The 128877-nt window shown below is 38.9% G+C and overlaps 5 protein-coding genes and 2 long non-coding RNA genes across 9 annotated transcripts; 1 reads left to right on the top strand and 6 right to left on the bottom strand.

The window, feature by feature from the left end:
- Positions 1-8995: 8995 nt before the first annotated feature.
- tmem150b (transmembrane protein 150B) lies at positions 8996-15530 on the bottom strand. The gene is made up of 7 exons (XM_017684368.2): positions 15402-15530; positions 13789-13872; positions 13638-13697; positions 12213-12280; positions 11311-11438; positions 10453-10630; positions 8996-10056 (listed from the first exon to the last, which is right to left on the bottom strand). Exons 2-7 carry the CDS (start codon positions 13851-13853, stop codon positions 9866-9868), a joined length of 690 nt encoding a protein of 229 aa, XP_017539857.2. The 5' UTR covers positions 13854-13872; positions 15402-15530; the 3' UTR covers positions 8996-9865.
- Positions 15531-17198: 1668 nt separating this feature from the next.
- Positions 17199-36763, bottom strand: adsl (adenylosuccinate lyase). The gene is made up of 13 exons (XM_017685592.2): positions 36477-36763; positions 30165-30368; positions 29957-30001; positions 29310-29389; positions 25942-26113; positions 25823-25869; positions 25558-25648; positions 24823-24892; positions 22845-22992; positions 20531-20621; positions 19870-19959; positions 18728-18904; positions 17199-17412 (listed from the first exon to the last, which is right to left on the bottom strand). The coding sequence occupies exons 1-13, from the start codon at positions 36621-36623 to the stop codon at positions 17326-17328; spliced, it is 1449 nt and encodes a 482-aa protein (XP_017541081.1). The 5' UTR covers positions 36624-36763; the 3' UTR covers positions 17199-17325.
- A 5901-nt stretch (positions 36764-42664) lies between these two features.
- si:dkey-110g7.8 (GTPase IMAP family member 8) lies at positions 42665-54103 on the top strand. Its single transcript, XM_017685580.2, has 5 exons — positions 42665-42783; positions 44825-45360; positions 46349-46523; positions 51673-52254; positions 53284-54103. The coding sequence occupies exons 1-5, from the start codon at positions 42753-42755 to the stop codon at positions 53334-53336; spliced, it is 1377 nt and encodes a 458-aa protein (XP_017541069.1). The 5' UTR covers positions 42665-42752; the 3' UTR covers positions 53337-54103.
- Positions 54104-56073: 1970 nt separating this feature from the next.
- Positions 56074-62029, bottom strand: LOC108413186. Its single transcript, XR_001856741.2, has 3 exons — positions 61160-62029; positions 56650-58341; positions 56074-56548 (listed from the first exon to the last, which is right to left on the bottom strand). It is a non-coding gene; the product is annotated as an uncharacterized LOC108413186 (long non-coding RNA).
- A 1476-nt stretch (positions 62030-63505) lies between these two features.
- LOC108413177 lies at positions 63506-71298 on the bottom strand. Of its 2 annotated transcripts, none has more exons than XR_001856738.2 (3): positions 71133-71298; positions 65374-67874; positions 63506-65203 (listed from the first exon to the last, which is right to left on the bottom strand). It is a non-coding gene; the product is annotated as an uncharacterized LOC108413177 (long non-coding RNA). The 2 variants fall into 2 exon arrangements; XR_001856740.2 differs by lacking the exon at positions 71133-71298 and adding an exon at positions 69861-71126.
- A 2900-nt stretch (positions 71299-74198) lies between these two features.
- On the bottom strand, positions 74199-83096 carry prr15la (proline rich 15 like a). Its single transcript, XM_017684359.1, has 2 exons — positions 82788-83096; positions 74199-75042 (listed from the first exon to the last, which is right to left on the bottom strand). The coding sequence occupies exon 2, from the start codon at positions 75021-75023 to the stop codon at positions 74697-74699; it is 327 nt and encodes a 108-aa protein (XP_017539848.1). The 5' UTR covers positions 75024-75042; positions 82788-83096; the 3' UTR covers positions 74199-74696.
- A 33133-nt stretch (positions 83097-116229) lies between these two features.
- Positions 116230-121977, bottom strand: LOC108412362. Of its 2 annotated transcripts, none has more exons than XM_037544951.1 (6): positions 121716-121977; positions 121213-121272; positions 120745-120850; positions 120152-120399; positions 117648-117777; positions 116230-116995 (listed from the first exon to the last, which is right to left on the bottom strand). In XM_037544951.1, the coding sequence occupies exons 1-6, from the start codon at positions 121800-121802 to the stop codon at positions 116862-116864; spliced, it is 765 nt and encodes a 254-aa protein (XP_037400848.1). In that variant the 5' UTR covers positions 121803-121977; the 3' UTR covers positions 116230-116861. The 2 variants fall into 2 exon arrangements, with proteins under 2 accessions (XP_037400848.1, XP_017539840.1); XM_017684351.2 differs by having other exon boundaries at positions 117591-117777; positions 121716-121974.
- Positions 121978-128877: the final 6900 nt, after the last annotated feature.

Here is a 128877-nt window from a genome sequence, read left to right as displayed (position 1 = left end):
CATAGCTTTCCCCGTGACAGCCTTGGTTATGTGTTTTGACTCAATCCATGCCGTTGCATTGGTTCTGGCTCAGGCTGAATTTGGCCCTTATTGAAATGTCCACTAAGCTTTTCCTACTGTCTGAAAATAAATAAACAGAGCTCACTGAAACTCAAAGGCGAGTGTCCAGCAGGCAAAATAACAGAGATCATAAAAGGGCATTTAAATAGCAGTAGATGATTCCCATGGCATTCCAGCACGACTGTTTCTCTCTGTCTCTGTCTCTTAGCGCTCTCTGTCTCTCTCTTCCTTATCCCTCCTTTCTCTCTTCTCATCTCTTTGGTCATTTGAAAGGAATATTTATTGAACACGTATCTCTCTAGTTGTACTCTTCTATATATTCAATCCAGTTCATTCATTGTCTAACCTGTTCTGTTTTACTCTGCTTCTCTCTTTTAACTGCCCCCTTTCTCCCCTCATTGCCCCCTACTGAGAGCCACAATATATTTGAAAGAATGACTAGAAGACCCTCATACACTTTCCCATCAGAAAAGGCAGTATGGCTCTTTCATCTCCACACCAGCACCCATAAAAGATATGCAAGAATAAAAAGACTAGTGTGCTTCTTTACAGTGTTTATTTAGTGTCTTGCTTGCTTATTTAGTTGTTTACATGACAAAAGCTGTTACAAATCACAAAGTTCTGAACCATAGACTCAGATGAAACTCTGTATCGGAGGCGAACTGCATACTTGGGAAGAAATTCTGTTGAAAGAAATTGACTTTGACAATTCCCCATTTGTGTTTGTAAGCAGGAGAGGATCTATTTTGTTGTTATTATTGTGATTGTTACTGTATGTGGGTCATTCCATGGAAATGGCACATTTTGAGTCCTCATCTCCTCTTTAGGTGTATTTTATCTACTGGGTCACAAAAATCTATATTTTAACAGCTTTACACATACATTGAAATATCTCCTTTAATACAGTGTATTTTTTTTTATTTGATCTTTTTATGAGAACTTTGTTTATTTATTTATTTTTGCTGACACCACCTATTTTGTCATGTCCCTCATGGCCTTCAACGAAAGTATACTTAGAATATACCAAATACAACTATAAAAAAGTCCATATATTTTGATGTCAACCTAAACAACTGTCTGTGTTTAATTGTTTGTGATATTATTTTTCAAAATTAATTGATAATTATTTATTAAAATCACATTATTTAGTTCTGTACCTAAGTAACCCCTCAACCCCGTAACACAAATGAATCTCCCCCACAAAAACAATGGTATGATCCATATGATCCATATACATCAAGAAGTGACATCACTCAAGTCTTTTGGACAACAGGACAGCAAAGACAGGCAAGTGGCTTCCTTCTTTTATTTAATTTTGGTCATTTATCTTGTGATATTGTGGTCGCCAAACTCAGTGACTCAACACCGTCACATGAAAAAAAGATAGAAAACTATTACTTATAAAAAAAGTTTTTTTTATTTCAAAACTATATGCTAATTCTGAATCTCATGCATGCCATGTGCTCTCTCTCTGGTATACAGTATGTAGAGCAGCGGCCATTTTGTGCAAAAATCACAACCCCGTCACACTCAACCTCGTTACATGTTTGACTGTGAGGTATACATATCAATGATACATTTAAGCAAAAAATTTGAAAATGTCAAAGTCCAATTTGAACCATTCTAGTGGAATGACCCATGTAAAGTCTTAAATATCTTGGTGAATGGACCAAGGGAGATCCTTTTAAATTAAGTACCTCTTTACATTGACTTACTTTAAAAGTCAAGAACATTTTTGCCTTCTCCTGTAATGTTACAGTGACATTTGAACATTACAGCACAACATTTTTAAGTGCAAAACTTCATTAGAATATGCACTGATTCACACAGCCATAACATTAAAAACACCTCCTTGTATCTACACTCATTGTCCATTTTATCAGCTCCATTTACCATATACGACCATTTTGTAGTCCTTTCATTACAGGCTGTAGTCCATCTGTTTCTCTGCATACCTTGTTTGCCCCCTTTAACCCTGTTCTTCAATGATCAGGACCCCCACAATACCACCAAGAGTGGATCAGACAGCAGTGCTGCTGGAGTTTTTAAACACTGTGTACACTCACTGTACACTCTATCAGGCACTCCTACCTGGATATTTTTTGGTTGGTGGACAATTCTCAGTCCAGCAGTGACACTGAGGTGTTTAAAAACTCCAGCAGCATTGCTGTGTCTTCTCTACTTGTACCAGCACAACACTCATTAACACAGCACCACCATGTCAAACCAATAATTTTACATATAACATATATTTATGTTGTGACAACTATTTGCAAAAATAAAGCATCAAAATAATTAAATATCAATTTGTTATAGTTTCTGTGCAAGTGTAAAATTCACTGATAAAAAGCTAGAAATGGTCTTTATCATGTGGTGTGATTATACATTCAAGTGAAATTTGAAAGGTTACATTGATTATTGTGTAATATTTACTCTCATTTGAATCAATCATGGCAATGAACTCTTTGTGTGGGCCACGAAAGCTTTTGTGGTTGTTTGTGTGAACCACAAAGGTGCACAAAGTTGGGAACACCTTGTATAACAAAACAAAAGTACTAACTTTCGATTTCTAAGTGTTAATGCACCACATGGTGAGGGCACACTACTAACCTTCACAGGGTGAGCTCACATGTGCTTTTCATATTTACAATGTTCTTGGCCATTTGCAGCAAATTAATGTAGGGCAACACTCAAAGGCTAGAATAGGGAGTTACTTTGTGCATAACTTACAGGCATCTTCATCAAGCCTGTTTAGATCAGTTCTGTCATTACCCCTTATCTCCCCATCTCTCTTAGTCTCATTGTGCTAACCAGCTAAGTGGTGCAAGATGCCAGCTCAAGGGAGTTTTTCTGCTTTGTTAACAATTTAGGCTGCATTTTGTGAGAGTGCTTTGGTACAAACCATCCCTGGAGCAGTAATTATAAATGAGAAGACACTTGAATCATGTCTTAAAGTAAAGGCTACAGAGAACTTGCTAACACTGTTAGCTGAAGGACTCCCTTCAGTATTAAAATGTGCACATGACACAGCCTCACTGAAACATCATGGCTTACTGGCATAAGCAACTCGGAAAAATGTTAAGCTTACGTTAAGAACATTATATTAAACTGTATGTCAGTATCAGTTATGGTGTCAGTGTATACTGGCAGTTTTGACTGCCATTTTTCAAATGGTTTGTGCTGCAGCAGGGTGAAGGTCTCAGAGAGAACACTAGCTACATCCTCCAAATTCTCACATGTTTCTCGGTCACATTCAAAAGGTCCTTCAGAATGGAACATCCTTCACTGATCTAACAGCCAAGAAATGCACCCTTGGTTTTAAGTTTATTAGAATGTTTTGTCAGTCATACTGCCAGTACCTGTTCTTTACAATTCACCCCTGAAGGGATTAGTTCTAACACACCTGGCTCTAATATTCAGATGCCACTGAAATCTTTGATGAGCTACAGCAGGTGTGCTATAAGGCACTTTCACACTTACCTTGTCTGGTGCAGAACAATCAGCCTTTTCCTTGAGTTTGGACAGTTTGATGTGTGAACACTCCACTCATACTTGGGTTCACAGCAAACAACTGAACTGTGGTTTGTTTTCACAACTGTGATCAGGCTGTTTCCATGAAAACTGGTTCAGTTCGTTGCTGATCGAAATTGATTTTTAGCATCAAACAAGAATTCATTGCAGCTATGCTATGCATTAGCGCTATATAATCTTTTCAATGTTTTGACTCTTGTCAGAGTTCATATTGTTTTTGTAGCACGAGCTGCAAGAAATAATGGCAAATGAGCTATGGCAAAATATTTGATTTTGTTACATGGAATGCAGAGAGTACTAGAGTAGTATTAGAAGTAAAGATTTTATTACTGTGAGTGTGATACATTCACTATACAATTTCAGTGTAAAATTACAGTAATTTACAAGCAGCAGTTTACTGTTTATTTACAGTATTCATTCTGTATTATACAATTCCAATAATTTACTGCATTTCTATTTGCAGTTGTTACAGTTTTTTCCTGCGCCTCTATGTTGCTAATTAGACCTTCACCACAGTTTATCCACATTATGTAGTACAAGCAGAGCAACTATATCTAGCAAGTTTTCGATAGCAAATGTTTAAATTTCATGCACTGATTAGAGAATGATCAAGATACAACAGTGTAGTAAAGTTTATCTATTACACCAGAACTAAACGTCATAACATAGTAGTTACATACATTTATACCGCTATATAGGAATAGCAATAACTGAACTAAACTAACTAAAATTGTTACAGGACAGGAAGTGGTGAACTGAAACACAATGTACCATCATTCTTAGAAGACTAAAACATGCAAAATACATTCCAATTTATGAAATAGGATAGAAAAGAACAAACTTCAGAACAAAGAATAAAAGCAAATGAACAAAAACTGACACCAAGGAAAGCAGCAAGGAATGCTGGGAAGCACCACTCCTAACACAACAAGCTGCTCAAGACTACCCAAAGTACTGGCCATTTTCCCAAAATGCTTTTCATATAACAGCATGTTACTGTCAGATCTGACATCCAACCTTCTTTGATAAAAAGCTAGACCTGTTTCTCTGAGAATGCACCATTTATTACAGCAGTCTGTTATATTTAAGGACAAGTTGTAAAAAAAAACATACTAGAAGACAAGAACTAAACTTTGCTGGTCAGCCATGTGACTCCTCATGACCATCAAGTTGAATAACTAAACCCAGGGGACAGGCTGGACACACCTCTGGTTCCACAGAATCCAAGCTCTTCTGGTGATTTCCTGCACAGCTTCACTGACACTCCTACATCATGGACCCTGTGAGTGATCTTTAAAGTGGGTCCATAGTGCCACCTAGTGTTGAAAAGGGCAACGATTCTCGGCCTAAGATTTGGCTCAGTCTTTTTGTGAGAAAATCTTTTGAAAAGGAAAAATCAAGTCACATGATTCAGAAACCAACTTGTGGGTAATATATATGTTTTAATTTGTTTGGGATTCGTAGAACTGGATGCATTTGTTTGTAATTATAAAATGTATTTATTAAGTGTGATCTATGTGAAGGCGGTCATGTATGTGTTTGAAAGTCAATGCTTTGTATTAGCAAAACACTTACTATTGTATTTCATAGCCACTCTAGTATTTGCAAAGCACAGTTTGTGTCTTTTTTTATGTTATCAGCAATGCACACAGTGTTCCACAATTCTGTTTTTGATTTAGGAAATGAGTCCAATTTCACTTCCCTTATCTCTTGACATTTTTGGTATCAAGTTTAAAAATACTCCACACAAAACAGCAACATGTTGTTGAGTTCTGATTGCGTGTCAGAAGTGCCCGGGCCTAGTTATGGCTGCAGAGCTTAGGGTCAGGGTTTACCGAAAGGTCCATGATGATTGCTTTACTACAATTTAAAAGTGCACTGGATCAACACCAGAGCTCTGAGTTAGTCATTGTGCGATCAGCTTATGCCCAGAAATATATTAACTTGAATGTAAAAAGAAAAAAATGGAATGTCCTGGTTCTTCATTTTATCTATTAAAATATTCATTTTTCCTTTTGTATACTTCAGCATGTTTAAATATTTTTCCAATTATAAATGATTTTTGATACAGCCATTAAAATAGCCATTGCTACATAACATAGTAACATATTAATTTGACATGTACTTTTAGGCCTCGAGCACTGATCTCACATTGTAGCAGTGTTGATGAGCAGTTACTGCCACAATGATGAAAAAAGATGACCCTAACAGGAACATCTCCCACCAAGAGTTGCTTGTTGGCAGGTGTGTGAATGTGCATTTGTATGGATTAAATCTAAGTATGTGAACGATAAATATTGTTCTTAACTACTTAAACTCTCAGACTTCTTGCATATTTAAACTGAATATTCAATAACTACAGTAAGTAAGTAAAATTTATTTATATAGCACATTTAAAACCAAAGTGCTTCACAATAACAAAAAGAATTCCCACCTTCCGAACACCACTTTCATACCATGTACAGACCTGATACAGGGACTTTAGCGCAACCTGCTTGAGCTATTATTAGATATAGAAGTGTGTAATAAAGCCTGCCAGTCAGTCCTGGCCATGTAAGGGGTTAACCTGACCCAAGGAACTGTACTTTCTTTATGTGTGTTTGTGTGTGTTTGAAAAGGATATTCAAGGAAAATATGGGATCAAAGTTGATCTCATAACACCTTTTCTCAAGCATCTACCTCCAGAAGCTCCTTATACATTGCAAAACCTGTTACAGTGGAGGAATGCTCAGATGCACATTATATATTATAGATAGTTAATATATTCTGAAAATATTTGTCAGCACACTGTTCACATACATGGCTGATTCTTCAACCTCTTAAATGGCCGGGGCCTGCCAGTGGGGTCAAAGTTTTATCACACACTTCTATAACATAAGAATATCTCAGCCAGTTTGTATTGGAGTCCCTGTAGTTACTGAACAGCAAGCTATATAAGCCTGGCGTTTTAAGATATTAAACCTTAAATGCATTTCTTGGGTCACTAGTGACTTGAGGCTTTTTCATTTTTGCCATATATATATTTTTAAATAAATTTAAAGTTTATTTGAAAATTAAATTCATGATCAGTTTAAATCTTTCAGCTTCACTTTAAAAGTAAAAGTGGGTAGGGTTTGGGACAGTCACCTCCCAATAGAAAAATTAGAAGTTTATATTTAGCTTATTATAATGTCAATTAATACCTTGGATTTAAATAGTTCATAACATAATCCCTCTAAATATCTAAGGTTTGAATACGTAATTAGTCTGTAGGTTTCTGGTTTTACCTTTCGGTCCATTCAGATATGCCCACAGGTTGCAATACCATCTAGACCGCCCAGGCATCTCCCTTTACACCACACAGGTACTGAGATTAGAAAAATTATCCAGCTACATGACATATTTGCCCAGTCCTCCAAGTACAAGCACACAGGCATTCTGGTGCCCATAACACATGCTCCTCATTATGCACAATGTTTATTAGATCATTTATGCTGATAAGGGAATCACACCATTAAGCCAGCTAAAGTGGAGAAATACTATTTTGTTACATGATGATATTTTCAGTCATGTGGCTCAGACAGACAGCAAGTAGAAGGGCAGCTGAGCTACAGAGTGGGAGAGTGCACAGGTCAGAGAGTGATAGGATTGGGTGCAGAAATACGACAGAGATGGGTACATTATGAAGAAGCATCAGTAGTGCGCATATGTATAGTGTCATCTGCACATTTTTGTTGCAAAACAATGTCATTTTCTTCTGAAAAAATGCTGAAGATAGAACTCATTAACCTCAAGTCTATCACAACCAGGTGAACTTGTGTGTTCCTGTAGATTGACAGTCCAGTGTGCCATGTAATGTGTGTGTTTCACACAAGGGTGTTTTTCTGTGTGTGTGTGTTAGTGAGGACAGTTTTTGGTTTGAGCAGCAAATTGCTGAAGCTGCTCTTCACCTCTCTTACCCAACTCCTCAAATCCCAGGAGTACAATTAGGACAATGTAGCTAATGCAAAGTCTGCTTTCAACACTAAATGTTACAGCCAGCCTCAAAATTAGAAGATCTGTAACTGTATTAATCCCTTAAAATCCCAGGCTTATTACATACTGAGGCTTATTATTCAGTAACCACAATGACTTCAATGCAAACTGACTGAGCTATTCCTTGGTAATAGAACAGCACAGGCTGGCAGACCCTTTACACATATTACAATGACTGACCTCCTCCAGAAAAAAACATCTTTGTAATTTTACAGAATGTGAATATCAATACTTTTTACCAAAGTATTCATGAAAGTGCTTAACAAAACATTTGTTCTGTATAAATGTTTACTGACAAATTTCAGCAACTGTCTAATTCTTGTCATCAGGTAAAACTCTCTTAACTGAGGGCTAAGAGTAACGGTGGTCATCCAGAGTACACCTGCATTTATCCCTCCTAGGTGTTCGGCCAGCTGACTCCTTAAAACTGTCCAGTGAAATCTTCCACATTCTTACATGAACGTGCTATTATACACAGATGTTTTAAACTCATGACAATCACAAAGTCATTTGTGTGCAGCAGTGTTTCCCAACCCTAGGCCTGGAGTATCCCTGCCCTTCACATTTAAGCACTTCCCCTGCTCCCAGCTCAGAGAAAAGGTTGATCAAAAACAAAATCTCCTTTATATTTTTGTAGTTTCTCCTAGACAGTCACACAGATTTGTCAATATAATAACACACTTGTTTATCTGTTACTAACCTCTCATTTCTCCTTTATATCTGTAGTATGTCTGCTTTTTTGCTAATGCTATTTTTTCCTAAGGAATTTTAGGAGAATCACCATTAAGTATCCTGAGTATATGAGTAATAAAATGTTGCACTCTGGACTTTTTCCAAAAAAAGGTTAACAAGCTGCCTTAAAATTTTAAGTTCATTAAACAACAGATTGTAAGTCAGTACACCTTAAAACACAGATTTTGTTTTCTTAGCATAATAGAAGTGCAGTTAACTTTAAGACAGGAAATTTTTTACAGCATGGGAACACACCTGATCAACAAGAACAAGTCCTTCCTGAGTTACAGCGAGCTTGTTAGAGAAGGAAAACTCTAAAATATGCAGGACAGCAGTACTCCAGGACCAGGTTTGAGAACATGGCTTACAATGTAATACATTTTTGCTAGTGCTCATTTATTCTCTCACACACAGCGCCTGTATTGTATGTATGTTACAGTGATAATGTCCTAAGGAATAATGTATTTTCAATATTTCTTTAGACTCATATGGCTTATTATTTTATCTATATATTGCATTTGTTCTAAGAATGTTCTAATGTACAGTTGTTTCACTGCATCTAAAAATATTGTTTTATTGTTGCATGTAGTTGTGTTTATTCAGTACCTGTTCAAAATCCATGTGTGTCAAAACGTCCCAATCATGGTAAAGATGAAGTTTAAATAAGTAAGAACATAGTATTTATTCAAATGCACACAAAAATACATTAGTATGTTTTACAATCATTAATATTTCAGCATGTTTTGTATGTGTGTAAGAATTCATGCATTCACATTCAGTGGTTGGAGCTAAGCTGTACAGAAAAGTAGATCTACAGGCACAGGGTTGGTGAACACTGCCTTATAATTAAACAGACTGCTGCTGGTTCTTTGAGACCCATATGTAAATGACCTCTAAAAAATACATTTACATTACATTTAAATTTATGGCTTTTGGCAGACGCTCTTATCCAGAGTGACTTACAATTTGATCATTTTACACAGGTAGGCGAAGGTAGTGTTTGGAGCCTTGCCCAAGGACTCTTATTGGTATAGAGTAGAGTGCTTAACCAGGCGAGGGATTGAACCCCAGTCTACAGTGTAGAAGGCAGAGGTGTTACCCACTACACTACACCAACCAAAATAAAGATGAAATATAAAATGTGGCCGGTAAAGCACATTTTAGATTTTATGTTTTATTTTTTCCCAAATAAATAAAATGACATTGTGTGCTAAAATTTACAGGAAAAAGTCCATAGTTCAGTAGAGGATGCTTGTACTTGTTTCACTTGAAAATGAGCAAAATGTGATTTGACCAGGGGTATTTAAACTTTTGCATACATAGAGCATAAATTAGTATACAGGCATACATTAGGCTTCTTCCTAAAGAAGTTTGATAAATCTTGTAAAAAATGTTTATTCTTTAGCATGAAGAGGAAAAGGATTTATGGTTTTTAGGCATTTATTCATGTGCTGTAAGTGATGCTCCCACTTGACCATGAGCATTTGAGTGAGACAGCTAAGGGTCCAGTCAGGCATCCTGTAGTTCTTTATTGAACATGTTCCATTGTCAAATCACTACGACTTTTGCTGAATCCGTCATGCTGCACATGGAGTTTGTGGAAGTCGATGTGCCGAAACTCAGCTGTGAAAACTCCGAAAAGAACGAAGAAGCACATGACCGCAGCCCACTCGCAAATGGCCCCTGCTGAACGGTAGCCTAAGTTATGTAGCACAGTCACTGAGACACAGAGGTTAAGGTTGAAGGAGGGATGTGTGTGTATGTATATATCAGCATGGGGTGACTCATTTAACACAGAGCTGCTAATCCAGTGCCTTCCATTCTGGGTGTAGTGGCAGTGCATAGAAAATGACTAGATTGGTTCATGAGCTCATTATCATATCATTATGAATCAGTCGCTTCTGCACAGATTATGCCTTGGCCTGGATCAGAAAGTCCTTTGGATTGAATTGCTCACTGTGTGTGACAAAAAAAGCAATATTTGAATTTGATTAAGTTTCAAAAGTAGCAAGTGTACACCATTCCTCTAAGAAACTCAAGTACAATCAACAAATTGCAGACAAACTGGATTCAAATTAATTCAGTTTTTCTGATTAACTGATGTTTAAAGGATACTGGCAAGAATGAGGCAGGTACAAAGACTGCAGAACACAATCCTTGATGGTCCTGCCCACTTCCTGTCATGTGATGGCTCAGCACGATAGGTGAGCCACACCTGAATCCAGAAATAAGCCAAACCCACATAAAATGCCAGGAACGCCCCGAGCAAGTGAACTTGCATATCCACTGATTGCTGAGGAAAGGAGATACAAAGAAAAAAATAATCACACTCATCCATTAATGCCTGACAAGCACACTGACATCTAATACAACACCAAAACTTATAGGAGGCCAAAAGTAAGTGAACAGGCCTGCAGCCCTGCAGAGTTTGAGCTGTGTGATGAGGATGTATAGAAAACTGTTAGATTTTGGGTTGTGGTAAGTTCATTTCCCAACCACATTAGCTACTGCAACTTTTTTGCCTTCAAGATAAAAGGGCGAGGTTAGTACTAGAAAAGCTAGTAAGCTAGCTAACGAACAGTACATCATCCAACTGTGTGTACTTATGTAGCTGCATACCTTCTCTGAAACATTATTTGCTGTGACAAACTTGTGCCTAATGGTATTGTGAGCTACAATCACTTTAGTTAGCAAAATAACTTCAAAAGACTTTTTTGAAATATGTTGCAGGCTTCAGAAACTTCAGAACAAGTGTATATTTATGAAAACATAATAATACAAGGTAAAACATTAAATGTCTTGTCTTTGTACAGTTTTCATTTAAATAAAGGTCGAAGAGGATTCACAAATCACTGTTTTCTGTACTTATTTGCATATTTTTCACATGTTGTTTTTAGAACAGAGGTTTGTACAAAGTCTGTGTTGCTTCCAAATTGCAGGCCTGTAGTGTACATAGCCGACACAGAGACACACCTGGAAGTTCCCCAGCACAGAGATTCCTATTGAGGAGATGAATCCGAGAACAATACTGCATGTGTTCACCCGGGACGCACAGCCCAGATCCCTCACCTGCTGGAACCTTATAATCACAATCCACAGAGCTAGAGCAAGAAAGACAGTAAGTGAAAGAAAGAGAGTGAGGAAGCAAGGGAGAGTTAAATAGAAAGGATGAGTCAACTCAAACTACTGTGTATTTATTACTACTACCTTGAGACAATAGTGATGCAAAAAGTCAAATTTATTTACATTCTGCAACACAAAATAGTGCCATTAAATTGTCTCTGTGACAGTTGACAGCTTACAGGTACTGAGGTGAAGTGATCATGAAAGAGATTTCTGGCCAGCCAATCAGATTCAAAAGGCCTCTCAGGCAACCACCTGTGGTATAATACTTTGTGATGGCATGCTGAGGCAGAATTATGGACAATGTGGCAAAAATAGAACAACAATATTTCACGTTTTATTAAGATTTGTGAACAAATAGGAATAAAGAAATACTGCTATTCTGCTGGTGCAGTTTAGTGTTGGCACACCATGAAACTCTTTTTAAGTCAGTGTTTGCAAAAATAAATTATTTCAGAAGGAACAGGGGGAAAATTCAACAGCAGCTAAAGAATACATTAATAAATTAATATAATGGCATGATGGACTGACCTCCAATAAACCACTTGGTAGTATGCAGTTTATGTAGTTACTATACACTGGTTGTTGCTTATAGACTTTCCGGAATTTCTTTTTTCCATTATCACTTTTAATTATTCAGAAATAAAAACAATAACATAATAATTTTAGAGCATTTTCCTACTGGTGAATGCTCAAAGAGGATGACACCATATTTTTATATGAAACCATAGAAAGATCTGAGGAAAACTTACCCAGTACTGAACAGATGTTGCAAATCTGGGAGAAGAGACAGCTCTGAGGGTTATATGAGCCACAAGTGCTGATGAAAACAATGATAGTCATTTTATGGATTTTTCTTTGAACAGTGTGTCATTTAAAAATGAAATCTTATGATATTATTTACTATTATCTGTTAAGACTAAATAAAAAAATGTTTGATGTGCAAAATATTTCACACTTTATTTTATTGAGAAAATCAAAATGTATGTAGTGTTCATGTCACTGATGTTACTAGAATGACACAGCAAAAATGCTGCATTTAAGTACTTTAACAGGATATTTTTATGATCCTTGGTATCATTTGATGAAAGAATGAGACACATCACTGTAACGAGAAATAAAAAACATGGTCACTCCTGTGCGAAAAATGGGCCAAGCCCAAAACATTAGGCTTTAATTGACTTGCAAACAGTCTTTTACAGAATGAAGAGTCAGTATTGTTTCACTGAACACTCATAGTTTAAAAATATTGCTGAGCTAGGAGTGTTGATTTGAAAAAGCAGATCCGAGGGACTTTACTGACATAACTTTCAAGTAGATGATATTCCATCAAGAAACAAGGAATAATCTTAACACCACCACAGTACTGTTACAGTACACAGTAGAAGTTACACACAGTACAAGTGACAGCACAAACTCTTTTAGGTAAAACATTAATACTATTACAATGATTAAATACCCATCAGAAATGTTCACCATTAACATGCATTTTGATTAATGGAGGTAATGGAGGTGAACTTGCGTATCTGTGTAACATCATGCCATGTGTTACAGACACAAAGCATGACACCAGTGACACTTTGATTAAATCAGGATTTTCTCAACATGGCAAGAAAAATCTTTTATTCTTGAAATTATTTTGAACAAATATCATCTAGTGGAGTTTATGAAGTGTAACACCTGTGATAGACTGAAGTTATTCCTAAAGTCTGAAGTGCACAAATTAGGTACATTTAAAATTATCAACATTCCACTCAAACCCTAGAAATGCAACTTCGGCACTGACGTTGTGACCCCAAACTGTTAAATTAAACTGAATATGAGCAAATACTGAAAAACGCTCCAGTAACACCAGTGACAACAATTTGTGGACAAAAATAAAATATTAAAAATAATGATGTTTATAAAAACGGATTGTATTACTATTCGTGATAATATGGTTTTGACCCATGGTTTTAGGGGAAAAAAATATAAAAAGTTATTTACTAAAAGTGAAACACATGTTCCAACGCAGCCTATTTTTCATACTCAGACTAGACATAAACAAATGGAGCACATCATTCATGGGAACAATGCATTTGTGTATTACTATTTGAATACAGACAAAGATTTGACAGCATATATATGCTACAGAAATAATACTTATTTTATGAGTAATAAAGTATTATTGTGCACACCTGATGTAGGGGAACCCAGCAGTCAGATTAACTGTTTCATTAGATACAGCTATACCAAACCTGCCATAGAAACACACACAGAGGTCAGCGAGTGGTGGAGAATGCCCAAACACTGGACAGAAAAAATGAAGAACGGAAAACTGCAACTTACACAGCCCACATGCCCACAGTGCCAAATACTGCCAGGATAACCGGAAGCAGTGCCCATGTCCACATGATGGACCAATCCAATCCCCTATCAACACATCACATAAAACGCTAATCTGGTGGTCACAAGCCTTCGTCCTGGAGACCTACTATCCTGAAGAGTTATGTTGTAACAGGCTCGCACCCCCTAGCCTAACACTAATGTGTCTGACTCAGCCAATCAAGAACCTCTAAAGAAGCTTGTTAGCTGGAGCAGGTGTGGCAGACTGTGGTCAGAACTAGATTCTGCAGCAAGGTAGAGCTTAACAGCAGTCTCTTAGCTCACATCATAGTTATTCTACTGTTTATACTTTATCATGAATATGCCAAATGCTGATGACTGTCATATAGAGACTACATCATTTAAAGCAGTCATACATCATCTGTTAGTGTCAGTTATGAATCATCAGTCAGAAAAAGAAGCACATATACACCATGTTCCAAATTATTATGCATGTGCCATTTTTGTTTTCCTGAAAAATATATTTAAGGATTTTTTTTTAATGCTAAACAATATTTTGAAAAGAACACAAAATATGTTGCTCTGAATTATTATGCAGCATTTATGTAATTTCAAACAGAAACCTGCCATATTTGCAGCATGGACACATAGTTTTTCCAAAAAAAAAAAAAAAAGTGAATTTCTGCCTGTATTTAATTTGAGGATGCCAGTATTGCCTCCCAGAGCTGCTGTTTTGAGCTACACTGACACCCACCCTCATAGATCTTCCTTTAAATGATGCTCCACAGGTTCCTAATAGGATTGAGAGCAGGGGATGATTTTTCCTACTTTTATGCCCATAGCAGCCAAGTCAATGGTGTTTTTGCAGCATGTGATGGTGCATTGTACTGCATGAAAATGATTTCATTTCAGAAGACTTGAATCTTCTTTTTACACTTTGGCAGAAAATGGTTGGTGAGCAACATATCTTTCAGATCATTTTTACACACTAATTGACAAACCTGTATGAGATTGATACCAGATATCTAAAAAGATATGAGACATAAAAAAAGACACCCTTACTTAAAACTAAAACCTAAATGCTCATTATAACGAAAGCCTGCTGATATTACTTGCATAATCATTTGGAACATGGTGTACACAGTGTAGAGGAAACGGATGCACACCAGAAAAGCTAATGATATAAGAAAAGTGGAAATAGGTGTGAGTTCATTAAGGCTTGCTAAGTAAGTTAGCACTTTCAAAAATGGACAGAATTATAAAAATTATAATCATATTTTAGCACATGGCATTTACTCTTTGGCTGTTGAAGACATTTTCGACCAAATGCTCATCACCATTATGACTCTTGAAACTACAGTGAGCAAGAGACTCCCAGACACTGGTAGACCAACAGGTTGCCTAATGTTATAGATCTTAGGACTACAGACACTTCTTAGAGCCTTCGAGTCACAGAGATGCAAGTAGAACTTTGTTTCAAGAAAGACACATAGAGAAAGGTCCCAGAACACATTTAGAGGTCAAAAGCAAAATGTATGGCAATTAAAATAAAGCAGTAGCAGAAAAAAAGCACAGCAAATGAAGACAGAGGAAGACCAAACTTGCTTAAAACTCACGTGATCTTGGGTTGTGTGTATTCACCTGTGTGTCCACTTCGGTTTGAAATACCCTTTTCCTACTCTGAGCTGAGAACGCAGGGCCTGTATTATACCACTGCCGTATCATCAGGGAGGGTTGCACTTTACCCTGCCTTACAGTTTTATTACACAAGAGATATGAATAATAACTGCAGGATCATCATATTACTGCAGTGAACAAATACAGATTGTTTGCATGTGCCTGAAGTCTAAAAGACGATGCTGACAGCAGTGATGATGAATACATGGTTTCAAATTAGAGACAATGTCATGATTTGGGGTGTGTCTTTAGCGATAGAGAGCAACTTCAGTGGATACTGAAACAGTAATCCTTTGTTATTGCAGTAATTATTTGCCCTTTCTGCTACTGTGAACCTTGCACTGGCATCATTAATTTACAACTATACTGTGAAAGTTTCCTTTGGAATAGCCCAGGTGGACAAATATCCAATTGTACAGACACACACCTTCTTTATTAAAGCAGCACATTCTTTTACACTCAGTTATAAATAGGCAATTATGTACATAAACCGTAATTGTAATTAGTATATATTAGGATTCAAAATATAAGTAGACAAAAAAGCCAATTGAAATAACACAGCACAGTAAGTAAGAATGCAGCACTGAATTAACCAACCAGAGTGCAAAACAATCAGTTTGGATTCAGCAAGCCATTCAATGCACAATACTCCACACAATACTGCAATAGCCAAACAGATCACCTCAGATGGTCTGAAAACATGGCTAATGTGGTTGCATATTTAGATGTAATTGCATTACAGTTAGAAAACATTAAGATAGGATTTAGAAGTCACATTCTGAATTCAACTGAAGTAACCAAGCAAAGCACAGGATTCAAATGAACAAGACAATCATAGCATGGCATTTTAGTAGCCAATCAAGTTACAGGATTTAAAAAGACAATCAGATCTTAGCTTTAAAATAGCCATTCAGATTACAGGAATGAATTAGCCAAATCAGGTTACAGGATTTGGCTTGTCTGTTAATGCACAGGATTCCAGTAGCCAAGTAGAGTGCAGGATTTAACTAGCCAATGAGGGTGCAGGACTCCGGAGGACAGTAAAGGACTAGTCAAGCAGATAGCAGGATTCCACTAGCCAACCTGCTAGCTGATTGACTACTGGAGTGCTGCTCTAATTTTGACTCAAACAGCCATGTTGCAGAACTAGCCAACCAGAGTTCAGGGACCCAGTAGCAGGTCAAAATACAGCATTGAACTAGCCAATCACAGCGTAGTACACAAGAAACCAATAAAACAGAAGAATACCAGTAGCCAATCAGATTTTGGGATTCAATTAGTCAAGCTGTTTGCAAGATTGTTACAGCCTTCATTCACACAGCCAATAAGACAAAATGTAATGCAATACAGTGTAAAAGTAAAAGATAAAGAAACACTGAAAGACCTCCAATACTCCAGTAATACATTTTTAAAAGGTACTGTGTGGTATTGTAATTGATTTAAACTTGTCCCAGCTGAAACCAATGGAAATCATTAACAAAACAAGTGTCTTCAGGATTTCAACCTACTTACCTACTCAGTCCCAATTTATCTTAACACAAAACCTTAACATTCTCTTGCTGGAATCTATTTGTTGACATGCTACCATGTAAGAGAGGTGGGGTCCTTGGCACTGATTACCTAAGCTACCACTGATTACTGATCTCAACATTATTCACAGTTGACGTGTTCACACCCTTATTTACACAAACATTTCTGTTCTGGGTTTATGAGACTAGAAAAGACATGACAACAGATGCTCAACAAAAACTACAAGGTTTATTGTATACATGTTTTCTTTTGTGTAAACATGACAACAATCTGACCTCAATACAATTCAGATATTGACATTCAATATTGATGTTACAAAAAGATTTGGTCGTCTTAAAGCTCCAGCTCAATCTTAACATCCATTTTACTCTTATAAGGCTCGAGGACAGGCTTGACTTCCTCTGTAAGAAACCTGGCCACCTGACAGACAGACAAAGAGAGAGTGTGAGTGTTGTGATGTTGGTTCAAATGTTCAAAAAGTTTGGAATCAAAAGTTGGCAATCACTTGTGATATTAATAACTGCCGACTGCCACTGTGGGACAAATTATATTCTCACTTGCTTCGATTTGAAGAAATTTGCCACTCTGCCTGTGCTGTTGTTTAGGACCAGGGATTCTCAAACTTCAAAGCCCACTTGTTTATGACTAGAAAAGTTAGCAGGTACAAATCTTGGGCTACAAGGGAGCGAGCATGCAGGGCATATCTGTACCCTGATGTTAGGGAAACAACTGTCAGCTTTAGAAACTACAGTGCAGTGTCACCCCCCACCCTCTTTGATATCTGCTTCTTTTCAATTGGTTTATCGATCAGACTTTACCCAACCAGGTCACTCTTGTTTTGCAAAAATACATTTGGTGATATGTAAGCCAAAATCAAATGCATATCATTGCAATTAATCTGTTGCTTGCCTGCTGTTATTAGCAGCAGCTTGTGCTGCAAGAATGATATGAACATCTGAAGAGTTCAAACAGTCAGATTATGCAGACAGTACAGCACTGACAAGCTAATAGAAGAGAAAAGCCAGATCTGATGGTAAAATCCCTTGTTTGGCAAAGACAAATTGGTACAAGGTTCACTTGAAAGCAGATTGAGAATGGTTTGGTTCTTTGGTGGCGACCACAACATGGGTAGAGTGTTCACACAAACAGTTAAAATGGACTGAATAAATAAAATATTTGACAGCTTCACACTGAACAAGGTAATTGTGAAAGTGTCCAGAGAAACTTCTCAATCTCTGGCTAGCTAACCGTCTCAAAACAATGACATCTGAGAGGATTCTATTTGCATGTCTACATTAATGTTTATGTAATCTTACCTGATATTAAGTTAATAATTTTTTCATTTGTTTTTCTGACCTAGTGCTGCTACTGGCCCACTATGAACCACTGCTTCCTTCCTGAGTACAGGCCTGCAGATCACTAGAGGGTGCTGGTTTAAATAGTGTATTTAATGCTACCGGAAACCTATGATATAGTCCGTCACTGCTTGAAATAAGCACACAGACTGGCTTATTATCAAATTGCACCAGTATTAAACCAATTAATCACATAGAGGCAGAATGTCTTTACTTTCAGAATGAGTAGGATAAACTCATAACAAGAAATTACGTATGGGATAAAAGGTGGATTTTACACAGTTATGGAGTAGTTATTGACCCACAGTAGAAAAAAAAAATAATAAGATGGAGCCCTTGAAAGAGAGAGTGGCAGAAGGAACCACTTTTTATGCAGGTACCTGTTGTGGGGCTCGGCCTATGAAAGTTTTGGGGTCCAGAAGATCATCTAGCTGGTTGAGTATAGGGGTGAAGTAGGGGTCAGCCTGCACTCGAGCCAGAAGATCATTATCCCCTCCCTCTTGCTTTACCACCGCTGCAGCCTGCTGAGACAACACCCGTATCTTCTCATGGCAGTCCTATTGTGGCGGGAGAGTGGCAGACAAGTGTACAAAATGTAAAGAGTCTAATATGACAATGAAGTTTTAGAATGTTTTTTTAAGGCAGTACTGATTAGTGTAAACAAAATGTTTATAATGCTGGATGCTTGCAATTTTCAGCCTATTGGTAACGTGATATGTAGGGCAGAATTATATTCCTCAGCTACAATGATTTGACCGAAAGCACAATTTTATATTGTTTTCACGTTTTTCTTCAACAATGTTCTCACTACAATACCCAGCATGTAAACGTGTCATATAACCACTTGTAATCCCTCCAAGGTGATACAGAAAGCATGACCGCTAGCATAACCACAGATGTGGAGGCTAATAAATATGGATGTGACATGCAGCTTTCTAGCAGAACTACTAGCTATCTGGCTTCCTTCTGCGTCAGCCAGCAAAAATAATCAGCTGCCCTCAAGTATCTGCCCAAATGTGCTTGAAGTTTTTCAAAACATTTCTTCTACCTTCAATATATAACATCAGAAACTGTGCTTTCCTATTTTTTAAACTGGAAAAAAAAAACAGAAATCACTCCACAGACTACAATGGCACTTCAGTAGGAGGTGACAAGGCATGTTTACAACAGATGTTCCGACTGTTACATTTTTCATTTTAAGGGTGACATCCAATTTCAAACTTTAGGTTTAAAACGTTACATCATTTTCTTTCCTTACAACATGCAGAAAGCAAAAGCAGCCTCTCCTCTGGAAAACAACTGTGACAAATTCTTATTTTTGCCTTGTATGTATGGTGTCAGCAACGCAACCAACTGATGAGTCAGTGGTGAGCTATGTGCTTATGAATTTTATTTATTAATGTTATTTATGAAGATGTCTGTTGATGTCTCTATGTTATATGTCTGTGTTATATGTTTGTAAACCCAGTTATGAATTACCCCTAGGGGACAACCTGTTTATTCATTTGAATTCAATACCTACCTGTCTGTTTCCTCCTGCCTTCACCATGGCCATGATTATGTTCTCTGTTGCCATAAAGGGCAGTTCATGACGAATATGCCTCTCAATCACCTGCAAAAGGCATCAAGGAAAAGAAATATCAACTGAAAGAGAGGAGGCACAGATAAAGAAACAAGCACAGACCAAACTTGCTCGTAATAATGACTTGAAAAACCAATGACTCAGACCCAAGCGTCATGACTCAGAAAGCTGAAGAAATATAGAGCCTGACTGCAGATGGGAGTGTAAACAGTTGATTATTTTTTATGTGAATACATTTGTTGCCTGCAGTAAATTGAATAAACAGCAGCATCGTCAAATGTCTGTTATTGTGCTTATGCGCTGTTGATTTTACTTTGGGGGATTAGAGCATTAGAGCTAAAGTTGAAGCAAAGTGTCAACAGCATCAATACGACAAGCTCAGCTCTTAAACTCCAGTCTTTGTGCGGAAACTTACCATTTTCTGCATGAAGATTAAGACTACGGACTTGGGACTTGACTTGAATCATCTGTACTGACTCAGGACTTGAATTAAGGCTCGACTATCTTGCCTTGGGACTTGACTCAGGACTTGAGTGTAAAGACTTGGGATTTACTTGTTGGTTGCAACTTGTTCCCACCTCTAACAAGTATACAGCCCTACCTTAGGGTAGACCACTAGACCCTCAGTAATGTTCTGCAGAGTGCTGAGGATGATATCAGCTGTGAGGAAGGACTCCGGCAGAGAGATCCTCCTACACACAAACACACATTCATGAAATCAATCATACATATGAATTTAAATGAATACAAGTTCCTCAATGCACAGTAAAAAGTTTGTATACAACCCCTATTATAGAAAAGGACCGTTTTCTCCTTTCTTTACAGTTTTAGGCTTCAAGAGGTGTGAATATATAAGAGACATTTTTAAAGTGCCAGTTTCAATGCACATGAATAGCAAAAGTCATTGTTCGACATTCCATTGTCCAGTTTCATAGTTCAACATTCCATTGTCAGTAATCTCCAAGTACACAGTTTTGAAAAAAAGTATCTTTCACCATCCTTGGCATCCCGTGAGAGTAACTAAGCAAAAATCTTTTGGCCGAGAGCATAGTGTCCACTTTGTACAAAACTACTCAAAAAGCTGCCTCCCTTATCCTGACTCACGTAAGGTGTGAGTGGGAGGATGAACTTGGATGGGAGATCCCTGAAATGTCTTGGGAAGCAGCAGTGAGACTGGCACATTCATTATCAGCACACACCAGACATTAAAGTGCCCCACAGGCTACATTTATCTATCAGTAAAGAAACATGATTACATCCACATTTAGATACGACCTGTTTTAGCTGTAAATGTGATTTAGGCGACCACAGCGTGTTGGATCTGCCAGAAATTGACTAACTTTCTCCTTTGATTTAATGCAGCTGTGAGGAGAGAAGCAAAGACTCTAAAAAGTAAGTGAAGTTAGGCTGAGCAATCCACATTTAAGTTTTGGTATCTGTTCACTTGTCTGTGTGTAAATAAAGCACTCTGGTTCACTCGCACTGGCGTTTGTGTGGGCACCAACCCCATTTGCTGCCAAATTTAGCAAACCCAAGGTCACTTCACATAGCAAAAAAAAAAAACCTATACAGAGGAGGAGGAAGAAAAATGTGCATTAAACAGAAAAGTCTTTAAGTCAGATTTAATCTATCTATTTAATGCTATCTGCTCCCTGAGGATTCAGAGAAGAAGAACGACAATGTGGAGTGGGTCTTCGGGCCTGAGGAGGTCAACACTCCTGTGTCACAGCCTGCCCACTGTCTCCCAACTCTCACAGACATGCCATTTTTCCCTGCCCCTGTCTGCTTGGACCTGGTGCCTCATTCTCCCACGCACCAGAGTTTAGCTCCGCTTTTCTCTCCCTCCTGTGTTCTGCTGGAGAAGCCAATGTGATCAGAGTCTCGCTGCCTCCCGTCATGTCCCTGGCCCGCACCTGTTGCCAATCCCCGTTGTTTCTGTCCTGGGCATGAGCCAGGTTCACAGGGGTGGGGAGGTAGGCCTGGAGAAGGCATGCCCATGTTGGAAGACGAGGACTGTCCCTGGACTCCGGAGAGCACCTCTGAGCCAATACAAGGATAACTCAGCATCGACAGTGGGTGGACACCCAAGTCTCAACAGCGGCGCCTAGTGCTCCGGAGAGCACCCCTGGCCGCCAGCTTCAACAGTGCTGCCTGGTGTCCCCTGGCAGAGGACAAGGACTTTCCCTGGACATCATGACTGCAGCTGGCTGATGCCTGGAGCTCCGGAGAACACCCCATAGCTGCCCTCGCTGATAGCGCTGCCTAGTACTCCGGAGAGCACCCCAGAGCCGCCTAGCGTCTGGTAGAGCGTCTTGGGCCCAGCCTCCAGATCTCACCTTATCTTTGACCTCAGTGGTTGTGCTCTAAGGGGGTGGGGGACTATGGCAGTGGAGAGACAGAGCCACCGTAGCCACTCTCACACACACGTGTGAGCTGCACCTCTCCCTTTATGTAACGCAGCTGTTGCTAACAAGGAGAAGAGCACAGACTCTTTAAAACTGGCTGACTGGTTTAGAGCTAAGGACTAGAGAGAGAGAAAAAGGACTGGAAAAATTAAAGATGAGCAAGCCATGTTTAAGTTTTGGTATTTGTTCACTTGGTTATGTGTAAATAAAACACTTTGGTTCACTTGTGCTGGTGTTTGTGTGTGTGTCTGTGTCTATGAGACCTCATTGGGTTTCCTAGTCAGTGTGCATCAGTCCCTCCGCCAGCCAAGCCCCAATATACTTGTTTGGACTATATGAATGCTTTTTTTTTTATTATTTCTTTATGTTCCAAATTTTAGAAAAATTATATACATATACACATCAAATAAATAAACACACACACACACACACACACACACACAGAAATATTAAAATTAAAAATACATAGAGCGAGGAGTGTACATGCCACTGTAAAATGTGTGTACGCACCTGTTTGCACTGTCGTCAAGAGTTCTTTCCAGCCACTGCACTGAAGCAGTCTGCAGAGGATCAGACACCAGAGCCACCAGGTGGCGAGCCAGACTGCAGCAGCGCTCAGCACGCATTGGGTTCCTCTTATAAGGCATAGCGCTGGAACCTGGACACATATTACATATTAAAATGATCAAAAACATTGTTAAAGTAAATTTTACTATGTCTCTCAAATTAAGAGATCATACTAGTCCATGCACTGATGGATTTCGGCAGCTTCCCTGAAAACATAAATGTGCAGCAACACACAACAGTAAATCAGAAACACTTGAAGCATGTAATATATTCTTCTGTGTGACTGCACTAAAGAAAAAAAGTTAGGTGCATCACAAAACAGGGCTGTAAAGGCAAGAAGGTTGTATGGAACTTTAAGATAGATGCAGTTGTGCTGCTGTAACTGTCGACCACTGAATGCGTTTCTCCGTTTATCCACTGTAGCATGCAGAGGATGTGAGGTATTGTCCAAGATGGCTAACGGCTTGTTGAGTGTCCTTCATTCTGCCGCAGCCTCCAAAGAGTCCAGCTTGACTCCAACAATAGAGCCAGCCTTTCTGACAAGCTTGTATAATTTGTTCAGGGCACATCAATTTTATAATATTACAGGTGAGCCAGAGAATCCTGACATCACAGCTGGTCATGATCATCCAAAAATCTGAGACCACATTGAAAGTTAGGACAATAAGAAGAAATCTTCAAGGTTCTGCAATATTTCTAGGTCACTTTTCAAATTTTAACAAGGAAGAGGGATGATTTTGATATTCAAATATCCGCATATAGACAGTAAAAAGGGCATAAAAAAGTCCTTTGGTCAAAATGAATCAGACTTCTAGGTGGCAGCATAAATAAGCATAAAAGCATAAAACCAGCCTAGCGTCTGGTAGAGCGTCTTGGGCCCAGCCTCCAGACCTCACCTCATCTTTGACCTCAGTGGTTGTGCTCTAAGGGGGTGGGGGACTATGGCAGTGGAGAGACAGAGCCACCGTAGCCACTCTCACACACGTGTGAGCTGCACCTCTCCCTTTATGTAACGCAGCTGTTGCTAACAAGGAGAGGAGCACAGACTCTTTAAAACTGGCTGACTGGTTTAGAGCTAAGGACTAGAGAGAGAGAAAAAGGACTGGAAAAATTAAAGATGAGCAAGCCATGTTTAAGTTTTGGTATCTGTTCACTTGGTTATGTGTAAATAAAACACTTTGGTTCACCTGTGCTGGTGTTTGTGTGTGTGTCTGTGTCTATGAGACCTCATTGGGTTTCCTAGTCAGTGTGCATCAGTCCCTCCGCCAGCCAAGCCCCAATATTTAAAATGGGCATAAAAAAGTCCTTTGGTCAAAATTAATCAGATTCTAGGTGGCAGCATAAACATTTTGCAGCAAACAGAGGAATACAAGTGAAATTATCAGTGCTGAAAATTCAAAAAGGTTAAATTCAAAAAGGGAAATCAGTCAGAAAGCAAAGGGCTCTTTACATGTGAGCCAAGATTACAGCTAAATGGTCAAATTTATGGGTACAATGCTGGATGCCGATGATTCTTCAACTTATACAAAGTCTTTTTTGATCAGTGGATGATGCACCAACATGTCAGAGAAACATATTTCCATTGTTTCTGGATCTAACTAACATTAGCTAGTAGCAGTTACCCTAGCTATTAATAAAGCCTCATATCAGCCATCTCAAACACGTCCTTAACAACACATTCTTGGCTCAAGTTTAGGAACTAAAATGCACTCGTTAAAACATAAAAGCTGTTCACAGCATAATTTTCCCCATCTTCCTGTGCTGAAACGGAACAAGAAACCAAATACTGATTTCAGTATTCAAATAGTGGCACCTCAAATAGTTAACCGAGTACTCAAATACCCATGCACTGATTATTAACTAATTTACTCACACACACAAATCATAACAGATGCATTCACTCTCATGTGCCATTACTTGCCTATTTGCTCTTTCTCAAATGGTTCTTCAATCTCTTTCAGATTAGCCAGCAGACGAATATCAGTACAGATCTACAATAAAACACAGCAAGGTTACAGGTCTACAACAACATTAACAGCCCATAGATAGAGCAGCCTGCATAAACACTGCAGAGGCACATGGGCCACCCGACACTGAGTGACAAAACATGCTAGACTCTCTGATAACAGCCAGAGGTTAAGCACATGAGACCATTGAGAGTACTACATTAAAACAGACTGTAATGACAACACAGTTACCTTTAGAGGTACCTAAAACTAGGAATATGACTAACAATTATTTTTTAAATCAATAAATCTATTGATTATTATTTTATCAATCAAATTGAACCATTCCTTCATTCTGACCATGCCTTCTATGGTTGCCTATTTGGGCCTGTGTTGTAAAAATAATACAAGCACTTTTGTTTTTAGGTAAGCAATACAATTTATTTTCATTGACTAACATTATCGACAAGCAATCATTGCAGACCCACCTACAACACATTAGTATTACACTGTGTACAACCAGTTGCGTGTTGCAATGCAACTATTCAGGGATCACAGATAGCTAACTATTTATTTTTATCATGAGTCAATTATTCCCTATCAAATATAAATACTTAGGCCCTTTTTGAGGATTCAACAGAGCCAGCTCACTGCTTTGTTGTACTAAAATTGTAAATTTTGAATGATGTTAATGTGTGTGTGAAACTAACCTTGTGTACAGTGGCTCCTAAGCTGGCCAGCACAGACAGAGAGTCGATGTCCACTTTACGGCTATATGTTTGTCCTGTGACCAAGTAAGACCTGAGAGAGAACAATAAGGACATGACACACATTGGATGAGCTTCAAAGAAAAGAAAAAAGAAAAAAAAAAATACAGAAAGGTTTATATACCCATCAATAAATCACTGGAACAGGAAATGTTAGACTTCAGCTGGATGTCCAGATGGACTCTCACTCACATGGCCTCAGACTTACTTTTTAAAACCAGCCATCTCAGTGACCATCTTGTCCAGCTGCTCCACCTGTGAGACAAAGAATCCAATTTAGTGACAGTATGACAGGCATAAATGCTAAGCATCATATTTTGTATTCACCTTATCATGGTCGCCCTGGAAGAGCTGCAGAAAGCTGGCCTGGGTGCCCGTGGTGCCTTTGACTCCTCGGAAACGCAGATCCTCTCTAGCTCTCTGCAGGTTCCGAATATCCATCAGCAAATCCTGAAGCCACAAGCAGGCACGCTTCCCTACTGTAGTCAACTGCGCCGGCCTGAGAGAGAGAGAGAGAGAGAGACTTGACTTTTAAACAATCAACACAATAACAACATCCCCACTGCTTCACAGAGTCACCAACCCCATCCCTGCTCATCAGGTTCACATTATCCATAGGGCAATAATAAGCATACTCCACTTCAAAACCAGACCCCTCACCTTCAGTCCTTGTTAGTTTAAAAACCTGATCGCTTGAGGAATAAAGCTGTTGCAGAGTCTGGCAGTGATGGCATGGATGCTCCAGTACCTTCTACCAGATGGCAGCAGTGGAAAAAGTCCATGTGAGGGATGGATGGGGTCGTCCACAATGCTAGTGGCTTTCCGGATACAACGTGTGCTGTAGATGTCTATGATGGAGGGGAGAGAGACCCCAGTGATCTCAGCTGTCCTCACTATATGCTGAAGGGTCTTGTGGTACAAGGCAGTGCAATTCCCAAACCAACCGATGATGCAGCTGCTCAGGATGCTCTTCACAGCGCCCCTGTAGAACATGGTGAGGATGGGAGGGGGAGAGGAGTCCACAGGAAGTAGAGGCGCTGCTGGGCTCTCTTGGCTATGGAGTTGGTGTTGAGGGACCAGGTGAGGTTATCTGTGATGTGGACACCGAGGAACTTGGTGCTCCTGACAATTTCCACAGCAGAGCCAGTGATGTTCAGTGAGGGGTGGACACCTTGCACTCTTCGGAAGTCAATAATCATCTCCTTAGTTTTGTCCACATTCAGAGACAGGTTGCTGGTTCCATGTGAGTCTGTTATCCGCTGCACCTCCTCTCTTTACGCTGACTCATTCTTGCTGATCAGACCCACCACAGTCGTGTCATCAGCAAACTTTGCAGTACAGTCCTGAGTCAGCAGAGTAAACAGCAGTGGACTAGGCACACAGCCCTGAGGGGCACTGGAGCTCAGTATGGTGGTGCTGGAGATGTTATTACCTATCCTGAATAACTGAGTTCTCTCATTCAGGAAATCCAGGATCCAGCTACAGAGGGAGGCGTTCAGGCCCAGCAGGCTCAGTTTTCCAATCAGCTGCTGAGGGATGATGGTGTTGAATGCTAAACTGAAGTCTATGAACAGCATCTAACATAGGTGTCTTTATTGTCCAGGTGGGTGAGATTTTAAGTCTGTTGGCAATACACGGTGACAAGATTTTATAGTCAATGCATAAAAAGTCTCCCATACTTGAGCAAGCAGAGGTCTCCCTTCTCCCAATAGCTCCTAGAGGACCTCCTAGAAGCCTTGAAAAAGACTACTCAAACAATCAATGCCAGGTACTCATCTCGAAATGTGCTGCTGAACAGCTTCAGTGACTTCCTCAAAAGTCATCTGCATCCAGGGCATCCTTGTACTGCTGATCCCATTGAGGCAGTTATGCCTCAGAATAAGTCTGGCCCAAATTAGAATAAAAACATACAGCCTGCCTCCATACCTCCACAGGATCTGTTGTAACTGTGCCATCATTCTTATGTAAAGAAAACAAAGACTGGCATCCAAAAAAAATTTTTTTTTTTAAATTGTGGGAGCATCCAGGTATTGCACAGACATGAATCTGGACCTGACTAATGCCCCCTTCGCTTTTTTCATCTAAAATAAACTTACTGCAAACCAGATGCAATCGTTCGTGTATCCTCGCAAAACCATGCTCTAAAACTTGGATAGCTATTCTCAGTTTAGCTGTGGAATATACTGCAAAATCCTGATAAAACATTCTAGTCTGGATCTTCTCCATCTCCTACCACTGTATAAAACTCCCCTTTTCTTGCAACCCATTCCACTAAAAAAAAAAACAAACAAAAAAACAAACAAAAAAAAACTTATGCAAAAAGCACAAAAGCATTTGTCTTTTAACAGTTTGCTTTTAAAATACCACATACAACTTCTTTGAACATAAAAACTAAAATTCCACTGTGCATAAGCGGTGAAATGAAACAGAGGCTGGCGAAACATTAGACCGAATGACCACATTTCTTGCACATTGTGAGACATAAAACCTGTTCAATTGTGCAGCAAAATTAATAAATAAATAAAACCCAAACAATCAAATACTTTTACCCAGTTGTATTGTTTTACTAAAGGATGTTTTTCCCACCATACATCTATCAAATTAAACACAAATACAGTATTAGCTAAAACAGATGCAGACAGGGCTCTTCCCCATTCCTGTCCTTAACAAAATCCAATGTACAGTTTGTCTCCACCCATGACAACAATCTCCACTTAAGAGAGGGACAGCAATAACTGATTCAATTTAATACAGAGCCTCATGCTATCCATCCCTTTATTTGGGGTATAAAAATTTCTGATCTTGAATACTTGCTCTTACCATTAGCAAGCATCCCGCTACCGTTTCACTGAGAAAGATTCCCCTTTCTACCATAAATCCCAATCACTTGCTGTATCTGGAAACACATATTAAGCTTCTCAGGGTTAGAAAAACCAGAGCAGTCTTTTCAGACTGCAGTTAGATTACGAAACCCCTTCTGCGGAAGAACATTATAACCAACACACCAGTACACAAACTTATCTAACTTCTACAGGCCCACCTTAAGTTTCATCCAAAAAGGAGTAAATCTAATCCAGTGTACAACATTTCACTGCTGAACTGAGAGCCTCCAATATCAGGCACCTCAGACAGCCTACCCTCCTCATCCATACCCTCCTCCACCAACACAACCAACTCAGACTACGACTTACTGACAGTCCCTGCAGCACTACACCCCTCACCACTCAGCCCATCCATCTCACCGCTATTCACTACAGCACAAACCTTACCACTGTCCTGAACACCAGCTGCACCCTCACTATGACCAGCCTGCTGCTGATCCCCCCTCACTCTCCAGAACATTCTCTACCAAACCCTCACTCACCTCCTCTCCATGGTACACCTCCTAAAAATGATGGGCCTTCAACCGTATCATGATGACCTCTATCTGTGGCGTCCACCCAGAGACGCACCAGAGAGGGCATCATGGTCCCTTCACCACACACAGAGGCAACACTCACTAGACCAACAGTCAGAAAATTTTGTTAAAGGAAGACAATTGAAGGAGGAAAAACTCTCCAACAAACCACAGCTCGCTCATACACAGCACTCTCACACTGCCCAGCGAGAGCGAGAGAGAGCGAGAGAGCGAGAGAGAGAGCGAGAGAGAGGTGAAACTGAAGTGTCACAACAGTTAAGAAGAGCTGAAAACTCACTGATAGTGGGTGAAGCCCAGAGTTGGCAGGTCAGCATATTTATCCGCAAAGTTAGCCAATCTGTCAATAACACGGGCCAACTACAGGAAGAGTTGGGGAAAGAGAGGAAGAGAGAGATACCATTGTTTAAAAGAGCAAAGATGGCAGCATACTTCAATTGACAAAACACTAAACCAAACTGAACTACTACCAAACAGTGTACTTATTATAGGATCACTTTGGTGGAAAAGTGTATTTGCACGCAACATGCAGAAACAAGCAACATTTTGTAATTTCAGTTTTGCCGATTGGATAAAACTGACGAGTATGAGTACACTAAAAGATTTCTCTTTGAATAAGTAGTCAAAGCTCGGTGAAGAATGTGTCTTTGAGGATATAAGTTTGCATGTGATTAATCTGTAAACACTTATGTTGCTTAAAACTACTGCAAAATCCGACTTAACACCTGTGATTTCTAAATGATTATTAGCATGTTTTTTTCACCTAAGGAATGCTACTTCTTTCAATTTCAACAAAAAATCTAAAGATATTTTTACACATTGTTTGCACTGAGCACCACTACAAGGCCACTCTGTGCAGGGATGCAGACAACTATGGGAGGTGAAGGTGATATTCATATGTATTATGAATAATAAAACAGAACTCACCTTTGGCAAAAGGATGTCAAAGCCATCCCGTAGCATAATCAGGTCCTATGAGAAGAGAGATCAGCTTTGTTATTAATCTCTGTTCATCAATGTGAATATTCCTCCTCATGGAAATCGTTACTTCGCCTCATGCGAAAAAAAAACAGCTTGCAGTTAGAATATGGATGTGCAACATGTATATTAGTATTTCTCTGAAGCTTCCCCTCACCGTATTGTCTCCCACGTAACAGGAAGTAGCGCCAAGGTGGATAATGGGAGCGGCGGTGGGGCAACAGTTGGCAAAGGTGTGAACATGGGCCATGACGTCATGCCGAAGCTTTCGCTCCTCTTCAGCTGCCATGGCAAAGTCGATATCCTCCACATGAGCCTCCATCTCACTCACCTGAGCATCTGTGATGGGCAGCCCCAACTCCTACAGACAGACAGACAGACAGCTATTAGGAGTGTGTTTATGGGAATTATTTACCATTCTTCCAAAATAGCATTTGTGAGGTCAGACACTGATGTTGGTGAGAAGGCCTGGCTCGCAGTCTCTGCTCTAATTCATCCCAAAGGTGTTCTATCAGGTTGAGTTCAGGTCTCTGTGCAGGCCAGACAAATTCTTCCACCCCAAACTCGCCCAACCATGTCTTTATGGACCTTGCTTTGTGCACTGGTGTGCAGTCATGTCAGAACAGGAAGGTGCCATCCCCAAACTCTTCCCACAAAGTTGGGAGCATGAAATTGTAAAAAATCTCTTGGTCTGCTGAAGAGTTCCTTTCACTGGAACTAAGGGGCCGAGCCAAACTCCTGAAACACAACCCCACACCATAATCCCCCATCCACCAAATTTTAGACTCGGCACAATGCAGTCAGACAAGTACCGTTCTCCTGGCAGCTGCCAAACCCAGACTCGTCCATCAGATTGCCAGATGGAGAAGCATGATTAGTTACTCCAGAGAACACGTCTCCACTGCTCTAGAGATTCCACGCTTTGCATTGCGCTTGGTGATATTTCATTTACAGCATTTGGCTGACGCTCTTATCCAGAGCGACTTACAACTTGATCATGTTACACAGGTAGGCCAAGGTGGTGTTAGGAGTCTTGCCCAAGGACTGTTATTGGTATAGCATTGGGTGTTTGCCCAGGTGGGGCATTGAACCCCAGTCTACAGTGTAGAAGGCAAAGGTGTTAACCACTACACTATCCCAACCACCGGGATATATGGCTTGGCTACAGCTGCTCGGCCATGGAAATCCATTCCCTGAAGCTCTCTACGCTGTTCGTGAGCTAATCTGAAGGCCACATGAAGTGTGGAGGTCTGTAGCCATTGACTCTGCAGAAAGTTGGCGACCTCTGAGCACTCTGTGCCTCAGCATCCGCTGATCCTGATCTGTCATTTTACGTGGCCTATCACTTCATAGCTGAGTTGCTGTCATTCCCAATCACTTCCACTTTGTTATAATACCACTGACAGCTGACTGTGGAATGTTTAGTAGTGAGGAAATTTCATGATTGAGCTTGTTGCACAGGTGGTATCCTGTCACGGTACCATGCTGGAATTCACTGAGCTCCTGAAAGCGACCCATTCTTTCACAAATGTTTGTAGAAGCAGTCCGTATGCCTAGGTGCTTGGTTTTATACACCTGTGGCCATGGAAGTGATTGGAACAGCTGAATTCAATTATTTGGATGGGTGAGTGTATACTTTTGGCAATATAGTGTATATTGAGTATATAATGAATATTTGGCCATAAATATTAAAATGCCATGTTTTTGTCATGTAAAAAAAGTAAAAATAAAAAAAATGAATCAGACCAAGATGAAACATTTCAGAATGATCTCCACCTTGAATGTGACCAATAATCTGTACAATTCCATTGAAAAACAAATTGAAATCATTTATAGGGAAAATAAAACTAAAACTAAAATAATGTGGTTGCATAAGTGCAAACACCCTCTTATAACTGGGGACATGGTTGTGTTCAGAATTAGCCAATCACATTTAAACTCATGTTAAATAGTAGTCAGTACACTGCTGCCAACATTAAAAGTGTTTCTTGTTAAGTTCAGCTGTTCCAATAGGATTTTCCTGACATTTTCTTTTTTTACAGCAAAAGCCATGGTCCATAAAGAGCTTACAACACATCAAAGGGATATGATTGTTGAAATGTATCCGTCAGGAGAAGGGTACCAAAAACATAGGCATTACATATACCATGGAACGCAGTGAAGATGGTCATCAAGAAGTGGATTAAACTTGGTACAAAGGTGACATTACCAAGAACTGGAGGTCCTTCAAAAATTGATAAACACAAGGTTGGTCCGGGAGGCTGCCAAGAGGCCTACAGCAACACTAAAGGAGCTGCAGGAATTTCTGCCAAGTACTGGTTGTGTAGTGCATGTGACCACAATCTCCTGTACTCTTCAAATGTCTGGCCTATGGGGTAGGGTGGCAAGACGGAAGCCTTTTCTAACAAAGAAAAACATCCAAGCCTGGCTATGTTTTGCCAAAACCTACATCAAGTTAGCCAAAAGTATGTGGGATAACGTGTTATGGGCTGATGAGATGTTTGACGCAAAGCCAACACTGCGCATCACCAAAGGAACACCAAACTCACAGTGAAGCATGGTGAAAGCTGCATTTTGCTTTGGGGCAGATTTTTTGGCTTGGACATAGCTTACACTTCACGGTACTGTTTTTTTTCTGTACAAAACAAAGGAAAAATCATCCTCTGCCATTGTTGCCAAACTGCATTGTGCTGCGCTCCTCACATTTGCGGTGACATGGCAATCTGTACAGTTAGCTGCCATTAGTGCAGGCACAAATTGGCAGAAAACAACCTGGAAAATGCTTTATATTTTGGGCAGTTAACAACTTTTTATTAAGCTAGTAATTGTAATGTGATTACAAAATATTTAACTGTAACACGTAACTGTGTTACTTCGTTACAGAAAAAAGTAATCATTTTACTGTAATGTCTTACTTTGGACCGCATTTCCCTCAACAGTGTATGCTAAGATGTCTGTCGCGAGTTTAAGTAAAACATTGAATGTTCTGCTTCAAATAGCCATGCTTAGTCTACAACAATACAGCCAAAAAATGTTAATGAGAATTGCCATTAGCTTAGTGCTAACAAACTACTACAATCCCATATGGATGCTAACAGAAATTAGCATTACTGCAGAAGTGTCTTTTTTTTCTTCAGGTTTTGATGGAGTTTTGAGCCTGTCATGGACTTTTAGCTGATAATTAATTCCCATATAAATAATAGTGATTAACAATTTAAAAGTGTTTTTGTCTATTGTACGGAACTCAAGTACGAGTCCAAGTTGGCCAAACTGGCTGATTATCTTGCTTCCTAGCTGTTGCTAGTTAGTAGCTCCCAACTGATGACACACATTACTCGAGCTAAAGTAAAGGTTCATGACATTTCTTAATGAATGCCTTTTCTGCTGTCTTTTATTGAATTTGCCAAACGGATGGAAAAACACAGCTAACTCACGTTCTGTTTATGGTAACAAACAGGTTTGTGAAAATAAACAACTATGGAAAAAAACTGCAGTCAGCTCAAATAAATGTGATCAGGTGATTATGTAATATTGTGGAGGCCTAGCATTTACACTACATAGCATGTGGGTACTGAAACACTCAGCTGCCACATACTAGTGAAAGAGTATGCCACTGCATGTACTAGATTATTTGTGGCGCTGGCAGTAAAGGGCAAATCTCCATGGACACTTCTCTTACCCTTACATTTACATATATCTGCTACAAGTTATTTTAAACCAATCCTCACACACAACATCTATACACATACACATTTCTATCTATGTAATATACATTTTATATTCCGCTGTGTGTCTTGAGAACCAGACTAAAAATAACTTTGGCCTTTACCACCAGCAGCATGCACAGTTGAGTCTGACACTGAACAACTTTATACCCCTAACTACACAGTCTAATCTTCATTGTGCATTAAGAACCTAATTAAGGTAGCCACATCCTGTGAGAGTGACTTGAATAAAGGGGAACAACCCTCCTCCAAAATGATCAGATTGGCTAACAGAACCCTGTCTCTGTTCAGCAGTTTTACTAACAGATAAGAGGGGGTCAGGCATGTGACCAGAGGGCTGAGGTTACTTAACATTTTGTGTGGTCTTAATGAAGTGCAGTGTGGCCTTCATTTTGGAGCTTACTGAAACCTGCTATGACCTACATAGGAGACAGCAGACCAGCAGCACCTCAGCCAATAGCTCCACCATAAAACTGAAAATGATACTGAACAGGGAGAGCCTAATGTTCTCACTTTTAAATAACTTTACAAACCAACCCATGCAAGATCTGTAGTTACATATCTAGGAGGGCGAACTGATATGTTAGAACATTGGTCACCAACACTCCTACTTTCTTCCTTGTTACCTCCAACCCAAATTTCACACACCTGATCCAGCTAGTGAGATGACATCAGACAACAGATGGAGCAGGTGTGGTGAAAGAGCTAAACTTTGTAAGAAAGTAGATATCCAGAACTAGAGCTGCATTACAACATTTATAAAAACCAAATGTCAGAACTATAATGTTTAAGAACACTAATGTTATTATGATTTCCCTGTCAGTACCATCCTATCACAAATGCTTAGAAACATGCTGTCATTTCTTAAAAAAAAAAAAAGTCTTGGATCTTCTGGAAGACAACACTAATGTGGTAAGCAGCTAGGTGATTAGAACTACTAGCAACTAGTGGTATGTAGGTTTGACCCCAAATCAGAGGCACACTATATTGCCAAAAGTATTTTCTCAGCCATCCAAATCAATTCAAGTGTTCCAATCACTTCCATGGCCACAGGTGTACAAAACCAAGCACCTAGCCATGCAGACTGCTTCTACAAACATTTATGAAAGAATGGGTCACTCTCAGGAGCTCAGTGAATTCCAGCATGGTACAGTGATAGGATGCCACTTGTGTAACAAGTCCAATCGTTAGTAGTGAGGTCCAATTTCCTCAGTCCACAGTCAACTGTCAGTGAAATTATAACAAAGTGGATGCAATTGGGAACAACAGCAACTCAGCCACGAAGTGGTTAGCCAGGTAAAATGACACATTGGCATCAGCGGATGCGGAGGCGCATAGTGCGCAGAGGTCATCAACTTTCTGCAGAGTCAATGGCTACAGACCTCCAAACTTCATGTGGCCTTCAGATTAGCTCAAGAACAGTGTGTGGAAAGCTTCATGGAATGAGTTTCTAAGGCTGAGCAGCTGCATCCAAGCCTTAAATCACTAAGCAAAATGCAAAGCATTGAATGCAGTGGTGTAAAGGGCCGCCACTGGACACTAGAGCAGGGGAGATGTGTTCTCTGGAGTTACGAATCGCGCTTCTCTGTCTGGCAATCTGATGGATGAGTCTGGGTTTGGCACTTGCCAAGAGAACGGTACTTGACCGACTGCACTGAGCCAAGTGTAAAGTTTGGTAAAGGGGGGATTATGGTGTGGGGTTGTTTTTCAGGAGTTAGGCTCAGCCCCTTAGTTCCAGTTAAAGGAACTCAATGCTTCATGCTGTTATGGGAACAGTTTGCGGATGGCCCCTTCCTGCTTCAACATGACTGCGCACCAGTTTGTGGAAAGCCTTCCCAGAAAAGTTGAAGCTGTTATAGCTGCAACGGGTGGGCCGACATCATCTTAATCCATATGGTTTAATAATGGGATGTCACTCAAGTTCATATGCGTGTGAAGCTAGATGAGCGAATACTTATAGTGTAGGTAGTAACATTTACTCTTGTAAATGTGCTTAAGTAAATTACAGATTTGTACTTTTATGAGTATTTTCAAGTGATAACACTTTTAGAACAAATAACCTCAAAAAGAGAAAAATATAGAGCAGCTCCAATTTTATTTCTTAAACTCTGATAGACGCTGAATGCACTGCGGTTCTATAAGTTACTCAGTACTTTGGTTTTTTTTTTTTTTTTTTTTAATACTTTTGTACTTCAACTCAAGTTGTATTCTGGGAAGGTACTTTTCACTCAAGTCATTATCTTACCCCAAAATAAATATGTTTATACTAGTTATAATAGTAAGGATTCTACCCACCTCTGTCCCAAACGGACTTTGAACTGTAAACCCTGTTAGCTTGACTTCAGTTCCCCCCTCTTATCTGTGGGGTTTAAGGCTAGGAGTCTGAGCTGTGATTTAGTCAGTAGCGATTAGGTTTGGGTGTAAATGCTGAACTGGCTAGCCCATATTAGTAGTGTCAGCCCAAACAGTGCAAGATGAGTGCAAGTAAATACTTAAGGCAAATATTTATCAGAACAAGATAGCTTATATCCTAGCACACTATATCAAAAGCCTCTGATCACTCACAAGGCTGGACCTTCTTAAAACTATTTATAGCTGCTAACTTAGTTGGTAACTTGACTCCCTGAAGGTCGAGGACGTCAAAAAATTGCATTTAGTCTAAAGAATCCCCAACCATAACAATCTATAAACAGGTGTGTATGTGTATAAAGCAATACAGCCCGATCCCAGTGAATGTTTCTAACCTTCTCTGACTTGGCGAGGTAGATCCAAAGCGTGCGCCAAATTGTGAACTTTTTCCTGTCGCTGAAGTTAAAAGCCATCTCCTTGCTGGCGTACCGGGACACCAGCGGCGAGCGGTACTTCAGGAACTCGTCCCCGGATCCTTCCATTCCTGCAGTGGCTGGACAGATGGATAAGAGAAACGTGAGAGAATGAGAAGACGCCTCGTTTCTGCTTCTTTAAAGCAGCACAGTAACCGTTAGAGTGGAGTTCACACCGCTTTCCTCCTTGTTTTTTTTCTTCTGTTATTATTTTGGCAGCCGGAAAGGCGCATTACTGCCACCTACAGCCAGACAAAGCTGCATGAGGAATAAGACAAATAAATTAATGATTATTTTAATTATAATTTATGTAAAAATAATACTTGCATATCTATCTATCTATTGTGGCTTTAGCAAAAGAAGAAAAAGGTCTATCCATAATCTGCTGCGAGAAGTGCTTTTAATTGAACACAATGGCACACACATAATCCTCAGCGCCGGACACTAAACAACACAAAAAACATGCATACATAAATGAACTCCAACCAACGTTAAACACAACATTTAGTCCCATGAGCCTTTGTGTGTGGCCCTCTGCCTAGTCACACCTTTAGAGTCTTTCCATGCCAGGACCAGCCAGTAGCAGGATGCTACATAGCTCCCTCTTCAAAGGTCAGCAGGTCCCCAGCAACCTACCAGCTCAAGCCAAGTCCAAGCGCTTGCACAGTCCAGCCAGAACAAACACCATGGGGCACTCGCTCCTCAGCAGCAAGCACCCAGTCCTTCCTCAGCGCCACACCCCTGCTGCCATTGAGACCTCCGGTGTACTGCACAGCTCCACACAGTGTGGTGCATCAATTTCCACACAGCTGGGGTGGGAGCAGCAACAGCAGCACTCGTCCTGGCTCTTCCGCTTTCACCGCCACCCGCTGTGCCACTGACGTTGTCTTGAATGCCGCTCGTGCACTCTCCATCAGAACATCTTCCCCATTGAACCTCACAGTGTCCCACTTCTGACACTAGTGTAGCATTGAGTAGTTATGATCTGCTGCAAAAAGTGCTTTTTATTAAACATACTAGCAGAAAGGGGCACATTCATAATCCTGGACTCATGGGAGAGGTCACCTCTAACCACATGCTTCACTTTGACCCCCCTGACACACAAAACCCACAGCCCCAATACTAAACCAGACAAATAACACAACTTAAAGTAACAACAACCAACATTAAACAACCACATGTTGATCAGTTTTTGCAAGGTACATGCTACCATAAGCCTTTGCATGTGACCATCTGCCTTGCCACACCTCTGGAGTCTCTCAGTGCCAGTGCCAGCCAATAGGGGAATGCTACAAAATATATAACTGTATATCCATCCATCCATTTTCTAATCCACTTCTCCATCAGGGTCGCGGGGGGGTGCTGGAGCCTATCCCAGCAGTCTTCGGGGACAGGCTCCAGCACCCTGTATATAGTAACTTTAAATAGGAAATACAAACAGCAGCTTTACAGTAGAAGGATTAGTTCTGAATTCACAAGCACACCACTACAAATCATACCAAAGGTATTTGATGGTGCTGCATCACTTCAGAGAATGCAGGAAAACTCTTATATCTCCAGTCATGGGCATTGGGCATATGTTTCTATTAGCAATTCAAAGATGGGTATGTGAACATCACTTTTAATCTCAAAATGTTGTGTTTTGCTACACTTTCTGGGTTTATCAACATGTTACATTGAAACAGTGTGAGACAGTGTGAGGTATGTTTCCTCTCATTGATGGTTGTGTCAGACGTGTTACCCAGCAGTGATGTGTATATAAACCCCACCATATTAAAAATACACACAATGGCTTGAAATAAAGTCCTCTACAAATGTGGCCACTGCAGCTTGGTGAATGCAACAACTGAAGATGTTAGAAGACATGTTTGTTCTATGTATTTTATTGTAATTTTTTAAAATCAAAACCAAAAATTCCTAAAAAAGGATGCCAAAGTTTGCCTTCTCAGCTGCCACTGTTGCAACGCTTGTAAAACACAAGTGTTCAACACACCAGTGTCTCAATTTAAATAACCATTTTGCTACATTTGGCTGGGAATTAATGCAGCTCAACTGCATATCATTTAACTCTTCCATCCTTCTACTCCTAAAACCATGGGTTACAGCTCATAACACTGCTAAAAATTAATAACATCATTGTCATCGTTACACTACAATTCACACAGGCAACTACAATATTGAAATTCAAAAGATAAAGAGAAAATGGGAAACCTAACAACCATGCAACCAGTCACCATCAGATAAACAGTGCTTAAAGCTTACTTATGGGTCATGCAGTTAAAACCTAAAGGAGTACTCATGCATCTGAAAAAGTGTGAAGAAGCTGTTACTAAGAAAAGGAAACAGCAAAGTCTAAATTTTTGGGCCAAGGTTGAAGTCTAAATTTCTAACTGGAAGCATTTAAATATGCAACCAACTTCTATACTGAACTTCAGATACATTTACAAGAAAAAAAGCTGTAAGAAAGCTGTAAGAATAACAAATGACACAAAAACTGAAATACTGAACATTTTAAAATAACATTTTGTTGTTGGGGCTTTTCTGTAATTTTATGTTAAATGCATGTTTTCTGTGTTTATTTCACTAAAAAATAGCAACTTGTGTGGTCATTTTGGTAGTAAACTGCACGAATGCAAGGGGTCTCTGACTTTTGCACAGTACTGTATATAACATAGTCAGTACATAAACAAGTGAACAAGCAAATTAAAAAAATGAATTATAAATGAATAAATACACTATGAATAAATAAATATGCATGTAAAAATGTATCTTTTATTAACAAGTTTATATATTATTTAATATTATTTACAAACAGTTGGTACATCTGATTACTTAAGACAGTAGGGGGCTACATGTGCCAATAATTTACCCTGCTGGTGACCTCATTGCCTCAGTTCACAGATTTTCAGTGCAGTGAGGTTTAGGTCAAGGCACTAGAATAGCTGTGGTCAGTTCACCACTTCCATGAAAATCTGGAAAAATGTTTTGGGACATTATACTGTTGGAAGCTCTAATGATAGTCCAGTTTTAGCTCACTGAAAGCAAAGCCAACAGTTGCTTAAAATGTCCTGGAACCTTACAGAGCGTCTATGAGGCTATGCATATTAATCTGGGGCCTTTAGAAGACCAGTCTTTAGAAAAACCAGTCTGCAATATGATCCTTCACTTTACTTCATAGTGAAAATACGCTTTTTCTGTAATACTATGAAACTACAACTCTTTTACATGCCAAAGCCACCTTTAACCAAAATAAATGAATTAATAAATTCGTCTCAGCTGACTATAGAATCTGGCTCCAAAGTTCCACTGATGTTTCTAAAAGTTCAGGTGCTAACATTTGTGGTTTGATTAGAGAAGAAGATAGAGGATTGTTTCTGGAAAGCCTTACGAACAGTTTTAGTCCATATCTGCAGTTTTTCAACTTTTAACATTTATATCACTTTCTTCTCTTTCTTCAGGGCAAAATTACTGATTTATGAAGGCAAGCTCAAAAGCTTTATTTATTACGATTTCTTTATTTATTACTGTTACTACTACTATTCTTACTTTCATTTTGTATGTATTCTCTAACTTTCTGAGATTGATCCTTCAATTTCTGTGATGTAAATCTTAAAGAAAATAACATTTTGATGTGTGTACATAGATTAAATGCTATTAATTTCTAGCGCTGCCAAACAATTGTGATCAGAATTCTTTACACTGTGATATCAACCCATCAGGAAAACACAGAACACCATTAGCGACTACTGAAAACCACCAGGAATCAACAGGCATTTGTAATGGGCTCTAAGATATTTTCATCAGGAAGGTATATTAAATGTAACTCTCTAGCCGAGTTATGGACGAAAAATGGATTAAGTGACGATATCGCTAAGCAGCAGCAGCCAAAAGCTACTGTGCCGTTGGGCTGCTTCTGCTATTGTGGCAGAGTGCATGTGCACGTGACGTCACCGGGGCTGAGCGTGCATGCTGCGCTACTGTGTCTAAATTCACCGTGTCCTGATAGCCGGGGGTGAACCGGGCAGGCTCTGTTGCTGCTGCGGTTTTGCGGGGTAGGAGAATTCACGGTGTCCTGATAGCCGGGGGTGAACCGGGCAGGCTCTTTTGCTGCTGCGGTTTTGCGGGGTAGGAGAATTCACGGTGTCCTGATAGCCGGGGGTGAACCGGGCAGGCTCTTTTGCTGCTGCGGTTTTGCGGGGTAGGAGAATTCACGGTGTCCTGATAGCCGGGTGTGAACCGGGCAGGCTCTGTTGCTGCTGCGGTTTTGCGGGGTAGGAGAATTCACAGTGTCCTGATAGCCGGGTGTGAAGGGTAGGCGATATTTTGTTTTGGGGAAAAGTGCAACCGCCCTCTCGACCAATCATATTAGATGTTATAAAGTGTAAGCCAATCATACCAGAGCTGGAGGAGGGACTCGGAAAACAAACGTTGGCCGGCAACCGCTGAAAATGTTGACCGGATATATGGCTAAAAGCTAACTAGCTAAAGCAAACATCAGGCTTTATTCAAAATACATCATATTCAGAGTGAAACTGTAAGTGTTTACGGAGTGAAAACACCAGCCAACAGTACACATTTATGACTAGCGTTAGCTAACTCTAAGTTACAAGAGGTAAAGAAACAAGATGGCTATTTAACATTAACGTTAACTATTTTAGTGTAAGAACGAAATAGATGAAATGTAATTGGAAGCTCTTCATATTTCTTTTTTCATACATCTCTGAAGTATTTGAAACATCAGTAGTAGCCCAAAGGCTTGTTTACATTAAGATGATGTCAGTGAAAAGGTCATACAGTGTTAATCATAACATCTCTTTATATACATCCGTTCTTCAACCTGCAGATGGACATACTGAATTTCTTTAAGAGAAGTGCACCAGGTGAGAAGATTTTCACTAGTTAAAATAAAACATTTGAATGAATAGATCTCTCATTAAGCCTTGACCTCTTATCAATCTGTTTTTAATAAAAATAATGCGGTATTAAACAGGCAAGCAGGGGGAGAAAAGATAAGAACTGTAGAAGCAGGTCTGATCAGGTGCTAATCTAGCCATAGCCTTGGTATTTCAGCAGCATGTTTAGGACCTGGTATTTTGAAAGAGAAGATAGTATTGCTTATCTTTAGTACCATTGCTTGATCTGTGCTGTGTTGTAAGTGGATGGATGGTATTTAAGTCCTACTAGATCCGTGCCTAATAAATTTGTTTGCCCATTGCTATTCTAAAAGTTTTTGGGGCCACACAAGACCCCCCCCCCCAGTAAAAGCTTTCTCCTTCTATCCACTAATCTCTAGTGATGCCCCTGTTAATGCTCAGTTCTAAAACCACCTGATGTGTCACCCACACTGGTTGATTGACAGGATGCTTTTTTTTCTTCAATAAAAAAGCCAAGTGAAAACACAGTTGCAAATTCAGTTTAACTGAAGCAGGAAATGCAATTGCAGGCCAGACCAATTCAGACTACAGAGTCAGACCATTAAGACAATGTCAAAAGGACTTTGCTTTTCCATGTGAACATTTTCCAGCCATTATACACAGAAAAGCAAATACACATTTTGTGCTTGAATTTGAGTTATGTCTTAAATAACACTCACATGGAAATTGCAATTGTAAATACAAAATTTAATTTTTAAAACATTCTAAACATTTTTAGATCATTTTTCTATTTTAGTTTAATTTAAATCGAATATTCAATTTGAACAAGTAAACACACTAATAACATAAAGTGAAGTCTGACATGGAAAAGATCTCATTCTACTATCAACATTTTACTGGGAGTTTCATTTTAGCATCTAGAATTTTACATTTGTACTCATCACATGTACCAAGATTTGCAAATCCAACTACAAATACAACTCATAGCTTAAATTTGTTAAACGGAAGATACTCTGCATATTTGTGGTGTGAATGGGAGCCCTGTCCTGCTCATGTACACTCATGTTGATTCATTTCGCAAATCCTTTATTTTTTTTGCCTGCAGCATGTGATTTCCTGTACATTCTGGATTCTACAGAACTAGGGTGGTCAAGGGGTGGAGGTGGGGGGTGGTGCTGCTTCTACCAGCCGTGTAGACAGGAAGAGCATAAGAGAAAAGAAGGAGGAGAGGAGGGGGAGAGGCAGAGGGAGAGAGAGAAACAGAAACAACAGAAAGAGAAGAGCAGGAGGGGGGAGACAGAGAGAAGCTGCAGCCCGACACAAGATGGCTACGGTTTCCTCCAGCTCGAATACTGGTAAGTGGCTTCATAAACATTACCTTTGCTTCGCTGCATCCTGGGAGAGTGTGTTCATGTCTGCCTGACACACGCACAGAGCAGGCACCCGCTACGTTCACTTTCTCTGTCTCAGCTTTGTCATATCTCGGACAAGGTATTCTGTGTTGGGATCATAGGGCTCTTCTACCTCATGGTGACTAAGATCGATATAAATGGTTTTGAATTGTCCTAAATCAGCACGGAATTCTGATATACCTTTACTGTCAACTGCAGAGTTCCAAGTCCAAGGTTCTGCATTCAACCTAAAGCTACTGCTGATAACGGCTGATAACCTAGTTGTTGTGTAGAGTAACAGGAACTTTGAGAGTGGCTAATCAGACCCGTTCTGTTTGTTATGGTATTGTGTTTAACTCTTTAAACTGCAGGATTATTACTGTTCTTTTCCAAAGTCACTGAAATGCAAACAAAATCAGAGCGGTTTGATGTGAAATGGTTCATTGCAGAGAAACTTACTATTTCAGATTTCTTTACAGTGGTGGTGATAGGAACCAGGTCTATAACACAAATATAACCATTTTATCTACTGTCCAAAACAACCAGTGAACGAACAAGTATCTTCTGAGCTTTATATGTATTGTTGTTAAAGATAAAACAGTTCTAAACACACACACACACACACTCACTGGCAACTTTATTAGGAACACCTTGCTAGTAAAAAAGTTGGACCCCCTTTTGCCTTCAGAACGGCCTTAATCCTTCATGGCATACTTTCAACAAGGTGTTGGAAACATTCCTCAGAGATTTTGGTTGGTTATTTGAGTTACTGTTGCCTTTCTATCATCTCGAACCAGTCTGCCCATTCTCCTCTGACCTCTCTCACATCAACAAAGCATTTTTGTCCACACAACTGCCACTCACTGGATATTTTCTCTTTTTCTGACCATTCTCTGTAAACCCTAGAGATGGTTGTGTGTGAAAATCCCAGTAGATCAGCAGTTTCTGAAAGACTCAGACCAGCCCGTCTGGCACCAACAACCACGCCACGTTCAAAGCCACTTAAATCTCCTTTCATCCCCATTCTGATGCTTGGTTTGCACTTCAGCAACGTGTCTTGACCACTTCTACATGCCAAAATACATTGAGCTGTGGCCATGTGATTGGCTGATTAGCTATTTGTGTTAACAAGCAACTGAACAGAGAGTGTGTGTGTGTGTGTGTGTGTGTGTGTGTGTTAATAATAAGCCAAAACTTTCTCTCAGAAGTGAGATATCTTAGGAATAATGCAATGTATTTATAAACATTGTGTAGTAATTTCCTGTCAGATTGATTTGAGACTTTAAATGCTTCCAATATTTGATTGTAAACAATGTTCACTTGGTAAGTTTGACTAGAAACAGAGCATTTCCTATCAACAAACACCCAAAATGACTTTGTTTAAATCTTAACAACTTAATTATACAGAAATGTAGAAAAATCGGTCAAATTCTCCTTTAAGACTTACGTTGTACAATAGCTACTACTTTTTGGTAATTACGATGAAAATAGTATGTTGTGTAGTTATAGCAGGGAGAATCCAAAGTATAGGCCCACATCCTTACAGATTAAAAGACATGTGCTCAAATGGCAATGTATTTAAACTTTCTAACATTTAGATTAACTCTTAGAAGACTACATTTATTACTTTCATTTTGCTATTCTATTAAAATGTAATTGCATAATTAAAGATGTAATTACATACTAAATTACAGAATGTAAAGAAGTCTTTACCCTAGATATTGGAACATTGTCATTTCATCAGATTCAAAGGATAGTAAAATATCTACTCTTGTAATTTTGTTTGAAAGTTTAAAATCCACACTTTTGATTTTCTAACTTTGTTTAAATAAACTGCTTGTATGGGTTTAACAGGGTCTTTTCAGTATTACCCGACTTGAATACAGGCTGTTTTGGATTCTTCTGGACTCTGCCTTTCACATGTCTCTTAATCATGACCCCTAGATGTCTATCAAGCTATTAAACCTCTGTTTCTGTCATTCTCTCCTTTCTTTATCACACTCAGGAGAGTCACCCTGTTTGCTGAAAAGGCATGTCCTACTGCTGGGTTACCGAGGCTCTGGCAAGACCTCATCATGCATGACTCTCAGTGGCCAAGAGGAGGTTTCTGCCGGGCAGCCCACAAAAGAAGCCTTTCTTTGCACAAAGACACTTGACGGCATGCAGCTTCTGCTGGTGGACACTCCGGGATGGAGCTTGGAGAGTGCGGACTTAGTAGCAGAGAGGCTAGATGGACAGAGCCCCACATCTGCTCACATCAGACACCTGTGCTATCCAGGTGTCCATGCTTTGCTGCTGGTGGTGCCCATCGGAGAGCCCTTCACTGAACAGCACAGACGAGGCATGCTGGAGCGGCTCGAAAGTGCTGGGATGCATGTATGGAGATACTCCATTGTACTGTTTACCGGGGCAGATCGGTTGTGGGGCAATGGTGTGGAAGAGTTTATTGCAGAAGGAGGAGCAGCGCTTCAGAGGCTGGTGGAAAGGTGTGGAAACAGGTACCACGCTCTGGATAACACCTGCTCTGAGACCAGCATACAGGTAAGTCATGGTGGGAAATGAACGAGTATAAAAGTCAGGGCTGGTATGATGATGTTTAATGATGTAGATTTTAAATTTTATATACACACACACACATATACACACACACACACACACAGTGGTCAGCTAAAATAATTATAATCATTATTTTATATTTAAAAAAAAATTATATATATATTTTTAAATATAAAATAACGGTTATAATTATTTTAGCTGACCACAGTTATTATTTACTTGCAACAATGAACGTGAATTGATGTGTTTTCATCCATTGGGTTGAGGCAAATGCATATAAAAAAAAACAAAAAAAAAAAAAACAGACAATACATTTATTGATACATGTCATAAATCTTACAAAAACAACAAATCTTGACATGGTGCTTCAGCACCTTTAAAAACACCTTTAGAGGACAGCGGGGAGTAACATTACTTGCTAACCTCTAAAGGGGACTTTAACAAACATTATATAAACAAATTGTTATGTTTGTTAATGACACCTTTAGACTTTGGCAAATAATATTTGCTTATTTGATGTTTTTTTAAGAATTCCTTTAGGGGGCCACAGCAGGTTAATTTTTTATGTGTTTGTTAAAGACCATGATAATGTTTGAGGTTTGTTAATAAATTTACAAAGCAGTGATGAGTAATATTTGTTTATTTTAGCTGGAGTTGTGTCTTTGTCAGTTGGGAGTAAGTATGAACAGCTAGGAAGCAAGATAGCTTGTCAGCTAATCACTTTAGGCTTGTACTTTTGTCATTTCATACAATGGAAAAATGTTCATCTGAATTATTAATATGGCATTTAATCACCAGCCAAAATGTCTTGAACAGTTGCACTGTATTGTACTGTAAAACAGATATATATTTAATTAAATTTAATGTATTTAAAAGTGTATTATAATTCTTTTCACTATGTTATTATATATTGTAATTGTCCAGATTGTCCAGTGTAAAGTGATTTAAATATCAGTTCATATTGCCCACTTAGGTTAGTGAACTTCTGCAAAAGCTGGAAGAGATGGTACAGGAGAACGATGGCTCATTCTTTGTGATAAATGACAGCATTCAAGCTCCCTGGCCTGCACACATCCAGCAAGGACAGGAGATAGATGGGATGATGGGGGATGCAGAGGTGTCACCAATATTTAGATCACCACCACGAGGTGAGTTCTTCTAACAGTTCTCTACAGACCAGTGATATGCAGCTGGCCAGTGTCCAGCACTGCTAAGTGACTCAAACATACCTGATAGTTGCCTGGTTTGAGTGGGTGTGTTTCAGTTAAGGTTGCATAAATCCAATAGTCAACACTGTGGGCAACAGTCAACTAGTTGAAGATCCACTGAAATACATTGGTGGTTAAAACTATAGTGAACAAGCTGGAGAAGAAAACAAATAAATTTTGTTCTAAACAAAAGTCCAAAGTACCGTACTATTACAGAAATATAACAAAATTAAACTAATTCTTTTGCAAATTGTGTAAAACTGTTCTGAAATACAGACTTACATGCCAGATTGGGTAGGTTTTGAGAACTGCTGACTCTGACAAGAAAGTGCCATTTGACTGATATGCAAAATGACCAATCACAGAGTTTTTAGCACAAGGTGCCTGTAACAAAAACAAACTGGTGTTAGCCAATTTACTACCAGCAGTTTCAAACAAAACTTAAAAAAATAACAGGATAGCATGAAGGTTTTCTGGTTCAACAACTACACTGCTCAAAAAAAATAAAGGGAACACTTAAACAACACAATATAACTCCAAGCAAATCAAACATCTGTGAAATCAAACTGTCCACTTAGGAAGCAACACTGATTGACAAATCAATTTCACATGCTGTTATGCAAATGGAATAGACAACAGGTGGAAATCATTGGCAATTAGCAAAGGAGTGGTTCTGCAGGTGGGGACCACAGACCACTTCTCAGTACCTATGTTTTCTGGCTGATGTTTTGGTCACTTTTGAATGTTGGTGGTGCTTTCACACTTGTGGTAGCAGGAGACGGACTCTACAACCCACACAAGTGGCTCAGGTAGTGCAGCTCATCCAGGATGGCACATCAATGCGAGCTGTGGCAAGAAGGTTTGCTGTGTCTGTCAGCGTAGTGTCCAGGAGACAGGCCAGTACACCTGGAGACATGGAGGAGGCCGTAGGAGGGCAACAACCCAGCAGCAGGACCGCTACCTTCGCCTTTGTGCAAGGAGGAACAGGAGGAGCACTGCCAGAGCCCTGCAAAATGACCTCCAGCAGGCCACAAATGTGCATGTGTCTGCACAAACGGTTAGAAACCGACTCCATGAGGATGGTATGAGGGCCCGACGTCCACAGATGCGGGTTGTGCTCACAGCCCAACACCATGCAGGACGCTTGGCATTTGCCAGAGAACACCAGGATTGGCAAATTCGCCACTGGCGCCCTGTGCTCTTCACAGATGAAAGCAGGTTCACACTGAGCACAAGTGACAGACGTGACAGAGTCTGGAGACGCCGTGGAGAGCGATCTGCTGCCTGCAACATCCTTCAGCATGACCAGTTTGGCAGTGGGTCAGTAATGGTGTGGGGTGGCATTTCTTTGGAGGGCCGCACAGCCCTCCATGTGCTCGCCAGAGGTAGCCTGACTGCCATTAGGTACCGAGATGAGATCCTCAGACCCCTTGTGAGACCATATGCTGGTGCGGTTGGCCCTGGGTTCCTCCTAATGCGGGACAATGCTAGACCTCATGTGGATGGAGTGTGTCAGCAGTTCCTGCAAGATGAAGGCATTGAAGCTATGGACTGGCCCGCCCGTTCCCCAGACCTGGTTAATAAATTTGATTTCCATTGATGATTTTTGTGTGATTTTGTTGTCCGCACATTCAGCTTTGTACAGAACAAAGTATTCAATGAGAATATTTAATTCATTCTGATCTAGGTTGTGTTATTTGAGTGTTCCCTTTATTTTTTCGAGCAGTATATTTCACTCTGAAAAGTTGCTTATTACTAACATTTAGCATGATAATCGTTTCAGACTGATAAAGCCAGTTCAGAGCCAGTTTAAATTCTTTCAAAGCTAAGGTTCTGAGAGCTGTGCTAATTTATAAAAAAATTATCTGTAGATTTCTTTATCAAAGATAGGATGCAATAGATTTCATAGATCTTTGGGTATTAGAATTCAATATTTTTATGGTACCAAACAAATGACTTCAAATGTCTGACTATCAAACAATTCATATCATTCACTACTTGATTTCTGTTCATAAGTAGGGAGTCTTAGCATCCATGAGCCAATAGACATGCTTAATTCTAAAAATAAGGTTGGTTGATTGCTTACTTAATGTAATTTAAATAGCCATAGTTATTAACCTCAACATATCTTTATTAATCTGCAGTCTGCTACGGTCAGTAAATATACTTTACTCAATTCCAGCTTGTCGCACTCATTTGTGGTTTACGCCACAAATACATTCTGTTTGTAATTTAACTGCTTTCTGCAGGCCCCCTAGTGGTCATTCCACTGGTGGAATGGGAATTTACTGATATTTTTATAGAGTCTGAGTGAAAGCATAGGGATTATTCTTTGAATAATTCACAACTCCCACTAGGATAAACATTGAGATAAAACAACTGCAGCTTTCTTGATATTGCAAAATGTGTACAACTGCCAATTAACGCCTTTAAAAAAGTTTTAGAAATGTTGACCATATATGGAGATGAAAATCAAGTTTGTTTGCTTCTGGCTTTCTGAATCATATTTCCAAAAAATACATTCTATTATTGAAGAAAAAAAGTACATATCATCTTGTGCAAAAATGAACACACCTGGTCAAATTACGTTTTTTTTCCCTCTCTAACTGAACCTATATGGAGAACATGTTTAAATATGGCTTTTTTTCTATTTGCCAAGTTTAAAATAATGGAGGAAAAATATAACATATGTGGCACAGGTCACATTTTTTTTCTCCAGTATGTTAAAATCAAAAAAATAAACCACAATTGTGTGTTGTGAGATAATAAATTAAATGTGTTATTTTTTTGAAAACTTAGAACTGAGGAAATCAACATGTAATTTCATCAGAGGGACCCAAACGGTTTTATATTGCAGAATGTTGTAGACTGACCTTCAGTTCAACTCAAGAACCTCAAAAACAGACAGAAATTACATGAATTTGATGACTATTGTGAAAATCGGTTCAAAAAAGGTATTGAACAGGGTCATGGGACTGTGGCTTAGGACAAAAGGGTCTTTTCCTTTTAATAGTACTCAGTACTCATTTGGGAACTTTTCCTATTCTTGCTTGATATAACACATAGGCTGCTCAACAGTCCAGGATCAACATCGCTGTATATTTTGCACTTCATCAGAAGGGATAAAGGTCTCGACCGCAGACAGGCACGTCTAGCAACTGCAGTCTCTTACTGTGAGAATGTGACTTGGCTTGTCTTGTTGAAACAAGCATGGATGACCAACCCTGAAAAAGATGTAGTCTAGATGGCAGTATTTGTTGCTCCAAAATGTATATGTACCCCTCAGCATTAATGATACCTTCACAGATGTGCAAGTTGCCCATGAAATTGGCACTAATGTACCCCCATACCTTGACAGACACTGGCTTTTGAACATTTTTCTCTTTGGCTTGAAGAACAGAATGTCCATTATTTCCAGTAGAATCTGAGAGATGCACTCAGACCACACACATTTACACTTTGTGTCAGTGCATCCTAGATGAGCTTTAGCCCAGAGAATTTGGCAGTGTTTCTGGTTGTTTATGTATGATGTCCTCTTTACATAGAGTCTCATGGTTATATTCATTACAGATGCATGTCGGTTTTTTAATGCAGTGCCATTTGAAGGTCATGGGCATTCAGTATTGTTTTTGGACCTTGCCCTTTAGATTTATCTGAATTTCCTGAATCTTTCAATAGTGTTATTTACTTTAGATGCCTTGCAATTTTGTGTTGAGAAACATTATTCTTGAATTGTTGGACTATTTGCTCCAACAGTTTTTGCAAAGTGGTGATTGAGGCCTGTGTAAATGCTCTTTTTATATCCAATCATGATAGCATCATCTGTTACCTATTTACCTGCTTACCTGTGGAAAAACAGGTACTTTTGATCATTCCACATACTTCCCAGTCTGTTCAATCTTTTTTTGGAATGTGTTGCAGGCATCCTATTTGGAGTTAGCATGTATTTAGATCAATAACTTTAATAAACTTAATATTTTACAACCCCATTTCCAAAGAAGTTCGAACACTGTGCAAAATGTAAGTAAACAAAATGCAATGATGTGCAGATTGTAACGATTGGCTTCTCCCACTCCACCATGTGCCCATTTGTTTTGATCTTCCACATGCTTTTGTTGTTTTTCTGTCTACTCCTGTCCCTTGTTTTGTGCCCGTTTCATTCCACCTGTCCGTCGTCATCCTTGTGATTATTTAAGCCCTGTGTTTGCCCCTAGTTTTTGCTGGTCTTTGTTTGGATGTTTATTGTTTGATGTACTGTCCGAGGTGTATGTATGTATTTGAAGAGTTTTGTTTATTTCTGGTTTGTTTGGAGTTCTGTGTTCATTTTGTCACGTCAGTCCCTCTTGCTCTCCGTATTGGCCATCTGACCCTGGATCATTTTGACCATGACCCTGGATATGCCCGTAATAAAAAAAAAAAACAAAACAAAACAAAAAAAACCTGGTGGTTGATTGGCAACAGGTCTCTAACATGATTAGGTATAAACAGAGCAGTCTTTCAGAAGTAAAGATGAGGAGTTAAAGTGTACAAGACTGCACTAGCAAATAGTGCAACAATTCAAGAACAATGTTTCTCAACATAAAATAGCAAATATCTTGCTTTTCATCATCTATAGTACATTAAAAGATTCAGAGAATCTAGAGAAATCTGTGTATTTGCCAGGGATAAGGCCAAAAAAAACAGTATTTGCTGGCCATGATATTTGGGCCCTCAGACAGCACTGCATTAAAAACAGACGTGATTCTCTATTGGAAATCACTGCATGGGCTCAGAAACACTTCTGAAAACCACTGTGAAAAGTTTGTCGCTGCATCCACAAATGCTAAATAAAATCTAGAATGCAAAGAAGAAATCATATATAAACAGGATCCAGGAATGCTGCCATCTGACAAATCAACATTTGGAAAATCCTAGACACAGTCTCCTCTAAGCTAAAGACAACTAAGCTTGTTATTTTTGTATTTTTTTAGCTGTATGATAAACATACCGTCCCTCACTCTCCCTTGCTATCTCTCTTTGTCGGTTTCGGTCCTTTTTTTCTGATCTTCTTTGGTCTCTGTTTTACGGCTCCTCCCTCTTTTGTTCTCAGAGTTGCGGATGTTGTTAGTGGGTTGGCAAGGTGCTGGTAAGAGTTCAGCAGGAAATGTGATCTTGGGTGGACGCAAGTTTGAGTCAGGCCGAAGAACAGAAGTCTCCCTACGTTGTCAGGCTTACGTCAGTGGCCGCCGCCTCACGATCGTGGACACACCAGGCTGGGACTGGTTTTCCATCGCCCGGACACCGGCTCATATTAGAAAGGAAATCAAACGAGGCGCAGGGCTACTTCACCCAGGCCCACATGCCCTCCTATTGGTTATTCCTGTTATCTCCACCCTCACCTCCAGAAAGAGACGGGCTCTGGAGAACCATCTGGAGATGTTTGGCAAGGAGGTGTCTCTTCACACGTTAGTGCTGTTCTCCTGCGGTGACTGGCTTGGTGCAACACCAATCGAGGAGCAGATCCAAAGGAATGGTGGGCAGCTGCTAAGTCTGATGGCATACTGCTTCAACTACTATCATGTGCTAGACAGCACCAGTGCTGCTAGAGGCCAAGATCAAGTCTCTGATCTTCTGCTAAAGGTGGAGGAAATGGTGGCACAAAATGAAGGGAGGCCATTTCTACCTGTGAAGTGTGAGTATGATTCTTGTCTTGCTTCTTTACTACTGTAGTTGTGTGACCAAATTTGGTCACTTCTGGCCAAATTACACATTTTGTAGATTTTTTTTTTTTGTAAAAACAAGTCATCTTAACTTCTGCAGCAAACTTTAAACTTTTTTTCCCCTCAAATGATAATGCAGGTACTTTATATTTAATTGACAAAAATAAAAAATAATTGTCACCTGCTAAAGTGAACAGCTTTGAAAAAACACCTTTTCTGTTGTAAAGTCTCAAAGCTTAATTAACTCATTAAGGCTTAAGTGACTTCTTGGGACTAGATTGGCAAACCAAGTATTGCCATCTGGAACTGTCAGCTGATGATAATTGTGGAGTGTAATAGATTCTCCAACTCTTAAAACCTTTTGCTAATACTCAACAACCATGGGCTTCTCTAAGAAGCTGGCAGAGGATCTGAAAAATAAAGCTAATTATTGCCTTAAAAAGCTGGGGTAAGTTGTAAGAATACTTCCAGCCTGAACCTGTACTTACGATCTCATCAAAAAACTCAAACTCAAAAAAGATTGCAAAACATCTCCAAACATAACATTAATGACTCTTTGGCCCCAGTCATCAGTGTTATGTATGAAGATAAAAATGAACAATTTTCTCTTTAAAAGAAAAACATTCATGCTGAAATTGTAACGACTGTTTAAGCATTTAAGCACAGACTTCTTTTTGAATGAGGCGCAATACCAGGCAGCCAATCAGAACCAGAGTCCATTTACATACATACACACACAAAAACAAACTGTTTAATTCCAAGTGATAAAGAAGGGTCAATGTATGATGGCTGTTTTGAAAAAAAAAAAAAAAAAAAAAAAGTGCCAGAAAGCAAAAGTGAATTTTTAAATAATTATTAAATGCCATTACATTTTTTTTTTAGAACTATGGCAAAATTCACTTTCTGATTTTATTGCATCTGAACTCGATGCTGTATAACTATACCCTGTAGTCACAGCTGTATGTGCAATATGGACTAACTTTTTTTTCTATATTTTACAGTGAATGAAGAACAGGAGGATGAGGCAACATGTGGGAAATGCACTCTCCAGTGAGAAAACAAATTAACGTTCTCCTCAGAACACAATTACACATGATCAGTGAAGGTGATGAACTGTGCTGCAGTTTCATTTGTAGAATAATTTTACATTTAACAACATGGTTTTGCATGGCTATGTAATACTGTTGCAGCCATATCTTTACTGCAAATAAGCTGAAGAGGGAAAGTGTAAAGATAAGAACTTAAAAACTGTGCAGAGAAGTTACCCAAATAACTCTTAAGTGTTTATGAAGACACTTGAATTGAAATGCACTTGGGCACTGCTCACATGAACTTTGTAAAAAGGTAGTTTTGTACGCTGTTAATTATAATCCATTTGAAATACTTTATTTTTCTGCATCACATACAGATCTGTAGAATCTTCTTAGGATGCATGGTTATGGCAGTTTATGCTTAAAATTTTACATCATTACCACTGTGTCATACAGTATTTGAAAGTGCTTTTTTTGTGAAGTCTTTATAACAATTTTGCACACTTTGTATGTTCTGTCTGAAATGTAACCGTAATCACTAAAGTCATGTAAAGGCCCATGTCAGCTCAACATCTAAATGAACATCTTTGCTGTTTTCAGCATTTTGGATCTGTATTTAGATTTAATGATCAGGGAGTAGCACATTTGTTCCTAATATGCTACTGTCCTACATATACACAGCTTAGCCAGCTTTAAAGGAAAATGCATGTATTTAGAGCACTTAGTGTCATATTTGCTGCTGCACATTTTGCACCTGATATTTTCAATGGAATAAAGTTTGAATTTTAAAGTCTGGTGTGTAATAGCATTTAAGACCTTGTTTAGAATAAAGCTCAATTTCCTTAAGTGTAGTTGGCATGTCTAACTAACGCTATACTTAGTCTGAAGGTCTGACTCCTGTATGAGTTAGGTAGGGCAACCTTTAGCCCTAGTTGTTCACACTTTGGTGTTAAATAATCCTGCAGTGCATTAAAGTCCCACATCATGGCCACATCATTTTTTGACACTGTTCAAGTACATGTGGTTCATAGAAAGAAGCCGTTGTGAACCGATTGTTTTGTGGTGTGTATCCACCTATTCAGCCTACAGCAGTAATGTACATTTGTTGATTTTCTAAGTTAAAATAAGTTAACTTGTCCTCTACAGAGAACAAACCTGCACATGAATTTATATACTGAAATTGTCCAGAAAATTACAGCACATTAATACAATGTTCCATCTTAGTTACTCATCACTAAATTGAGTCACTATGCACTCAATTTAGTGTAGCCTCATGTAAAAGGCTACACTAAATAGGATATAAATAAATGGGGGGGGTGATGCATTTTGTAACCATGTAAAATAAATACTTTTGATTCAATATATGCAATATCAACAACAAAACCAGAGACATGGAATACTGTAATGGTGTCAACTTGAACGAACACACACACACACACACACACACACACACACACACACACACACACACACACACACACACACACACACACACACACACCCCTTCTAAGCCGCTTCTTCTTCTGGGTCACGGGGGGTGCTGGAGCTTATCCCAGCTGTCATCGGGCGGAAGGCTGGATACTCCCTGGACAGGTCACCAGTCCATTGCAAGGCGGACAGACAAACATACACATTTACTAACACCTATAGTCAATATACCATGTCCAATTGGCCTGACTGCATGTCTTTGGACTGTGAGAGGAAACCGGAGAACCTGGAGGAAACCCCCGCAGACATGGGGAGAACATGCAAACTCCACACAGAAAGGACTTCTTGCTGTCAGGCGACAGCACTAGCCACTGCACTGCCCTTAATTCAAACACATAAATTGAATTCTTTTGAAAATGGGGAGGTAAACTTAATACATAAATACAAAAATAATGAAGTAAAAAGCAAATAAAAGTGGCTCCAACAGATTCTAGGAGAAACCAAATTCAGTCCAGAACACAATTGTAGAAATGTCTATATAAACAAACAAACAAAATAAAATCTGTAAATATGCTATACCACACTGTCCAAGTGCAGTAAAACATACAACCCGCAGAAAAAAAGGGTGAGATGGAATATAAGCTGTAAATCAAGAGTGAAGAAAATACTATGAAATTAGGAAATGATAGTACAGAATAATACAGTGACCAAAAAAACATGGCATATTAAAACTCACATTTGAATTCGTTAAGTAGTCCACTTTGCTTTAATGCAGCTTTGAAGACTTTTGGCTGTGTCAAGCAGCTTCACAGGAGCAGAGATGCTCTTCTTACATGACTGAAGACACACATGAAACTGCAAAACCCTTTGAAATGGTTGAAACTCAGCACCTGAAAACTACTTGTTCAAGGAGAATGTGAAGAACCAAATCAACCTGAAATTTAGGGATGCGTGACTGGCCAAAATCAGAACTGGTCAATTTTTGCTCCAATCAATTTATCATTTTTATTTTTGGTTGATCTGTGTTGCATTATTAATGTGAGCTAGGGATCTATATGCTTCTGCTACACTAGTAACAAAATGTCCTATTGCATAAATCTGTATGACATTGTGTTAAATAGTCAGCTGCCTCTTACTTTCAGTTGGACTTTTTTGATTCATGTTTTCAATTGACAAGCATGGCCAAATGGCCAATCTGGCTGTAAATAAACCAGAATTGGTGGGCTCTACAATTTGTTTATATTCTTGGTCCATGTAGTTTTGAAAAATGTTAACACACTCCATGGGCACTGTGATAAACCTTAATGTAAAGACAAAACTGTCCAGAAATTGTTCATTTTTGGAAAGCATGTATTTGGCATTTCACAAAAAAATGTGAACATAAAGACCAACAGGCAAAAACAGATTATAAAAATCAATCTGTAGTATATGCTTCAAACAATGCTCATCATTCAAAGCCCAATAAACATATCTCTGGTCCATTCTGTAAGTCTGTCAGAATCATATGCCTTGAAGTCCTACCATATATCATAACCATATGAAGTCCTGGGCTTCACATTTGTGCACACTGAGAAGAGTTGCTTGCTTTGCTTCTGCCTATACCATGTGGCAGCTTTCCGATCTTCCTTAGCTTGTTCAAGGAACAGGAAGAAACTGGAATGGCTAGCGATGTAGACAGTTTGAAGTGGTGCCAAGAACGAGGCTTTGAATTCCTTAAGAAAACTGGATGAACCACAGGGGCCAATCAGTTATATTCACTCTGGTCACTTTATTCTTTATCCATAGGGTCCAAACCTCCGAAAGCATCCTGTGAAGAAGAAAGAGGGAAAAACGCTAACTGACAGATCCATAGGAGGAACATAGGAGACGATAAATTTAACCACTGCATGACACATTGCTTGATCTTACCTTTGAAATCACTGGTGCAGTCTCTATGACGCAGCAGACCCCAAAGAAAGGCTTCCATTAGCCTGACCAAAGCATGAACTCAAAAGGGGTTCAAACTACAGTGCCAGTCAAAAGTACACTTGCTGAAAACTAGTAAGGTTTTTCAAAAATGTAATTTTTGGTAAATGTGAAAACACGTTACAGTATCCACATTCTCAAAATAGTGTTCAAAATACTGAAAGCTGTCATTAAGTTGATTCCTTTGCCTTAAGAGTTTCAGATACATGAGGCACTCAATTTACAAGTGCTATGGTGTTGAAATTAGGAGGCAGGCAGGTCAGGTCATTACTTTGAGTTATTCTTCACTTTCTTTCTTTGTGGGCCAGTTGTTGCTCAGTTTTAAGGTGCCTTTCAGGCTGTTATGCTGAAGAATAAACAATTACCCACAACTCTGCAAACCACATTCCTGATGAAATGGCAGAAATGAGAGGTATATGATCATCTTTCTGTAGAATAAAACTCCACAGTAACAATTCTAAACAGTGAACAAACTGTAGACCACAGCACTGCCTGGGAACCGCACCTGGAAAACTTATGCTCACCCACACCCTCTGTATGTCTTCTAAACATGGATAAAAGTCAATAGATTGGACACACTTCCTATTAGAAACACGTTCTAGTACTTTTACTAGAAATCATCAAAACTATGAATTTCTATGGAAATATGCGATAACCAAAAAAATGCTAGATTCTTCTAACATTCCTTTACACTATTGGCAAGTCCAATATTTGACACACATTTCAAGAATTTAAGCATACATATTTCAATGTCTAATATTTTTTTTTAAATCCTTCAGTCCAAATGTTTGACAGGTACTGCATATGGTAAACCCAAATATTTGCTAAGAATGGGAATTTTCACTCCTCCGCTTTCTAGCTTCTGTACTGTTTTGACCCGAAGAAGTCTTTCTTGGCTTCTGCCCTCTAGATAAACCAGCTTCACGCAATCTTCTTTGGATTGTTGATATTGAAACTTCTGTTTTTCTAGTTGCATTTAACTGTGCTTGTATTTGAGGGGCAGTCAAGTCACCATTTTGCTCATATGTGACTCGAATAAACTTGTTCTCTGATTCTGAGGTCACTTTTGGCCTCCCTGACCTTGCTCGGTCCTCATGAGTACCTGTTTCTTCAACTCGTTTGATAGTCTTGGATACAGCATTCACAGACACTTGCAGTGTTTTTGCTATTTTCCTTAAAGACTGACCTTCCTTTCTTAACTTAATTATAGACTCCCTTTTTTCACGGCTTAACTGAGCATGTTTTGCCATTTTCTCTTCCTTCACATTCAGGATTGTCAGTGGTGTGTTTATGCAGTGGATATTTTTAGCAGTGAACCTTCACCTTGTATAGTAACAGCCAGATAACTTGGAAACGATTTAAGAAAGGCAAATGCCACTGTTTCTTTTTGGAGCTTCAAGGGGAAATCCCCTTGCTTTCAGAGAAATTTACCATATTTAATTTTTAACTCTGTTATTATCTGCTCATTTAAACACACAATGAAATTAAGTGATTATATGCAGGTTTCTAGTTTAAGCTATAATAACTTGATTATGGGTAAGGAATTTTTGACTGGTACTGTATTTTCCAGAACAAAGCCATGGAACAATAATCTGATGTCATCACAGCAGAGAAATGAAGGTTGGAACAAAGAACCTGAGGGGAAAAGAACACAAGTGGCGACATTTCTTAACTCTCAAATGTCCATTTCTACTGGCACCCTTTTGTTCTTTATGTGCACCTCATACACTATATTTCCAAAAGTATTTAGTCACCCATCCAAATAATTGAAATGAGGTGTTCCAATCACTTTCATGGCCACGGGTGTATAAAACCAAGCACCTAGGCACACAGACTACTACAAATATTTGTCAAAGAATGGGCCACTCTCAGGAGCTCAGTGAATTCATTGCCATGATAGAATATCATTGCCATGATAGAATGCCACCTGTGCAACAAGTCCAATCATGAAATTTCCTGGCTACTAAATATTCCACAGTCAACTGTCAGTGGTATTATAACAAAGTGGAAATGATTGGGAACGACAGCAACTCAGCCATGAAGTGGTCGGCCAAGCAAAATGACAGCGCTGGATCAGTGGATGCTGAGGCACATAGTGCACAGAGGTTGCCAACTTTCTGCAGACTCAATGGCTACAGACGTCCAAACTTCATGTGACCTTCAGATTAGCTCAAGAACAGCGTAGAGAGCTTCATGAAATGAGTTTCCAAGGCTGAGCAGCTGCATCCAAGCCTTAAATCACTAAGCACAATGCAAAGCGTTGAATGCAGTGCTGTAAAGTGCTGCCGCTGGACTCTAGAGCAGTGGAGATGTGTTCTCTGAAGTGACTAATCATGCTTCTCCATCTGGCAACCCGATGGATGAGTCTGGGTTTGGCAGTTGCCAGGAGAACGGTACTTGTCTGACTGCATTGTGCAGTGAAGTGTAAAGTTTGGTGGAGGGGGGATTATGGCGTGGGGTTGATTTTCAGGATTTGGGCTCGGCCCCTTAGTTCTGGTGAAAGGAACTCAAAGCCTCAGCAGACCAAGAGATTTTGGACAGGTTCATGTTCCAAACTTTGTGGGAACAGTTTGGGGATGGCTCCTTTCTGTTCCAACATGACTGCACACCAGTGCACAAAGCAAGGTCCATAAAGACACAGATGAGTGAGTTTGGTGTAGAAGGACTTGCTCGGCCTGTACAGAGTCCTGACCTCAAACTAAAAGAGCACCTTTGGGATGAATTAGTGCAAAGACTGCGAGCCAGGCCTTCTCGTCAACAGGGTTTGACCTCACAAATGCACTTCTGGAAGAATTGTCAAGAATTCCCATAAACACACTCCTAAACCTTGTGGAAAACCTTCCCAGAAGAGTTGAAGCTGTTATAGCTGCAAAGGGTGGGGCGACATCATATTAAACCCTATGGACTAAGAACAGGATCTCACTCAATTTCATATGCGTGTGAAGGTAGATGAGCGAATACTTCTGGAAATCTAGTGTAGGTATTTGTGAAAAGATCTGCAACACCATCTAAAAACTACACACAAAATAACTGCTTAAATGTTGATCTCCTGGTCCAGCTAGTTACTAATCACTGGGTTAGGGCTGGCGTTTTACACAAATATTACTCTTACCACAAATGTAATTAATCAGCCAAAACAAATTTGGAACCTGAAATTTGCTTCATTTGTTTTGCAGTGAAGCTACAAGTTAGCTAGTTTAGTTTAGCTACAAGTCATGGAAGCATATGACCACCAACTAGCACCACCCAAACGGCATGCCTACATCATACACTAGCCTCAAACTGTGGTGAATTGTTAAAGTGGAACTTCAATTTATTTAAAATCTTCTGCTTTCTGCAGTGTTTTAAAACATTAATAGTCTTACTAAGATTTGCACCGTGCTAATAGGCTGGGTATAAGCATGAGTGCAGGAGGTCAGAGAGGCCTACTTCTTTCACAGGTGCCAACAGTGTGGGAATAACGGTTTAAATTATGAGTTATTCTCAGTACTGAGTACTGATGTCATGGAAAAGGCAGTAAAAAAAATCTTTATCTATATAAAACAAGTCATGTACAAGTACGCCTTTTGTTTGTATTTACCAAGCAGTTGGCAAAACAGTACCTTCACATAATGCATAATAATAATGCCTTCAGCCTAAAACTGCTCTGACATGGTTTCAGCAAAGGGCATGTTTACTGTGATGCTCACTGTGCCTTTACACCCCTTGCACATTAGAAAAGTGGGTCACAGATGAATACTTAATGGCAAGCACATGAGCACGTGGACAAAGTACACAAAACCACAGCTTTCGCTGAGTGTGGTACATGTTTAACCTGTGCACCACATAAGTTTGTACCAAATGCAGGCCTTTAATTCTCAAGGTCTCTTGCTGAAAACCAGGACAGTCCAATCTTATCAGCACAGGTCTGGTGTGGCTGCGGGTTATCATTCCAATAAAGGTGGAGCTCACATGATCTTTTGCTGAAGACTGGGACCAACTGATTAAATCAGTAGGGGGCGATTTGGGAAAGGCCACATGTCTATTAATAAAAACAATGAGTTAATAAACACACAAAGGGAGGCGGCGATGGGGATGGAGCTGTGTAAGGTATTGGTCTCTCGGCACGGTTTACAACACCAAATAGTTCAACTGATTTCTCCAACACTTATTAACTGTTACTTAGCTACATTTCCACAAAACTGTGGGACCTCTCCCATAAACCAGAGGTGCACTCCGGCGAGCCACGGCCCAGTTTATTTATTTATTTAACACCTGCTGCTCCCTTTACTTTTTAGCCACATTAGCCTCGTAGCTCCAGAGAACTAGATATGCCAGCACCTCAGGTGGCTAACATAGGGCTTTATCGACTGTATTTGGGATAAGAAGAAAACTGTGTACATTCGTTAGACTCTTTGACCAAACTAATCATTGAAAGCACAAAATAAAAAGGTGCATAATATAACATACTTACACTATTAGGCGATGTACACAGTGAGCCAGCGCGTGTACGGAGCCGCCGGCAGCCGTTAAAGCTGCAAATGTTCAAATGAGCATCGCTCCTGCGCGCGGAGAACAAAGCGCGTGAATAAATAACACCGCTGCTCGAGGACCAGTCCTGCCACGACTGCGGCTTCTTTTGGGTTCAGAGGCGGACTGAACGCCAGTTGGCCTAGTACTGCCACCTACAGAGCGGAGGTTTAGAATAGCCTCGGATGTGAAGCACTGTTTCACAAATACCCTGTGAATACGGAGCCCTGCTCCATCTCGTATAAACAAAATTAATGCGTGGCCACAACTTAACTTTTTAAGTCATGGCCACCTATTAGGATCTCGCTGCTATGGCTTACTAAGTCATGGCCACACATTATTTCTATATTCGCTCATTATAAAGGATGTGTAGACACATAGTACCACTGAGCCCTGCTGGTGAGATCCTATATAAATAAAGTGTGGTCACACTGTTTTAACGCGTGCGAACGAGATACTAATGCATGGCCAGGACTTACCATGTCATAGTCACACATTAGGATCTTGTTCCCACACCAGTCTCTAAAATTCAGATGCCTCTGAGGGTCTACATTACCTGTATTGGGTGTTTGATCAGGACTGGAGCGCTCTGCACGTTGGTATATCTCCATGACCAATGCCAAGCTTCGACTAGAGAAGTGTTTCTTAACCCTGGTCCTGGATCTCCACTGCCCTGCACGTTTTCCTTGCTCCCAACACACCTGACCCAGCTTATCAGCTCTCTGACAGCTCATTATTGAGTTAAAGTGGTTGTAGGAAGGCACTAAAGTGCTGAATGGGGGAAGTCGTGGGCTGGAGGTTACGGAGCCAGCCTCGTGACCGGAAAGTTCGCCGGTTCGATCCCCAGAACCAACAGCACATGAGATGTCCTTGAGCAAGACAGCTTACCTCCAACTGCTCCCCCGGTGCTGCGGATAGGGCTGCGCACCGCTCCGGGCATGTGTGCTCACTGCCCCCTAATGTGTGTGGGTGTGTTCACTAGAGTGTATGTGGTGTTTCACTTCACGGATGGGTTAAATGCGGAGGTGAAATTTCCCCCTTATGGAACTAATAAGGGTCACTTAATCTAATCTACTTTAATGCAATCAAGTCCTCACAGCTGGGTTCCACATCTAGTGTAAAGTCTTCTCAGAAGAATAGAGGCTGTTACTATAGCAAAGAGGGGACCCAGACAGAACCTTCACTTCCTTGACCATATTGATATTTATTCTGAATTGTGCATATATTAGGCTACATAGTCTACATGTATTATAGACACGTGTTTACTAGTTCTTTATTTAATCAAGGGTTCTTACACATCTTCAAAACAACAGCTGTCATGCCCTCTATTGAGTAACTAGAGAAAATATTTCTATATTTTCTTATTAGAGCTGTGCATTTTTGTCTTTCAAAGACTGTATGTTGAAAAGTCAATATATCTATATTAAAGATCTAACATTTAAAAACAAATATATTATGAATTATATTCATAATATCTCTCTTCTCCCCGCGACCCTGACGGAGAAGCGGCTTAGAAAATGGATGGATGGATGGATGGATGGATATCTCTCTCCTCTCCATACCATTTTTACAATGTTCATCACACACATACACAATTAGCACACCAAAAGGAATTATGTGGTAAATTATTCATATTGAGATTTTCAAAATTATAAATAAAAAGCCCAAAACATGGAAAACTAAATTTTCTTACATTTTTTAAAGTCCGATACAATAAGGAAACACTGTTAAAGTTTTAAAACATGCAGTTCACTCCTGTATCAACGCTGCAAAAGATGTTGAACTCACTGTTTCTGTGATGTCACAAAAACCAACATATTTACATGTAACTGCCTTTCCAACTGTAGTAGCTTAGCCTCACCCATTCACACTGAAGTTATAAAGAGTGTTTCAGCCTGGACTGCTTTATTGAGAAAGCCAATCAGATCTGAGGTTTATATATATATATATATATATATATATATATATATATATATATATATATATATATATATATATATATATATAGTTTCCTGTCAGAGTTAAAGCAAGGTGGGAAAATGTGTTAAAAGGATAAAAAATGATGACTGTTTTGAATATTAAAAACAAACACAGAGTGAACATTGGAGAAATTCATAATAAATGTTGGAAATGGGCCCTTTAATAAGAATATGTCCACTTAAGTAACACAATCTAAAAAAAATAAATAAAAATAATTAATTTTAAAAAATAGTAAAACTTGGAATAGTGAAAAAAAATGTGATGAATTTCTCTATAGGTCTGGCAGAACTCATTTCAGGAGAGAAACACGTAATGAAAACACACAAACTTTAATAATAAGAATACATAGCAAAACAGAATACAGTATATAAGAATAAACACAAAGACAGGGAGACAGAAGATGATACAGTGAAGTAACAGCAACAGTGTGAAACTGGATGGCAAAATATTAAATTAACACGATCATGAATTAAGAGACAGTTCAGGCCTATGTGATTCAGATGATTTAAAACAGGGGTGTCCAATCTGCAAAGAGTCTTTGCAAGTGGTAACCTCCTGCTTTGTTGGTGTGAAAGCCTACAGCCACACTGGTCATTTGTACATAAGACTGGACACCCCTGATCTAAAGGTTTAAACGGGCAAACAACAGCAGCAGATTCTGAGACAGAAAATCAGCTAAGCTGTAGTAGACACATTTAACAAGACACTTACATAGCCAGACATGCTAACTTTGGAGAAGGCAGAAGGTAAGCAGAAAACCTACATAGTTATGTCCAAGATGGTGTGCGGCAAAGGCCATGTCTTCAGTCAAGTCTGCTTGTCTAGAGTTTGTGGAGAAAGTCTTATGACTCAACTGTCCACAAGCTATCAGTGGCGATCAAACAGACAGTCCACATGACTGAAGTCAGATATTTGAAGCTTTTGAAGGAACGGTGGCTGGAAATCCAATTCACAACTCAAAGACGAATTCTGAAATTCTTGTTCACACTTCCTAGACAGTATTCCTTGGAGGCAACATAAGGAAACATCCAAATCATGAAACTGTGGTGTTTTACATTCATGAAACCTTTTCTAAAAATGACTTTACCATGCATGACACCAACTGACACAGCTAAAGAATGTCATACACAGTCCAACAAATCAGATGCAATACACATTCATGAAGTGTACAAACATCATACAAATCACATATTTTATGTCTCAGTATGCTATTGGTGTCTTGTGAACTTCCCAGTTTTAAATGTGTGAGGCAAAATGTCTTTTTAGACATTTTAGGCTTTGTGGTAAACTCTGTCATTGAATGCCACTTGCCTGATGTACTTATTTTAGATGTCCTTAATTCAGTGAACTGGGCTCCTGATGTTGTCCATTGCTGGAACATCAAAGTTAACTTTCAGATAAAAGAGAAATAAACTCCTTTTTTCCTCTCTGTGCCCAGGGGTGAACCACAAAGGGTGAGAGGTCTACAAGGGGCTCTGGCTGAGCTCCTATTCTTCATGTTACAGGCTGGACCATTTTGGGTTCTCTTGCTCCATAAACCTTGTCCAGCAGGTCAGGTTTTCACCACTAGCTCCCTGTTGCTTTGCTTCACCTCCATGTACTCTGACAACAGATCTCTCTACTCTGCTTCTTCTGCCTGTGCCACATAGCAACTGTTTCCATCTTCCTAAAGTGGTTCTTCTACACCGATCTTGAGAAAGAGCAGGGAGAAAGGAACTGGAGAAGATGTTTCAGACTTAATCTCCATCTCAACACACAAGAGACTAGTTCAGCCATACCTGATCTACCAGGGTAGTTAGTGAAGATAGTGGATGCAAAGGTTGACCAGAATTCTGCTTAGCAACAGTGCGGACTGTGAAAGACTTGTGAAAGTATATGTTGGAAAGGGACGTAGACAGACTGAGAGGGCATTTTCAGAATGGAATGCTAAGAATCAGTCTTTATACGGGACCCCAGAGAGACTTCCTCAAGGGAATTGTCAATGAGTCCAAAGCTCTGAAGGCATTCTCTGAAGAAGAAGAAAAAAAAAAACCCAAAGTAGCACTTACACAACATCCTTTGAAGGAGATGAGAAAGTCACGTAATGAATGTGTTAAACAAGAATGCTACCTAACAGATCTTGTATATGAGAGTACAAATTAAAAGTATTAAGTGAGTAAATTAATTGAATAAACTTACCTTTGATGTCATCTGTAGTTTTCTAAGAGACAGCTACAGCGGGCCCATAACAAAGGCTTCCATCATCCTGGCCAAAGCATGAACTCAAAGACGTGGCTGTCTACTTCAAGAAGCATGACAGTACAGTACCAGTCAAAAGTACACTTGCTAGATATTGTACAGTGTAAGTTTTAAGTTTACTTTAAACTTTGTACAGTATAGAAATCATCAGAGGTATTCAAAATGGTGAAAACGGCATTGAAAACTGTGCCTTCATCTTGGAAAAGGCACCTTTTGCATTCAGTTGAAAAATGATACTGGATATTGCAGTCTGGAAACCAGGCAGGCCAGGTCATTACTTTAAGTTATTCTCCACATTCTTTCTTTGCCAGACTAGTAAGCTATTATTTAATTTTGAGGTGTATTTTGTGTTTTCAGCATGATCAAGACAAAAGGAGCACCCAGAAAGCACAGATCCTTATGAAACAGGATGACCCTGTCTGAAGTACGATATAATAACCATGTTCACTGAAAAATGCCTTTAACCACCAAAGTCATTGCGCTCCTACCTCTTTTTCACCAACAAATGTACCAGGGCCTAAGCTCAAACAAACAAAAAGGTTCTTAGCTGGCCAAATTCTGGCCTCATAAAATCTGCTGGCCTGGGAGTAAAACTGATCAAGAGTTGATCTACTATTTTCAAAAGAAAAAAAATGAGTATTTTAAAATTTTGTTTTGTAATAAAATACTATTTTTGTTTTTACTGGAGTTCAATTATGTCTTCAGTTCTATTCTATTCTGGAAACCGTTACTGTTAAAAGTAACTTTGAGAGAGCAACATATTTACTAAGCCCCGATTACTAAGTGCAGCCACATGGTTTGTTAACATTGTGTTGAATGCTGACTTTGTGAACAGTTCACTTAAGTAATGTTACTAAGCTATATAATTTTCCAAATGAGTGAAAACAGCATAATCCCCAGTGATTTGTGGAAGAAATATCTAAAAAGAAAAAAAAATATATATATATAAAATAAATAAAGTTTTCAAAGGAAAGCCAATGTGTACACAGAAATACAAGACATGCTAAAAAACCTAAACTGAGCTTAAAAATAACAAAAAAAAAAAAACAGCAGTGGCGCCTTGTCAGTGAAGAAGGGCTACATGTGGGAACAGCAACTGTAGAACATGCTCACACACTCATTCTATGTCTGTAGGTGCTAGTCAAAAGGTTTGGACACACCCCTTTATAGATAAATTTTCCTTCATTTGAATGTTCCATATAGAACTTATAGTGAAGCTGTGAACTGTCACTATAAACTACACACATGAAATTAGGTGGAGACCAAACGTAAACAAAATCAAAACTATCCTCTGAAACATTCTTCAGAGCAGCCCCCTTTTGCTTTGATGCAGCTTTGCACACTGTGTCTGCTAAATGCCATAAATGTAAATGTCTTGACATTTTCTCAATTAGCTTCATGAAGAGCCACCCAAGATCAAAATAATTTAGAAATCATTAAGAATTTTAGCATAAGCCTTTAGATCAAAATGTCTTCAATTTTCAAAGACATGCATTCAGTCAGGCGTGTCCAAACTTTTGATAGCTAATCTATACAGTGGACTCGACTTCCATGTTGCGGTTCTCTACTTTCTCGGCTGTTTTGGCCTGAGCAGTTCTCTTTCTGGGTTTCTGCCCTCTAGCTAAGCCAGCTTCACGCAGTCTTCTTTGGATCGTTGATATTGATACAACTGATGTTCTAGTGGCATTGAGCTGAGCTTGTATTTTAGGGGCACTTAATTGACCATCTCGTAGGCTTATGACTCGAATAAACTTGTTTTCCGATTCTGATGTCACCTTTGGCCTCCCTGACCTCGCTCGGTCTTCATGAGTACCAGTTTCTTCAACTCGTTTGATGGTCTTAGCCACAGCGCTTACAGAGACTTGCAACGCTTTTGCAATTTGTCTTAATGTTTGGCCTTCCTTTCTTAATGTAATTACAGACTCTCTTTTTTCTCTGCTTAACTGAGTGCGTTTTGCCATTTTTTGTTCCCTTTACATTCAGAGTGTCAACGATGGATTTTTGCTGCTTATGTTTCTATTATATTATTAAGTGTATTTATAGAAACGAACCCTCGTTAGTTTTAGTAACTGCTAAGGAAAGATTAACGGTTAAAGGGTAACATGATAATTCACTTGTAGGACAGATAACAAAGACACTTGGTCTTCCAATACTGTAATACACAGTACAATTCAAGCATAACTAATCAGGGCTTCAGAGGGAAATCCTCTTGCTTTTGTTGTCCATATCATGGAGGTCTAAAATGTTCTTACATTTTTTTTTCTCTTTTGTTTATCCACTAAACACCAAAATTAAGCCATTCTATGCAGGTTTATAGTTGAAGCATAATTCATCATACAGTCAGGGGTATTGAAACTTTTGACTGGTTCTGTATCTTCTAGAAAGATGTCAAATAATACACTGATGCCATCACAACAGAGATGAGTGTCGACACAAAGGACCTGAGGAGAAAGAACACAAATGAGAAAGCTCCTCCTCAAGTTCTGACAACTAAATGACAAAATTAAGCCGTAAAAAGCTGATTTGTTAGTTGTCCATGATGACAATGCATCATGGACAATTAACATTTTATTAATTATTAAGTATTGTTGCACCCCTAGTAAACATTTATAAAATGCAGAAATTTGGATGAACAGTTACAAATGCAGTAAAATCAAAACTGACCTTTAAAAAAAAAAAGGTAAGATCAATGCGGACATGCAAAACAGTAGTTCAGCATCATCTAAATGTTTGGTTCCTCAAGTGCACAATAAATGCATCGTCATGAAAAACACTGTTCAGCCCCAAAACTCCCTCATCCAAACTCATTACTGAGTACTGTAAGAGGATGAAAGGGGATGTCAACATGGTTTTTAGTGTTTAAAATATTGTTTTAATAGTAAAAATACACTCTAGAAAAAGTGTTTACTGGTATTAAATACAAGAAATACTAATAGAATAATACAATTTAATAGTACACTCCCATGCAAAAAAGGGGCCCAGCCCAAAATTTCAAAACATAAATCTTTCAATAGTTAAATCATGATACAATTACATAAAGTAATTTAGTATAGCAATTATTTTCCCTTTCCCATCTCTTTAAATGTTGAAGTCTTGTAGGTAAACTTGCTTTTACAGAAAGATGAGTCAATATTTTTCCACTTAGCATTGATGGTTTCACACTGTTGCAAAACATTGCGAAGCCAGTTCGTGTTTAATGGGAGACCAAATATTTTCTACAGGGTTTAAATCTGGACTCTGACCCTATATAGAAAGATCAGTAAAAGCCACATTTTGAGCCTGGTCCTTTTTTTTTTTTTTTTTTTTTTTTTTTGCAGGGAAGTGTAGATAAATGCTCCAAACATTTTGAGCTGCTACCTGTTCAAAACTGTAAGGGCATGTCAGATCACATAATGACTGACAGTGGCACCTCCCTTGCAACATAAACAGTAGCAGTGATGAGCAGCACAGCCAGCAATGCTAGAGTAGCACATGCAAAGGGCAGGATCAGTGTGGTTCAGTCCTACACATTTTATTTTGAAGAACAAGAGCCTCCCTACAGGAAAATAGACCGCTTCACTCTTCTCAGCCGCTCTCTGAATGGTTAGTACAAATGCAAAATGGTGAACAAATTTTCTGATGGTAATTGTAGAGATATTGTTACATATTACAGCTAATGTTTGAGAACTCAGGCACTCATTAAGACAGGTAGATCACATACATGTCTGACATGTCTGAAATTTGTACACTGAGTGCTATCCATAAACTATACTGCTAGGCCAAGCTTCTATAACTAAGGCCACCCAAGGTCTAGTTGAGTTAGCACAGTCATATTTGCAGATAATGTGGAGAAATCTCTTGTGTCGTATCGTGCGACACACCCGTAAAGTACGACAGGTGGGAAACCATATGATCCTTAATGTTAGGAGTGGTAGCTAACGTAACACTAAGCTAATGTGTCACTTTATTCCTACAGTTAAAATGAACTGCTAGCCATCACACTCTCAGAAATGAAGCCCAGCAATCTGGTGGCTAGCACATAAATCTACAGGAATCTATGCTACAAACTTGGAAAAGCTTATATAATCTACTTGCTGGGAGTTTTGGCTGAGACTCAAAGCAAAATGAGAGCAGTCACTTTATATGAGGGTGGGGAACACGAATAGCTGACATAAACATATTGCTAACTCTGATGGTACTTTGGCAGATCTGACAAATTTAGTCTCAAGCAACTCTAATCTAATTGAGGAAAGTGGCAGGAAAAGTCAAAAATCACTCAACAGAAAAGACCAACATCATTCTTTCTCTGTCAGTTCATAGTAAAAACATTCCAAAAGCTACAGATGATAGTTCAAAAAAATAAAAAAGCTCATCAAATGAATGTGAACATAGAACATGCACTAATGCTTCAGTGTTTTACAGGTATCCCTAGCAGCACTGATGCCCACCTCACATTGCCTTTATAATGTTTTGCCTGATCTAAAGGTCCATGTTGTCCATTGGTAGGGTTTTTCTTCATCACGATCAGACTTGCTCTTTCTGACCAAAAGTCTATCCTCTCTCGTAGTGGTCTTTCTCCCAGGAATCTTCTCGTCCTTCACTGATCTACTCATTCTAGAATTTTTTTTTTTAACTTCCCGTTCTGTTCCATCTCAGCATCATGAACCAATTTTCATACTTAAACACTAAACATTCACTAACACCTAACAGATGTACTTTGCCACATTTTGGACTTTATTGCTCCTTCTTGTGCATTCACTGAGTATGCTCACCATCATGTTACAACAATGGTGATCCAATCAAGGGCAAGTGTAGCTGGGAGGTTATATTCTAGCCAAGTATTAGAAACCTTACTTCAGTTTGTTAACAGGCCTGTTCAAGAATGAATGATTCTATATCCATTTTATGTTTCACCTATCAATTTTTCTCACTACAGCATACAGCCACGGGTAATCCCCCACAGCACAGGGGCTTCTAAATAAATACAGAATATTTGGGGTCTTAACACTAACGTTAGCTACCTGACTTTCTACTGCATTCACCAGCTAGACAGGGGGAAAAAATACAGCCCAGGGCAGATCTCATGCATTGTAGTTTTTCAAAAGCTCCTCCCACCTTCAAGATACATAATCAGAAAGGGCTTTCCTGAGCCTTTTAACGGGAAAGAAATCATACTGTAACACTATAGAAGGTGAGTAGGCATGTTTATAAGAGATGTAGCAATGTTCACATTATCTATTGTGGCAATTTTGCCCCTTTACTCAGTTCCTCAAAAAGAGTTATCTCCTGCTGGGCTGGAATAACCCGCAGTCACACTGAGCGTCTGCATATAAGACTGGATAGTGAGCTTACGGCGCATCCGTCCTGTGCAACCCATACAAAGCATACAGAGTCACTAGTGCCCCAAAACAAGCAAAAGAGATGGACTCGTTTGTTGGATTTTCCACCTTCATGTGAACACGAGATAGATTCCTCCAAATAAACGCGTTCAAAACACATGTTCATTTGTGCTTGTCCTGCCAGTCTGAGACCCCACCAAAAGTCCCAGAAAAGACACTCAAATGTGCTAATTATACAAATAACCGCAGGCGCACGGACTTAATATACAAAATGTGGGGGACCTACTGGCCCAGTTACCAAACACTGCAACTAAACCAGCAACTTAACCGCAAGACACGACCCAGCATAACAGCGTGCAGAATAAAACAGCCTATACTTACACTAGAATGCAATATACACAGTGAGAGGGAACAGGCGGGTGATGGACTGAGGTGTTTACAGCTGTTAGCGTTCAAACAATCACTGCGTCTAAGCGCACACAGCGCAGCGCTCAGCGCCTGTGCGCAAAAACATGAAACGCTGCTAGGGGGCGTTTCCTGCCACGACTTCTACTCCTGCTTCTTTTGGGTTTTCTCTGAAATACCTAACACCAGTTGTCCTATTACTGCCACCTACAGTGCGGAGGTCTAGAAATAATACTAGCAGCAATAACAACAACAACAATAATAATAATTTTCCATTTCTAATTTTCATACATGAAAATGTAACTCTAAATGCAACTTCACGTGGTTATAACAGTAAAGTAATATGAATAAATCAATATATGACAAAATAGAATATAAATAATAACAGCAAGAAAACATTAACTATAAAGGAAAAAAAGTTCAGTAATAGAGTGGAATAATAAGAGCTGATGTATTGACAGAATACCCTTCACCAGGAAAATAAAGTGTGAAAGATAAAATCTTATGCTTGTTAATCAGGTGGCAAAACCTGCTAGAATGCCCTTCTAGTGGACCTCCATCTTAGGTCCCACCACCTTAGCAACTTATATCTGTGACAGAAAGTAACACATCAGAGGGCACGTGTTCTAGCAAACGCATCTCTCTCTCTCTCTCTCTCTCTCTCTCTCTCTCTCTCTCTCTCTCTCTCTCTCTCTCTCTCTCTCACTCACACACACACACACACACACACACACACACACACACACACACACACACATACATACATCATGTAATCATGTACATATTACATATCGCTGTTGTTGGAAGAAAATGGTAATTTTAAAAATGGTAATTTTACAGGAGAGGGAAAAACATACTCTACTTTTAATGTAAGTCAATGGATTCTGGCTGTTTCTTTGGGTCCATTCATCATAAAATTTACACACAATGTAAAGGCCAACAGGCATCTTCAAACTATGTCAAAAACCGGAAAAAATGGAGGTTAGTGATTTTTGATATATGTATATGTGTATATATATATATACACACACACTCACCGGCCACTTTATTAGGTACTACACAAATAGCTAATCAGCCAATCACATGGCCGCAACTCAATGCATTTAGGCATGTAGAGGTGGTCAAGACAACTTGCTGATGTGCAAACTGAGCATCAGAATGGGGGAAGAAAGGTGATTTAAGTGGCTTTGAACGTGGCGTGGTTGTTGGTGCCAGATGGGCTGGTCTGAGTATTTACATTTACATTTACAGCATTTAGCAGACACTCTTATCCAGAGCGACTTACAAGAAGTGCTTTGTCAATCTAGAGAAAGTATCTTTGCTAGTTACCAATAGCTTAGAGAAAAAGACAGTCCTGAGCTCAGATACTGCTAGAAACAAATATGTCACTGCAGACACCAAGAGAAAAAGAAACATTCAATGGAATACAATAACAATAAGATACAATACAATAAACTACAATATAGAGTGCAGTACAATAAAATAAGTGCAGCTTATAGTTCAATGCTCATTTACGTGCTGTGTAAAGAGATGAGTCTTCAGTCTGCGTTTGAAGACAGCAAGAGACTCTGCTGTTCGGACAGCCAGTGGGAGTACATTCCACCACCTGGGTGCCAGTACAGAGAACATTCTTGACGCTCAAGTATTTCAGAAACTGCTGATCTACTGGGATTTTCACGCACAACCATCTCAAGGGTTTACAGAGAATGGACCGAAAAAGAGAAAATATCCAGTGAATGGCAGTTGTGTGGACGAAAATGCCTTGTAGATGTGAGAGGTCAGAGGAGAATGGGCAGACTGGTTAGAGATGATAGAAAGGCAACAGTACCTCAAATAACCAACCAAAATCTCTGAGGAATGATTCCAACACCTTGTTGAAAGTATGCCATGAAGAATTAAGGCAGTTCTGAAGGCAAAAGGGGGTCCAACCTTTTTACTAGCAAGTGTACCTAATAAAGTGGCTGGTGAGTGTATTTGTAGAGAGAGAGAGAGAGAGAGAGAGAGAGAGAGAGAGAGAGAAAGAGAGAGAGTGAACTTAAAATTCTATCAAAATGTTTTCTTCAATCTGGAAAAAAATCATAATATATAAAATAGTACTATCCTAGTACAACTATTATTACTACTAGTTACTACTACACATTTGTTAGGTTTACTGGTCTGCACTACTGTTTAATGTACTGTTGTATATGTTTTATCCAGTATCCTCATGGGAGAGAAAAAGAAAGCATTATATATGTATATATATATATATATATACATATATATACATATATAATATATATATACACACGGTATATATGTGTGAATGTATGTTTATGGACATTTTAAATCTCATTTTCAGAAAAGAACCAAAAAATAGAAAGAAAAACACAAATATTTGTAAAAAAGCGAACAAATATGGCAGCTAATGACAGAAGGAGCTGCAGTAGAATAACCAACAGGACAACAGTAATGAAAAAAGGACACAAAAGCGCCATCTTGTGATTAGACACAGGACTCCAGGGCGGTTCACCTCAAAATAAAATCTTTAGGAAAGTGATGTTACCTTTTTATACACACACACACACACACACACACACACACACACACACACACACACACACACACACACACACACACACGTCTTTTATCATATCAAAAAACTAAACATATTTTAAAATGTATTTTTTATTAAATATTATATTAAACGTTTTTTTACATAGTATTTTAAAACAAATCATGCTCGAATCACTGAAATGCCTGTGAAATTAGATTACTGCAAAACATTATTTTCTTAAGAGCTTTTATCACAAACATGAATAATTCTACTAACATTCACAGGACAGCTTCATAACAAAACAGATGCAGTTGAACAGATTTTCAGGAAGCTGACAGTTGACGTATAGTGACTTGAGTGACTGATTGTCACTCTGATCATAAGGCACTGAGGTTTTTGCATCTGGAAATATTTTTATGATAAAAATATTTTAAAAATCAAAACAAAACTGAATACACCTATCACTGGCCCTCCAAAGGAAACATTAATAGAAAAGTCAACATGGATTCAAAAGTTTACTGTGCCTTTTTATTGCAGACTATTTGTATTTTTAAGCTTGTGTGTGCAGACCTAATTGCAAACATAACTTCAAATTTAGGCCTTATCATGCTTCACCCACGAATGCATTCTTTCATAGCTACTGTTGCCATGTTTGACAAGCTTTACTTTACCGAATACAAAACCCATTTAGCTTAATAAGAAACTAGTACAGCTCAGTTCTTTATCAAAATATAATGCCTTATTATTTTAAAAGTCATTTTAAATATTTATTTTCTGTATATAAAAGACCACAGTGACAGGATGTCATCTCACTTCATACAAAATCATACTAAAACATGAGCAAGTGTTTTGGTTTATTTGTTGATTTACGTTATTCAAGGGCAGCTGGTTGAATTCAGGTGCAGAGGTGGAATTGTTTTTTGTTGTTTGTGCATTTGTGCATATGTAGGCCTATGTAAAACACTTGATTCCTCAAGCAGACTGACACCATGACCCCATGGCCTTCATTTGTTTGTGCTCTCATTGCCATTGCAAGGGTCAGGGTTGGGGAACAGCTCAGGGTTTTCTGATAATGTTGCACGGATCCTTTTCTTCTCCTTGAAGCGGCCTGAGTGAGACACTTTAACGTGACGTCCTTTTGTGGCCGTTTTGTCCACGATTCGTTCGAGGCGGGCGTTGAACTGGCTGTCATCAGGTGGTCCAGCAGTTCCGGGTGCGGCCTCGGCATTGATGTATTCTGCAGGGATCTCATACAACACCTTGGGCTCGGATTTCTTCTTACGGAGGAAGGTCAGCTTCCACCAGGCAGGGGCAGGCTCTGCCGTAGCCATGGGGAAGGAGAGGTTAGGCCTGCAGGAATGAAGAGAAACAGTGGCGTGAGGTAGATTTTAGTTGAACTCAAATTTCCATCACAATATTTTCCTCAGTCTGGAAAATAATGACATATCATAATGAATAAAATATTACTAGCCTAGTAACTACTGATACCACAACAATACTACTATTATTACTGGTCTGCACTACTGTATAATGTAATGTTGTACATGTTTTATCCAATATTCAGCATGAGACAGATAAAAGAAGCTTACTATTGGGCTCTCACAGACTTAATGGGGGATCAGAATGTCCATTCTCCACTATGCAGGGTTTGTCATTATACTTGGATAATTTTAGCCAAAAGCTGGGAGAATATATTATGCTGTGGTAGACATTAAAGGTAGGTGCTGTTTAGATGTCACTTAAATACTGGTTTGTACAATAGCATGTACTTATTGTATTATATTTTAGTGTGTACAAGTATGTACTCAGTGAGCCCTGCAAGGCATGCACAACTCAAAAGAAGAATTATCTGGCTAACCAAGAAAATCTGGGCACTACAGTTGAAGTCATAAGATTACATACACCTTAATTTAAACTCAACACAACTTTCACAATTCCTGACATTTAATCCTAGCACATATTCCCTCTCTTAGGTCTGTCAGGATCACTACTATATTTTAAAAATGTGAAATGTTAGAGTAATACTACAGACAATAATTTATTTCAGCTTTTATTTCTTTCAATACATTCCCATTTACTCAGAGGTTTACATACTTGTGGTTAGTATTTGGTAGCATTGCCTTTAAATTGTTTAATTTGGGTCAAATGTTTCAGGGAGCCTTCCACAAGCTTCTCACAATAAGTTGTTGGAATTTTGTCCCATTCCCCCTGACAGAACCGCTGTAATTGAGTCAGGTTTGTAGGCCTCTTTGCTTGCACATGTCTTGTGCCCACACATTTTCTATGGGACTGAGGTCAGAGCTTTGTGCTGGCCACTATTTTACCTTTACTGTGTTGTCTTTTAGACATTTTGCCACAACTTTATAAGTATGCTTGGGGTCATTCTCCATTTGAAAGATGCTTTTAAGCTCAAGCTTTAACTTTCTGGCTGACATCTTGAGATGTTGCTTTAATATCTCCACATTATTTTCTTTCCTCATAACGCTATCTATTTTGTGAAAGTGCACCAGTCAATCCTACTGCAAAGCACCCCTACAACAAGATGCTGCCACCACCATGCTTCATGGTTGGGATGGTCTTCTTTGGCTTGCAAGTCTCCCATTTTTTCACCATATCTAACAATGATCATTATGGCCAAACACTTCCATTTTTGTTTAATCAGACCACAAGACATTTATCCAGAATGTAAGGTCTTTGTCCCTACTTGCAGTTGCAAACTGTAACCTGGCTTTTTGATGGCAGCTTTGGAGCAGTGTCTTCTTTCTTGCTGAGCATTTCCGGTCATGATGTTATAGGACATGTTTTACTGTTGACAGAGATATTTTTATTGGTATTTTTTGCACCAAACTACCTTCAACTTTAGAACGAAGAATGTGTCTCCTTCCTGAATGGTATGCTGGCTGCGTGGTCCCATGGTGTTTAACCTTGTAAATTATTGTTTGAATAGATGAACCTGGTACTTTCAGGTGTTTGGAAATTGCTCCCAAGGATGTACAAGAGTTGTGAAGGTTTACAATTATTTTTCTGATGTTATGGTTGATTTATTTTTATTTTTCCCATGGTGTCAAACAAAGAGGCAAGTAGGCCGTGAAGGTAGGCCTTCAAATACTGCCACAGGTACATCTCCAGTTAACTTAAATCAGGTCACTTAGCCTATCAGAAGCTTCTGAAGCCATTCTATTGTTTTCTGGCATTTCCAAGCTATTTAAAGGCAACTTTGTGTATGTAAACGTCTGACCCAATGGAATGTTGATATAGTGAATCATAAGTGAAATAATTTGTTTGTTAACATTTGTTGGAAAAACTGCTTGGGTCATGTACAAAGTATATAATCTCAACAACTTGCTAAACTATAGTTTGTTGACATTGAATCTGAGGTGAAGTAAATATAAGAAATACAGAAAAGATGATGGACATTCCTACTGGACAAACCTCAACATTTGGCTTAGGTTATATAGCTAACTGAGATTGAGAACCAATGTTGTCATTCCCCCTTGTTTTGTCATGGTGGAGTGAATGAGATATTAATAGATTAGATTTATTCACAGTAAAGATAAAGACAAGTTCATAGAAGCATAAAGGTTTGGGTTTTCATAAAAGAGACACAGCAACATACACTTATTCACGTCAGAGGCTCCATGTTGCAGCACCTCTGGAGCAGCCTTGCTAAAAAGAACAACACTATTCCCCAGTGAAAGGACTGGGCCATTAGACCCTACAGTCCTTAGACACCACATTAATTTTCCTTCACTGCTTCCTTTGAGAATTTAACAAGAAACCTTCCAGTTTCTAACTGAGCGCGCTTACCAGTAAGCTGCCGCTTGAGTTCAAAGTCAAAATCAGTCTATTGCACATGAAAGTTAGCAATAAGAAAATGGTTGTAGTGTGTAAGCCGAGATCCCCAAGGGTGTGGGCAGCAGCTAGGCTAATGTTAAGATCTGGGTCTATGGGGTGACAGTGCTGCTGAATTTTTCATTGCAACTCAATAGGTGCCATATGGCTGAGCTATGCTAAGGTGGAATCTGTGGAGCTCCAATTACGGGCCTCTAATTTCATACCTACATACAAAAGCCAGGCTACATGCTAACAGGATGCTAATTCTGATCTGCTAATCTGACCTAGTACAAGGTCCTAGTTGAGTTAAAGTGAAGGTAGTTAGTAGCTTATGCTGTTGCCTATATTACTAGCATAGCTCATATTCATGGCCAGTTAACCACTGTTCATACTTTGACCTAAGAAAAGAAGTACCAACTCAGACAGTCTAAGATAGGATACTGAGTGTTTCCACAATGTCATCTTGCTGTATGTGACTCATGCTGTATTTTGCAAGTAGCCCTTTCTGCTTGAACAGGCCTCATAGAGCAAAAGGCGGTGCTCTCCACTACAGGTGGTTAGTCATGTTACCATCAGAGAAAGGCTGTTGCCTGGGAGTTTGTTAGGGCCATAATACAAGCATAAAAAAAGAGCAAACACACCTTCAATCTCTCTCTCTCTCTCTCTCTCTCTCTCTCTCTCTCTCTCTCTCTCTCTCTCTCTCTCTTATACACAAAGAGATTAAGCTGCAGCATTGTGCCTGTGTCTATTCAAAGGAAAGGAGTAAACTGGCTATGGTTGGTTGCTCAGCAACAGAGTGGTCATTTCCATACTGTATGCTAATATCTAAGGTCTGTGTGTTGACTTTTGGTCTCTTTCATGTTTGTATGGGAACAGAGAGAAACCAGGAGCGGCACACTTTCAGCCTTCAGGCAAAGAGGAAGTTGCATTTGATCTCATATTAAGGCAATTTCTCATTGTCTGTTCTACACCAGAATGTGGACAGAGGTTCTACACACAAGAATCCTGTGCCTTGTTTGATGAAATTCACCGTTTGCCACCATTTGTCTGCAAAAGATAGATGCCGTTTATCTTGGTATCTTGCTCGCCATGTCAACTGAGATTGGTGAAGCATTTAATTAACCATCATTTAATAAAATATCACAATATTTGAAACAAAATACACTCTCTAGATGCTCTAACTAGCAAATTAATGACCGGGAATGAGCTATCTGGTTATATAAAAGTGGGCTTTTCCCTAAAAAACTTTGCCACTGCCATAACACAACCTATAAAGTGGTAACTTTATAGGAAAGAAAAAAAGGTTCTAAAGTGTAATGTACGTTTACATAACTAGAAGTAATTTTGGACCACTTCTATTGGTCAATTTGTCAATAAATGTTTACAAAATGCATGCTGCAATCATGTGAAACAGAGTTACGAGGTTCTTTTTTGAGGGGGCTTGAACAACAGTTCAGTTTTGGTCAAAATAATGCAATCCAGAAAACCCACAAAGAGACAATATATTATAACACCAGGCTTTTAACAGTGCTGGCAACATGGATGCCTAATTTCATTAAATATTGTATATTTCAACTTACTGACATAAATTCTTGCCTCAATATGGACACACTTTCAACCTTTAGCAGTCAAGACAACATTCATTGCCATGTCTCATTCCTAACAAGCATCCATGCACGTTTGCCGAGCTCGAACTTTGCAGTTGATCTGTGTTCAGTGCTGGGTTGTGTTTCCATTGTGTGGGTTTAACAGGCTGGACCTGCATCTGCAGGGCACATCCGCATGCTACACCTGACATGCTTCCATTTATACCCTGAAGGTATGAATGACTGACAGACAAAAAAGTGTGAGAATTAAATATTGGAATTAATGTGGTTATATTGACAGAGGGAAAGCTGTGCTGGATCAGCATTTGCACTCTGATATGACTGATAGAATGGGCCTCAATTTCACTACGGAAGTAAAAGGTGAGGTTTCTGCAACTGCGACAAGAAGCATTTAATGATTTGTTAGGACATGTGACAGTTTTTTTCATTTTTCAGTTTTGCTTTTTGTCTGAAGATAAGAATTTGAGTCCTGAGAACCATGTCTTAGAACAGTGCACACGGGCCATGTCTACAGAGCATGCCATTGACCTACAGGGAAATTCTGATTTCATTTAAGTGGTCTGATAAGTGCGACAGGTTATGATAAGGCACAATTGCTTCTGTGCCCCAGTTTCGATGGCCTTCTATCGTTTAATCAGATCCTCTGATCTCACTGATCATGCAAATCCAATAAAAACAGACCTGTTCAAGTCACACGGCCGTTAAACACCACTCTCTGAACTTTATAGCACAACTGAGCATAACATAGAACTAAAACTTTCAGAATGCTGTCTCTGTAGGCTACAATAAAGATGTTTGCGAATCTGTGTTGCAACCTCCATGTTTAGCTTTATTGTTGCTGCTATTGCTGCTGGATAATGAAATGTTCCTGTATTAAAACTAGTTTTCTAGAAGTTGAGATTGGAGATGAAGTGAGAGATGAGTTCATTTTCGATTCAGACGTATCTGATTTGTTGTTTGAGAATACTCCTCCCTGAGCACAAATCTGAATCAGTGGTGCACTAAAAGGATCCAAACTTTGAGAAAGGCGTTGTTTTACAAGCACTATAGAGACATAGCCTTTCTTCTGTGGTGCTCTGCACCTCTTATCTCAAGTGAGGTTTATCCACTGTAAATATTTACTAAATGTGGGGCAGCAGAAAGAGATGAAGTGGAAAGCATCTGTTCAGAAGAGATTGCGTGGAAAGCAAGTCTCATTGACTTGCATAATGGCAAGGACAAGATTTACCTCTCATTTGAATATGAATCTTTGTGCATTTTCTCTGGGTTCAGGTGAAAGGCCTTTGCTAAAGCAATTTTATGTGAAGGATCAGGAATAAACTGTAATTTAGTTTAGGATTAGACCTAGATTGTGTTTGGAAGGGCACCCCTTTGTAGAAAACTACTTGACCACTTCAACACAGAAATACAGAACATGGCTCTGTTACATCTGTGAAGGTTTTCAGTCATTGGACACTTACAGCATGCAGGTGGGCCCAAGCTGGACACTGGTGTTGTTAAACAACACCACTGCATGGCTTACAGTTAAGTAACTTTCTCCATTCTGAATTATTTTCCAACATTTTTGTCTCATCCAAATAAATTCACTCACTCATAATGTTTCAACTGTTGTACAGTGTAGTTTCAACTATCCCGAACTTCAATGGAGAGTAAAGAGAAACATTTTAAAGCCAACATGAATCAGAAGTCATAACACATTTTCTACTGTACCATGACACACTTCCAAGGTAAGACAATATTATTATCAGAGTTATCTCAGCAGTTCACTCGATGATGGGTGGAGGTGGTGGAAGGGGGAGGCAAAACATTTTATTGATATTAATATTTATTTTCCCACCCACTGGTGCACAGTGATGTAATTAAAAGTCAGACTTCTAGAGGTGGGTAGTAGTCACATTTTGTCAAAGATTATGAGAAAAGAAGAATTTTGACTTATAAATGAAATGATTCATTAATCTTAATAAGACCAGGGACCTGAACGAATATATTGATTTCAAATTAACTTTAACTATTCAGCTCCATTCTGAATTATTTCCCAGCACTTCATACTTCTATCATCACCAGAGCTGAATGTTTTGGAAATAAAAATTAACCATCCTTCACTTACTTATTGCAGTAATGTTTCAAATGGCCTGAAGATTTGTTTCAACTATTCTGATCTTCACTGGAAATATTTTTTTTCATTCATTCTGCTGTTACAGTTACATTTAAACAGGAGTGTACAAATTGTAATACTTATGAAAAGTCGCACGCAAGTCATACGCCCAAGTTTGGGTACTCCTGCATTTTTTGAAAGGGAAAGTGAATTAACACATCCTCTACAGAGAACATACTTCTGCTCATTTTATTGCACAAATAGTTGATTTTTTAATTGCTGAATTGAAATAAAAAACAAACATAAAATGTGCCCTGTGCAAAAGTTTCAAATTTCTCATTTAATTGAATTTTATTTTCAATGTTAAACTCAGCAAAGTAATAGAATTTGTGCGCTAAAATTTCCAGAAATGTTCCCTATGGAGGATTGTGCTCCCTATGGAGGACGTGTCCTCTTTTCAATTACATTTACATTTACAGCATTTAGCAGACACTCTTATCCAGAGCAACTTACAAGAAGTGACATGTCTATCTAAAGAAAGTATCTTTGCTAGTTACCAATAGGTTAGAGAGAAAGCTAGTCCTGAGCTCAGATACTGCTAGAAATAAAAAGTCACAGTTGATACCCAGAAAAAAGGGACAGAGTTGAACAGTGCAATACAATAAAGTACAGTACGTAAGTACCTGGTATAATAATACTTGCTTGAATGTACAAGTACTCATATGTGCTCCTACTTGAGTAAAAGTACAAAAGTACTTGCTTGTGAATGAACTTATGTATGAAAAGAATAAGTGCTTATTAATATACTGTGTTATTGTAGATGCCATTTATATTGATGATTAAGATGTGTGACTGTAGACATAAACTAATACAGTTTTCATGTCAGCTTGAATACAGGTCTCCTTGTTCATTAAAATAATATTATACAAGCTCTATTATAACTTAAAATATTTTTACTTCTAATAATTCACAAGACATTGTTGAAAAGAACATAGATTATTACTAAAACATATTTTATCAATAGTATTACTGCTTTTACTCTTGTATTTAAGTATTGCAATTGTAAGCAAAAATAATGAAGCAATAATAATTTACCTACTGCAGTAAAGTTCTTAATTTGATCAAAATTTTGTGATGGCAATGTACTTAATTTAAGTCAAATAAAAGAGAAGTTTCCTTTACTGGTTTACTCCTTTATTTTCATTAAGAGATAAACAACATTGTGGCTACATATACTACAATATTTGGATTATAGTTTAATACCGATCACATTTGATGACCTAGCTCTGCTTGGTCATCATGTCAGGACAAGTAAGTGACACTTTTTGGCTAGGTTAAAGGCTTACTTGAGACCGTTAATATATGAGCAAGCTGCTTCTTTGGCCAAAGGTCGTCAGAATAGCTCTTCTCTCAGCTTTATTTTAGCAGTCAATTAAATTGAGTATATAGACTAAGAACCAATGCAGCTAAATTAGATGATTCATTATGTTTTTCCCCGTGTATGTTTTGGACTGTGCTAATGTCTCCTTTTGTGGATGCTTTCAGTAAGGTCCTCTCACCTGTGCGGGTGAAAGTGCGTCACTGAGGCTGGGGTCACGATCGTCCCTCCAGAGGTTACTGGCCTTCAGTTCAGTCCACTCAGTGTTGTTTACAGTCAGGTCCAGTGAGTGCAATCATTGCCCTGTGCTGATGGCTTGAGACTGCTTTTTCCACCTTTTCATTTGTTCTCCTTCTCTCTCTTGATCTCTCTCTCCCTCTGGTTTCGTGTATACTCTTCTCTCTGACAACCAGGTGCAGCTTAGCAGGTGCACACTCCTCCTACTGTATCACATACACACACCTTCGCACACAAATGTGCTCATGGCCACACATGCACACGGAAAGAGGCTCCACCTCCCACTCGTGCTTGAGTAAACAGGGCTGTGGTGACATGGTGACAGCAAATGAAGACACAAACACAGAGCCACACTTAGTAGATCTCATCTGTAGCACACTAATTAGGTCTGTAACACATGTACACAAGAACCTACCAGTCACTAACACAGAACCACAATGAGTCAGACCTCTACAAACAACTATGCTCACTAAAAACAGTCCAGTGTGCATACCAAATGGGCAAATGGGGGGGGGGGGGGGGGGGGGTATTAGGCTAGACGCAGGTCATGACAATTGAGAATTGAGTAGAAGATGGTAGTCAGTGTATCAGCTTTGTAAATGGAAAATTTAAGGATTTTTTTCCAATTTCTGCATAATTAAATGGTTACAATATAAACAAAGTCATTTAGATTGGCCTGTTATGAAAAGCTCTGTTTTGAGAAACTTACTAAGTCAGAATTGTCCACAGTGGTGGTGACAGGAAACAGACATCCACTGTGTTTTAATTCCTCTACAACCTACAATACAGAAAGTTATTCAATGAAATAGTTATGAACACACAGCCTGATATCTAGGACATTGCTTTACGATAGATTGGAGATAAATTTTTGACTTAATATTGTAGCTTTTTGCTTTTACTTATGTAAGGTACACTGAACTGCCATTGTGTATGAAATGTGCTGAACAAACAACGACGGTGGCAAGGAAAAACTCCCTAAAAGAGGAAGAAACCTTGAGAGGAACCAAGACTCAGAAGGGGAACCCATCCTCCTATGGTCGACACCGGATAGCAAACATTATTAGTATGAAGTATTATAGTAAAGTGGGAAAAGAAAGATCTGAGGGTGAGGACTGCACAGCGTTGTACAGTAAGAAGCTCAGTGGTGGTCAAACCGGTCCAGAAGGCTGGTGAGCAGCGGCACCAATCAAGGCAGTAGAGGCAACAGCATCAGACGCACAGGATGGGCAGCTGATCAGCTCGGCAGAGAAAGGAAAGAAAAAAACAGAGTTAGTACTGTAAAGAGTGGCTGACCACAGATTACAGTAAAACAGAGCAGTGTAGACTCCAGCAGGTCTAGACCTGACAGGGAAGACTAGTCACCAAATGCTTGACTGTACAAATAAGTTTTTAGCCTAGACTTAAAGATTGAGGCTGTGTCTGATTCCCGAACATTAGCAGGAAGATTATTCCAGAGCTGGGGGGCTTTGTATGAGAAAGCTCTCCCCCCTGATGTAACTTTATTAATTCTAGGTACCAGTAGTAAGCCAATGAAGGAAAGATGGCAGCATCCAATAAACATAATTTCTGGGGGTGCACCACCATGCAAATTCCAATCTGCACTAATGCTAATGACCTTCTTCAGGTCCAGTGTTACTTCCATGCTTTATAACTAGACCTACATTCACTAACTTAGTCATATCTGTACTAAAAAACACTGTTATGGAATGTGTCACATTCAAAATGCAGGTAACTCCATGTCAACTCATCCAAAAACTGTAAAAATTAGAGCTAAATTTTCAATTTAACTATCATGCAAAATATCAAAGTTGTGATCCAGTTAGTTTTTTCAAAAATATTCAGGAACTAATTTTTACATGTCTAACATAGAACTACATTGGCAGCGTCTAAGGCCACATAATGTGCTATACCATATACTATGCATACTACATTAATAAATGCACTACTAATAGTGGTGCATTATTTTGACATACTATTTAGTATGATAGCTGTGTGGGTTTGGACAGAGCCACTGACTAGTTTAATCTCACCTACACATAGAACTGTACTAATGATCGTGTGCCATTTAAAGATCAGTGCCATTTAAACAAAGAATGAACAAATCAATCTAACATAGAACTACATTCACTAGATCAGTCTTACCTGTACACAAAGCTACAGCTGATACAGACATTAGATCTGCTATCTCTAAAATATAGAAGCAGTTGAATCAGATGTGATAAAGCTTAATACTGCTGTTAGCTGCTATGCTAATACCTCTCCTTTGTCCAGCAGAGGGCAGTCACTCACTCGCACCAACACAAGCAGTTCTACAGCACTTCCAGTACTGGCACAATGCCCTGGCATGGGTATGTATGTGGAAGGGTGGTCAGTGACCAGTGATCAGATTGGTGCCAGGGGTCAGATTCAGGCTATTAACCACAGTGTCTGCACTGTTGGGGACCACTGGAGCTAGCCTGGTTTTCTGGCTAAAGGTCCCTGGTTGGAGGAATGCACACTTATCCAGGCCAGCCAAGACTTCACAGCGAGAAGAAAGGACACTGCGTGTGAGAAAGCCAAAAGGCTTCAAGCTAAAGCGTATAGGTATGAGATGGGACTGCAAGAGCTTCCTGTGAAGATGTATGTTTTATTTGAATGTTTTATTTGAGGCCCTGCTGCAGGTTGGCCTGCAGGATTTTTTTCTCACAGATCTGACTTATTGTTTATTAATAAATAAACAAGGGTGGTAAATGTGACTAAAAGCTAATGAAGAGCTGTCATAAAGCAACTCCAATTGCAGACATGTTTGGTGCCTGAAGTTTGTTTCTTTAGTTCTATACTGGAGCTATGAGTCTAACATAGCTAGCTACAAGGCTAATATAGCTATTTCATAATGGATGTTTGAAATTCACGCCCTGGCACTGGGCATGCCTATACCATCATTCTTTTGCCTCATTTGCATCATTTAGTTGTGAAATAAACTGCTGAGTTGAGTTAATAGTAATAATAAATGTATATTGAGTTATCTAGCATTACTTGCTAGCTAAATTATTCTCATAGTACAGTGCAGAATGATCAGAGATACTTTGGACACCAAACATGGCTGACTGCATTTGGGCTAAGTTTTATTAACTTTTCTTTTTGTTTTTTAAACACTTCTTCCTTTAATCAGCTACATTTATCAAGCAGTTAATCACTTTGGAACACATTACACTCTTATATATAATGCTAAATAAAATAACACAGAAATGAATACTCCTCAGTTTTGTCCAGGATTGACAGCTGGAATGATATATTCTGTACTGTGAAAAGACCACCAGAGGGAATGATGCTGCCACTCTTAGGTTTTGGCTGCCACCTTGTGGATGAACCATAATATTTTGTCTTCTCTCTTTAGTGTAAGACAAGTGGGTCTCCTCATTGGACGTTCCCTTCAGCCACAAGGTGGCATTAAGGAATAAGCATGTTTATCTGCAGATAAAAACAAAAGATTTTAAACACACTCAGAGTCACAGCGCATTGCACCCAGTTGTGAGGAAGAACTAGACATAGATGGGGCGGCTTAGAAAAGAAAATAGAAACTAATGCTTTTGACTAATTGCTCCAGGTCTGAAAGACCTAGTGAATTTCTCATCCTGCACACTCTTTTCATTTTTCTTTACTTTTACACTCTTCACTACATTTTTTCTACTCCAGCTATTTCATGTCTTTGTTTTCAAGACAAAATCCCAAACATGCACTTAGATGGACACACACACACACACACACACACACACACACACACATTATCTGTGATCTGTGGTCACTGCTACTCATTATTGAGGGTGGCGGAGGAGGGACAGACAGTGATGGTGTCCATCAATCAACACTTCTCTTTTTCAACCGCCCCATTTCTCTCTCTCTCTCTCTCTCTCTCTCTCTCTCTCTCTCTCTCTCTCTCTCTCTCTCTCTCTCTCTCTCTCTCTCTCTCTCTCTCTCTCTCTCTCTCTCTTTCACCATCTTTCAGACAGCCTCCCCTACTATTATGGCCAAGTCCCAGAAAGTGGAGCTTTGCTTCAAACTTTTGACCACATACAGTCTCAGCAAAAACAGTTCTACATCATATCAAAGAGAGCTTCAACAGTGTAAACCATTTTGGTGTTTTATGGGGCCATTTTGAAACAGTTCTGTTAAAAACAATACAAAACATTTTTCCACTATAATGATTTATAATTTTTCTGATTTATACATTTTCTGAATTATAATATAATTTTCCCACTGAATAGACTGATGAGACCTGACTATAGATCAGTATTTTCACTCTAAGATGCTTGATAAATGTGGACCATTGCCTTTAATAATAATAAAAATAATACAAATCTTTAAGAAATCTCAATCTTAATACACAGAGAAATGTTACACAGTAGCTCATAATTCATTTTGTATTCAGCTAGACCTCTATACTTGTGAGTAGGTTTTTCAGACATGGATCAAGTCTAGTCTTGGACTAAACTACAATTCCAATGCTGTTTCATGAGATTCATCCCATATAATCTAGGTTTTTTGCTTAATCTGTGTCTGGGAAAGTGCCCCTTCTACACTGTATATGTTCATTCACTTCTATGGATGCTCATTCCTAAGCTACCAGTTCAGCACTGTAGATGTTTATTTAACACTGGATATTTTGCTGTGTAAGAAATGGGCTAATTTGATAAATATACTTCTTGATATTAATGTTAGATGACAGTCCAGTCTAGTGGTAAGAAAGAAAATGTTTGAGTCATCTATACTGCTAGAAATAAAGGTTCTGTGCGGGGTCATTTTTCATTCATTAAGGAACAAATAATGTAAATGTACAACAGCGGGTCTAATTGTGTACCTTAAATAGTTTTTTTTCCCAGGTGAAAAGTACAAATTTGTATATTTTCATGACCTAATGTTTTAAAACAGAACAATCAAATAAAAAGGCTGGAGACGAGACGGGGTGTGTGGAGTCAATACAACTTAAAAAATATAATTTCAATGGATTATGGTACAATTCTGTTCCTTGCCTAAAGGTACTGAGATGTACCCAGTGACAAGAGGGATGAGTGACACTTTACTACCTTTTTTATGCGAGTGTAGACTAGATGAATCATTAATGTCACACAGCAAAGTCACCAGTTATAAAGTAACAGTTTCTCAGCCATTAATTTAACCTAATCTTGGACTAAAGTGCAATGCCAGTAAAGTTCAGCCCTAAAAATCATATTTAGTCAATGTGTCTGGGAAAGCAACCCTTCATTTAACACTGAAGATGTTCATTCAGCCCTGTGCATGTTCACTCAATACTACTGATACTCATTTAACATGGCAGGTGTTAATTCAATGCTGTAGATGTTGAGTCTAGTGGTAAGCAGGAGAATGCTTTAGAGTCGTCTAGACTGGATGAATCATTAATGTTGCACAGCAAAGTCAGTTATAAATTATTACCATGGGCATCTTCCTCAGACGCTCTCAGAAAAAAAGGATATTAACGGTACTTTTCAGGGAGTTGGCGCTTGTGACTGGCAAAGTATGTTTATTTAGGGCACTGCATTGTACATATTCTGTTACATTTTTTAAACATTTGTTTTGGCTGTACACACCATGTCTCTAAGCTTTTTAGTTTATTTTTATATTTACAAAAGTTATTTATGTAGAAACATTGTACACAAATTAAATTAAATACACACATGCACATTTTCTTTGAGGAAGTGAATGTGCCTGTAAAATCCCTAGAGGTACACAACTGGACCTAAAAGAATCAAGTGGTACCTTTGAGGGCACTGTTTACATTGTACCTGTTCAGTACACTGTTATCTCACAATGCATTGATTACGCCTAGTCTTTTCCTATAAATTGCTATCCCAGTGATGATATTCAAAACTAATTTTAAAAAAAACTATTCAAAATTTATAAGGCTAGGTTTAGGCTTAATCTGCATTTGTGGAAACAGGGTTTTGGCTTTTTTAATGGCTTGATGTCACAATATAAAGGATCCCAGTGGTTTAACAGGTGACCAGTGACTAATTCTAGATGGTTTCCGAATGGGAACGAGGCCTAGCAACATTTGATAACAAAGGTAGCAGTGTAGGTGGTCTTTAAGCACTGGTGATTCTGCTGCAGGTCTCCGACAAACAGGGAGGTGGGCGGTGTAGTGACGACCACGACTCCATTTATTTTTCCATCTTTCTTTAGTTGTTGTTTCTCTGGAGGAATATAGAGCTAGCTAACTGCTAACGAGAGAGAGAGAGAGAGAGAGAGAGAGAGAGAGAGAGAGAGACTACCGCCTCGTGAAGTTTGTTGTTGGCCCAGAAATGGCTGCTTTCTCCTCGGCCACACCTCAGGCTGCTCCGGGAGAGAAGGGTTAAAGCGACGGGCGGCCATCACTTTAATCATAATCAGCGCGGCTAAAGAGGAGGAATGGAGCGCGCGCCGCTGTTCCGCCTCAGATTAGCCCGTCATTTGCATAGCGCTGTTCTTCATCCCCGTCGCCACGGCGACGCGCCGTCCTCCTCGGACACGGTGAAGCGTGGCCTGCGGGCCGCTCTGACAAATGGCCAGGCGAGACGAGCGACAGTGATTGATAGCCTGACGGGCTAAATAGTGCAGAACTTCTTTTTTCCCCCTAATAGGAGTACAAGAGGTGTTTAAAAATCGGCGTAATGGAGAAATATGAAGCCGTAAAGGAACGGCAGAGGGAGGAGAGGGCGAGCAGGAGACTGAGGGAGAACGGGTGGGTGGTCAGCGTGTGTGCACGTGTGTGTGGAGAGAAAGAGAGAGAGGGAGAATGTATTGTGTGATGCCATGCTTAAATCTCAACTGAATGTAAACTTTCCCAGCAATCCATATAGATTCATCATCATCATCATCATCATCATCATCATCATCATCATCACTGTAACTACAGGCCTGATGTTAATTAATGTATCCACCTCTGCTGTTTTGCATTCCGCCCAGGTCTCTGTGCTGTACACAGCTGTAGTTTCAGAGCCCTGTATGCCCTGTTTAGAGCAGTGCAGTATGTGAAACGTGTTCATGTTTTTTTTTTTATGTTGGACTACTCTTTTTGTGTATTCCAGCTTAGCAAAACTAAGAAAAACTAAATATCATGATGATATCATGTATCAAGAAAATGCAGGGCTGAAGAACCTTTTCAAAATTTAAATCTTTAATCTTTGCTAAAGTTCAGGGCAACAAGTATCTCAGTTCTCATGGGGTCTATAAAGAAGCATGGGATTGTGCTATTGAATGAGCGACAGTCAATGTAGGCCTTCATATGTGTCTGATAAATCACAGAATGTGAGATTTCTTGTGTAGCTGTGGCCAGTGAAGCCTAGATGTTCAAATCTAAAGGAAGCACACATTGTTGGTGCTCTGTACAGCTGACCAATTTACTCTTAGACATCTATTAGTAAGTGTAATTCTGCTGTAATGTTTTCAAAATACCCTGTGATGGACTGGCGACCTGTCCAGGGTGTATCCTGCCTTCCGCCCGATGACCGCTGGGATAGGTTCCAGCACCCCCCACGACCCAGAAAGAGAAGCGGTTTAGAAGACGTGTGTGTGTGTGTTTTCAAAGTAAGTTTAATAAATAAATATTAAATGACATGATGTGGCTAATGATGAATTTTTTCAACAGTGGGTAGAAGAAGGGCCTGGGTTCGGTTCCTGGCTGGGCAACCAGGGTCCTCTGTGGAGTTTCCACAGTCCAAACACATGCAGTCAGTCCAATTGAAGATGCTAAATTGCCCCTAGATGCAAATGTGTGTGATTATATATGTCTGTGTGTCTGCCCTGTGATGTACTGGTGACCTGTGCAGGGTGTTTCCTGCTTTCTGCCCAGTGACTACTGGGACAGGCTCCAGCTGTGACATAGAAGGATAAACGGCTTAGAAAGTGTGTGTATGTTTGAGTTGGTACTTACCTGTTTTCAAAACATCAAAAACACATGGTAAAAATGTAATGGATGTCTTTACGCAGAATATGAGTACATAAAACGTAAAACAAATGTAAAACAATAACTTCATTTTTTTCTTCCATTCTTTTCACCCCAAATCTATTGTATCACTATTATAGTATCATCATTATAGTATCACTATTGTGATGCACTCTGTTCTGGCTGAACTGTACTGTGCCCCATTCAAAAAGAATCTGGGCTGAAACACTCCTTATAGCTTCAGGGTGAATGGGTGGAGCTTAACTTCTGTAGGCTGAATAGGCAGATACATGCACAGATTTTTTTATTAAATCGCAAAAGCTATGAATTCAAAACAGCTGTTGAACAGTGTGTTTTGAAACTTTAGCTATGTTTACATACTATGCCAAACTCTTTTATTCCAAAGAAATGAGGAAAATTAGTTTTTTTCAAGTCTATGATAAAATTTCTCTTCTATTTGCAGTTAAAATGTAGTGTAAAATTCAACATTTATAACCTGCACTTTTGACAGAATTTCTTTTTTTCATTAAATGGTATTTGGTCAGCCAACATGTTTGTCATCTGAACTTTGCCTTCTTAGTTTTGCGATAGATATGTGTGGTTATTGCATGAGGCTGTCAAGTCATAGAAGCTTATAACCCTGAATTAGCTTCAGGCAAACTGAATGCTTAAATCAATGCACGTGCTTCAAACTGAGTTGTGTTGGTACAGAATTTTAAACAGACTTGCTTACGTAGTTTCTGATAAATTCGCCATCGTCACTTGTAATAGAAATGACTTTTAAAATTGCATTCAAATGTACCATACGCTTTTTGTTTTACATGTACCTGCAGTTACTCTTGTAGGCATGCATCAAACCACCCCCCTACCATCACATACGTACTACACTCACATTGTTCACGTACTGTACCTCCCATGAGCAAGCCTGTGTGTTTGTATGCAGATGAGTGTGTAATAAGGCGGGATAATGAATTCATTACATGCTATGTGACACCATTACCATAATAATGCCAAACACATACATCAGTGTGCCTTCAACTACACGCCCCACTTCACTCAGCTGGACACATGGATCATGTGACAGAGCAGGCAAGATAGAAAGCAAAATGACTGGCTGGAGCTCATTTGACAGTTTCTGGAATTATGGTAAGAGTTCTTGCTAATGCACTTCATGTTATTGCCAGTTTTGCATGTATGTGGTAGTATGTGTGTATATGAGTATTCATGTGTACTATTTGTGAAATGTTGAAGAATGTACTGTTCAGTGCTTTTTCAGTACTACAGTGTGAGAAACAGTTTAATACCGCACATTTCAGTACCTTCAATTCCTTATGTAAAGAGGGAGGCAATATCGTAAGCTGCATGCTTTGATTTCATAGGCAGAAACCCTACCATTATCATCCCTGCCCATGCCCATGTATCTCCAATATTTGATTTTCCTTTTTGCTACGTAATTTAAACATAAATGCTGTCTTTTACATTGTATGAAAATTTCATGATGAATGATTGAACCAATAGAAATGGTTAAAATTATTTGGAATAAAATCTGTTTAGATTAGTTAACATTAACAGTTAATAATATTTTGCTGTCTCCTTTAAAGATACCACTTTGGAGATACAATTGTTTTGAACAGTGATGATATGTAACTTTTCCTAAAACTGTGTTGAATTGTTAAGTAATAAACTTAGTATAAGCTTGCTTACATGGTTTCTGACACTGTACATACTGTTATCTATAAAAATGGACAAAAGTACAGAAAACAATTACACTTCAAGATAGATAGGGATAACAGTACGTTATGCAATGTGTAAAACCACATCTCTTTATGAAGCCTCAAAAGCATCTTTTTGTCTATTAGTTTAGTTGAGGTAATTACACATTAGATTAACCACCAGTTTAATTAACAAGTGATAGTGGAATCAACCAATCATGTTTTGATTTACAATGGTTGGGGCTAATTTTGTGAGTCTTTCTAGGCCTGACAGTCCTAGATATCTCACTGATTGTAAATATATGTGGTTGCCTGACTAGTGTGTTTCAGTAAAGCCAGATATACACTGTGCGATTCTAGCCTGTTTTTAAGCTTGATTTGGTCAGAGCTAATTACATTTCATTACTGCATTGAATTTCAGCTTCATCAGCTGTTGTTTGCCATGCAGTGTGAGAGGGAAAGCAATGCCTGATAACCTGCCCAAACAAGCTCCGACTGAGCAGTGGAACGATTGGATGGATATCTGACGTCGGAAATTTTGGTTGCTTGTCTCAAAGTTCTCAAAGTAGCATCGAAATCCACACACACTGTCACAACCACTACTCCTACGGAGGTGAACACACATAGGCGAAAAAGAATTGTATCCACATACTGAATTGTGAGGTACTAATAAATAAATACTGTGATTTTTGTACACAGCGTGGCACAAATTAGCAAAGTTTTTGTAGCACGGTTTGTCAATGAATCTCAAATGGCCCCTCCTTCTTATGTCGTGCACTATGCAAGTTCTGGCTTCTCAAAAGTGCACTATTTGTCCAGTACAGAGTTGAACACCCATGGCTTACTTTTAGACATCTCTGCTGAAAAAGGACCATTGCTTTCTAATGATATTTAGCTTAATTGTTTCCAATAGAGAATTTTCTGTAGAATACTGTTAGATCCCATTTGGAAACCACCAAATGCATTTAGAATCAGACATTAGTCACCTGCTAAACCATTAGGATCTTTTACATTGTGGTATAAACCCATTAAAAAAGCTGAAACACATTACAAAATCTTCAGGAACCAACAGAAACACTTAATGATTCAACGTTTCTTTCAGCAGGGATGCACTGTATGCATGCAGGAGCCACTATTTTAATTCCTACATGATGCACTATGAAGGCAGCAAGAAGTCATTTGAGATTCATCCAGTGTTTTTGCTTGGGACTCAGATGTGCAGCATGTTGTTTTGAATGAAACAGCTTTGTTGGATGTTGTCAGATTTGCCAGACAGAGCTTCCTGTAGGGGCTGCTATTCACGTGCAGTGTGAGCAACCAGCTGATCCGACTGTTTTCGTACAATGCGGGCATATAAATCTCAGGCTTTGTCTGTGATTTAAACGTACAACAAGATTTTTAAAATGGCACAGTGTATGCCTGGCTTAAGATGTTAGAAATGGAAAATATCTCCTGATAGCAGCTCTATGCCATGGTCATTACTGAAGTAATCAGTCTACAATTGCTACATACAACCTTAAAATAAAACATGAACAACTGTCTTTACAAGTTTCAAATATTAGCGTTTAATCTAAAATAGCCAAAAAATGTTAATGGGAATTGCTGTTAGCTTAATGCTATCATGCTGCTAGAATCCCATGGGGAGAAATTAGCATTATCATGCAGGCGTTCTGATAATTATGGCCCAAACTGAAGGCCTAGCTCAAGTAGCCATGGTTCCCTTCCAGAAATCAGAGATATCAGACAATGTTTTGTATGTAGTATCACGATACTAATGTAATTTGTATTACAGTTGTATTGTGATGCTACAGCTGGGCCCTGTAATGGTTCTTTTTTTTAAATTGTCCTCATCAACTCGATTCATCACCCAGATGTGCAATGTATTACTCAAATGGTCTCCCATGGCAGAAGTGGAGGAGGGAACAGTGAGGAGTAGATTATTCAAATGGAACGCACTTGTCCTCTGCAGGTTAGCCTCTGTGAGCTAGTTAGCTAGCCATGCAAATTTGGCAATGCAAAACATTTTGGTTTGAGCATTTTGGTTTGGTCTGGCTAAAAACTTATATAGCTATAACTGTGGCGCAGTGCCGTTCTTACTGTTGTTGTTAGCCATGCAGCCTTTAGCATACTAATGCCACAGCTAGCAAAGGAAAGTAATGAAGCAGACGGAGTAGTTTGCAATTTAAAGCCCAGCAATTCAAATGTTATTGTTTTGATATGTTAGGCATTTTAAAGTAGTTTATTGCTATAGCTTATAAACAGCTTTGTCTGGCATTATTTTCATATGTAAGACTCTGAAAGAAAAGTATTTATCCATTTTACCTGCAGAAAAACAGTCACTGGATAACAACAATGGTGACCACACACACACACACACCTTCAACAAGAGGCATACTGCACAAGCCTCAGTGGGAACACTCGTGCACAGAGATAGATAGGAGGCATTAGGTGGAAGAATGGTGTAGATTTTTCCTCGCCGCTCATCTTTCGTCAGCACCATTTAATAATTTGCTCACAGAGTGACAGGGTTAACATCCTATCTGAGTTACCTGCCGTAAGTGGCCGAGATCTATTACAGCTATGAAAACACAGCATCACTCATTTATATTAAAACCTGGTGTCATCGGCTCCTGGACCATCCGTAGGCTAATGTCCAACTGCCTGGCGAGACTGCTGGGAAGTGTTCTTGCAGGAGAGGAGAGGGAAAAATATGCTAATGTATTGTATTTTTAAAATGGCATTCAAATTCAATTTCACTTTCAAACACAACTTTATCAAGACATGTCACTTTGAAGAAAGTGAAACAAATGGAAATGACAGAATGTCTGTTTTTCAGCACCAGCTAGGAGAACTTCTTCTCTTTAAAAATGACATGGAAAAGCAATGTTTTATGTCAGCAGGGCTAATATTGACAAGTTACAGATGTCAGAATTGATGTTTACAATGTAATTTTAGCTATTATCATTTTTACCACTTATCTACAGAAGCTAACACTGAAGAAGAATCACTGCTAGAGCTTTTCCTCAGCGAGTGGAGATGTGAAAGCATTTGGCAATGGCTGGGAAGTCAACTCAAGCGCTACACTAACAGCTGTATTCATTAATATGACTAATTAAAATGCAACATCCCTTATGGTTCCCTTATAAGATGTGATTGAATATGACAGTAATCAAGCTGTCAAAAAGTTTGTGCTTTAACTTGGATTCAGTCACACTCTAACACACACACACAGGTTTGTTTTTGTACCTTGTCAGGAGGTATGTGTCATATCTACAGTATGTCCTATATGAGAATATATATGGGTAAGTATCAATGTGTAATAATAATATGTCTCAAGTATTATATATATATATATATATATATATATATATAAGTATATTTATTTATTCATTTTCCAATTAAAACAGCCATCAAGGCATCAGAAAAAAAGGTGAAAACATCTTTAAGAATATTACGCAACTTCAACAACTTAATGCATTTTGTCTGTATTCAGTGCCTCCACTCTGCCTTTATTACAGAGTTTATTCTTTTAAAGAACTTTTCAGGTTTTTTTTGCTAAAAATTCTCCAGGGGTATTTTTTTCACATCTCCAAAGTTCAGACTTAAAAGCTGGTTGCACTTCTCACAATCCAAGTAATCCCAAACACTCTGAATGATGTTAAGTTCTGGGTTTCGTGGTGGTCAGTCCATTGTTCTGAGAACAGAAGCAAGTTTGTTGTTTGATTTGCTAATGTTCTTTTTATGCGTCTCTTTCCTTTTCTGTTAGTAATGGTATTTTAACAGATACACATCCTTTCAGACATAGCTTGGGGTTCTTCTCACAGTGGAAGGATAGACAGAAACGTGGATTTTTCAGATCTGAAGCAAGAGTGCAGCTTGATTTTCTCTTTTTTAAGTTTTAAGTACTGTTTATCTGATGGGGACAGAGTGGTCTTTTCTCTTATTTTCCTTTCCCCACCCTTAAACAAGTGGATTATCTCCTCAGAAATATCTCCCGTCCAATGAACCAGTTGCATTAAATGGCTACTTTCTCTGGAAATTTATTAAATTAAGGGTGGTCTCTGACATTTGCACAGTACACACAGAAGCTTGGTCTGTAATAAGTTGAAATGTACACATGCACCTACTCACCAACCCACCCACACACACACAGATGCACACACACAATCTAGAGAGCAGTGCAGTCCAAACATACATCCTGTCTCCAATCAGCCTCCTAGGTATCATGTTTCTTCTCTCAGTTACCAGAAGCCTGCCAATCAATGATGCTGTGTGGTTGTGGGTGTAAGTGTGTTTAAGGGAAAAACAGACACAGCACACATGGCCTGCTGACCTGGCACTTCCATTTATTACACAAGTAAAGTTAAATTGAGCGTCATAAAGACTGTGTGAACATACAGGCCATAAACCAGACAACTTCTGAGATTGCACAGAGCTGAACGGTGTGCGTGCGTGTTTTATTCATATATATCACACATAAACATTTGACAGTTCATGTTGGTCAGACACTACTAAGCCTGGACTTCCTCACAGAGCGAGGATATAGTTTTTTATTGACTTTTTCCTGCTCAGACTGAAAGGCAAATATTGCACTGGCTAATCATTCTGACGTTTTATAGTTATTCAATGAAATTATATCCAACTACCATGCTTAGTTGTGTTTAACGATTGTGAGATTCTATACATAATACATACAAATGCATACACATGTAGGCACACACACACACACACACACACACACACACAGACACACACACACACACACACACACACACACACACACACACACACACACACTCTACTACCACCAGATGTCTTTTCCAGTCTCTTGTCGCCGGCAGGACTCTCTGTACAAACAGCAGGGGTCACTCCGCGACCCTCTGAAAGGTCAAAGGTCAGGTTCCCAGCCTGGGGTAGCCATGGAGACGGCATCTGGAGAGTGGCAGCTAGGGTGGAATTCGCTTGCCCTTTCAATCTGTCCCTAGACTCCTCAAAATCTCACACACACATAAATGCATGGATTTCATGTTGCTAGCTTTGCACAGCGCCCTCTAGTGGCTGTCTTTGAGACTGCTGTCTAAACAGAGCTTCAGTTTCAGAGGGTTTCATACAGACAATTTAAGTCTACATACATTTAAGCTATTCTTCTCCAATATTAACATTCATATTATTAATTAATTAATTAATTAATATTTCTCTGCTGTTTGTTACAAGTTTCAGTCACCTTTTATTGTTATTTCAATGAAAGAAATCACTAATAAGCTGTTAGTGATTAGTAATGTGTGCTTGCTCAATCAGAAACTACCACAGTTTTTATGAGATTAAGAGCCTCTTTGGGCATCTTTCTACTTCACATTCAAAAACAAGTACTGACCCAAAGAAGACCCAGTGGAACTTATGATTCTAGTTCCTTATTCAGCCTGCTTGAGAGAGAGAGCTGGAACTGTCATAGTAACCTCAATAAACGTTTTTATTTTGGTCATTTTATGCATCTCTAAAAAGTTGAATTTCGACTGACATGAAACAATCTAGTGCATTATTCTACAAACTCGCATTTACACAGATGTACATGTAGAACTGAAGCTTTTTTGGTCAAGTGTGAAAATACAAACAAGACATTACTATTTAATAAGTTTAGCATTCTAACAAGTTTATGCCACATTAGCAAATTTGAACAACATAATAATGATCAACAAATAGCAATCAATGCATCTACACAACATTCTAGCTTACATTCTGATGCACTTGTTGGTAATGTAGTGCTTGGTGACATTCACCAAGAAGAGTACAGCATTTGCTACACGTTTCCACAAAACGTATTAATAAAGCAGAGAATGCTCTCAAAAATGCTATCAAAAACCATTAAACTAGACTGATGGCCACTTAAAAAAAAGCTCAGTTCCAGTTTTCAGTTGCCAAAGATTTTTCAGTTTTTCAATGAAAAATCTGCAGGGGTATTTTTCCACACCTTCAAAGTTCAGTCTTAACAGTTGGTTGCCCTTTTTATGATCCACATTGACCCAAACATAATAAATGTTGCTGAGGTTGGTGACCTGGGGTGGTCAGTCCGTTGTTCTCAGAACATAAGCAGGTTTATTGTTTTTTAATCTAAAAATAGACACTGAGACACCAACACCATGCTAGTTTACATTCTGGTCCATTTGATAGCTCATGTAGTATTTGGAGTTTTTGTCGTGTGTAAAGGATTTGCTAAATTGTCACTGACTTTGGCCACAAGTGTTATGAAAGCAGAATACATTTGAGCAACATTACATTGTACATTTAAGTAGCTCTTAAATAGGAGTACTGTATTTCCTGGCCTTTTCTTTTGTGCTTCACTCAACATGCTCCGTACCAGATTCCCTCACATCATCTTTGTTTCCCAGGTGAAACTCTTCCAGCCCTGGCAGTAGAACAGCGCAGGCCACAACCAGTGCCTATGGCCTTTCCTGTGGTGGGCCAGTGAAGAACATTCTTTTTTCACAGCAGCCCAAAGGAGTGGAATAGAGCAGCCTTATGCTTTTTGCTGAGCAGTGTCCATTTCAATGTGCCTGGAGGGGGACATTACAGCAGGGTCAAAGGTTGATGGCTGCAGAGAGTTTGTGGTACAGAGTTGGAACCACTCGTTGGGTGGCCTCTCCCTCAAAGAACATTACTGTCCCATGCTAAAAACAAGATTACAATCCTAGCACATTCATTAGCATTAACTGGTAATGAAATTACATGCTATATTTGTATGATGGAATACATGCTTTCACAGCCTCAGCATGGACATTGGAAAGAATAGTGAGTGCATGAGCTTTATGCCCCCAGCTATGATTAAATGCTTATTTGTCTATATGCCACATGTTCTACAAAGACGTCTGCAGTGTTTGAGTTCAATAATGGTGCAACTGGAAATCTTAGACTTGTATGTTTGAATGAGAATGACAAAAAAGTTCAGTAAAAGTTCCTCAGTGAACATTTAACACACATCTCATTTAAAAATGATTCTAATAAGAAACATATATTAAAAGGTCCTAAGCGAACTAAACCTGTCTTTTGTTGAACTTAAACAAAACCTTTCTGACATCTATTGTATTTTAGCATATGAAATGAATTGTTGGTTAATGTAGTACTTTGTAGAACTTTACTTTTAGTACTTTTTATCATAGAATTCCCCTTTAAGCAGTTATAACACATAAATAAAAAGGGTCTTGAACCTGAACCTGAAAGGAATAATGCTGACTGATAAGTTTGTGACTTAACCATTAAACTGTGTGTGTGTTTGTGTGTGTGTGTGTCTGTGTGTGTGTGTATTTATATGGCATACTATATGTCATCCCAACACCGAACAAAAGAAATTAAAACTGAAATACTGAATGATTATGCTGTATTAAATTACTGCTATTGTTAGCTATTCAAATCATTCAATATGTTATGTACTATTAACCTATTAAATGTCCAGAACCCACCAATAATTCCTAAATTTTATAAACTTTTATAACTTAAGAACTCACAAAGTTTGCTTTATTCTCCATTAAGTTACTGCAATAATAAGCATTAGGTTAATATTAGGTTATAATAAAGCTACTGTTAATAATACTGACCTTTGCATCAACAATTCAAAATATGTAGTATTAGACTGTCTGTACATTTCCCTTCTATTTTGTATCTACAGCTACTAGCAAAAGATGTTTTTTGCAGTGGATGATTAACACTGCACTGTAAAGTTTGTTTAAAAATAAAGTAAGTGAGTATTAGACTACGACTGATGTAGAGTTTTATATGTGAGTCTTCAGTGAAATATATGTTTCATTGAAGTCTTGTGTCTGTGCTGTATCAGGTGTCAGGTAGGATGATGGTAGCAGACAGCTATACGGGGGGTGTTTGATGTTACTTTGTAAACTCAGGAGCGCGGCTGACAGTGATGTACGTGACAGCTCTGTATATGTACGTGTGTGTATTCGTGCATGTGTGTGTGACCGAGCTGTAATTGCTGTAACCTAAGTGTTAGACAAACAGCACTTTTGCCCTGGTACTATCAGATAGCAAAATAACCCTGCACACACACACACACACACACACACACACACACACACACACACACACACACACACACACTCACAGATACATATACAATGTCAGAGAGAGAAATGAAACATATACTCAATATGTATCACTTATTTACCAATGTGTATTAATTCCATTCCTATATGTATTATTTGTGTATATGTAAATACCCATTATGTTATAACAACATGTCCCATATTTATTATGTATGGATTTACCAGTGCATGCATGTGTTTGTGCGTTTGAGTAGCTATATTTTATAATAAGATGCTCCATATCATTGTTGTTGGAAGAAAAACTCTCCAAAACAGTAACTTTACAGGAGAAGGAAAAAACCTCCTTTACTTGTAATGTAAGTCAATGGAACCAGACTTTTTTCCAAGTTATTTTGGTCTATTTCTCTTGGTCCATTTTTCATGAAATTTACAAGCAATGTAAAGGGCAACTTTTTCTTATGGCACTTCTAACTTATGTTAAAAACTGAAAAATTACAAAAATGGAGATACAAGGTTTTCTTCCGACAGCAGCGATATGTATTAGATATATTGTCTCCACAAAATAGTACATATACATGAGAAGGAAAAACATTCACAAAAGCAGTTATATGAAAGTACCTATATGTAATAATAATAATACAAAAATGTTGCAATAAGGAAGTTAATGTAAGGAGGTCTGACTTTTGGAGCCTTTCAGTTGATCCATTCATGTTATTTTCACTCAATGTAAAGGACAGCCACATTATTAAAAAAAAAAAAAAGAAAAAGAAATACATAGATGGTTGAGCAAAACAAGAGACGATATGTATTACATATGTATGTTACTACACATAATAATAATTTGTCCTATGAACTGACATTAATGCATTCCATTTGTATTATATATCTATGTTGGGTAAAATGACCCCAAATGTAATAATAATAATAATAATAATAATAATAATAATATATCCCATATGAATTATATTTGTTGTTGCTGCCACATGAAAACCTTGTAGCTCTAAAATGGTAAATTTACAGGCACAAGATTTTCTTCCAACAGTAATGATATGTACATATCTATTAGCAATAAGCCTAACTTAAAATCTCCACACACACACACACACACACACACACACACACACACACACACACACACACACACACACACACACACATACACACACACACACACACACACATGTTCTCCTCTTTCCCTCGTCACACAGACTGCCTGTCCAGATCAGACAATAGTCAGACACTCTCACATTCCAACATGTAATTTCCATTGACATCTTCAGCACGCCTTTCAGCTCTCCATCTCCACTGTCAATCACGCGCCTGAATTATGGCCTTTCTGAGACGCCATAGGCCTGGCGGCTGGGGTATCACAAGCCTGCTCAATTCAGTCTTTGTGAGACTCTCTCTCCCTCTCTCTGAGTGATCTGTATTTGAGGCACTCTTTTTTTCCCTGCTCCTCTGAAGGGCTTGACCTCGTCACCATAAAACATCAGCTACACTCCCCCTGAATCACACAAGGATGAGGACACACACATGCATTTGCACTGAACTAAAACTGATGTGCAAGCACATTTGTATACCACACCAATAACAATATCAATATGAATATGAATATCTGTTTTTATGCAAGACATTGCTAAGAAACAAACTGAAATATGAGGAATAGTTCAAAGGTCTACTCATTCGCCAGCTGACTCTATGGTAGAAGCAGCATGCCCTGGTCAATAGCCAACAATGGACTATTAAGGTAACCCCCTCAGTACACAAATTATGGCTTTCAAAAAATGTACTGTATGTAAAGCCATTGTCTTTTGTGCTACTATACTAAAAGGGGCAATTAGAAGAATGTCACCACATTCTAAGAAATGAAGGTGACATGGGAGTTATTTGGAGTGATATATAGCCATATTTAGTTTCCTAAAGAACCTTTCAATTTGATAGAAAAAAGATGAAAAATTCAACTTGGCTCCAGAGTGTATCGGAAGATCACAAGTCTGATCACTGGTGATGCTAAATCTATGAATTGTTGGAGTCCAAGAAAGCATTGCTGTTTGTGGGTGGGTAGATGGCCAGTGTAGGTGTCTGTAAGTGATACAACAAAATTGACAGTTAGTGTTGGCCTCCATGCATGTTTAAAAACCTAACTGAAGCCAATAAACCTCTGAAGGCATACCTTTCTGTAGTCAGCATCATGTCTATGTTAGCAGCTTTCTGTCTAAGCTTTATTTCTCTATGGCAAAAATGATGAAGTTGCTGCTGTCATGCCCTCTTCACATAACTCAGAGGGAAAATCAGTGGAAAAAAGTGCATATGTTCCTATTATGGACATGATACAGAATACAGAATGCTGACATGACTTCAGGTCTATGGGAAACTAAAAGTTCTTCCATGGCACTGCTCCAAGGAACACTTTTAGAGTCTATATTGAAAATATACATTAGTCAGTAGAGCAACATGGTCTCTCAGTACACCAATGATGACGTTCAAAAAGTATATTGTGTACCATAATCTTGTAGGTTCCTAGGACAGGATGTTACCGCTTCACAACATGTACAATACTCTCAGCTCAGTCAGCCCAATTAGCATGGCAATTCTTAAAACAGTAGGTAGAATGAAGGTGCTACTGAATAGTGCATATGATACTAATAAGATTTTCAACACAAAGGTGCCAAAAGAATGACCAAGACGTTCAGAGGATGACTGTCTGAAGAACCATTTTTATAAAAGAAACACAACTGTGAAGAACCTCCGTATACTTGAAAGCTTCTGTGGCACATAAGTGTTTTTTACTAGCTGCATACATCCAAGCCATGAACCATGGTGGAACCTTTATTTATAAGGTTGTACATGTCCTGGTGATCTGCAATTGTTCAGCCACGCTGATTATTGAAGCGCTGAGGCGCAGCTGGACATCTGCTTCATCAGCACCACAACCGCGTTACTATGGCTACCGTCGCCATGCCACTTTGACTGCCGGCCAATGGGAGAGGCCACAGAGGTAAACAAGAGTGGGAAACGGCCAATTAAAGCAGAGAGTTATAAAGCTAGAAGAGTTGTAAATCCACTAAATGGCTTTGTTTTGTAGCGTAGCACTCGTTTGTGTAGCTGCTGAATGTAGCTCAGCCAATGAGGATCAGACAACGGGGATAGAGTGTGTGTGTGCATGTGTGTGGGTGTGTGTGTGTGTGTGTGTGTGTGTGTAATTTGCATTGAGAAGGCAAAGATGGTCCCAGCAGTCCATAGTACTTGCCAGGAAAATAGATATCATTATGGAACTGTTTGATATGCATACTGACATGCTCAGGCTCCCCATGCTCACACACACACACACACACACACACACACACACACACACACACAGAAGCACCTGACACTCCATCATGATGTCGTCCCTGCGCCTCCCGGGGGGCTGCAGGCGCGAGCCGGCGTCAGAAACACATTACAGAGGAGAGATTGAGGAGCCAGAGGCCATTATCTCTCCTCTACAGCAGAGAGAGAGAGAGAGAGAGAGAGAGAGAGAGAGAGAGAGAGAGAGAGAGAGAGAGAGAGAGAGAGAGAGAGAGAGAGAGAGAGGAGAGCAGGAAAGTGAAAAGGCAGAAGCAAGCAAAGAGGAAAAACAGTTTGCATTTTGTTTGTGTGTGTGTGTGTGTGTGTGTGTTCCTTCGCTTGTCCACACTGAAAGAAAGGATTGATATAACTTATGCACAAAAACTCAAATAAGAAGAGAAAAAAATATTCCAGTAAAAGTCAAATGAAGGGCAAATGGAAGAAAGGTGTTCTAAATGAGACAAATGTAGAGTCTGCTGCTGATACAATAGTCTTTCACTTCATCGTATTCTATATAACAGCTTTATTTCTTCTGCCCTGAAGGCCATATATGCAAAAATATTGTATAATTTCTATATTTTTTCATGCATAGTGCACCACATCTTCTGTTTCCCATCTATTGTTTGCATCGCTGACCCTTTAAAGGTATTGCAACATGAGTGGACAATAATCTATAATCATTTTTAAAGAATTGATGTTTTGCCAAATGTATTGACGTCTTTTAAGATGTTTTGTCACAATAATGTTTTTCTAATCACATTAAGATTTTGGGTATTGACTTTTTTTAATGACACTTCATTGATGCTTTTTAGTCTCATTAGAGGCTGTAAGTGCACATGTATATGAATTGTATCAAAATAAATGTTTTTTAGTTTTTATTGATAATCTATTTCGGAATAAGCCCTTAATAATATTTCTTCAAGGGTTCTTTAGTGGAGGCAATGGTTTTAAATACAGCTTTGAACACTCAAAGCACTCAAGGTTAAATGGGTCTTCTCTATAATGGAAAATGAACCTTTTTAAAAATGGCTATTCATAGCACCAAAAAAGTGTAAGTTTTTTTTGTTTCTGTAGAATAGCTAAACTGAAGCTTGTTTGGAAAACATTTGGAATAAAAAGATACAATTGGAAGACTGGGATTCCCAGATCTAAATCTGAAAAATGAAAACAAATTGCTTAATTTTTAAAATTATGTAAGTCTCGATCAATTTTCAGAAGACTAATATGGTAACTGGACTACATTATGTTAGGTATGTGTGGTATAATGAAGTTACATTAAGTTCTAAATATTTTGCATTTACTGTGCTATATCTGTGCTTTAGCACTGTGCAATACAATTTTATATTGTGAAAGTTCTACTGTAGTACTAAATGTTATAAGGTTCAGGACAAACTGCACTATGGAGTGAATGTCCAGAAGAACCACTTTTGATTCCATAAAGAACCTTCTGAAAGCTTCAAGAACCTCTGCATGTTGGTATCCCATCTTTTTCTTAGAACTATGCATCCAAGCCAAGAACAACTGAGGAACCTTCATTTTTAAGAGTCTTTGGCAAAATTTCAAGCTTCTGTAGATTCTATATAATCTCCATTTAAAAGTCTGATGGATATCACATCATTCTTCTGCAGAACATCATAATATGTGTATTTCCAGCCACTGTAGTGTCCAGTTCGGGTCCAGGCAAGGGTCAGGAGAACAGATCTGCCAGGCAAGACAGATGTCCCATGATTTAATTTCATCTGAAGATGAACTGCACAACACCGAGAAAGAATGAGAGAGAGAAAGAGTGAAAGAAAGCAGCAGACGGGGAGAGAAGGCCCCTTTTTATGTCATATAAATGCTGCATTCTCAGCCGTGACACATACAATGACAAATTAGGATTAACTAACGCCTCCCATGTTTCCAGCAGCGAGAGATCATTAGAGAAAGCTGGAAGTTGTCCTGGTCCTCAAGCAGCCGCAGCTTTAAGGCGACGGTAATGAATCGTCCTCCGCTGGCTGATTAAGGTTTGTTTGGAAACACACGGCATGGTGATGAGAGGAGGAACTGTGGTGTATTTTTGACAACGGCGTCAGGCCGCTTTCAGTTGGGTTTTCATCAGCCGTGGAAATTGCATGTCACAGATTTTTCTACTATGTTTGGAGAATTCCTGGTTTGAATCCATTCTGTGTTGAGAGAATGATTAAACTTTGGGAAATTTTGACTGAGCATATTTTTCTTGAGACTTTAACAGCTTCATTCTCTGTAAAGGCCTAAAGGCTTACTTTCCAGTGCTCATTCCTCAGACAGTAGTGCCGCTTCACACCAGCATAACCTACATTACAGTACATTTGGTTTTAAAATGGATATATTTCCATACTCAAATATCTTAGCCATATATTTTTGCTGTCATATGATCCTTTATAACTCCATTTTTTTCTTTGTGTCACAATTTGAAAACACCAGCTTCCCTACGCATTATGTGACCAGTTCATTATGAAATTATGGATTTTTAAGTTAATTTTAAAATGAAATTTAAGGTTTTTTCCTTCTCTTAGAAACCATTTCAGAGACGACAGTATGCAATATGCAAATATTTTAAATATTGTCGCTGTCTAAAGAAAAACAAGGATCTCCAAAATAATAATTTTACAGAAGAGGCCAAAAATGTTCTTTACTTTTAATGTAAGTCAATGTGAAGAGAGAGTAATTTTGGAGTACTTATACTGGTCCTTTCATCATGAAACTCAGTCGATGTTAAGGTCAGCCACTGTCTTCAAATGATGCAGAAAGCTAAATCAACAAAAATGGAGATACATGTTTTTGAAATCCAAAGGCAAACACAAACTGAAACCTATAATTAAAGGTGTTCAAATTTTTGTACAAACTAAGACTGAGTAGGCCATTTGCTAGTAAAATACTTTAAAAATACACTTTCAAAAAGATAATAAGGCATCAATGAGTTTATATGCAGAATAAAAACATGTTTATTCTGTCACTGGATGAGTTGGTGGGGTTGGAGGAACTTTCTGATGGGCAAGATTAAATATTCTCGCCACACACTGGGCAGCCCTGATTAAGAGAAACTTGTAGAGGAACTTTGAGAGGAACTTTGAGAGGAAATAGGGTAATCTGTCAGCTGGTTTCTTTATTTGTGTAAAATTCTGTTTGTCAGTTCTAATCAAAATCTCTCCAATCTCTCCATAATATAATCATAAACACAAAATTACAACTGTCACAACTGCTTATAAAAGTGTATGAAACTCGTCATGCTTGACTTCAGCCCGCCTCTCAACAAGCTCAAAGAGTTTGGAGTGGTCACTTGATAAAAGTCATTCATCATCAGTGGACATAAACCAACGCCAATGCTTATGACAGCTGCCATGTTCTCTCACTGTATTAGACTCACCCAGTGACAGAGTCTGTTGGTGAGAGTGTTACTGACAAACGTTTAATCAAGCCAAATGTAACATCAACAGCCAGAAGGGACTTTCGTAATGAGGAGTAATGAAACTAGCCTTCTGGAGGTTTGGAAACACATTCCGCTCCACATTAACCCGAACACGCGGTGAGTGCTGCTCCTTGGAGCACTGGGGATAATCAAAGCTTTAGATTTATGAACAAAGATGTCAGATTATAAAGTTTCTTTAAATGACTGTAAAGTATTTTATACTGAGCTACACTGTGCTATTGATCACATTTAGCACAATATGACAAACTGGATGCCAGCAGGAGAAAATGTGTGAATCTGTAAAGTGTGGTGTGCAGACAATTAGAAACAAAAGAAAGGTATCAGAGCTCTCTCAAAAGGCAGAGAGAGGTGGGAAAAGCTCCATAGTGAGGAGGTAAGTGGTGCTTTATGTTCACCAGAAATACAGAAGCCCTCGCCTTGCCTCCTCCAGCTGTTTTATTGCATCAGATGCACTAACATGCAGTAACTGGGGAACTAAATTAGGACATTGTTTTTCAGACTGACCCCATCTTTTAAAGTCTCCCTACTCTTTGTTTCTCTTCTTTCTTTTAGGTCTCCACGCTTACTTTTTTATTCTATCATTTGTTTTCTCACCCTCTTGCTTTACTTCTTTTAAACATCCACTCTTTCTTTCTGATCTTTATTTTTCTTTCTTTCTTTCTTTCTTTCTTTCTTTCTTTCTTTCTTTCTTTCTTTCTTTCTTTCTTTCTTTCTTTCTTTCTTTCCTTACTTTTTTACCTTTCTTTCTTTTATATTTCTTTCTATTGCTTCATTCTTTCTCTTATTTTTTTCTTCCTCTTACTTCTTTCTTCCTTGTAAGTCTCCACTCTTTCTTTCTATTTAATTCTATCACTAGCTCCTTCTTGCTTCTTATTTTACTTCTTTTCAACTTTCACACTTTCTTTCTGTTCCTTTTCTTCTTTCTTTCTTTCTTGCTTTCTTTATCCATAATTTCTTTCTTTGCTTCTTTTACCTTTCTTTTTTTCTCTTTCTTTCTATTGCTTCAGTCTTTCTCTCTTTCTTTCTTTCTTTCTTTCTTTTTTCTTTCTTTAAGGAATGCTGATGATAAAAAGCTGTTCAGCTTCATAAACTGCTAGGCCTCAACTTCCAACTGATATTTTATGACCACAGCACAGAGAAAGAGAAGAGAGGCAAGAAAAAAAAGAATAGGAATATGCAGGGGTAGTAATAGAGGGATGAAAAGAAAGAGAGAGAGAGAGAGAGAGAGAGAGAGAGAGAGAGAGAGAGAGAGAGAGAGAGAGATAAAGGCCGAGGGGTGCAGCTGTACTGCCCCATACACTTGGAAGCTTCTGGAGAGCGAGAGTGTTTGGGGGTGTAAGGCAGTGTTTGCCCCCGGGGGTGTGTGGCAGGGCAGGGGGGGAGGTGGGGGTCTTGACCCTCATCAATCTCACTCACAGCCACAGCAGAGGGGCACAAACCCTCAGGCATACACACCCCCATCAAACCCCCATACCAGCTCCACACACACCGGGCGAGGAAGAGCCTGCTATTGTACACAGCAGGAGGACGACACACACAGACACACTGAAACTGACACCAGAGGGGGGGCAGAGGGAGAGAGAGAGAGAGAGAGAGAGAGAGAGAGAGAGAGAGAGAGAGAGAGGGAGAGGGAGAAGGGGATTGAGAGAGAGATACAGATACAGAGAGATTTTGGGAAAGAATTCTGGCAAAATAATAGAAAAATATGTAAAAAGGAAAGTAAAGGTGTAGGAAATAGTATGAAAAGTAGGAGCTTTCATAGTTACTTATATAATATATATGTCATATTATTATTACATATAGGTATATACTATATTTAGATAATCCATTTATCTATACATAGCAAATACCTATTACCTAAACCACTTAAATATGAGTAATAATTTATAATATAATAGTAATACAATAGGGTAAAAATATGAGACAGTTATCTGTGCTAGTTATATGTGTTTATTTATAAGTAATACATTAATTATAAGTAATTACATATATCATACATATATAGTAAATATATGTGTAAGACATATTAGAAATCCATATAAGTATGCCCATATTGTTGTTGTTGTACAAAAACAAAAAAGACCATTTTTAATGTTTTTCACTTTTTTGCATAATTTGAAAGCTTGTTCAACTGGCATAATGAAAAGACCTGAAATGGTCGCAAGTTTCGATGGAAAAATCTTTGTTCAACTTTCTTTAAAAGTTAAGAACATTTTTTCCTTCTCCTATGAAGTTACTATTTTGGAGATACAAGGTTTTGTTCCAACAGCAATGTATATAATATATATATGTAATATATATGAAAGATATTAGTGATGCTTATAAGTATATATATATTGGACATTGTATTAACCTACTAACAAGTACTAACCTACATAATACATATGGAACACATAAGTATTGCATATAAGCACTGTAAGTACTAATATCACTATTACACATAGGCACTACATATATTATTCTTCTATGTGTGGAAAGTATTCATAATACATATGTGTACCTGCGTGTGTGTGTGTGTGTGTGTGTGTGTGTGTGTGTGTGTGTGTATGTGTGTATTTGTTACAGAGAGCAAAGTATGGAGATTAATTAAAATAAGTGGAGAAGTTCTCAGACTGTCAAAAGAGTCAAATGTGTATAAGAGAGAAATAGAGAGAGAGAGGGAGTGGGACAGATAGAAGGAGAGAGACTGTGCGTAGGAATGTGTGCTAGAATGATAAGGTGGATAATTAATTTGTTTTAATTAATAGAGAAGATGCTGCATTCTATTCTAGGCCGAGCAGTACACACACCTCCACCCCACCACACATACAGCTAGACCAAGACCATCAATGGCAGCAGCTTTTAGTTAAGCATACAACACATAAACCAGCAAGTAATAACTGATGTTATAATAATGGTAAACACTATATGTTTATATGCTTTACTGATGTGCAAAACAGTAGAACACAGTTTCCTACCACTTATGTTGTTATAAAATGTGCAGCACAAATAAATTCAATTCTTTTCATTTATTGCTGCTTTTCATATATAAGCAAGAAAGATAGATAGAGAGAAGGGGAAAAGGAGAGAGAGAGAGAAGAGGAAAATGGAGAGAGAGAGAGAGAGAGAGGGAGGAGAGAAAAAATGGGGGAGAGAGAGAGAGAGAGAGAGAGAGAGAGAGAGAGAGAGAGAGAGAGAGAGAGAGAGAGAGAGAGAGACAGAGAGAGAGAGAGAGGATGGCAGAAGACGAGGACCAAAATGCAAAAATCAATTTGCCGACTAAAACAGATGACCCTAAACCCTGTACGGGCCGGTAATGGCGGGGGGCCCTCCCACGGTAAATTCAATTTGCCCAGCCCCACCAACTCAATTTGTGCTTCCATTTGGGGGCAGGAGAGAGGAGCGGCGCCACGGGATCAAACGTCCCCCCGGCCCCCACGGCTCCTCTACATATGTTCCTCTACCCAAACCTAATCAGACTGCTTTCATCTGGAGCAAGGTTTCTCTCTCTCTCTCTCTCTCTCTCTCTCTCTCTCTAAGCGGGATTGAAATACATAAACCACTTAGTCACCACTCTATGATCAGAACAATGGTAAAGCACTTAAACAACTCATTTTGATTTTAAAACAACATTTTCACAATGGAGTATTTGAATTTGTACACGCATCACAAAACTGGCCACAAATATGTATATATATATACATACACACACACACACACACACACACATATATATATATATATATATATATATATATATATATATATATATATATATATATAACTAATTGTGCTGCTTCTCTAACTGCATTTACCCTATATGTAATTTATATGTAAAGATGTACAGAACAGTATGCATTGTTATAATTCTTCTACAGCTAAAAACAACTTTCACATGCTAGTGTTTAAAGTGAGTGGAGTATATCAGCTTAATCAGTGAAGAGTAGACTGTGAGCTGAAAGGGCAAGTTTGATCACTTGAAATGATTCAAATAAGCCATGAATGAATCAAAATTAAACACTGTGAGCTACACTGCCACCTGTCACCACATGCTTGAAAAAAAAAACAAAAACAAAAAACAAATGCACTGTCTGACAAATTATGTTATATTCAAATATATATAACAGAGTGAAATCAGACAGACTTCATCTTAATCTCCGCCTCTTTCACTCATTCTGTCTCTCTCTATTTTCTCTCCTGCGATTGGGCTTTCTCTCTCTCTCTCTCTCTCTCACGCTCAAGGTCTCTCGCTCTTTTTTGTTTACTACTCTGGTTGGACAGAACGGAGGCTTGCTCCATTCTTATTGGATCTTTCTCTCTCTCTCTCACCCTCTCTCTCTTTCCCTCCCATGATGCCTGTGCTTGGTGAGCAGGAGCCAGAAGTCCGTCCAATCATTGTCGGAGCTATCAATCAAAGCTGACGGGCCCAAGCAACATGAAAAGAACCCTCAGTGGCAGCCATTAACCGAGCGCTCCCCTCCTCTCTCTCTCGCTCTCTCTCTCTCTCTCTCTCTCTCTCTCTCGCTCCCGCTCTCTCTCTCTCTCCCCCTCTCTCTCCCCCTCTCTCTCTCAGCCCCCCACGCTTTGTTTTCCTTTCAGCGGACAAAAACAGACTGACAAGATGCAGGGCTGGACATTAATCAAACCGCCCCATGGAACCACCTCTTCCTCCAAGATAATAAATAAATTCCACTCCTCTCATTGGACAGATGCTCGCATTTGTTGTATACCCCGTGCTCTCTCTCTCTCCCTCTCTCTCATTTTAAGGGTCCTCATCTGCTGTAGGCAGGGTAATTCCCTGCAGATCAGAGCAGGGCAGGTGCTCAGCTTGCCAGCCCAGACCAGGCACCCCCTTTCCTCTCCAGGGGCCACTGTTGCCCTGACAACTGGCCAACCCAACCTGTGCCCCCACCTCACTCTCCTTCTCTCTCTCTTTCTCTCTCTCTCTCCCTCTCCCTCGCTCTCTCTCTCTCACCATTGAACAGGGCTTGCTGTGTTTGCTGATGACCAACGTTCGCCTCTATGTCTCCATGTCTTATTCTTTCTTGTGTGGACAGATACATCTCTCTCTCTCTCTCTCTCTCTCTCCTTTTCTTTCTCTCTCTTCACTTCTCTCATTTTCTCTATTTCTTTCTCTACTTCTCCGTTTTTTATCTCTTCTACTTCCTCTGTTTTTCTTTTTCTCTTTTTTGTCTCTTCTCTCTGTCCCTCTGTCTTTCTCTCTCAGCTTGGCTTACGTTGTCTGTCACATTCATATTCAGAATGCACGGTGCATCATGTGCAAAAGTTTGAACACCTATGGTCATAAATATTTTGTTGATTTTCTAAGTAAAAAAAAAAATCATCATACAGGAAGTAAACTTAAATATGGGATCCTGCATATTTTAGCAAACTATTTTTATTATTTGCCAGGTTTAACATATTGGGAAAAAAACCTTTGCACTGACCATATTATGTTTCATCTTCCCCCATTTATATTAAATTCAGCAAATAAATTGTAACTGTTCATTAAGATGTACAGAAGTGCATTTTGTGTGGACATGTAATTTGACAAGGGGTACATGTGTGGACATGTGCATACTACTGTAATTAGTCACTCTGCTTTTAATCCTAATGCAAGTAACTCACAGTTGTCACTGGTAATGTTTTACTTTTATATGAATTATTTCTCACTTATATTTCATTAAAACAGGATGAGGAAACCTGTAGGAAGTGTGAACTCTGAACTGAAAGCCTCCTGAAGGCCTGTTACTGGCTTTAGGGATGGCTCTGCTGTCTGGACCGTCAGAAGTTGCAGTTATCACCACAGATGTAATTCGCAGTTAATTCAGAAACACCATGAGTGGACATCATCATGTATTACATAATTATGTAATTACATTTAAATGGTGTAGCAAAATGACCGTAATAACTCTAAACAGCTAAGGGTTAAACTGCTGCCTATAAAAAGGAACAGCATCATTTAACAGTGTAGATAGATTACACTTCTTTCCGACAAGGATCTTTCCCTCATAATATTTGTCCTGCACTTGACAGGAAGAAAAAGACAAATGGAAAGTTAACTTGGCACATGGAGGCATGCAAGTGCGCCACAACGGGTACCGCGGCACCCTGCCTTGCAGGGCATTGTGGGATATGTCCTTTGCTGGAGCTGCTGCTCGGATGACATATTACAGCTCGGCGGGAATCGTATGGCTCTCCAGGAGGAGGTGTTACACCAGCGTTCTGCAAACGTTTAATTTCTGTTTTCTTTCCCTCTGCTGTTGACCAGGTTCATTTGAAGCCCCACTGAGGGCCCACGTGTGTTTGTGTTGGCCCCATTAGAGGAGCATGAGGGGCCTGAAAGGAGCCATTTAGCCATATTTTCAAGACATGTTAGGATGGTCCAAGCATATATAGCTGACATTTTTCTTGAAGTAAAAAAAAATCACAAAGACAAAAATTTGACACTCAAACCATTCACTTCCCAGTTTAAACAGTCCTTAATTATAAGGAATGAATCAGCCTAGGATGCTTTCTGAATGAGGCACAATACAAGACAGCCAATCAAAGCAGATGTCATTTACATATATCTCTTATAAATGCACTGAAGTAAAACCAGTTGGTTTAATTATATGAGACAGGTTGTACAATGGTCACATAAAAAAATTTGTAAACCTTTTTGGAACATACATGCACAGAAGCACCCTGGGAGGACATCAGGGAGGAAAAAGGTAGAATACAGGATCGTTAACAGAATAGCTCATCCATACATGCTAATGTTGCTAACGTTGAAAATGAATGAAAGATGGAAAGTAGTAGCCAACAACTGGCATGATACCGTTACCTTCATGCTAATTGCTGGCTATTGTTACCTTCCTTATTAGCAAAATTAGCATTATTAACTGAACTTTTCTGTTAAAATCTTTTTTATGAATTTTGAAATTAGATCAATAAACAGTGCAATATATTCAACCCAAGTCTTGCTCACCACACAGTAGATAAGAAAACAGCACAATAAGGATGTTCAAAATCGGTGCTACCAAAGAAGGCCATTGATTTCCTGTTAGCGGATCTCCTGTCTGAAAATGGAGGAGGGGGGCTATAAGATGGCTGAATCAGTGGAGATATGGTTCCAGTAGCAAAACCACAGTTTTTCTGAGCTCCGATCTGTTGTATCATTGACACCTAAATGGATTAGGTTCATGTATCACTGATAATGGCCCGGCCCATTGCTCGTATGTCAGTGAGCTGGTGTGTGTGTGTGATAAGGCCTATTGATTATGTACCATATGCAGTTCCCACGTCGTCCTTTGTCCCCAGTCTTGCGCTTTTTTTTCCCCTTATTTTAGTAGGGGGGATGGGGCACAGCTGGTTGGTAGAGGGATGACTTACTCTTAGACCAGCTTCAGCAATCAAGGATCTAAAGGCTTTCTGAATATCTGATCATATGAAGGAACCACATCTTAAAGTCACTTAAGAAAAAAAAAACACTGAAAATGAAACTACACAGATTATTTTTGTAACATTTAATGCTGTTTGTAATCATAATTGTCTTCAATTTGTTATTTTTTTTCTACGTTTCCCTAAACCTAACCTAATCTCAGCCCAATACCTAAACGTAAGACTAACTTTACTCTTAATCCTAACTCTAATGCTCCTGAGAAACATCTCAGCTTCACCAGATAGCTTGTTAATTATTCAAGCAATTGTAGATAATCTATTATGGATTGTTCAAATGAAGTGAGGCCTTTTTGCACTTCTACAATTATTATTTTATTATATGATTATTAATTTAACAACTCTTCTCCTTTTCTGCTTATAAAACCTCCACTCAGTTTTACACACTATGTCAGAGCTGCTTGTAGGTTGGGTCTCCAGGGCTGTACAGTGTGACTGTATCTTTGCATGTGATGGGAGAAATTAATCCTGTGAAAAATCCCCAAAATAAATCACAGACAGAACTGCATGTGCACATATAACATCTATATCCAAACATTTTGTTGCATCCTAGTCCTCATGGTCGTTTGTGAACTACACTTAATATTCGGTGTGTGCAATTTCAAACAATTCAAAAAGCACTCTCCTCTGCAGTGCACTGCTAACTACAACTACTATAAACACCTATTCCGTTAAACGATAGTTGCAGTTCATCAGGTAGTTTGAATACAAACACAAGTTCTATCTTGCCAAACGCAGCCTTCCAAACTGCAATCACCATAAACATCAGTTCTGGTATTTATGGCAAATTTAATTCATCAGTTAGTTTGAACATGATAGAACAAGTTCAGATATTTTATTCAAAGGGTCTCAAAATACATTCATACTGATACCTGTGAGCATACATTTTTGGTTTTGTTTGCATTTTTAAACATAAACCAAATGACGATTTAGGATTTAATTAGTCCAAAGATGTCGTTTGATACAGAGGCTGAGGCACCCCCACTGGGCCTACTTTTGAATTGATTACATTAAAAATTAGTTCACTGATATGGCTCTCCATTAGGTCAATTATTTCTTTTAAGAGGTCTGGGACGTTAAATACTAAAGACTTTCACTGACCAGTTTTCTGCACTAAAAAAAAAAAATCAATAATAACTTCACAAAATGTTCACAAATTTCACAAAACAGTAAATTCCTGGCCTGTTGTTGCAGTTAAAATTAAATATTGTACTACTATACTTGTAAGATGTATTTTGGACTACTTTAGCTAAATACTTTTATTTGTGTTACAATATCCCAAACTTTGTAGCACCAGTGCTACTTGTTTGAAAAATTGACATATGGCCCTCCAACACTGGCATCAACAGTTAACTATACTTAATAAGAGCATAGCATACAAAAAAAGGGCCATGAGCTTGAAATATATTGATGGCTTGTCTGTTTACATTTTGTGTACATTTTAAAAGGGCTGATCAAAGTAAGCAGAAATCATATACTTTTTTTTTTTCTTTATTTAAAAAACTATTAGTTAATCACAGACTGAAAAGTGAGCTTGGTTCATACGATACATACAGCTTTTCTGATACGGACTTCACAGAGACCACATTCATACCTCATAAATCACACACTATACTCCACTGAAAGTATAAAATAATCACAGCAACAAGCAATCAGTATGTGCTCACAGCTAACACCACATTTCAGACTATCCATGTTACTACATGTGTTTAAGAGCCACTTGTGTGTAAAAAAAAACAAAAAAAAAAACATTGCTTCCTTTCTTATGCAGGCCTTCAAATACTTCTCAACAGTTTCTATGCACAGACAGCCTCAATACAATGTCCAGTAATGCTACAAGAAGGTGTAGTCTGGATGAACCTGACCTGCCCTCGACCTGGACAAACCTGACCTCAGTTCTAGCTATATATCATAAATTAATGCATAATACTTCTTTCTACAAGATGAAGGCAAATTTTTAATTCACAGTTATGTTTGGTCAATATAAAAAAAACATAGTAATGCAAAAGTCCCACCACAATAAACTAGATAAACATTTTCTCACCAGTGACTGGAAAGACAGTAAGGTAAGTTTGTAAGAGGAAATGTCCATTTGCTTATTGGTGAAAGTCTGGCACTGTGACCCACTGGAACCTACCACTTCCTAAGGCCCAAAGAATGGATCCTCAGCTGGATGTGGCTTCTTCTTCAACCTTTTGGCTTCATTCTGAAGCTTCTGTCGAATATAGCCCTTGATCTCAGAGTCTGTCTTTCCAGGGAAATAGTACTGCACTGCTCCTGTTGGAAATGTGAACAATGGAAATGGAAAAATAATATAAATTATAAAAATCAGCATTCATATAGTGAAGCAGGCAAGTTTTCGTAAGTCTTTCTGTATGTGACCAAAAAAAAAAAACCCTGAAAACTATGCACAACTGACTGCTGAATTACAACCAAGCAAATATGCAAATGCAGAATTAATTAACATCTTAATTAGTCAGACATAGTGTTTAGTATCAAAATTGATATATATCATTGATTCACAAAAAATAAACACAATTTAGAAGGGAATTTTCATTCAATGCATAATGAAATCTTATATTTTTACTTTCCAATGATTCAGAATTATTATTTTTTTAATATATTGGCTAGAGGAACTGTTTACACTGTATTGAATTTCATATAATAATAAAAAAACTTTTATTTTTGTAATTGAAAATAGCTTGAATATATTTTTTCCACATAATGAGTGTGTATTTTTCTGAATATTGGAATTGCAACATTCCTAAATTCATGATGTTGAATCATCCCTTCAAATGAGTAAGTACTGACACATCACACTGCATCAATGCATCTTTACACCCCCCTAGAAGGAGCCCTATGCTGAACATACTCAGGATGGCCTGGATCTCGTGGGCAGGCAGTGCAGGCTTGGGCTGTCCTCTCTTACTGTTAATGATGCCGGAGATGGAGTGTGAGGCCAGGCAGTCTCTGTCATACAGGCCCCGTAGCAGCTCGTTGGTCAGCTTCTGGGCTGTAGTCCCTGTGTTACAACGCTCCAGCAGCTCCGCTGGGATAACCTGAGAGGTAGAGTTGGAGTGTGAGGTCAGTTCCACTTTCAATCCGCTGGTTCTGGGGGATTTTTTTTATCAGCTGAGCTCGTGCATCAGTCTATTCACCCTGGATGTCTGATTCATAAACTGTACACAAACGTCAAATCAATGTACCTACAGTGGTGAGATATTTAACTTATTGTTCCAACATTAAGAAATGCCCGCTGTTTTTATAGATTTAATTAGTGGTAGTGGTGAGTGGACAGGTGGGTATACTTTGCCTTCTCAAGGACCCCAACTGCAACATGAGTGCATATGACCATCAGTTATTATAGTTAACTAAAACTATTATTAAAATGAAGACTAGCACTAAAAATGTTTACTCCTTAACTGTAAAAAATTTAAAAGACTTTTAAAAAACACAAAGACCAACAATAATATTCACTGCAAAATGAACTAAAACTAAAATAGAATTCATTTGGAAAAAGACTTTAGTTTTCATTTTTTTCAGTTTGTGAATGGGAGGGTAGAAGAAGATTCCTTCTGTGTTTGGCTGGAGCCGAGCTTAGCTCAGGCCACTATTGCATTCATTTTATTCTACCCTTTTGAAATATCTACTATCACAGAGTTCATCATAGTATAAAAGACAAAAACTAATACTAATAAAAACTAAAACTATTAATGCACCCTTAAATCTAACTGAAACAAAACCAAAATCAAATATGAAAATGTACTAGATAAAAATAACGAACTAAATCAAAATAAAACTATTGAACATTTAAAAACAATAACAACTTTTGCATCCACATACCATTTCTCCAAATATTCAGCAACTAAGGCCCAGACCTGGGTTAAAACTCTTGTGCAACTTAACAAATTTATGGCCTGTTTACACCTTTCATTAGCATACTTTTTATGCTAATAATTTATGCTGGGGTTTCACATGACCACATGAAAAGCCAGGTGCAAACACCCCCTGGATGGATTGTGAGTGGATTACAGCAGACCACTTAAACTACATTTGTAAGTGGTCAGAGACGGAGATTGACCACATTTAACACAAGAAGGCGGATGTGGTGATGCTGGGATTCTAGGTAAACGACAGGTATAGAGCCCCCTGTATGCACATTTTAAAATTAGTAGTCTCTGGGCTTCCAAGTTTTTTTAACTACTTCTAGACTTTTTAACTTGTTGTAATTTTATTAAGTTAAATTATTTATTATATAATAGACAGTTTCGCTTGTTTTTAAAAATACGCTGTGTCTCTCATTATAGTGAGAAAATTATGTATAAAGTAGCACAGAAATGAGTAATGAGTAGTGAGATTACTTTTTACAAGAAATAATAAGTAATGTAATTCTATAACATTATTTGAGAAGAGTAAGTAGTAATTTGTAATGGATTACTTTTAATTATTAACCCAAAACTGAAGCTATATAACTTTACACTAGCTGAAGCTATAACATTAACACTAGCATTATGCATGGTGTGCAGCGCTCTGTTCTGACTGGAAAAATTAGGTTAGCTCTGGGAGTGAAGCCACAAACTTTTTGCTTTCCTCCCTCATTTTACGTTTCTCTGTTGCAGTTGCTGAAGGTCTGCTGAAAAGGCAGTGGTGTGTAGAAATTTTAAGAACCTGAGCAAATTACATTTTAAAATCCATCTTAGAAACTGAAAACTATTTATGTATAAAAGCTACATGTACTTAGATTAGAAAAAACTAATATAACTGTATGCATGTCAATGTCTAAGTGGTAGTGTCATCACATAACACCATGGAACAGTCCATTACAATATTTTTTATCATGTTTATATTTTTTGAATAGCTTATTTAACATCAACACATATAAAATGTCTCATTTGTATTTTCATAGGGCCCTTGGCTCACAGGGGGCACTTGGACTCTGCCTACCGTTGCCTAGTGCAAAGACTGCCCCTGAACGCAAGAGTAAATAGAATGCATTTTCATTATCTGTATATAATTGCATGAGCCGAAATGTGTCTGCTGAGTGCTGACTAGCAAATTAGGGGATAAACAACAAAATGAAAAATGGAGGCTACTGGAGGCTGGGGCTTTCCCCAAACCAAGCACCATCATGTGGTCCAGGGAACATCCAAGCCAAGCTTATCCACTTGTATTGTGATGGGGGAAAAAAGTAAACAAAAGTAAAACAGAAACAACATATAGTTTTGGTCAAAATACAGGACTTCAAACTGCTTGAGTTGCTACATGACATTGCTTTCAGTTTAAAATTCCACACTGCTTTGCTGGACCCATGGAAATGCAATGAATAAAAATATATTCTTTTAAATGATTTCAATATTAAATAGGCAAATAAAGAATTCACCATGAGCATCATGAACACGGTCTGAACAAGGATAAGATTATAATATAAGTTACCTCTTGGTATAGAAGTGTTTCACTTCTTGGTGTTTTCTCATTTACGTCATGACCACAGCCCTGCTGCGTGGAGCTCTGCTGCTCTATCCCACTGTCACTTTGGACTTTTGGAACAGGAATCGGACTGGGTGCAGAGTTTCCCTCATGTTCTCTCGGAATACTGGGGGTCATATTTAGACTGCAACAGTTCAAGCATCCATCACTTTTGGTGACCAACTCTTCAAGAGTTTGTGCCAACTTTCCACAAGCTGTACAGAACAAGGAAACATGTGTATTTAGTTTCACCTGATTCAAAAAGATCTGCAATTTGGACGTACAGAATTTTGTTGGAATATCAATAATGTAACAGAAATTCATCAAATTCCACATACAAAGTTTTTCCTTTAAAGAAACTCTGTTTATCTGCAAGTTCAATTTCATGATGAATGAATGCACAGAAATGGTTAAAAATGACTGAAAAGAATGTTTAAAAATATTAAGATTATTCTGTGTCTTACAGAGATGTAATTTTAGAGATGTGACAGCAACAATATATAACTGCTAGTTAAGTAAGGACTGATTCAATTTTCAGACACCAGAGACCTCATGCAGACCTGTGAGAGCCTTGATTTGCTCCCTGAGGCTGTCCATCTCCCTCTGCATGCTCAATACCATGGCAATGAGCTCTGACCTTGAGCAGGTTTGGAGATTTCCTAACACCTGTAACCAAACGAAAGGGCTTATTAGTGTGACCATGGGAGAGCACTACACACAGAACATCATGCATGGATGTGAACACATGACTGAAAAAATCTTACATTTATACTTGACTAATGAACCAATTTTAGTTTGATTAAAGTCTTGTTCCATTAATATAAAATTGATTTTAATTTTTAACATATGTCCTACAATGTTATCAATTATGAAAGGACCAAAGTAATCTGGAATAAAATCTCATTAGATGTAAAAATGTTTTGCCTCTCCTATACATATACTGAACATATGAGGTTTTGTTTGAATTTGGCCTGTGAAACTGGGTGAAGTGAATATTTTAAACTTTACTGCTTGAGGTAAGAAGTTACCTCCATAGTGATGTCACCATCTCCAATGGTCAGTCCTGCTGTGTTTTCAACTTCAAAGGTCTATCAGAAAAGAGTACAAAGGGAATACTGATATACTATCAAATTTCACGCTAACATCTCACCAAAAGTGACTTGATAAACAGAGCACTGCCTTCAGAACGAGTGCAATAGACGTCTTAGTTTCATGTCACTATGAATGGCACCACCATGGCACCGTAGGGCAAAGAGTGGACCAGCAAGAGGATTGATTTCAGCAGGGTGGATGCAAAAGTAAGTAAAATCAGACCCTCGTTATGAGCTTAAGAGGACCAGCATCACATGATGTAAGTTTCTCCTCCTTGTCCCTGAGAGGGTGCAGCTGCTGCCTCATCTTCGACGGTCTATGCTGGAACACTTGGTATAATTAGCTACATAATAGCACGTCTCCCACGGCTAGCTGCCCTGCCGGCGACAAAAGGCTAATATTTACATTCACCGAAGACTTAGCCCAGTGGCACACTCACCTCAATAGCTTCACACTGTGTTTGCTCTGAGTCTCCTCCTTCATTGTCGTTGTTCAGAAGGCGTTTGGCCGCTGTCTTCCTTCTCATCTTCCGTCCATGATCCGTTTCCCCGCTGGAAAGCTGCTGGATGCTTGATTATGCTTATCATGGCGCGGCTGAGCTAACAGCTCGAGCTTTTTCTCACAAGTGGCTGTAAAGAGCAAACAGTTTAGCGTGCTCAAAGTTAAAAACAGCCTTAAAGCGTCGGATAAACGCGCTAAATCTTTTCAAAAAACACAACAGAGGCTGTTATGTTTGATAGAGATCTCTAATGACAGGTCTTACCAAAAAATCTGACAAATTATCTGGTGGCTGAACGTAAAGACTTAATGCTAACCGTCAACTTTGGATTCAATAGGAAGTGACAGTGGGACTTGTAACTGAATACGTTTCTGAAAAAAAAAAGGTTTTAAAAATTATTATTGTTATTTCTATATGTAGCGATGTATCTCTAGCTCCAGGAAGACATATATAGCATGTAATTTCGCTTCATTTGCGTCATGCTTCATATATTTTTATTACATGTGAAACAGAGCATGGATGCTGCTCAAAATACTATAAGCTGTACATTATGCGAAATTTACAGAAATTACCATTATTATCATTATTTATTTATTTTATTATTATTCCTGCTGCTGTTTTCCACAAAAGCTGGCCTTGCATTACTGGCAACTCTCTCTCTCTCTCTCTCTCTCTCTCTCTCTCTCTCTCTCTCTGTTATTATGGCTGCATGAGCACAGATGCTGGAGAAAGGTTGAAGAAAAGTTGACCCTTTGGAGTCCCAGGTGACCCAGGGTGAAGACTAAGTGTGTCCGGAAACACCTGAGGTTCTGGAAATGGAGGCTGAGCAGAGATTGCAGGGTAAGCCAGGGGGGATTAGTGGGGCCTCCGGGATGGACCGAAAGGGAGCTGGACACTCATTAACTCACTCAGATGTTAGAGTCAAGGGCTAATAAAGTGCCGGGTTGCTTTAAATAGCTATTTAGATGGAGTAACCGACTATATAGATGCTTATTTGCTGGATTTTTGGCAGTCTAGCAGTATCCAGGCTCTTTTCCTGTCTCACACATAGGTTGAATTAGGCCTCCTCAATAACGCCATAGCTTTGTAGGTTAGTTTGGCCAGTATGCATTAGACATGTATTAAGAATGGATCAAGAGGCTTAATAAAAAGAAAACATCTTTGAACTAGTTTAAGAAGCTTTTTTTGCAGTCTCTGTCATAATGATTTAGAATTTAAATGAAAGAAACTACACACCACACAGGTAAGCTTCCAGGCTTTTCCTTCTCTCTTATGTTTACATGCCACCAGCTTCCCTCTTATGAATGAAGATGTCAGAAAGCGTTCTTTGGAGAGATGCCATAGAAGAACTACTCTTGGTTCTCTAAAACAACTTTCAATGAATGGTTCTTTACAGAGCAGTTTTTGTAAATGAGCTGTTGCAGTATGAAGAACCTTTAAAGCATCTACATAAGGTTCTATACCAATGAAAAGTTTTTCTTTGAACCATACAGCCAAGAACAGTTTAGGAACCAATAAGAGTGTAGAGAAAAGAATTGAGCTCTGTACCTGTAAAGAATATGTTCTACAGCACAAGGTAAAGGATCAAGGTATGAATTGGGGTTTGCTGATGGTAACATGCAGCAGTTTCTCTCAGAGGTGAAACCAAAAAGTTGAGTCACTGGAATGAAAAAATGACAATTTGTTCCACAGGCCTATCACTTTCTATCTATCTCAGTCTCTGTCTCTCTCTCTCTCTCTCTCTTGCTCACTCTTTTTCTTTCTTTCACTCTGTAATGTTTAAGAGTAAACAAGTGGATAGAGCCATAAAGACAGAGGTCATGCTCTGGCACTGAGTGAGTTTTGATTGACCAGACAGGGTTGTCGAGGGTGAACCTTGACCCCTCTTCCATCAGCCAGAGGGAGGCATAAACCATTTAGGGGACAAAGAGTAAAGCCAGTCACCGAGACGGAGATAGACCAGGCAATGGAAGAGCACACAAATCTCTCTCTTCATCTCGCTCTCTCTCTTTCTCACTCTTCCTTTCTCTCTCTGTTACTGTTATCTCCTGTCTCACCCTGTTCGTTTCCCTTTCTTCCTTTGTATTTCTCTCTTCCTGTCTTTCTCTTTCTCAGTTTCTCTTTCTCTGTTTTCCATTTTCTCTGTTTTTCTTTTCCTCTCTCTCTCTCTCAATCTCCCTTTCTTTTCCTCGGTTTCGCTCACTCGCTCCTTTTTCCTCTCTTTCTCTCATTTCCTGTTTCTCGTTCTTTTCGCTCTCTCTCTCTCTCTCTTTCTCTCTCTTTCTACCTATCTATCTTTTCCTCTGTTTCTTTCTCTCACACACAGCACTGACAACAACATTACAGTGCATTGGTCAGTAATTATATTATTCGTTTATTTGTATCTATTAATTCTATTGTTTTTCAAAATTAACTGTAGCTATGGAAGAATATTAGGTGTTGAAATGATTTGAAGGACTGTGGTCAGGAGTGTAACACCACATAAAATCCATCAAACGATACAGTGATGTCTCAATTCTATCCATTTTTCAAAACATTTCAATACAAAAAAGGAGTAAATCCTTATATTAGTAAGGATGTCTTACATTAGTATAATTCCATTTTCAGTTGGAGCATTCAGCATAATAAAAGTACAAAACATGAAACAAAACCTGTGCATCATAGTGTGGCAGTCGAATGTTCTACCCACAAACTAATATGCTCATCCTATGCTAACATGGTAGCCACATGCTAACATGCTAGTCACAATACAGCAACATGGCTGGATACAGTATAATATGTTGTATTGGTACATCCTACATATTGTGTTCTTTCCATTTAACTTTGAACGCAGGAGTGTGTATGTGTGTATGTATGTGTTTGTGTGTTGTGTGCAAGTTTATTTGAGTCTTTTTTGCTTCAGCAAACATGCAACCACACACACTCTGGTGGTGATGGACAGCTTGAAGGCACACTCAGCAGTCTGTGACTCAGTTAGACTCCCCGCCACGCCAGTTTCTTCTTTCACTGCCAATGTTTTATCCCCTCACTGACTTCATGAATATGCAGTGGCTGAACACTACAATGCTTTTTCAAGATCCTTGGCATGGAAAGAGTAGCGATTGACATTTGGCTTGCAGACAATGCGGGCCATTCCGTGTCCAGGGCAGCAATGTGGATGTGATGCAATAGTGGCCAGGCTGTGTGCACAGTATAATAACTAGTGATCATAGGTAGTTAAACATGAGTTCATCTGACTTGTGTACGAATTACACCATGAAACTGTTCACTTTTTATTCATTTCAAGTTTAAGATTAATCAATTGCTTGTTAACTACTGTGAAATCAGCATATAAATTATGTAGGTATGACTGTAAGCAATTGTTGTGTAAGCCTACATACAGGCATCTGCAGTTTAAGGGGTAAGTATAACATTGATGGTTGAACTAATTAAGTTTCCTTCTGTCGTTTAATGCTGGAGGTGTAAGGCTAATGTTGCTAAGGAACAGTTGAAACCAATAGTCACAAAATTTGGACACTGAAAATGTGCTGCGTTACATCTCAGGTAAAAAACCTATGCAAAATTATTCCTTTAAATATCCATGGGTTGTAATCTGTTAATCTAGAATAAGATATGTCCTCTAGTTTTGATAAAAATCTAAACTCACAATAATGTTGATATTATGAGTTTAGAGCCCAAATTCATAAAGCCTTTTCAGAGTAAGAGTGCAAGATATAGGATCTGTTCCTTTCAATAATGTCACAGTAAATAAGAGAGGAATCTTATCCCAGAACTACTCCCAGTACTGCTACTTTGAGACGCTTTGTGAATATGGGCCTTAGTGGTTCTTCAGGCAGCCTCTTTAAAAGGCCAAAAACCAGTTCTCATGTAGGAATAGGCAAAACAAGAAAAATATTTGAGCCTTCTGTGAACTAGCTTCTCAGCTGCCATCAACTTAACAGGCCATCGTCCGCTATCCAACAGAGAGTTTAAGTAAACATTTGTTTTGGTTTTATGTATCATGGAGAAAACTCCATTTGCTGATTAAAGCCATCTTCTTGGGATGCTAATCAGATTTCTTCTAAACCTTTACAAACCCTTATGATCTTTATCAGACACATGGGGTTGAAGTTTCTAGAATGTTCCAGTGCAGTGCAATCTGCAGTTCCTCACCCGGAGAACTGCTCTGCTCAGCATCAGTCTTTTTCGGCCTTTAAGGGATTACAGTGATGTCATTGGCAAGGTCTCACCCCTATTGGCAGTCATCCTGCCACAGGTCACCGCTAAGTCCGAGCAGCGCAGCTTTTTGCATGTGCGATAATTCAGATGCTGACTTTGATGATAATAGCTCTAATAACGGTTTGACAGTGACGGATGGGTGCAGGCGGTTCAGAGGCCCGTGAAGTGACCCCCAGCCCAATCACAGCACTTCCAGGTTAAATGTTACCCCAGGCAGCTTGAAAAAGGGGTCTTTTGCAGGATCTGCAGAGGTGGTGAATGGATGAAGATGAAGAGAGAAAGAGTAGGGAGAGAAAGGAGGCTGAAGAACAAAGAGATGCATAAACTACACCCTTACATGCTTCGGAATGATGCCATAGAAGAACCACATTTGCTTCCCTAGAGAACATTTCACTCCAAAGCTCTCAGTAGTAACACTATTGAAAGGTTCTCCCGGGAACATAGGTTGCATATTAAATTGTGTAGCTCCCATCTGCCTTTTTGTTAGCTGTTGAGCTCAGGTGAAATGCCCTGTACAATATTCTTTCTCTCAGTGTTCCTGCGAAGTGGTTCTTCTGTGGCATTGCTGCAAAGAACACTTTTTTGCAACTTTGTTTTTAAAAGTGGACACCTTATACATATTCACTGTCCGCAAGACATCTGTAGTGTGGATCCCGAACCCTCACAACTCTCAACAGCATCTTAATTAGGCCCTCAAAAGATGCAACAGAAGTGCCATGGTCATTGCATCCCAACTGTTGCCTTCAACATGCTGTCCAGATTCTTTGCCAAATCCCTGCAGTTTCCGAATACAACCGTCTGGCCACAGGCGCAGCCTCTTGATCAGCCCAGGCGCCTCCCTCAGCAGTGGTGGGAATGCTTGGCCAGGCCATGTGTTAGACATTAAACGCAATCAGCGAGTGCGTTTTTCGTGAGCACGCCAAGAGATTGAGAGGAAGGCAGATCCAGGTTGATGAATAGCAGAGCCCCTCTCATGCCTGTCTGCTTACAGGGAGCCTGGATAATCAAACCATGGCCTGTTTTCTTTATTTATGCCACACGTCAGTGTGGCGGATTTATCGTTATTGTGCAATGATTCTTGATTAGCAGGAGGACATGGCCAGCTAAGTGCAAAACGTCCACAGGCTCTTCTCATCCTCGAACAAGGTTTATTGTGAGTTGTGATGAACAGAAATGAGCAGTGCCATGGGAAAAAGATTCATGAGTGAAATTGTTTTGAAAACCAAGAGGTGACAAGGACAAAGTGGTCTTTGGGGCTTAGATCTTAGTAAAATTTGCAATATTCAGTGATTAGCAATGTGCTGTCTTCTAGTTCAGCACCAAAACAACGGACATCTGATTGTCATGTAGCTGAAACATCAGAAAAAGGTGGAAACATTAAAGTACCAGACCATACCAAGGTAATGCTTTGATTATACCATAATTTAAATTTACACAGTAAACAACTGTTGAAATATATATTGACCGTTCAGATAAATGCCTTTGAAAAACTGTTCTGATGTACTTCATTGACTTCATATCTGACACACATGCAATACACATTCAATGCAATAAGAATAATCAGCATAGTGATCTTCCCTCCTCATTGACATTAAGAGTAAGCTATTCTCTGCCATTCCTGCACTCTCACATTGATCCTCTTCTATCACCCTTAATCACCACTACAGCCTCACGTCTTGAGAAGTGCCAAGTAACGTGCTACCTGTCAGATCCACTGGGGTAAAAATTAATGGAATCCTAAGGGTAAAGTTTGGACAGTGAAGAGTGTGAGTGGGCCGAGTATCGAGCCCTGGGGCACCTCTGCAAGTCATAACTCAGAGCTTAAGAGCGGCAGCCCGCCCAAGGAAGCACCATCTGCCAATTGATTTAGTGTCATCCCAGGTCTCACCTCCTCCTTATGATTATGTGCCTTATTAAGTGATTTGCTGAGCATGACAGATTTAGTTTATTAGCTACTTTCCATGGTCGCTTTTGCCGCCTACTCTTGAGGACATTTGTTTGAATTGGCTCTTGGTTCTCCCTCTATGTCCTTCAGCTTGTTATTTATTCTGCCTTGTCTGAGGGATGGGCTAGATACTGACTGCTGTTACTGTAATATTTGAAGAAAAAAAAAAAACATAAATCCCTTTAAAGTTCACCATATTTCATATGTTTCTCAACAGACATAACAAACATAACAGGGAAGTGAGTACGTTGCAATCAAAACACTACTACAGAATGAGGATGCACCCTATGGAGAGAATACTGATTTGCTTTCTCCTTTGCGAGACAGAGGTTATGCATACATATACTGTACAAGGATTTATTTGTTTGATATTTGTTTTGGCTTGCATGCATACATCCAAAAATGTTTAACTGTGAGTTCAGTATAATCATAAGCATTAGCCATGTGCAACAAGTTAAGCAAGAGGCTTTTGTCTTCAAAGTTGGTGCTAGTGTTACTTTTCCAAATGTTTTAGGCATTGAATTATTAAAAATTACTGGAGGAAAATGCCTTTATCTTCTGTGGAATAACAAGATGGATATAGAGTACAGTTTCCCTGAATTTATGACACACTTTTCACTCCTATGTGTTTATCATGTCCAAACAAAATCTACATTTATTTTTCTACGTCATGTGACCATAGCAGCTGTTTACACTCTGTCAAAATTTCATGATGAATTGAACCAATACAAGTTGTTTACATTTACATTATGGCATTTGGCAGACGCTCTTATCCAGAGCGACTTACAATATGACAGTTTTACACAGCCAGGCAAAAGTAGTGTTAGGAGTGTTGCCCAAGGACTTTTATAGGTATTAGTTAGTTTTCTTGCCACTGTTGCCCCGGGCTTGCTCACCTGGGGGTTTTTATATTCTTGTTAAAACTTTGTCTTTCTGGAA

This window comes from Pygocentrus nattereri, chromosome 14 (genome assembly GCF_015220715.1).
Source record: "Pygocentrus nattereri isolate fPygNat1 chromosome 14, fPygNat1.pri, whole genome shotgun sequence".
Taxonomy (NCBI): Eukaryota; Metazoa; Chordata; class Actinopteri; order Characiformes; family Serrasalmidae; genus Pygocentrus; species Pygocentrus nattereri.
Note: the sequence above shows the minus strand (reverse complement) of the source record. Positions and strands in the feature narration are given on the sequence as shown.

Excerpts from the sequence above, each read along its gene's own strand:
- prr15la (XM_017684359.1), bottom strand. The coding sequence starts at position 75,023 with ATGGCTACGGCAGAGCCTGCCCCTGCCTGGTGGAAGCTGACCTTCCTC.
- LOC108412362 (XM_017684351.2), bottom strand. The coding sequence starts at position 121,802 with ATGAGAAGGAAGACAGCGGCCAAACGCCTTCTGAACAACGACAATGAA. Across the intron at positions 121,273-121,715 it reads CACAGTGTGAAGCTATTGAG|ACCTTTGAAGTTGAAAACAC; the intron begins GTGAGTGTGCCA and ends CTTTTCTGATAG. Across the intron at positions 117,778-120,151 it reads AAACACTTCTATACCAAGAG|GTTATCCCAGCGGAGCTGCT; the intron begins GTAACTTATATT and ends TCTACCTCTCAG.
- si:dkey-110g7.8 (XM_017685580.2), top strand. The coding sequence starts at position 42,753 with ATGGCTACGGTTTCCTCCAGCTCGAATACTG. Across the intron at positions 42,784-44,824 it reads TTCCTCCAGCTCGAATACTG|GAGAGTCACCCTGTTTGCTG; the intron begins GTAAGTGGCTTC and ends TATCACACTCAG. Across the intron at positions 45,361-46,348 it reads GCTCTGAGACCAGCATACAG|GTTAGTGAACTTCTGCAAAA; the intron begins GTAAGTCATGGT and ends TTGCCCACTTAG.
- adsl (XM_017685592.2), bottom strand. The coding sequence starts at position 36,623 with ATGGAAGGATCCGGGGACGAGTTCCTGAAGTACCGCTCGCCGCTGGTG. Across the intron at positions 25,870-25,941 it reads TCCAGGGCGACCATGATAAG|GTGGAGCAGCTGGACAAGAT; the intron begins GTGAATACAAAA and ends TTTGTCTCACAG. Across the intron at positions 18,905-19,869 it reads AGGCAGGAGGAAACAGACAG|GACTGCCATGAGAAGATACG; the intron begins GTAGGTATTGAA and ends CCGCCACAATAG.
- tmem150b (XM_017684368.2), bottom strand. The coding sequence starts at position 13,853 with ATGTGGACATGGGCACTGCTTCCGGTTATCCTGGCAGTATTTGGCACT. Across the intron at positions 10,631-11,310 it reads CTGTGCTGGGGAACTTCCAG|CAATCAGTGGATATGCAAGT; the intron begins GTGTGTCTCTGT and ends TCCTTTCCTCAG. Across the intron at positions 10,057-10,452 it reads TACCTGCCTCATTCTTGCCA|TGACTGTGCTACATAACTTA; the intron begins GTATCCTTTAAA and ends TCTGTGTCTCAG.